Below are 144179 nucleotides of genomic sequence, written 5' to 3' on the forward strand. Positions count from 1 at the left end.
TCGCAGCCACCGATGACATCCGAGCCCTGCTCGACAACGGAGAAACAGCGGCCCTCATCCTCCTAGACCTCTCCGCGGCCTTCGACACTGTCTGCCACCGCACCCTAGTGCAGCACCTCAGCAACGTCGGAATCCAGGAGAAGGCACTGGAATGGATCATCTCGTTCCTAGCCGGAAGGACACAGAGAGTCCGCCTCCCCCCGTTCAGATCAGAAGCCACCAAAGTCATCTGCGGCGTTCCCCAAGGCTCCTCGCTCAGCCCAACCCTCTTCAACGTCTACATGAGCCCCCTTGCGGCCATCGCACGCCAACACAACCTCAACATCATCTCCTACGCCGACGATACCCAGCTGATCCTCTCCCTCACCAACGACCCCGCAACCGCCAGAGCCAACCTGCACGAAGGGATGACAGAAGTAGCCAAGTGGATGATGAACAGCCGCCTGAAACTGAACTCATACAAGACGGAAGTCCCCATCCTGGGATCCTCACCCTCCGCCTGGGACGACTCCTGGTGGCCCCCCACCCTGGGCAGCGCACCCAAACCAACAGACCACGCACGCAACTTGGGCTTCATCCTGGACTCCTCCCTCTCCATGTCCAGACAAGTCACTGCCGTCTCCTCATCGTGCTTCAACATCCTGCGCATGCTACGTAAGATCTTCCGGTGGATCCCCACCGAGACCAGGAAGACGGTCACCCAGGCCCTCGTCACCAGCTGTCTGGAGTACGGCAACTCCCTCTACACCGGATCCACCACCAAACTCCAGAAGGGACTCTAGCGGATCCAGAACGCCTCAGCACGACTCATCCTGGACATCCCCCGTCGCAGCCACATCTCCGGACACCTGAGAGATCTACACTGGCTCCCGGTCCACAAAAGAATCACCTTCCGTCTCCTCACCCACGCACACAAAGCCCTGCACAACCAAGGACCAGCATACCTCTACAGCCGCCTCAACTTCTACGCTCCCACACGCCAGCTTCGTTCATTCAGCCACGCCCTCGCCGCCGTCCCCCGGATCCGAAGAGCCACCACTGGAGGAAGGTCCTTCTCCTACCTGGCTGCCAAGACTTGGAACTCCCTCCCGACCCACCTCCGCCTGACCCAGGACCACCTCGCCTTCAGGAAACAGCTCAAGACCTGGCTGTTCGAGCAGTAGCGGACCCCCCTCCCCAGCGCCTTGAGACCCTCCGGGTGAGTAGTGCGCTATATAAATGCACTGATTGATTGATTGATTGATACCTCAGGGTTATTGTCTGTTAGTGTCAGGCAAGCATCGATGAGTGGAAATTCTTCGCTAACCATATTAAAAAGCAAATTATTGTTTTCAATACCTCGCCAAACTAATCCTAAATTATCAGTAGAGGGTGATACATTACTTACGCCGCACTCTTTAGCATAAGCAGGTTTAGGGGAAATTGTCAGTGTTAGTTTAATAGGATCATGGTCACCTTGTACAGTGGTATAACCTCAGCTTTCAACAGACAATCTTCTAAAAGAGAGGAAATGAAAACATAGTCAATGGTGGAAGCACTGCCCCTGCCTCTATATGTTGTCTCAGGATCACTGAAAGAATATCGACTACCACAATATCGAGTACCCAAAATATCGAGGTGAAAATATCTACTACAAAAATATCGAGTTTGTATGTACAAACAGGTAAGTACAAAAATATCGACTACAAAATATCGTTTACAAAAATATCGTTGTAAAAAATATCGACTTTACTAAAAACAATGTTTAATTACATTAATATAAAAAATTAATTACTAAAATATAATTAACAATACTTAAAATAACTTTTAATAATTAAATATTTAATGAAAGTAAAAAAAAATATATATTTTTAATCATATTTCTTAAAACATATATATATAGTAACAACATTTAATTAAATAATAGGCAATATTGTATATGTACCCCAAAAACCCAAAACTGACCCTGAACCCTAAAAATACCCCTTTACCCAAAAACTAAAAACTGACCCTGAACCCTAAAAATAACCCTTTACCCAAAAACTGAAAACTGACCCTGAACCCTAAAAATACCCCTTTACCCAAAAACTGAAAACTGACCCTGAACCCTAAAAATACCCCTTTACCCAAAAACTGAAAACTGACCCTGAACCCTAAAAATACCCCTTTACCCAAAAACGGAAAACTGACCCTGAACCCTAAAAATACCCCTTGACCCAAAAACTGAAAACTGACCCTGAACCCTAAAAATACCCCTTGACCCAAAAACTGAAAACTGACCCTGAACCCTAAAAATACCCCTTGACCCAAAAACTAAAAACTGACCCTGAACCCAAAAAATACCCCTTTACCCAAAAACTGAAAACTGACCCTGAACCCTAAAAATACCCCTTTACCCAAAAACTGAAAACTGACCCTGAACCCTAAAAATACCCCTTTACCCAAAAACTAAAAACTGACCCTGAACCCTAAAAATACCCCTTTACCCAAAAACTGAAAACTGACCCTGAACCCTAAAAATACCCCTTTACCCAAAAACTGAAAACTGACCCTGAACCCTAAAAATACCCCTTTACCCAAAAACTAAAAACTGACCCTGAACCCTAAAAATACCCCTTTCATTTAACATAATTAGCAATTAATCAATTAAATAAAATTAATTACCAATTACATTTTAATTAATTAACAAACATTTTTTAATTAACAATTAATTAAATATTACTACCAATTATTAAATTAACATATTTAATTAATTATAATTAAATTACTTCCCACCCTATTCCCCTATAAACCCACAACCCGCTAGAGAAAATACATTATTTTAATTGACATAATTAGCAATTAATCAATTAAATAAAATTAATTACCAATTAAATTTTAAATAATTAACATATATTATTTAATTACCAATTAATTAATTATTACTACCAATTAATAAATTTACATATTTAATTAATTATAATTAAATTACTTCCCAACCTATTCCCCTATAAACCCACAACCCGCTAGAGAAAATAAATTATTTTAATTGACATAATTAGCAATTAATCAATTAAATAAAATTAATTACCAATTAAATTTTAAATAATTAACATATATTATTTAATTACCAATTAATTAATTATTACTACCAATTAATAAATTTACATATTTAATTAATTATAATTAAATTACTTCCCACCCTATTCCCCTATAAACCCACAACCCGCTAGAGAAAATAAATTATTTTAATTGACATAATTAGCAATTAATCAATTAAATAAAATTAATTACCAATTAAATTTTAAATAATTAACATATATTATTTAATTACCAATTAATTAATTATTACTACCAATTAATAAATTTACATATTTAATTAATTATAATTAAATTACTTCCCACCCTATTCCCCTATAAACCCACAACCCGCTACAGAATTAAATTACACAATAATTAAAAAAATAATTAATTAAAAAAAATAATAAAATAAATTGACACTTTTCACACATATTATAACATAAACACACTATAAATAATTAAATATTATTTAAAAAACTATATTTTTTACTATCTAGATTATATACTTGGATATTTTCACTGTCTATATTATTTCCAGTCGATATTACTTCACTTACCTTAAAAACGATATTTTGGCTGTCGATATTCTGTCTAGTCGATATTTTCTCCAAACGATATTTAAAACTCGATATTCTGTCCAGACGATATTTTGGAGTCGATATTATGTCTGTGCACCGTTGTCTCAACATGCCTGTCCTTATAGGGTACTGCAGCAATTTCCATAGCAGTAAGTTGTGGTTACATAAGTGGTCCAATAATTCTTAGGGGCACATTGGTGAGGGAATCCATGATTAATTTATTTCCACTGGAAATCCTATCATTAAAATCACCACCCAAACAAACAGATTTATAAAATTCATATTAGGTGTAGTATAAAAATCATTATTATAAAAGTTAATTAGACAAATAGAAGCCCCCTTTGTATAAATCATAGCCTGAAACGTGTCATTTTTAGTGTCAAGAACTTTTACTCTGCCTCCTGCTGAGATATTAACCCAAATTGAGAGCCCGCCAGATGGGCAACCTGCCTTAGGAATGGGGACAACGATATTAAAACATTCAAACCCTTTCAAAAGTAAATACTGCGTAGCCCACGTTTCCTGTAACATAAGGCTATCCTGTGTTTGGACTATTTCTATCCAGTCTGGCAAGATAATTTTGTATTACAGACCGGCAATATTCAAGCTTAATATGTTTAGGTTTGTATCAATACCAGACCTATTTGGAGTGTAGTGCCCATGAGACGGATGCACATTTAATGCAGGGATAATGTCATTTGGTATCAGAGGGGGTGGCAGTCAATCCTGATTATCTAGGGCAGACAATGGTAAAAAACTAATATGCATAGTTAAGGATAGGGCATTGTTACTTTTTAGTCCCAAAGTTGGTTTATAAAAGTAACTCAAGGGCAATGACCGAATATGGGTTAAGCTAGTAGCCTTTGCTTCCTGTACCATTAATAATGATCTAACCATTGTAGGATGTTGGAAGCTAACGACTATACAGTCCCCCTCGATGTTCCTTAGAGACGGCCCTACCCAACTTACTCAGCATACCATAAGATTGTTGTTTGTGTTTGCCACCCTAAACCTTTACCTTTTGACAACCAGTCAACGCTTTTATTGCGCAGTTGGTCCTATGTCTCTACTTGATTTTTCCTGAGGGGTGGTAGCCCCGCCAGGACTAGGACAAAAGGGAATGAAGCCGGTGGTAGGCTCAGTACCTCCCAACTAGCTTGTAGAATTTCTATTCTCTCCGAGTCTGAAACTCCCGGACATGATTTACCACCCCATGGGTTTGCTCTGTCTGGGATACTCCTAGGCATGCTAGAAGAAGCTGGGGCATATATGGAGATGTAATAGGCAAGCTGCTAATAATGCCAACATTAGATAAGTGTTCTTGCACAGTAATAAGCTTGAATGAAAAACATGCCTTAACTTTATTACAAGTGCCACAGGACCCGATTGATGGAAAAGATGCTAAAGCGGGGCCTGTAGATTACAATTAAGAGTACTATTAGTCAGTAAATTAGGATACGACCCATCAGAAGTAACAGCCTTGGTAGTTTTAAGTTGTGAACTTAGTCTATTTGAAAAAGTGTGTGTCCAATCGGTCTAGTCGCTACCATAGGGCAGTAAAGTTCTCATCAACTAGGTCTTTGTTACGTCCAAAAACAGTGTCCACAATAGTGTCAATAAAGGTGTCTCCAAGGCTGCTGCAGAGGAAAGGAGGGTGTGTAGCACCAGGATGGGTACAGATGGATTGACTTGGTTCCCCATTAGAAATAGGTTCTGCAGTCGAGAAGTTCTGGGAATGTGGAGGGGCCCTTATCCATGAACTCTTGATAGTGCATGATGAACTAGCACGGGCGGTTGTTTCCTCTTTGAACAGATAGGTTTAGTCATCTTCCTTTTACTTTTAGCCCCTAAGGCCGCAGGAATTCTAGGTGGACCCACATTTATTAAGGATGCAGCGATGCTGTCACCATTAATAGTCTCAATAGAGAGGTTCTCGCTGTTGTAACTAAGTCCTGGGCGCGATGGGGTACTCGGGGCAATGGCCTGCACATTAAGAGGTGAGCAGGGGACAGCTGTATCGATAAGGGCCACCTCTGTCATATGTCCAGCCAATTTTCGCATTACAAAACCATAAAAGCAGATAACTCAATAAACAGTCAATTTAAGTTCATTAATAAAAGTGAGAAACAAAACAAAGTATTATCAATTTCATTTCTTCACATTTTCTTAGTGTAAGTCTCAATTATTAAAAACAGGTGATGCGATTAAAACAGTATTTTAAAATTTAAAGTCGTTTTCTAAACTTGATTACAGCTTTTAGAAATAGTGCAATGTTTCTTGTGTAGCATTCGTTGTCTAAGACCTGCAATGCAAGATAGGCAGGACGGCATTGCCTCAAGACGCAATTTTTTAGAATAAGTAAGATCCACCTTTTTCTTTGATCCCAATAATATTTACAAAACAAGACGACATGAATTGTCGATTGAGATGAGGATCTATCCCAGGGGCAAAGTGCTAAATTTTTTAACCAGTATTTTATGATAGGAAACAATACTAGTCGATATAAAAGATCTAATCTGAAGCATTTGAGCACAAATCTATCGTACCCAGTTATGTGATACATTGGGTATGATTGCAATGCAGTAGAGGAAAGAATCATCTGGTTTGGTTGAACTGTTGGTTTAAGAACCTCACTGGCATATCGAAGTTCTTCCAAATGTGACATGCATTGTTTTTTAAAAGCTTTCCTGGAGATAATACTCATCTGTGATGGATTGTGAAAGAATTCTGGGTGTCCTAAGTCCATCATGAAGTCTTTCACATACTTAAGCCACCTAATAGCTAGGGTTTGCTCCAGTTTAACCGCACAGTGCTTGTGTGCTCATGACGAGCTGAGCTCATCATGACCACACCCGTTTGTGTAGAACTTTTGCACAGCAGGGGAATTAGCCCAGTGTGCAAGCGTTCCAATGACACACAAGCACTGTGGCTCATGACAATCTGAGCTCGTCATGAGCGTTCAAGGGGTTAAGTTAATCTTTTAGGTCCTTTTGCTTAAAAGTCATTTTTGTAGAGGCCCAAATTTGATGCCACAATAAAACTGGCTGCACCCTTATTTTATCTGTAATATATTGCAACGCCAGCTCAGTGTGACATACATAAATTGACGTTGAACGAGGGACAGCCAGTAAATACCGGATAAAAGCATTTTCCGCTCTCTGTATTTCAGACACAGTGCAATATCCCCAGATCCCAGCCCCATATATTAGTGCGCTGACACACTTAGCTGGATAGATCCTAATAAATTCCATTGGGGCCCTTTTACCTAACTTCTGTGCAGAATTTACAAGGGCTGTTGTGGATCTCATGAATAACAATTGTTTGCCCTTATAGCCTGTTGCCAGGTACCCTTATTGTCTATGAAAGTGCCTAGGTATGGATATGTTGTAGCATTTTCGAGTTTCTTATTCTCGACAAAAATAATCCTTTGTTTTCTACTAGGCTTCCCACAATTCATTATGTTCGTTTTGCTAACATTAATCTTTAGATCAAGGCTTTCCATATGTTTACTGTATTTATTAAGGGCCCACTGTAACTCTATTGGTGTTCGGGCCATTATCACTGCATCATCTGCATAGAGTAGGCACCCACCTTAGCGTTCTTCACAGTTAGCAGATGGAAAAGGGGGGCCTAGCACGGCTTTTTTCAGCCACTGGCGGGCGAAGTCGGGCAGGCGCCTACGCGTTCAGTGCTGTGGGAGCCAGCAACGACCTTTAAGCTCCTCCTGGCACATGTGAGCACGTAGGCTTCTCCTGGCGCTTTGCACTATGGGGGCTGGAGTCGCTTGGCTGCCGGTACTGCTGGCGGTGGTGGTGGCAAGATTTGATCTGCAAGAACGGGCTCCACAATTATTCACAACGTCTGATGCCTTTTTCTTCTATGACAGCTTAAATTAAAGAAAGGGTTTAAATAAACCTTCCTTCAAATACTTTCACTTGTTTAGGTCTAACTATGAATTATAGTCAAGATAATACTTTATACCGAAAAGCTGTTTTAACTTACTGCCTTTTCTGCACTGCATGGCTACTTTTCTAAAACCCATTTTGCCTCGGGTTTCCTATTGGAAGGGCGAGATTTTGATCGATACCTTATCACTATTGATCTAAACCCCGATCTGGTCGACTGAACCTTTGTTGCCTGTCATTGAAGGAAGAAAGTGCCTCTCTTACCAAGTTAGTTCACCCAATAAAGGACTCCGCTCCAAAAGATCACAAACAACTTCTAGCTTTCAAAAGTTTATTGTAAGGTTAGGATAAGCTGCAAATACAGGCATCTCAGAATGAGATTCACGAGATACACAGGTCCAACTATATACATGTGCTCTCTGAAAGCCCTCAGACGAGCAACGGAAATTACCAGCACAAGTTCTAAGAATAATAAAGCTATCAGCATTGACGCATATTGAGATCTCTCCTTCATTTAAGTTGGAGGAAAACACACAGGTTAGGCTGTCCCTACCCTGCTCTAGATGGTATCCCTACTTAACCAAGTCTCAACCTAACAAAAGGTGTCAGCAGTGAATGACCCCCAAGGGAAGTCACTCACTCTTAGTCTCTTGGTGAAAACCTATAGTTCTCCAGTCATGACCCCTCTCTGCCTACCCATCCGCTCTCTAAAGGGTCCTCAGGCATCTGCTCTAACTCCACCCAGGGGTGCTGTCCCTAATACAAAACAGTCAACAACATTTGAGACGCCCCTCGTGAGACGCCCCTCACGTGGTGTAGCTTCTGGCTTTTTCCATGCTGCTTTGTATTGGGCCTCATACGTTGGAGTTGACCTTGCTTCTCAGACTCTTCTCCGGCCCGCTGATACCCCTTAAAACATTCCGGAACCCTCCTCCATGTCTGGGCCGTCTACTGAACAGACCTCTATTCATTTTATTAATAATCGGATCCTCCCTTTTCTCTTGCAGACAGACATCTGCAGCCAAGAACCCAACTCTCATAGACTTCCAAAAAGGTTCGCAACATTTCTCGGCCCAGACATGTACGTGTAAATCAATGTTAAAACATTTCAGGCCTACAGCATTTCTCATAATAATTATAGCATTCAACTTCTTCATTAATTAAAGCATGTTAATACTCTTATTCTATTATTCAGTAAACACATCTATAAATCATGGCTCATTAATGCAATGACCAAACATTAGTTCAATCTATGTCGTGAAAAGAAACACCTTCTAGCTCTGGCCCTGAGGCCTACCACATTCTGCGTTTAACCACATGCCATCTTACATTTTAGCAGCTACACGACATGGATTCAGGAATAATCACATCTAATAAAATCATATAGTGTCACACATTTCTGTATTAGTTCCACTTCTACTTAAATCTCTACATTAGCTATACATTCAGAATATAATTGCAGATACTACTAGCACTCATGGCATTTCTCCTCATGATTTGTGCTTACTACAGGTAAGTGTGATGCACTCATACATTTAGGTCTGTTTGCGCTCTCTCAGTTCCCCCCTTTGATGACCTCTCGGGGTCATCACTAACATTTAAACTGCAGTTATTGCTAGCATAACTTGTCTCTGCGTTTCCAGAGCCCTCAGACTCCTGTACTGATTATCTTGTATGGCAGCCAATCTCTGCAGCTGCTCTCTTTGGGCCCTTTCTGACCTTTTTGCTCTGTACCATTTGAATACCCTCACCAATCCCCACAATATAATCCCACAGATCAATATTATGATGATAGGTTTTAGTATATACCACACAAAGCTTTTGCCTAAGGTGGAGATCCACCCTCCAACTTCACTCATTCCGTGGCCCACCTTTTCCCAGACATTTTCTCTACTCAAGTCTTCGATCTCCTTGTGAATATCAGTTATGTTCCTAATAACTTTCTCAAGGGGCTTTGAATTGTCTGGAATGTAGGTACAACATTCCTGGACCTTCAAAGCCTTACAGACTCCGCCCTCTTTTGCTAGTAGGACGTCTAACGCAAGACGGTTCTGAAGAACCATAGCCCTTATCGATTGCATCTCTCCTTCTACCAGCATTAAGGACTGAGCAGTGCTGGCAGACAACCTGTCGACGACTGTTGCCAGTCGTCTAATTTTAACATCATTAAGGATTAGTCCCAAAAGAGGGAACATAGCTCCAAAGACATCTCCAACCATTTCTGCATCTCCTATATCTCTCCTTCCCCTCGATGATGTCTTGCCCTCGATGATCTCTAAGTCTTGTGCATGATATATTTTGGGGAAGACAATTGCTAGGTAACATGATCCATACCAGTTGTCAGGTAGTCTCACGTAGGCATTTCTTCCACATACAAAATACACATTTGGAATCACTTGCATTCCCTTCAGGAAATCTTTAGTATAGTACTCTATATTGAAAGCATGTTCACAGCTGACTTCTCCCACGTATACATTTTCATAATACGTTTTGGCTCGGTGAAGACATAGCTTTCCTTTCTGCGTCTTATCTAAAGCTATTGGACCACTACTACCCTTTCTCTTGTGTGCCTTCTCTTCCTCGGTCCAATCTGTTTTCCATTGTCCTGATTTTTTCAAAATCTTTTGTCTCCTGTAACGATCATCCACCTGCCCTATGAACTTCTTCTCGACTTCTGACACTTTGCATGTCAGGTTATTTCTACGGGCATGTGAAGTATCTAAGGTAATCCAAGGAATGAAGAACTTGGCCAGTCTGTCTTCACTCTTCCAGTAGTCCCATTTGTTCATCTGCTTATAATTTGGGACTTCTGGCAACACTGAATCATAGTTGGAGAAATAGTATTCAAAACTATCTCTCCCATAAAATATACTAAGCAGTAAGCTACATGTAATGCCATATGTCAGCGGGAGGTGATGATATCTAATGCCTTCATCTACAGACGCCGGCAACTGCATGCAGACGTAACAGTCCTTAACCTCCATGGCATCCACGTATTCATATAAGAGTTTAGCATAAGCATTTGACCTAAAGTCTCCTTGGGACTCATCTACGTGTAACCTGCGGGCTTCTGCAGCTAATAACGCTTTCTCTTGAGTGTTTTCCCTTTTCTCACCAGCAACAGTGGGTGTAAGCGTTTCTACAGATTTCACATCAGTTACCTTCGCCTCTTCCTCATGTCCCTTTACATAAGAAATTGTTACCACTAAAGCTATTAATATTATCACTCCTACTATTAGTGTACCTATTATACATTTAGCTCTGCGGTTCTGGGTGCCGGCTTCCATTTCGTCAGACAATATAGCTCTCTCTTATCTTGGCACAAAGTTCCTTTCTTCACGTTCCTTTACAGTCTCTTTTTACTCCTTTTGTCTTTAGAATCCACACAACTGGAAGCTGACAACCTTCTTCGCAAAAGTCCTTTAACAGTTCAATAAAGACAACCCTAGCCCTTCTCCATCAACTCAAGGGAAGTTCCCTAATATTCTCTGCTTCCTGGGCGCTAGGTAATCTTCTTTTTCTGCTCGCTTTATTTACAAAGTCCTTTAAGCATCTACTATCAAGTTTGTGCCTGCAGCTTCGATAGCAAAGTTCAGTATTTCCAAACGAAGATTGTGCTCTTCATGGGCTGTTATCGTTGTACCAAAGTCGGGGAATTGCAATTCTGAAAGAAACATGTGTTTTAACTTGCTGAGGCGGGGAGGTCTGGGGAGCATGAATGTTAGTGACCCTTCTTGTTCGACTCCGGGTACCAACAGTCGTATTTCCACGGTGAAGATGGGCTCAGAACTGGACACCACCACCGCTCGAATCCTCCCTGTCTCCTGTTTCAAAGACATTTGTCGCCAGATATGTCCACTCAGGTGTGGAGTATCTTCTGCTAGGCACACGCACTCTTCTTGACCTTCTTCGGTCCGGTGCTTCAGCGCCCTGAGCACCTTCTTCCGGGTCTGAGTCTTCTGATATCGGAGGAAGGGTTATCTCTGGAGTTGACCTCAGGCTAGAGCTCCTTCTTTGCGGCCAATTAGCTTCTCCACGTGCCCTTCTACTCCTTCTCCTTCTTGTCTGTTCTCGCTCTCTGTCAGACCTGTCAGTGTCTGACTCGTACTCCCAGCTACTTTCTCCTTCTGTAGCGTCGTCTGTTTCGCTGTTGTACTGACCGTCCTCAGCTTGGTCAGACTCGTTCCCTGCTTCCGCTGGCACCTCTACAGCTTGGCTAGCCCCCTCTATGGCTTCTCGGTCCTCTGCTGGACGTCTATCCGAGAGAGGAGCTGTTTCTTCCCGAGGTGCTGGAACCCTTCGCGTATGTGACGCGTGGATCCAATTGGGCAGGCCTCCCACCTTTACAGCCGTATTCGCGATCAGGATGATCTGGAAGGGCCCACGCCAACGAACATCCAAGCAGCTTCTTCTCACATGTTTTTTCACCAGGACCCAGTCCCCAGGGTACAGGTCATGGCACGGGCCCTGGCACGATGGAACCTCGGCAGCCTGCACCTGAAGGGACACAGAATGAATGGCGTCAGACAGCCCCTTACAATAGTCCAGGATCATATCATCTGTGATATTTAACAGTGCAGTAGTTGGGACAGATGGCAGCCTCATTGCTCTCCCCATTAACACCTCATGTGGTGACAACCCCGTTCTTCTGTCTGGGGTACTACGAAGGCTCATGAGGACCAATGGCAGGGCGTCAGGCCAACTCAGGGTCGTTGAGGAACACACTTTTGCAATTCTGGCTTTGATCGTGCCATTGATCTGCTCCACAATTCCTGAGGCTTCTGGTCGGTAACTGCAATGCAATTTCTGATCTATGTTCAGAGCCGCACAAATCATCTTCACAAGCTCGCTGTTGAAATGCGTTCCCCTATCTGATTCCAAAGAGGCCGGCACCCCGAAGCGCGGAATGAGTTCCCTAAGCAGTAACTTGGCCACTGTGAGGGTGTCGCACCTACGTGTAGGGTATGCCTCAACCCATCTGGAGAATACACAAACAACCACCAGGACATAGCGGAGGCGGTTGCACCTCGGCATTTCAATGAAATCTATCTGCATTCGATTGAATGGACCTCCAGACCTTCCTATGTGGCTTAGTGCAACTGGTGTTCTTTTCCCTACATTCAGCTGCTGACAGGTCACACAACGCTGGCACACTGCTTCTGCTGCTATTCTAAACTTAGGATTGTACCAAGTCTGTCTAAACACTCTCAGCATAGCGTCTCTCCCTAGGTGTACGGGACCATGTATGTGTCTGGCCATTGGGCTCACCATCTCATTGGGCAACACTGCTCTGCCATCTGCTGAGACCCAAAAATGGGACTCACCCACTACACATCCTGCCTTTTCCCATGTTTCTTTTTCAAAATCAGGAGCATTTTCTTGCATGTTTGCCAGTTCGTCCCAAGTATCAACAGTTTCCAATATCATGGCTAATTCAGTCCTTACATTTATTCCACCCACTTCCACCTCTGTGAAAGAGTACCCTTGTTCCGCGCAATACCGCGCGACTTCGTCGGCATATCTATTGCCTTTCGAGACGAAGTCCACATTTCTGGTATGTGCGGTGCACTTTACAACTGCGATACCTGCTGGACATTGCAACGCCTCTAACAACAGGCGCACAAACTCTCCATTGCGAATGGGAGAGCCTGAAGAGGTCATGAACCCTCTTTGAGACCATAACTGCCCGTAATCATGAACCACCCCATAACCATATTGGCTGTCGGTGTATATGGTGACTCGAATTTGATTGCTTGCCAAGCAAGCACGTGTCAAGGCAATAATCTCGGCTACCTGAGCGGAGTGTACTCCTTCCAGGCACCCAGCTTCCACAACTCCAGTGATTGTACAAACAGCGTAAGCTGCTCTCAACTGCCCAACTTCGTCTCTTACACATGAGCCATCGACAAAGAAAATTTCATCTGGGTCGGTCAGTGGCTCATCTACGATGTCGGGTCTGGGTTTGGTGCATAGTTCAGTCACATCGAGGCAGTCATGGTCTGTACATTCATCATCATCCTCGATATCATTTGGGAGTGGCATCAAGGTGGCAGGATTCAAAACAGAGCATCTCCTGAGGGTCACATTCTCTGCAGCAAGAATAACTTGCTCATAGCGCGTGAGCCTGCTGTTGGTCAGATGCTGTGTTTTGGTCCTGGTCATCAACAGTTCAACAGAATGGGGCACGCACACCTCTAACGGGTGCCCCATGACGATATTTTCACATCTCTCAATGCTGACACCCGTTGCAGCAACGGATTTGAGACATCCGGGCAACGCTGCGGCTACTGGGTCTAAAGTAGCCGAGAAATAAGCAACTGGTCTACGGGCATTCCCATGGATTTGGACTAACACAGACAACGCGCAACCTTCTCTCTCACAACAGTAAAGCAAAAATGGTTTATTGTAATCAGGCATTCCCAATGCCGGAGCACGACACAGGTCCTCTCGCAGCTGTAGGAATGCCATCAAACAGTCTTTGTCCCATGGTACCGGATCGCTCACCTCCTTATGCGTCAGTTTTTGCAAGGGCTTTGCTTTCAGTGAAAAGTTCGCGATCCACTGTCGGCAATAACCCACCATCCCTAGGAACATCCTGACCTCTCTCTGTGTCTTAGGCGCATTCATTTTCATGATCGCCTCTATCCTGTCTGGTGACACCTTTCGTTTGCCTTTCTCTATTCTGTGTCCCAAGTACTGCACTTCTGTCAGGCAGTACTGCAACTTTCCCGGGGACACCTTGTGCCCATTGGCAGCTAGGTGGTTTAACAAAGCAATGGAGTCCTCCCTGCAAGCTTCTTCTGTTTCTGACGCCACGAGGAGGTCGTCTATGTACTGGACCAGAACTGACTTCTGGGGCAGCACTAGACTTTCAAGATTTTTCTTCAAAAGCTGGTTAAAGATCGATGGGCTCTCTGTATACCCCTGAGGAATACGACACCATGTTAGGACGCGACCTTCCAGCTTAAATGCGAAAAGAAAATGGCTTTCTTCGTCCAGAGGGATCGAAAAGAAAGCCTGACAAAGATCAATCACAGTGAACCACTCAGCTTGGAATGGAATCTGAAACAGTATCACTGATGGATTCGGTACCACTGGACAACACGAAACGACTATGTTATTAATCTTTCGAAGGTCCTGTACTATCCGGAATTTCCCATTTGGTTTCTGCAGACCCATAATCGGGGAGTTGCATGGACTACCCACGATTTCTTTCAGTATTCCCTGTTTAATCATGGACTCGATCACGGGCTTTATGCCTGCAATCGTTTCTGGAGTCAATTTATATTGGGGTGTTCTTGGGAACTCAGCATGCGGTTTCACTACAATTTTCACTGGGTCCACCCCTTTGACCAATCCAATCTCTTCCCCAGTGAAGTCCCATACTTCTGGTGCCACTGTCTCTCTCAAGTCCCAGGGGAGCTCATCTACTGTCAAAGTAGGGTACAGCTCCACGCATATTCTTGAGTTTGCAACTTTGAAGTCTGCGTCATCATCATTGGTCAATACCTCCACTCCCTGAGGTGTACAGTATATTGTACAATTCAATTTACACAACAGGTCTCTGCCTAGCAGACACACAGGACTTGAATCGCAAACCACAAACTGGTGCTCATCGCTGTACTTCCCTATTTTCACCTGTACCGGTTCTGTCAATTGGCTGGTTATTCTCCTGTTTGCGACCCCCACCACTTGTATGGTCTCTCCAGACATGGGCAGGTCTGGAACTGCAGCTGATCTGATCGTGGACCTAGTGGCTCCTGTGTCCACCAGAAATGTGGTGGGGCACCCTGCTACTTCTGCTTCGACATAGGGTCCCCTCTGGTCCACCTCCAAGGCTGCCCCGAGGGTGCAGTCTTCTCTTTCCACTCTCTGTCCGGTTAATGGGTCCACATAATAGCACTCTTCTCCTTCTACAAACAGGGGCATCTGTCTATAGGTCTTACCCATATTCCCTACTCGGGGAGGTTGCGGGAACTGGGCTCGGGGAGGAGCCCCCCCCCCCTTTGAGCACCTTTCCCTGGTATGGCGTCACCCCTCTCGTAGGCGCTCTCTGGACCTCTTCCTCCTCTTCCTCTTGTTCTCCTATCTCTACATTGTAGGGACACTCGCGTTTCCAATGCCCCACCTCGTTACACTGGTGGCACCTAGTCGTTTTCTTCAAGGCAGCTATGTCCATTCTGGGTCTAAAGGTGGAACTCTCCTCATTGCCCTTGTTCTGACTGTACTGCTTCTTTCCTCCTGTACCTGTTCCTTGCTGCTGTTGCTGCTGTCCCCCCTTCCCTGCTGCCTGCATCTGTACCACCATCAATTTTTCTTTTAGTTTCTTAGCCTTGGAGTCTATCTCATCACAGCAGTACCTAGCATATCTCAGTATTTCGTCTAGGGGTCTATTTTGCCAACAAATCAAGTGTTGCTGAATCATTAAACTAATATCCGGTCTCAGTCCCAGGACGAACTTGGACACAAATTGCCCTATGTCTTTTGGATCCATTACATCCAAGCCGCTATACTGTTTAAACGCCTTCAGCAATCTCTCATAATATTCGTGGACTGTCTCTTTGGGTTCCTGTCTGGTTCGGTCTATTTTGACCCAATCTATGTCTTGCATTGGCACTTTCTCTTTCAGCCAAGTCATCACTCTCTCGAATTTTGCCATCACAATCTCGGACGGCCCATTAGTCTTAGCATCTCTCTCCGGCTCCGTTGTGGGCCACTCAGCGCTAACCTTGCATGCTGTCCACAGATCTCCTGGTACTACAATGTCAAACAGCGTGTTCAGATCTATCCATAGGACCTTTGAGATTTTTACAAATCTCTCAACTTGCTTGTACCACTCCACTGGGCTTTCCCGCAATTTGGGGAAGGAGGTGGTAAAAGCAGCTAAATCTCCCCTACTCCAAGGGACATGCACATAATTCCCATTTGCGACTTCACGCAAAGGGTATGCTTCTATTCCCTGCAGCCTTCCTGGTGTCGTACCAAGCGTGCTTCTCCTGACGGTCCCTTTCTTGGACCACCTCTCTTCCCACTTATCTAGTGCCCTCCATGTCCTTATTCCAGTGATCAGTTCCCTTATGTGCGTTTTCAGCCCGATCGTTCTCCTCTCATCTAAGTCTCGATCTGTATAATGTAGCCTGTGGTTACCCTGTAATGCTTTGGTTCTTGACAGGTCCACCATATATTTGCCTGCTAGTTCGACTAACTTCTCATGGATTGCTCTCGCTTTTCGAGTGATGTCCTTTGCCATATACAGTATTTCATCCTGCTCATACATTTCCATTCTTTCTAAAGGCAGGGTACCATCTATCATGTCATCCAGGTCTGACCTTAAGCTGGCGACATCGAGTCTCTTAGCTTTTATCTCAGCTCGCAATATGTCTTTCGAAGGGGGCTCACTGGTCTCCCTACCATCCCAACTCCGAGCTCTACGTTTGGGCTCGGAAGAGTTAATGAGTGCTCTCCCTTGCTCCCATCTCTCCAGGTCCCATGCTCGGCCATCCGATCTTGGAAGGTGATGGAACACGGGCCTGTTACCCCCACTCTCTCCTGCTTCTCTCCTTTCACCGTACGCCTCTCTGTTATTTTCCCTCTGGTCGCTACTCTCCCTTTGCCTAGTATCACTCAGTATCCGATACGATCCTTCCTGGTTCCCCATATTCCCTGGGCTGCGCTCGTTTCCGTCATCACAGGGACTATGGTGCGACCTCTCACAACTCCCATTCTGTTCTCTGGTGCCGGGCACACAGTGGGTACACTTAAAGCTGTTTCTGTACTCTTGCGTTCTCCTCTCCCCTTCACTGAGTATTGGGCGCGCCACCCCTCCACTCCCGGGGCCCCCGTTTTCCAGGTCCGTTCTATCTCCACTCCGGGCCCAATGGGTGACTCCCCTACTATCTCTCTCTCTCCAGTCCCACTCCGGGCTGCTCTCCCCAGCCCCGCAGTGAGTCCGAGCTCTGCTGTCCTGACTTTCCCTTTCAGCTTCTGCAGCTATGATGCTCTTGTGAGCCTCCACTGCCTCATCCCACTTCTTCATGTACTCATTTAGCTCTTGAAAGGATTTTCGTCCAGATCCCCTCAGATCCACTGGCCATCTAGGGCCCCCGGGATCCCCTCCTGGGTCCCCTGCTGTGTGCATCGGGGTGCTCCACTCTCTGGGTATCGGCATCTGACTTGGGGAATTGATCGTATCGTTCCTCCTTGCCGTCTCTGCTCTTTCTCTGTCCTTCCGTACCCGTTCTTCCCCTCTTGCTCTCTCTGGGTCATATATCGATACTATAGGACCTATGGTAACAGGTACCTGTAGTGCAGCTGGTAATCCGTAGGATGTGGCGCACTCCGTTTCCGGCGCTCTTTGTACCACAAACCTCCCGACTACCTGTTGCACCTGACTAGGCTGGGACAGCTCTGTCTTTGCCTCAGGATCCCACTCTGAACTGGGAAGCGGTCCATGCTCTCCTGCATTGCCCCCCTTTTCTCTTTCACTATGCTCGACCTCTCCCCCTGCTCTATTATACGGGGGTGGCCTGTCTGTCAATAATCTGTTTATCAGGCTGTCCTCTGTTTCGCTCTCATCATCTTCTTCTAGGGGGCTTTTATTTCCGGGCACCTCTAACACTGGGTACAGTTTATTTACTTCAATGTTATGCACTCTCCATCTTTTAGCATCCGCATCCCACCTGGCATCCTGCACTGCCCTTACCGATCGTTTCACCCTTTCCTGTCGTCTGTTCATATTTTTTTCATGCGCTGCCCTAATCCATGCATCAAGGGCTTCAAACTGGGTCGGTCTAGGCAAGGGTCTCATTGAGGTCATGACTGATTTTAATCGATGTAACACCTCTAATCTGAACGTCCCGTACTTCGGGAACGTCAGTTCCTCATTTCCTTCCGTAATCTTACTCCACTCTGATATCCAAAGGATCGTATGCAGCCCAACATTCACTGCCATGTAACGAGCCGGCGTACCCTCCGGCGGGGCTTCTTCCCCTTCATCCGATCCCCGCTTCTCTTTTTTAAACGCCGCTCTCAACCATTTAAAACACTTCATAATTATGCGCACAATATCCAGCCTCGCTACTCTGTTTACTTCCTGATGACAATCCACCAATCCTAACGCGGCTTTGCTAACTTGGCCTATCGCAGCGCGGTCTTTCTCCGGTCGGCCAATCCCAGCTCGACACTTTCTGACGTCTTTGCTAGCTGGCCTATCACAGCGCGGTCTTTCTCCGGTCAGCCAATCACTGCGCGACACTTCCTGACGTCACTTTTCTCCGCTTCGCAGCAGCACCCCTCCTTTCTCAACTCGTCTCCCGGTCATGCATGCGTCCCATTCATACACCGAAAAATGACTACTTCCGACCAAGCGGTCACTTCCCTCGACTGTACGTCCACAGTCTATATGTAATTGTCAACACAACTGACGAAATGTCTATCGTCTCTCTGATAGGTTGCTTACACACACAGTAACCTCCGACCAGCGTCCGTTACTCACGCACTCACTCTTACGTTCCCCCTATCTCGGTCTTTCGGGTGATCAATGGTACCTCATGACCCCCTTCACACTATTTGACAATTACTCTGGGTGTCCGATACACCCGAACCACTTAAGCTCTCCTTGAACTTAAGATTTCCACCGGTTGCGCGCGCTCACAACCTGTTCCACAGTCACTCTACAGACATTCAACTCCGCCAGACATTACAACATAGATACAATACAAAAACACCGCAATCTAACACGCATGACCCTTTATACTCACTCTCGACCGATACTGCTGCTTTTTCTGTCTCACGTCATCCGGATCTTCTTCGGCGGGCGGTTCTTCCGATCATCGATCTCTAGGGGCCTTGGGGTAAGCTAACCTGGCCTAGGTCACCGTCCTCAAGAAGGCAACCATCCTCTATAGCTACCAACTGGAAGGGCGAGATTTTGATCGATACCTTATCACTATTGATCTAAACCCCGATCTGGTCGACTGAACCTTTGTTGCCTGTCATTGAAGGAAGAAAGTGCCTCTCTTACCAAGTTAGTTCACCCAATAAAGGACTCCGCTCCAAAAGATCACAAACAACTTCTAGCTTTCAAAAGTTTATTGTAAGGTTAGGATAAGCTGCAAATACAGGCATCTCAGAATGAGATTCACGAGATACACAGGTCCAACTATATACATGTGCTCTCTGAAAGCCCTCAGACGAGCAACGGAAATTACCAGCACAAGTTCTAAGAATAATAAAGCTATCAGCATTGACGCATATTGCGATCTCTCCTTCATTTAAGTTGGAGGAAAACACACAGGTTAGGCTGTCCCTACCCTGCTCTAGATGGTATCCCTACTTAACCAAGTCTCAACCTAACAAAAGGTGTCAGCAGTGAATGACCCCCAAGGGAAGTCACTCACTCTTAGTCTCTTGGTGAAAACCTATAGTTCTCCAGTCATGACCCCTCTCTGCCTACCCATCCGCTCTCTAAAGGGTCCTCAGGCATCTGCTCTAACTCCACCCAGGGGTGCTGTCCCTAATACAAAACAGTCAACAACATTTGAGACGCCCCTCGTGAGATGCCCCTCACGTGGTGTAGCTTCTGGCTTTTTCCATGCTGCTTTGTATTGGGCCTCATACGTTGGAGTTGACCTTGCTTCTCAGACTCTTCTCCGGCCCGCTGATACCCCTTAAAACATTCCGGAACCCTCCTCCATGTCTGGGCCGTCTACTGAACAGACCTCTATTCATTTTATTAATAATCGGATCCTCCCTTTTCTCTTGCAGACAGACATCTGCAGCCAAGAACCCAACTCTCATAGACTTCCAAAAAGGTTCGCAACATTTCTCGGCCCAGACATGTACGTGTAAATCAATGTTAAAACATTTCAGGCCTACAGCATTTCTCATAATAATTATAGCATTCAACTTCTTCATTAATTAAAGCATGTTAATACTCTTATTCTATTATTCAGTAAACACATCTATAAATCATGGCTCATTAATGCAATGACCAAACATTAGTTCAATCTATGTCGTGAAAAGAAACACCTTCTAGCTCTGGCCCTGAGGCCTACCACATTCTGCGTTTAACCACATGCCATCTTACATTTTAGCAGCTACACGACATGGATTCAGGAATAATCACATCTAATAAAATCATATAGTGTCACACATTTCTGTATTAGTTCCACTTCTACTTAAATCTCTACATTAGCTATACATTCAGAATATAATTGCAGATACTACTAGCACTCATGGCATTTCTCCTCATGATTTGTGCTTACTACAGGTAAGTGTGATGCACTCATACATTTAGGTCTGTTTGCGCTCTCTCACTATCATTTTTTGTAAAAGAAGTTTATACATTGTTTTGGCAACCATTGATCCTAAGGCATTTTAGAGAACGCATGCTGCTCCTGTTGGTGAAGGATGAAAAGGTAAACTATCATCCCACACTGACCGAGACGTGCTTTGAAACACATTTGCTTTTGTGGTTTAAGGCCCTGATATACTCATGTTGAGCTATGCATAACATATTTACAGTTCACATCCCCCAATCTTGCGTTAATTCTACAATGAACATATCTAATGATGCCTCTAGTGACATCTCTCATAAGAACAACACCCTTTCACTTTAACATTCGTTTTTATAACAATTCACACGGGGAAAAATAACAACCTATTTTACCAACCTTGATTATTTATAGATGCTCTACAGCAGGCTTATCCACTAGATTTAGAGCATTAAGGGCACAATTCCAGGAAGAAGAACAACTTCAAGGAGCCCCTTTGCCTAGGATTATCTGGGATTTGAATGTTCATTTCATTCACACCTAAGGCCAAGATATTATGATGCAAACTAAATGCTTATGCTAAGAAAAATCGAGACGCCAAGAAGTATGCATTCGTTTAAAATATACTTTAGTTTGTTTATTAATCGTACTGTTAATTCATTAAGTAGTTCTTGCAAATTATTTTTTCCATTGTTTTAACCGGTATTTGTATTGATACATTTTTTTAAGTATTGCGACTGAAAGATAAAATAAATAAAGGTTGCAATATAGGATGAGCACATTGGTTCTAACAGTAATCAAGATCAGTTTTTAGAATTCGGCAGGTAAACTTAGAAATCGTTTTCCAAAACGTATGAATTAACTGTACGGATAGATGCACTGGTGTGATTGCTGAAGGAGTATTCCCCCTCATTCAGAATTGGGTGCAACATGACTAGGACAAATGCCGGATAAGCAATGACGGCTAGGGGTTAAACAATGTGGTGGGGCGCAATGGCACCAACTCATCATAAATGCGGCACTTATCCCTGACATGGCACTTCCCCGCGTCCACCACCATGAACGGAAATACTTCCTTCCTGCTCAGTGGAACATTAATCCAATTAATCCAACTAATCCTGGTGTTGCTCTCATGCTGTTTTCAGCATGAGAGAAGCTCTGGGATTGGTGGGAAAGGCTAACATAGCACTCATTTTGAGGATGGGGGCCTAGGCCAGCAGTCCCGGGCTGTTTCACAACTCGGGGATTGCTGGGTCGACAGTCTGTATGACAGGTTCGCCATAGGTAGCCAGCTGGCAAACCTGACATGCACACTGAAATGAAATTTGATTTTGGGTTAATTGTGTATAAATCCTTTCATAAGCTGCTGTTTCTACCTATTCTAAAGGGCTGTTTTACAAGCTACCCAGTTTGTCTGCGTGATAGTCTGTTTGAGGACAGATAAAGGCACAAAAAGGCTCCACCTACACCTGTAGCAGTAGAGGTGATGAGGTTTGTTAATGGAGGTAATTTGGTAGGGACTTGGAAATAAATCGAGTCCATACCCCGGCACACTATTAGGATTTGCTTGCACCAAACACTCACTGGGACTGTCTATCAAAAGTAAATGAGCTTCTGCCACCAAATACACTGATGTGCTGCAGAAGATATGTGGAAAAAAGGTCTCTTTGTCATATGTTATAAAGATATCACAAACCACCAAGGATTTCCGTGACCACATAGAGGAAAGTGACCAAGGCCAATTTCCTTTCTAAGGTCATGGAACACCAACATGCGTTGCACTATTCAGTTAACATATAGAGGATATTTTATTCCATATTATGCATGGTCACACCCTTCAAACAAACTGCTTTAATCCTTGGTGCCGTTTTCGTTCACGTGAAAGAGATATGATGCATGCGGACGTAAACAAAAACAAGTAGAATCAGTTGTGCTAACAAAACGCAGTAATCAATTTGTTGCAAAAATATATTAGATAATTTAATGTAACTCAGAATAAAAATGCTTTAGTTCAGAAGGGGTGGACGCAAATACAGATTATGGGGGTTATTCTCAAATGCTATTTACACCTGTAAATAATCTACACATGTAATTTACTCTTACACATTTGAGTAACTTCATTATTTTGGGCAATCACCTTTTACAAAGACAAGGGTACTCAAAGGTGTACACTTACATATTTTCACCAACTGAAATAGGGTAGGACCTAAATTTATGGGGGTAATTACTACATCCAAAAAGGTTCAGTAGTAGGTCCAACACTCACCATGGTCAACCTCTGCTCTGATTCTGCAACACCCTCCCATTGAAAATAATGAAGGCAGGAACTTAAAATAGAACCCCATAGGAAATATTTGTGAATTAAAATACTTTGTTTCGACTTTTTAAATTGAATGGTGAAAAATTATATTTTAAAAATAAATATTATTTAATAACACATTATTTAATATAGCTTTAATTAAAAAAAAAAAGTAACGATTTAAAAAAAAAATCAATTCAATTAATTCAATACATACATTACTATAATGGTAAAAGAGATAAAAAGTAAATGCAAACATTTTATTTTAGTTTTTGGTAAATATATATTTTCAAACTTATTTTTAAATCTAATACATTTAAATTAATTTACTATTGAATTATAAATTAAGTTAGTAGTGCTACGTAATTTTTTCAAAATGTTGTTCTACATTTGAAATAAATATATAAAATTAAGTTACAATATTATTCCAAATAAAAAAATATATTTTAAAAATATTTCAAGCAGAATGTACTCTTTAAAATATTCCCTCTTCTTTACGCAAGGGAGATCTCCAACCCAGTGGCTATTTGAATATTTCAAATTACTTTCATGTTCATTCACTCGGCAAAAAAAAGACCCTTTAGTTCTTCCACTTCCAAATGATCACAGAGCTCCTTTTTCACTTGCATTTGGCTGATTACAGGTGGCAGTACTTCAGCTCAACTGATTATTATTATTATTATTATTATTATTATTATTATTATTATTATTATTATTATTATCATCATCATCATGCAACTCTTATAGCTGTTCTATTACACTTGAGTTGTGGTGCCGCAATGCATTCTTTTAGATTCAGCCGACATTGTGAAGTACAGCTCAAGGACAGGCCACACTGGAAACTGAGGCATCATCCTGGACAACAAGTTAATCATGACATCCCAGGTCAACTCCGTGTCCTCACCTACTGCTGCTTCATCTTTTTTTATGCCTCACAAGATCTTGAAATTGTTACTCCAGAGCTCAATCTGTACAATCACCTAGGCCCTCATCGCTAGCCGACTGGACTACAGAAGCACCCTCTAAGTAGGGATTGTTGCCCTCCTCCTCCGCCACCAACAGATCATGCAGAATGCCGCAGCCAGAATCATTCTCAACCACCCAAGATGAACCTACATCACCCCCTATGTCAGGGAACTCCACTGGCTTCATGTACAGAAAGGTGGAGGTTTCGCCTTCTCGTACTTAGCAGCGAAGACATGGAGCAAACTTCCACTTCATCTCTGGACCTTTCAATCTCTTCCTGAGTTCTGAAAGTCATTAAAACCATGTTTTAAAAAGTTCTTGGCAAAACAAAAAATGATTTTTTTATTGAAACACTGATATAACTATAGCAACACAGAGGTAACCACCACTGTGCAATATATATTTATGCCACTAGGTAAACTATCAAACAAACTAACATACTCATAGGATGATGTCATCAGTGTTGTCATTTTATATGTCATCAATAATGTCATTTTAGATGTCATCAGTGATGTCAAAGAGCATGTGAAGGGTGATTTAAGGTCATAATCATTACAGGATGGGGCACAAGTTATAGTTATTTCTGCTAACTAGAACTAGATATATTCTGTGATTTCTTTTTTACAAAATGTTAATGATAATGTTATAATTTAAATATTCATCCAACTATAACTCCACTTTAGTTTTTGAGTTTTTCAGCAAATTTGTAATCCTTCTTTTTTTAAACAGATTTTTTCATTGCACACATTCTCTGAGCCAATTGTGACCCCTGAACTCCCATCATTTATAGGTGGGTACCATGATGCCAACCCAGGATTCCTACCAATCACAATGTTAGGTGCCAAGGGTGAAGCCCCAGGTCCGCCGTGGCCAAGCTGGCTCACCACATGGGGTAGGGGTCAGCATTGTCCATGCTGGAGGGAGCATACATTTATGGATCTCCCTCTTGCAGGAGCAGTATCTTGTTCTGTTTCCCTTCCCAAATCAGTGCAGACAGGGATAGAGATCACAATTCTATTGTCAGCCAGTGGGAGCATATTTCGCAACTTTTCCCCTTAAATATACCCAGCCCAGGTGAATGGGGTCCCTATGAAAGGGCTGGGGAGAGGGCTTTGCTGACCCCCTCCCGAATATATATATATATGAAAAATGGTGGCTGCTATTTTTTCCAGTAATCCTGCAGGACTCCCAAGGGATTGCAGAATTTGCAGATTTATTTTTATGTTGGCCTCGGGGGTGAACCCTCTGGGTTCTGGTCATTAGGCATAGGGGACAGGATATCTCTACCCACGTTTGTCATTTAAACAAAAAAAGACTTCAGAACGGGGAAATAATTTCCAGTAATGGCTGCCAGCAACATTGCTGCTGGCAGCCAATCAGAGTGATTGCTCCTGGGGGAATTTGGCTCCCTCAGGAGTGAGAAGAGCCAAAAGAAAAAAATCTCCCTATGCCAATCAGAACTCTTCTTTTTAAATTGACACTACCATGAGACTCTCACAAGACTCTTGCAAACCCACCAGTCCAAATATAAAAATAATGTGTCAAATACTACTGAATGGATTTACACCAAATTACATAAAGCATAATCTGAGGGCCAAGAACTAGTTCCTGCGAAATTTGGTGAAATTCCATTCAGAAGTTTTTACAGTAGTGCTTCTAAAAAAGTTCTATGTATAATGAATGGGGATTTTACATTTTGGGCCCCCCCCCCCCTTCTTGTCTACAACCCCACTTGGCGGATCACCCTGACATTTTCCACACACCAACTAGTTAAAAAAAGAGCACTTTAAAATGTTTTGTGAAGAAAGCACAAAAAACACATTTCTTATTGCAACGCTGACCTAACTAAAACTACCAAGTGACTTTTTATATGTTGACTATTTTATGGAAATTCTCAACACCTTTATTGGAGAAAAACAAGATGCAAGGTGCTTAGATACTTGAAATTTGGGTTTCAGCCTTGAGTGTTGGCACCAGGAGCTCAGAGTGTGAAACATGAAAACATGCACTCAGAGATACTCTCCTCTCAGCAATCACTCTGCCACCTGTTATTATACATCAATTTCACATTCAGTCTTAGTCACCACTTTTTGTTTCAAACTCAAAATCCTCCAGTGGTCAGAGTTAGAGATTCTTCAGAGCTCTGCGAGCGGGCGGAGTGAGCTCAACTGTAGGGATTATTTATGGTGCAACAGAAAAAGATTGAATTAGAATGAAACATATCTCACATTATACTAACCTTGCCCCAGGTCTACCAGGACTTGAGCAGCCCAAATTCCTTGATACTTTTTTGCATTTCCCTGAAGTCCAGTTGAACCTTTGGATGCAAATCATAAAACTCTGCAACAGTTGGCATGTACCTCAATAATTGAAAACAGTCCCTGTGGGTACAAAGCTTCCTCCTGAATTGAGGCCAGACTTCTACTGCCACTCTACAAACAAGCCAGGAATGCAACTAAAATCTAAACATAGCCGCCGTCATGCGCAGAACACAGAAGGGGAGCCTTCTGATCATTACATATTAATGGGGACAAAAAAATAACATACAGCAAGACAAGAAAGAAACCTAGCTAATTTTGCTCTCATGCAGGCGGGTGCCCATTACCGGGCCCTTATTTCACTTGTTTTTAGTGTTATTACTTGAGAACCTGGAGTGCTGGGGGTCAGAGGTTACTAGCACTGCATGCTCTTGGTGATGACTGCTAGGTGCATGTGAGTTTCCCTAGAAGTGCCACCCAAGCACACAACCTTTGTGGCCTGTGCAGCAGGGCATTGAGGTGAGAGGCGTAATGAAGGGGTAAAAAACAGGGGACAATCTTTAACAACGTGCGGTAGTACCTGGCACTGCTCCTGCTCCTCCAGGACAAGGTGCCCTCTTCAGGCTCCAGTGCATTCCAGGGCTCTCTTTCTGTCCCCTGTCTTCTTTACATGTTTCAGACCAGTGGCTCAGTTCAGTTGCTGCAGTGCGTCCAGGTGGGGGAGTGCACAAGTGCACAATCAAAACAACCATATTGACGTGCGCCATCGTCATCAAATGGACTTCACATGGTGAGGTGGGTTGAATATTGCCACTTTGTAATATTGTTGTGCAAAGAACAGAAATAAAAGTCTTGGATACCTTTGAACAAAATGTCCTCTTAAATATTATCAGTGATAAAAAGAATCTTAGGTAAAATGTTTTTTTCCCGATTGTTTTATAGCAGCACTTTCTTTATAAAACAGAATGACCATGATTAAAGTGGGTGTTCTCTATAGATACTATTGAACGTGGGATATAAATAAATCCCTGGTAACCAAGTAAAATTGTTTTTCAGTTACTATAAATGATAATCTCTTCAGATTTCAGACATAAACATATAGGGGAATTTCGTAGCTTCAGAAAGAGACAGGAGTTATTGAGGAGGAAGACTCTACACTATGATTATGATCTAGTGTGCACAAGGAGACACAAAGTTATGGTTATAAGCTTTTATATATTATGCAGGGATATTACCCATGTTGGTGCATTGGAAGACAGGCGTTCCAACATCTGTGAAGACTGCAGACTGATATCTAACAAAGATCCTGCATGCACTTTTGTTTCTCTTCACATTCTTTAGAGAAAGACATTCTGAGTTTGAAAGAGGGCTACAGATTCCTAGGAGTGTGATGAAGCTCTAGGCCAACCTTTACAATTCTTTAAGTCAACGGACCTTTGCTGTAACCTGAGAATGAAAGGGGTTACCGACAAATTTAAATTCCATAGACAGTGTGACCAATGTGACCACACATTAAGAGTCAGAAATTAAATAAATTAAATTAAATATGGCATTTGTTAAGCTCAAACTAATCACCCCTAAGGGTCTCAAAGCGCTGGGGGCCATCTGGAGATAAAGTGAGCTATTGCCTAGAGTCAGATGGTGCTGAGCAGAGCTGCCTCTGGTGATGGAACTATAAGCCCCATGCTCTTGCCGCTGTGCCACACATCTCCTCCTCTAGTAAAAGTCTGTATCTTGAAGTTGAAAAAATATTTATTATAAGCTTAAAGACAAAGTAATATAAGTCAAATATAAAACATACTGTAGATACACAGAATTGTTAAAAGAAGACCAAATTGATGTACAATATTGGTCCTTGGCAACAAAGAACAATATTGAGAATAAAGTGTGGATGAATGGTTGCGATCCTTCTCCCTATACATGGGAAAGAGTTTTAGAATATAGCTATCCCTTCACCAAGCTAAGAATAAAGGAACCTGACGTAATCCAAAAGCAAAGAAAGGTGACAGTTTCAGAACTTCTGTAGAAGGTATGGAAAGAAAGGATCATGTATAGCATTAAGCCACACAATCTGAAGTCAGGAGAGATCTGTACCTCTCGAAGTCAAAAGGCATCGAATCTGACTACAAAATAGGCTCACTAATAAGAAACACTTCGAAAAACACATGACCTCACATTATTCATCCTCATTATTTTCATTCTCATGAAGAGTTCTAGCGCCTGGTACAATATTTCTATCTTCCAGTCTTTGCTTCTGAAGCGTCCTTGAATTCCTCCCTTTGATAGATACTGCCAATTGGTTGCACTCCCTTGTTCTTCTCAGAACTGTAGTTGAAATGAATCAGGTCTACGTACATAAACACATAAGACAGCAGAACCTGACACATCCCTACTTAAAATTAAGGGAACAATCGAATCGAGTACCAAAAGAGACTAGCAGAAACTAGCAGGGCTATGGGTTAACATAAACAAAAGCCACTGGATTGTATTGAACAAAAACAACTTCTAATGGACGGCCATACAACATGTGGGAACACCTACAAGTCAATCATTGAAATAAGCCCTGTTGCTGGCAATGATAATTCCCATCAAGAATGACTTGATTCAACCACTCGGCAGTTAATTTGAATCCTATAAAAAAAAAACAGGAAAAAGAAAGAAAGAGGCTGTTAAGCATTCAGACTCCCCAGAACACTATATACTTCTGTCGCGGAAACAAATAAGGCCCGAGCCTCCAGCCACATTACTGCAGGATGCTAAATCTCATGAACAAATCACTGTTAGCAGCAACAACATAATCAAGAAAATCTTGCAACGTAGCCTACATATCACCCTCCTACACCAAGGCTCACATTGAATGGCTAAACTATATAACATTCCTGAAAGCTGACTCATACCCTACTGTTTCCCAAGTCAAATAACCCCCATGAAATAATAAAAACAATTGCCACAACAAAATGCCTGTTTCAATCTGCAACTAGCTATCCTCAGAACTGAGAGAGATTGAAAGAAAATAGGGCACCTGTGAAACAGTGACAGGCAGACTTAGCCACTCTCTCTAGTCACACCTCTTGCACTTTTTCCATCTCTAGTGGTCTGCTGTGAGTTCCTCCAAGATGCTCCTCTCCAGCCTATTTTCTCCCTGATTCTGAAATTGGCCTGACCCGTGACAGCACCTTCAAGGTTTATATTAGGGGGAAGAAAGAACCACACCCCAGTCCTTCTCCAGACAGACAGCAGAAAGATAGCAAACTTTATCTCCTTCCTCTTCTGGTATATTCCATGTCCAGTTTTTTTCTAAGGCACAGGCAAAGGGCAGCTTTTCTTATAGGACTTGTTAGCCACTGATTCATGATAATTCCAAAGCCAATGTCAATCAAATTCTTACATGATAGCTATGCTATGATGCAAAAAAAAGATAATAAGTATATTATGAACAGTAATTTTTGGACTTCATACAATAAATGTTGTTCATTGTTTTATGTTTTGTGTGTGAACACTGGGATTATTTTGTTCTCAACATGTATATGTATTCATGATTTTTCATATGTGATTTATGTGTTATGGGCAGCTTATTATTTAAACATACAAAAAGGGAACAGTAGGTATCATGTAGAAGAAATTGTAAATATAGAACAAAATATCTTTTATAAGAAATTGTCTTTTGGGTTGTTGTTGTAGTTTTTCATTTTTAATGTTCGTTTGGTTCATCTTTCGAAAAACTGTATACTGTATAACTGTATACCCAGGTTCTGATGGACACAAGGCAAACCCAATATAATTAATGGTCTAGCTTGTTCTGAGGCAAGAGATTCCCTGTTGTGAGAGGGGAAAGGTTAACTGAGCATAGATCACCTTCAAAGGCACTCCAATCCTGTTGCCCGTTTTACCATAGACATGCCACTCTGAAGGATTTAGGCCACTTGTTTGTAATGGCCATTTGCTATTTTATGCCCACTTGTCTTGCCTACAGTCCAAAGTAAGTATCAATGGATGGCAGCTAATTGTGCTAACAAACTCTGCCTTATGCCCATGATAATGATCCTGTGGTGGGACAGAGTGATCTTCTCCATGGCCTTCCCCTCTTTCCTTTACCTTCCTTATTTTTATAGAGCAGAGGCAGAATCAGAGCTGGGGTTTGAGTGCAGCAAAAGTTAATACTCAGTGTTATAGGAGAGTAATACTGCGGGTATGGGTGATGGTAGAGAAGCTCACCAAGATAATTTATTGGCAGGCATACTGCAACAATCTTAACTTCAGGCCCAGTCCAGCGAGCCATACCATCATTTTGCAGAGCGCCCCTGAGAGATATTTCTTTGGCTGATAGCATAGAGAAAACAATCAGATACTTAATTATCCACAAATTTAGCAGGGGTTCTATTAAACACCTTAGTCACTGTACCCACTAGTGCTGCTTTGAACCCTTACTGTCACCATCAAACACACTTTACTTCCTTTACTCACTCACCTGAGATATATCTCATTAGCAATAGTAGGATTAGATTAGTGATAGGTACACATGTTAGGGGGTAGAAATCAGGTATCCACTTTCAAGGTATACGCCTGTATCTTTGTTTATTTAACTTAATGGAAATTATTTTTAGACAATGAATGATATCCAATTCATGGAACATTGTTGTTTTTCTTGGAAGAGAGGTACCTGAACCCTAGAGAGAAACAAAGGTGCTTATTTACAAGTCCAGTGTGCCACAAGAAATTGACTTTTTTTTTACATTTAGGCAGTGCACAGTGCTGACACATATATATGAGGCCATGAAAAGTCACCTTGCATGGCTTTTCATGGCCTTGTAGATATGGTATAGGCAACACAGAGCAAGTCACTGAGTTTCCTCACACTGCCTCAGAGAGGTGTGCCATGGGCGTTGCGGTGATTGTTCCCTCTCAATGCCCATGGTTTTTGGCACATTCCCAGATTTACAACATAACATAAATCTAGGAATAGATCAAAACCTCGTGCTTTACCAAAAGTAGCGTAATGATTGTTTTTGTGAAAGAAGGTGTCTCTTCCTGCGGAAAAACAACCTGATTTCAACTCAGGCCCCCATGCTCCATGGTGCAAGAGTCCATGCATTGGTGCTAGGCAGTCATTTGTGTGCCAGTGCAGTGTAAGAAAACAGGAATGTGCTATATCTCCTAGATACGGTGCATTCCTGACCTTTTCTTTTGGCACCGAGCCGCACAGCAAAGTGACGTGCAGCGCTGCCCTACATCAAATTGTTGTAAATGAGGCCCTAAAAGTGGAACTTTGAGGAAATTTGCAATGAAAACATCATCTTCAAATTCTCGCATGTTTAAGAGGAATGAAAAGCATTACTACATTTCTCAAACTTCTAAGTGGTCTTCAATATTTACCCTTGGAAACTGGTTTGGCATATATCTCCTGCTATTTTGTGATGTGTGGGGAATCTGTGGATTTGAACAATCTACATTTGTTTTCACTGAATGGCCTTTATTGTGAAAGGAGAAAAAGGCTTTATTTGGGTTGCCCTGTTACAAATGAGGAGAATGTGTGATCTGCTGTAAGTGCATTACAGCCCATGGCATTTGTCATCAAGTGGCCTTTGATAGCCATCTCATTTAGACTGAGTATTCCGTACTTTGAACTCTAAATGCATCCATAAGTTTCCTTCTCAATATTATCAATGGTGAAAGGAAATTTGATGACATGGTTTGCTTCATAACAGCACTATCTTTGTAAAATAGAATGCATGTGATTAAGGTGGGTGCTTTCTATGGATGCAACTGATAATATGAATAAATAAATGATAACCAAGCATATCCACGGGACATTGTTGGTGCAGAGAGAGACACATGAGTAATCAAGTAAAAAGAGTCTATATTATCATAATTAACCCTGGGCGGTGAACTCCGCTCCGCTCAAAGAGTTTACGGAGTTTCCCACACTTCGCGTTATGTGGAGCTCACGGAGTTCCCAAAAACTCTGCTTCACGCAGTGGAGCGGAGTTTTTCCTCGCTAGCATTCATCAACGTCAAGTTAGCGAGTGGAAAAATCAACCTCCCAGCAAGATTTTTCCTCGTTCGAGATCGCCAACATCAAGTTGGCGAGCGCAAGATTGGAAAATAAACCTTCCGGAGAGATTGCTCAACACGTGGTTAGGTTTCTCATTGCGAATGTTCGCGTATGCTTGCAAACGCTTGCGTTGAGGAACTGTCCAGTCGCGTTGAAAAATCTGCAGCTTGAGTAAAAATCGACTCGAGCACCAGAAAAGGTAAGCTTGCGCTGTGCATGGTGCTGTTCGCAATGATTGCACAGTGCAGAGAAGCGACCGGCACGGTGCAATCACCGCAAATTACATTTTTCTACCGTGCTTTGATGCTTGCTGAGTTCCACGTAGTGCGACCGTGTTTTTTTTGCACTTCGCGAAGCTCCACATAGTGCAACTCCGCAAACTCCGCCCAGGGTTAATCATAATGATCTATTACATACACGATGACACAAAGTAGTGGATGTATGCTCTTATTGATTAGAGCAAGAATAGTACTCAGATTGGTGTAGAATGGGAAGGCAGGTGTTCCAACATCTGTGAAGAGTGCTGACTAATTGCTGGTACGAGGCTTGCACAAGTTTTCATTTCTCTTTACTTACCCCTAATCCTAGACATCTTGAGTTAGAGTCTTAGGTGGGTGAGTCAGACTACTCTTCTATTTATCTCACACCTCACACCTTGCTTCTGCTGTGTTTGTTTTTTCTTTTACATTTTTCTTTTCATGGTCATAGCCAAGATGTGACCAGTCAAATGAATTAAAACTCTTAGACCTGAACGGCCTACACTGACTGCTAGGGATAAACACAAGTACAGCCCCATTGACAAGAACAACAGGAGAGGAAGGGCTTCTTTGTAGAATAGAACCCCTTACAGAATATAAAAACTCTTCCCAAAAAGAGTTAATAGCCCCAATGGATCATGCCTATTTATGTCATCACCTATGAAAGCAGAACCTGGCAGATCCCCACTTATAATTAAAGGAGCAACAGGATCATGTGCCATAAGAGGATAGAAGAAACTGGCAGAGCTATGGGCTAAAAAAATAAAAGAGTCACAACCCCAACTTTTAGCGGGATAGACATACCACATGCCCCAATGCTGGAAAGTACAGTTACCAGCTACAAAGAATCGAGTCACTAACTCTGCAAAATGCACATTACACTAATTATAGCTCTATTCAAAAGAAACAGAATGATGAAAAATGGGTAGTTAAGCTTTCAAACTCCTCAGACACCTTTTTGGTTCCGTGCCACCTATCAAAATCTATTTAGGGATCTGAATTCCAGACTATAGCACAACCTTTCAGGCAGCTTCACCCTTTGAATAGTTCACCTCCAAAGCCCAGGGAAGAAACAAGCAATCCAGGCTCAGCAAACTCAGGACCCTCCTACAAAGATGTTACTCACATCACAGACATCAATAGGTTTAAAGTTGTATGATCTCTAGCAACAATTTGCCTAACACTTGATTGAAAGGTGTAGTCTCAGAACCAACCAAAGTCCAAACTTGCAGAATCATTCCTGGCGGTCCCTATGTTATGTTATGTTATATAGAGTTTTGTTAAGCGCTCAGCTACTCGGACCGAGTGTCCCGCTGCTATCAGACCCAGCTCAACACAACCATCATGGCAGAGGGGGATTAATTACAGAACAACCACGTCTTAAGCTCCTTCCTAAAAGACAGTAGGGTCACGCATTTTCTTAGTGCAAGTGGCAGTGCATTCCAGGCTCGGGGTGCAAGGTAACCAAAGGAGCAACTCCCGATGCAAGCACGCCTAACTGCCGGGATAGTAGTCAGTGAAAGGGACGCAGAGCGAAGCGCTCTAGACGGAACATGAAAACCCAACCGCTTCCTAAGGTATCCTGCGCCGGTGCCATGGAGTGCTTTAAAAACCATGGTCAGTGCCTTGAACTTGATACGTTTCCGTATTGGAAGCCAATGAAGGAATTTCAGCAGGACAGCCTCATGGGCCCTCCGACCAAGGCCGTAGATAGCTCGGGCGGCCGAGTTCTGCACCACCTGCAGCCGTGAAAGAAGATAATCGGGGAGGCCGAGGTAGAGCACATTGGCGTAGTCGAGCCTGGAACCTACCAAGGCTTGCACTATACTTTTCCTGTGGGCAATGGACAGGAGAGGGAGGAATTTCCTGAGCATTCTTAGTAACCTAAAGCATTGACCCACCAGACCCAAAATCTGTGGTTTAAGGGACAGGGCGGTGTCCATCTTGACTCCAAGATTCTTTGCCATCCCCGTCTCCACAGAGGGAGGGTGGATATCGGCTGGCCACCAGGACTTCCAGCATGGGTGCGGGAAACACCCGAAGAAGAGGACCTCAGATATGTCTGGGTTGCATTTCAGCTGGTTTGTATGAAACCAGCCGAACACGGCACCCAGGCAGTTCTTAATAAGCTCTCCGTCAAAATCCCTGTTCCTGCTACTGGTGAAGAGCAGCTGGGTGTCATCGGCGTACGAGACAATCTGGGCACCGCAGGCCTCGGCCAGCACCGCCAAAGGGGACATATAGATATTGAAAAGGGTGGGACTTAGAATCGACCCCTGGGGGACTCCCACCTCCAATGGCGGTACTGCGGCCGAATACGGCGGGGCCCAGACTGTCTGTTGCCGATTCGAGAGAAAGGACTCGAACCACCTAAGCAATGTTCCCCTTAGCCCAATCTCCACGAGTTTGGCCAGGAGACGGTCGTGAGGAACTGTGTCAAAGGCCGCCGTTAGATCTAATAACACCAGCAAAGCCTTTCCTCCCCTGTCCAGGACCTCCTTGATCGCTTCCGACACCTCGAGCAATGTGTCTCCGTGCTCATGTTAACCCTGAAACCGGACTGAGTAGGGTGAAGGAAGCTGTGAGATTCTACAAAATCAGCCACGACAGCCTGTACGTGCTTCTCAGTCACCTTGGTCAAGACCGGGAGCAGCGAGATGGGACGGTAGTTGGCATGGGTGCCAGGATCTAGTGCCGGCTTCTTTAGAAGGGGAAGGACCAAAGCTTCCTTCCAAACAGGGGGCACGACTCCTGTCTCAAGGGAGCAGTTTAAGATTGGATTAACCATGGGGTTAATCACGTGTGCCAGTTTGGCAAGGTATTTGGCCGGACATGGGTCCAAAGGTGACCCAGATCGCATCTTAGATAGAATCTCCAGCGATTCCTGTGGAGCAATAGGGGGGAAATTAGCAAGGAAGGGCTGCCCCAGCTCCGGTTGGGGGGAAGGCCGAGCCATGGTAGAGGTTGCTGCCCCTGCAGCAGGAGTGAAGGTTGCCTGGATACTGATGATCTTATTCGCAAAAAAGCCTGCCAATTGAGTAACCGAGGCCTTTGAGAAGGAGCATTTAGGAGTGATAGAGGCCGGAGAGGTGAATTCCTTTACAATCAGGAACATTTCTTTGCTGGAATTAGAGGCCTCCTCAATCCTCCTGGCAAAATATGATTTCTTTTCTACAAAAATTGCCTTGTGGTAAGCCTTCACGCACTGCCTGTAAGCCTCCTTAAGGGGCTCATCATAATTTGAGCGCCAGGCTCGTTCAGCCTTCTTACAGAGCCTACGGCTGGCGTTTAGCATGGGCGTGAACCAAGGCGCAGAGGCACGCTGAGAATTACTAACCTTCTGCTGAGGGGGGGGCCAGCTCCTTGAGGCAGTGAGCTAACCATATTTGAAAGAGGTCCAAGTCCTGTTCCAGATGGCCTATTGGCTGGCATGAATGGGACAGTAAATACTGCATGACCATGTCGGGGGAAATATTATGAAAGGCATACGAAGGCGAGGGGATAGGACAGGTCCCTCTGGACGAGAAGCTTTTTGTAAGGAATATCAAAATTGACCAAAAAATGGTCAGACCAGAGCACAGGTTGAGGGGAAGCAACTGTGATGGGAGTTGTAGAAAAGATCTGGTCGAGGATGTGCCCCTTGTTATGGGTGGGGGAAGCCAAACATGGTAGCAGGCCAAACGGCTTGGTTGAGTCTAGCAGCTTGATGGTGTCAGCTGCATCTGGTCTATCCATATGGATGTTGCAATCACCTAGAAGTATGCAGAGCTTAAACTGCACACTTAAGGCTGAAATCACAGAATATAGCCCCTCGTGAAAGGTCCCGATAGGTCCAGGTGGCCTGTACACTAACAAGCCCGCGCAGGATTGAGCTGGTGAAAAGGTCAGGCAGAAACCCAGAGCTTCGGCCCCGGGGATGTCATCCGTAGGGACAATAGAGCACTCAAAGCGATGGTCGATCACCAAGGCCACACCCCCACCTTTGCCAGTGCCCCAGTCCTTCCGCAGCATAAGGTAATCAGGGGGCAGAGCGTTAGCGATATCCGGACCGGAAGTCTCGCCCAGCCATGTTTCAGTTAAGAAAAGACACACCGGCTTAGAGGCAGAAAGAAGGTCAAAGAGGTCCTGCGCGTGTTTGCTTACGGACCTAGTATTCAGGAGAGCACAGAAATATTGCGCACCGGCGGTCCCTGACCCGGCATAGGAACGCTCGAGTGTCCTAACTTAGCCGGGGCTCGCCTGCCCCATACCTCAAGCATAGACTAACCGCACCCCTTGCAGAGAAAGTTCCCTCTAAAACCCCGGCCTTGCACTGAACAGGCGCAGTTTCTACTGCCTCTTAAACTCAACAACTGCATAGCAGAATACCTGAATGTCAGTGACTGAGGGTCGCCCCCACATCCGCCCCCGTCTGCCTCCGGGACGCTGACGGGTGCAGACGGGCTCTCCTTAGGCGCTCCTTTGGCCCGGGACAGGCGCACCCGCTGCACGTGTCTGCTGCGCGGAGCAATCCCAGTCTGATTTTATAGCTCCCGCCCGTGAGTCATCAAGGCTAGTCCGTCGACTAGCGAGCTTGCCTCACCTAGAATGGCCGCCGAACTACCGCACAGCCTTCAGATCCCACAATGCCCCTCAGCTCCTCAATCGGCTGAGAGGGGGGCAGACAGATGGGCTCTGCACAGAAGGATCAGCGCGGCAGTCAGAGGAAAACGGGTAAGCACCCCGCCGCCCCGTAGAGGTGAAAGGCAGGCTCCCTCCAAGAAGAGCACAGAACAGAAGGAGATCTCCCGGCTTCCGCCTCAGGAGAGAGATGAGGAGAAGTAGCGGGTAGTCCCCAGTACCATAAGCACACAAAAACAAAGTAAAATATATCAGCGGCTAAAATCAGATGCAATTTTAAAACTTGGTATCATGCGACTAGCTCCGCCAGGCATCCGCCACGGGAGTCGCGCTATGAAAGGTCTAACCCGGCCTCAATAAGGAAACTGGTTTGATAGCTCCCGCCCGTGAGTCATCAAGGCTAGTCCGTCGACTAGCGAGCTTGCCTCACCTAGAATGGCCGCCGAACTACCGCACAGCCTTCAGATCCCACAATGCCCCTCAGCTCCTCAATCGGCTGAGAGGGGGGCAGACAGATGGGCTCTGCACAGAAGGATCAGCGCGGCAGTCAGAGGAAAACGGGTAAGCACCCCGCCGCCCCGTAGAGGTGAAAGGCAGGCTCCCTCCAAGAAGAGTACAGAACAGAAGGAGATCTCCCGGATTCCGCCTCAGGAGAGAGATAAGGAGAAGTAGCGGATAGTCCCCAGTACCATAAGCACACAACAACACAGTAAAATATATCAGCGGTTAAAATCAGATGCAATTTTAAAACTTGGTATCATGCGACTAGCTCCGCCAGGCGTCCGCCACGGGAGTCGCGCTATGAAAGGCCTATGTCGCCTAAATACCTCCATCGCTGGCAACAACAGGAGAATCAACTTATAATGCAAACACAGCTTTCATATCACCTCCTAGATCATCAAGGCTCACACTGAATGCCACATACTCTAAGGTCTCTCAATTCATAGAATACTACCACAAAGTAATGATGTTTGTAGTCTAAACAACTATATTCATAACTGAGATGAACTTTGAAAAAAAGGGTATGTTGTGAATTTAACCACAGCCCCACATGCGAGTCTGATGAAAAAGGGGGACTGCACAAGAGGATAGAAAAAGTGATAGCAGGTATTAAGTCTAAACAGACGAAAAGGCAACTCTAGCCAGGCAAAAGCCAATGGTCTAAGAATCTGCTACGTGAGTCAAGATACTATGCTCAAGGAAAGTAAGCAAAGCAGATATTATCAAAATATACTAACTCTAGCAAACATCAATAAGGGTAGGCCTGGGCGGAGTTCGTGGAGTAAGTATTACATGGAGTTCCACATGCGGCAGGAGGTGGCATTTGCAGAGTGGTAGAGAAAGGGACATGGCCTCCAAGTCCTCCCAGCAATCCCACTGTACGGGACTTATTGGAGAAAACAGGAGGGCTTTTTGGTCCCCAAAGACCCTCAGCATTCAAGGGGACTTCATTCCCTAACCACCACTGCACCAGGAGGCGTGTTTGCAAAGTGGTAGTGAAGGAGGAGTTGCCTCCGGTGACCTGCCAGATGTTTTTTGATTTTCTTATCCATTCTCTTTTGGGAAAGGGGCCTTCCTAGCCCCCTTCCCTAAGCCAATTTCGGCCCCAGAGTCCCCATCGCCTGGAGCCTGGCTTTTCCTTAAGCAATTTTGGCCCCGCCCCCCCCCCCCCGGACCTTTTTTTTGCCTATTTTTTAAAACTTTGGAGGGGAGGACTCGAACCCTCCCTCCAAGGCCAATTTTAGCTCTGGGAACCCCATCCCAAAGGGCCTGGCCAGTAGAGTGAGTGCCCTGTCCTACCCAAGGCACCCACATTTTTAACATATGGGACCACGGGAGAAGCCTGAAGGACCCCACGGTCCCTGACAACTTCCTACGTCCTGTGGGAGCAGGCATTGCTTTACACATAGGGAGCTGCTTACATGCAGCTCCCTATGTGTAAAAGCAAAGTGTGCTCCACTTTGAGCAAGCAAGAGCAAAATTACTCTCACTTGTTCCTGCTAAGCCATAAATAGCAAACAGCAATGTCCTGGGGGTGAACACCCAGAGACTTTGCTGGAGTAGACCCTGGGGGTGGCGGTCCAAGGGTCATCTGGAGCTCTGGGAGGGGGCTGCATGACTCCCATCCTTCCTCCAATTTGCCCCATGGAGGTGGTAGTAACCAGGTCTACGGGGGCAGGCAGCCCCCCTGCATTCAATTTAAATATATGCCCCAGGGGTGGTCCCCTGCATTTTTTAAAATTAAGCCTTTGGGAGGTGGTGGCCCCCGGGTCTGCGGGGGTTCATGCAGCATGCACTTCACATTATAATAAAGCCCCAGGGAGGTGGCAGTGCCCGGGGCGGGGGGTGGGTCAGAGAGGCCCCTCACTTTAAAATATATTAAGCCTCAGGAATCTGGCAGTCCCTGAGGACAGCTGGGAGGTCTCATTAATATTTGAAGAAGGCCTGGGGGTGGTGGTGGTCCAATGGGCATTAGTAAGACCCAGGAAGGCCCACCCTTCTCTATTATGCAATGCCCCTGGGACCTGGCCCTCCTGGGGGCTGATAATGAACAAACTGCGGAAGTCTGTGCTTTGTTTTATTTTACATTTTCTGCCGGATTCGGAGATCCCACCGAAAATTATAAAAAAAGTGTTTTTTGTGGCGGAGGGGATCACAGATTCTCTACCCTTTTCTTTAAAAAATTTTTTTATGGGTCTTGGTTCAACCAAGTCCCAAGATGGCTTCCAACACTTCCTGTTAGAAGTGTTGACAGCCAATCAAATTTCAGTAGTGTTTCAGTGGGCTGTTGGGCTCCCAGATATTTTTTTTTTACTTAAATATCTCTGAATCTACTGAACAAATTTACATCACATCAGGAAAAAAGTACGCTTTTTGTTCCAACAACTAGATTTCTACCAAATTTGGTGTCTTTCCGTTCTGTGGTTTGGGCTGTAGCTGTGTTTAAAAAATGTAAAATCCCCATCGACATAACATGGGGAAAATGCCTTTTGAAGCCCCCCTTTTTTCTTGGCCCATGATTGACGGATCACCTCGAAACTTCCAACTCAGGAGCTGAACCAAAAAGGAGACGTTTTTTGAAACTTTTGTGAATATTCGTCAAGCTGTGCCAAAGTCAATGGCAAAACAATAAACATTTTTCCTATCTCAAATGACATCACTGATGACATCATCCAGTGAATGTGTGTTTTTCTGAAAATTAAATATGTTTTCTATATGTATATCTCAAGGTCGATGGAAGAATAAATGGGTGTATAAGTGTCTAAATGGTTATTTTTTAGTAACATTGATTGTATAGCTGACTGATTAAGTATATCTTAGTGAATACATGGGTTAGTGAAGAATGTTTAAATATGTAAATATCTGTATCAGTCTATCACTTTCTGTATAAGTGACTCAGCAGATTTGATTGCATATGAGTCAGTCCTATTCAATTTGTACACCCATTTCAAGCCATTATTCATATGGAATCTAAAACAGGTAAGCTGTCACCAACAGATTTACTAAGAGGTCCGAAAGGAAGAGTTGTGTACTCACCTTTAGATTAAAAAAATTAATTGAAACTGTTGGTGGAGACAGATATAAAAATGAGCCAGTAGGTATTCTCGTAAATGGTGTCCCAACGAAGAGTCAAAAACCATGGCAAGAGTTTGTGCATGTTAATAAAATCCAAAAGGCTACATTGTATCATGTAGAGAACAATATGTATTATAAAATTGTAAATGATGATGAACAGGTATATGTTTAGAAGATGAATCAGAAATTTCAAGTTGCCAAATAGAAAAAGTGGGCAAGTCCAGGAGTGAAGAGATATATGAACATTACACAATACATCATCTACATTCAAAAGAAGTGATAGGAAATAACATTGAATGATTTCAAATGAAAAAAGCTAAGGGAACTCCAATGAGTGTATGGGAAATAAGTCATTGTTTTCCACAGCTATTTTCCACTTGAGAAGGTGGACTATTTGATGAGTAACCTGTACTGATTCCAGCTTCAGAATACCGCGCAACAAGATCGTAATCTGAAGTTCCTATATTTCGACAGTGCATTCCATATATATTTCATCTTCTGTTTGAAAGTGATTTGCTTCTCTTTCATATGCAGTGAACCACATATTAAAAACAAGAGTTCATCGATCACATGTTTCTACAAAAGAATTCATGGACAAAGTTCAACAAAGAGACGAAAAGTTTGAATCAGAGTTAATGAATTTGAAGGCATGCCAACGTGGTACCACTGAATATTGGTTTCATCGTCATGGTGAACTTAAATGTATTTTAAGAAACTTAGGTAAACCAACATGGTTTACCTAAGCTGGGAACATTTACTTGAATTTCTACAAGAAGCAAATTCAAATATAAAACAAATTGAAATGAAGACACCTGGAGAAATCTGTTCTTTGGATCCTGTAAATGTGTGCAGGTATTTTAACGACAGGTCTCAAACTATGATGTTATGTTATGTTATGTTATCTATTCTTCTATAGCGCACAGCTGCCCCAGCAAAGGGGCGTCCCGGCGCTTTGACTGGCAGAAGGAATACACATACAGAGCAGAAGAAAAACCAGAGAGAAGTAGTAGTGGGGTGGTATATTAGGGTCCAGAGGGGAAAAGATGGGTTTTAATAGCCCTCCTGAACGGAAGCAAATCATCTAGGGCGCGAATGTGAGCTGGTAATGAGTTCCAAAGCCTAGCCGCTAGATAGCGGAAGGAACGGCCTCCCGCCCTGCAGCGTTTGAACCGTGGAACTGTAGCCAGACTTTGACCCAATGACCTCAAAGAACGAGAGGGGACATAGGGGGTGAGAAGATGCTCTAGGATCTGGGGAGAGGACAGTTTAAGAATCTTGAGGGAAAGACATAGAGTCTTAAACTCAATCCTTTGAGCCATGGGCAGCCAGTGGAGTTTCCGGATGGTTTCCTTTGCAGAACAGAACCTAGGTAGGCCCACCAGGGCTCTGGCCGCAGCATTCTGTACGCGCTGCATCCGGATAACTTCTGCCTGATTGGCCCCAAACAGGAGCGAACTCGCGTAATCAAGCCGCGAGAGTATGGTGGCCTGGATTATTAACTGTCTAGTGGGGGCGTCAAAGAATTTCAGGATTGGCCTGAGCCCACGCAAAATACCAAAGCATGTAGCAGCCACTCTTTTTGTGTGTCCGCAGAAACTGAGGGCGGGGTCTAACCAGACACCCAAGTTTTTAACCTCGGGTACCAGGATGGGAGCTGGACCCAGCTCTGGAGGCCACCACTGAACGCCCCAGAGGTTGCTATGCTTACCAACAATAAGGACCTCCGTTTTCTTGGCATTGAGCTGTAAACAGTTAGCGGTCATCCAGCCAGCCACTGCTGTCAAACCCTCCCTGAACCTAGGGGCCTCAGAGTCGGAGTCCCCATTGAGTGCAACCACCAGCTGCGTATCGTCAGCATACAAAACCATAGTCAGGCCCCACTGCTTGGCGACCGCAGCCAGCGGCTGCACATACAGATTGAACAACGTGGGGCTAAGTGCTGACCCCTGAGGCACTCCCTGCTCGATGGAATAGGGTTTAGACTCAAATGGAGGTGTAGCGACCCGAAATGAGCGACCTGCTAGAAATGACCAAAACCATTCAAGTGCTAAATCAGAGACACCTGCTTCTCCCAGACGCTGCAGCAATATCGCGTGTGAGACCGTGTCAAACGCAGCACTGAGGTCCAGTAACACCAGCACCGCAGTTTGACCAGAATCGAGCACGGAGCGTAGATGTTCCGTCATAGCAAGGAGAGCAGTCTCTGTGCTATGACCTGCCCGAAATCCATTCTGGGAGGAGTCCAGGATATTGGCAGTCTGAAGGTGTTTAGTCAGGATTCCATTGGCATGAGCCTCCGCAACCTTCGCGGCCCATGGGATAAGAGAAATCGGACGATAATTCTCCAGTTTGAGAGGGTCCAGCGCGGGTTTCTTCAAAATAGGATTGACATAGGCTTGTTTCCACTTAGTTGGTTCTGTCCCTGAAGAAAACGAAGGATTGATGAGTTGGCGCACGGGGGGAAGACAAAGTGCAGCCGACTCTCTGAACTGCACAGGTCTAAGCGGGTCGGCAGGAGACCCGGATTTTACTTTGGCCACCAGCCTATCAAACTCTACCTCTGAAATTCCTGGAAATGTGGATAAAACCACATTAGTAGTAGAATTAGGCATCTGGTCCTCACTCTGAGGGATGGTACTAGGCCTCTGGTCCTCACTCTGAGGGATGGTACTAGGGAAGGAGCGATAGATAGTATGCACCTTTTCCAAAAAAAAGGTAGCGAGCTCTTCACAGTGGGACACTGAGCATATCTCAGCTGCTGGGGCTCTTTTAGCAGTCAGGTCTTTGAGAACTTTAAAGATCAGCTTTGTGGGATTAGGACTGCGTTTAAACTTTTGGGAGTAGTAGGCCGCACAAGCCCTACATATGGCTCTATGGTAAATTTTGGTTTTAGCTAGGTACTGCGTTTTTTTCTCGGCATCATAGGTTTTACGCCAGTCTCTTTCCACTTGTTTGCATGAATATTTCAGGAGCAATAAGGCACTGTTATGTTATGTTATGTTATTATATTTTATTGAGCGCGAACAGCTGCCCCAGCAACGAGGCGTCCCGGCGCTGAACCATAACAGTAACCTGAGGGGAGGGGGAGGAAGAGGAAGGACTAGTGAAGATTATGATGGGGAGAATAGAAGAGTTTTAATCGCTTTGCGAAAGGCCAGCAGGTTGGTCATGGAGCGAATGTGGGGAGGCAAGGAATTCCAGAGCTTTGCCCCCAAAACTCTGAAAGAACGGCCACCTATTCTGCTTAGTGTTATGCGGGGGGTTACAACCAAATGTTGACCCGAGGAGCGTAGGGCACGCTGGGGGATGTAAGGCTCTATGAGTGGACGTAAAAGTCCGGGACAGTCAGTTTTAAGAATTTTAAAAACAGTAGTGAGAGCCTTAAATTGAACTCGGGCTTCCATACGCAGCCAGTGTAGTTTCTGGATAGTATTTCTTGCCAAGCATCTGCGGGGGAGGCCTACAACGGCCCTGGCAGCAGAGTTTTGAATCCGTTGTAGTCGCGCCATCTCAGTTTTGTTAATGCCTAAGAATAGGACATTGGCGTAGTCCAGTCGAGCCAAAATGGTAGACTGGACTATCAGTTGGCTCGTGCAGTGGTCAAAAAAGCCAAGAATCGGATGAAGGCTCCTCAACAGGCCAACACAGGTAGCAGCCAGTTTCTTAGTGTGGGTCTGGAAGTTAAGAGAGGCGTCCACCCAGACACCTAGGTTTTTCACCACGTTTTTGGGGGGGGGGGGGGATGGGGCCCAATACGGACGGCCACCAGTGCTCAGTCCAATAGTCGGGATTTTTGCCTAGGAGCAACACCTCTGTTTTACCAGCGTTCAGCTGGAGGCAGTTGTGTGACATCCAGCGTGCGACTGCCTCTAATCCGTTCTTGAATTTCGCAGCTGAGATCGAGGGGCCTTCAGTCAGGGAGATAACCAGCTGGGTGTCGTCAGCGTACGACACCAGTGTAAGGTCCCAATCTTTTGCTATTTCAGCGAGAGGCTGGACATAAAGATTAAATAGGGACGGGCTGAGCGCCGATCCCTGCGGTACCCCTTGCTCTATGGGGTGAGGCTGGGAGATAAATGGGGGAGCTGAGACCCGGAAGGATCTATCCGTCAGAAAAGACCGGAACCACTCAAGGGCAAGGTCTCTGATACCTATGGCTTCGAGGCGTTTTAGCAGCAGAGAGTGAGAGACCGTATCAAAGGCTGCGCTGAGGTCGAGTAAAATCAGCGCAGCACTTTGACCGGCGTCCAGGAGGTTCCGTAGGTGTTCAATAGTGGTCAGCAGGGCGGATTCGGTACTGAATCCTGGCCGGAAGCCATTCTGTGAGGGGTCTAGGATTTGATTTTGCGTCATGTGGTTGGCTAAAACCTTGTTCACATGGGCTTCTGCCAATTTTGAAGCCCATGGAAGCAACGAAATTGGTCTGAAATTTTCAGGTTTTGATGGGTCTAGAGTGGGTTTTTTAATGATTGGAGAGACCCAAGCCTGCTTCCAACATGTGGGAACCACAGCCGAGGAAAATGATAGGTTGAGTAGGGTGGTCAGAGGTAGGAGGAAGAACTCAAGGGATTCTAGGAATTTGGCAGGTCTCATGGCGTCTGTAGGAGAACCAGATTTAACTTTAGTGCATAATTTAGCAAGCTCATCATCATACCATGGACTGGGTTCTAAAGAGCGACATTTACTCCACGTAGCAGGGATCAGGGAATCAAGTGCCCGAGAGGCCCATTCACAAAAGAGATCATAGCCAGACTCAACGTCGTTAAAAGGGCCAGGCGGGTGTTCACTGAGCACCCGATGAAAATCCTCAAGCTTTAGTTTCTTCCATGGGCGTTTAAGAACGACTCTGTCTATGGTTTTAAAAGGAGGGTCTTTAATCGCGCGGTGTAATTCCACTAAAAAATTATCTGACCAAGCTACTGGAATCGGCGGTAAGGTATTTGCCACTGTCAAATTAGTAAATATGGGGTCCAGGATGTGTCCACCCACATGCGTGGGGTGGGTAACCACCTGACTTAACTGCAGCGCCTCTAAATCTGCAAGTGTACTACCAATAGCTGGGGTATGACAGAGGTCAAAACGGAGGTTGAGATCACCAAGGACACTAAAGTTAGCCGATCCTATCGCAAGAGAGCTCACGGTTTCTGGAAGAGCCTTTCTAAAAGCGGTGCCATTACCAGGGGGTCTATAAATCAGAAGCCCAGAAAAGGTAAAATGGTGATTAACCGTAATACAGAAATTCGCACTCTCGCATCCATCCATAGCTAGTTTCTTCCAAATACAAGGGTAGCATGATTTATCTACCACTGCAATACCCCCACCCCTGGAGTTACGATTATGAGTACAAATGGAGTATTCTGGAGGGAGTGCTAAGTTCAGTTCGGCCACGGCCTGATCATGAAGCCAGGTTTCGGTCATGAAGAAAATATCAGGGTCCTCCTCCAAGATAAGTTCGTAGATAGCGGAATGGTGTTTAACCAGTGACCTAACATTAAGATTCCAAATTTTAAGATCCCGAGGAGCTGAAGGCTCGGTGGGCAGGGAAACAGTGGGAGGGGCGGAATAAATGCTCTAATAGGGGTTGGGGGATTAAGTAAAAAACTGCCACATGGACACTGAAAAGGGCCACACAACGGATCAAGAGAGGAATGTTCACAATGTAGGGACAGTTGCCGGATTCTAAGTAGCTCCTCCCTCATGTACAAACCTCCTTCTGGTTTGTAGGGCACAGTATCCCTGGTGCAAGGTACCTCCTTAGCGCTGACGGGCGCAGACGGGCAGGACTCTGGCACGACTCCGGCACAGATCCGGCGCGCCCGCTGCGCTGAGACATAACCGTCCCCTTTTATGCGCAGCTAGAGCGCGACCCAGCAATAGCCCACACCCAATATGGCCGCCGTCTATCACTCGCCTACCCGGGACCGGACTCTCAGCGTCGGTACTCGGCTGAGAGTGGTCAGGCAGCGAGGGGGGGGAAAGGTCTCTGCGAGGTCTCAGCAGATGTCACCAGTTAAAAAGCTTATTAAATCAAGCAATAGTCAAAATAACACCAACATTTTAAAATACGAGAACAAGTGAAAGAGAGACCTCCCGGCATCCGCCTCAGGAGGGTGAAAAGATCGTACTGCCTAGTCAAGCGCAGGGCATGTCATGTATATGCAATAAAAATATTTGTCCTCTTGGAGAGGTTACTGATTTTTTTGAGTGAAAGGAGTACCAAGCCAGATGTGCTCCTCATATACACATGCTATTATAGATAAAGAATGCTCCAAAATTTGAAACTGATACTGATTAATGTGAATTCTCTTTCATCGAACAGTATGATACCTGTGACATTCCAAGAGAGGGAGGAAAAAAGAGCTTGAGACAACACGTTTTACATTTTCAAAGTCACCGTTGTGGAAAATACTGTCGATGAAAATACAAGTCTAGGGAAATTTTATACAAAGTGTCATTTTGGATTTCCACATCAAATAATTTCTAAAGGAAGAGTAAATTATTTTCTGACAGCAGTAAGGCATTCAATAACTCAGAAATCTCGCAAGAATAGATACAACTTAAAAAGAACAGAACAGTCAAAGTATATTATTGACTACAATCCAGTTATTTTGAAAATGTGGAATGCCAATATGGATCTTCAGTGTGTTGCAGATAATTAAATTGCCATTGCACATTATGTTACATCATATATAACGAAATCAGAAACACAGAGATGAAAGAAATATGGGAAGAAATTTCACAAGAGAAGAGTCTTACAAAAATTGTACAGCTTTAGCTTGAAAATGCTTTCCTATCGAGAGATTAGATCCTATGAATGTTCGGATCACTTGTGCTCTTCTAGTTTATATTCAAAGACAAGAAGAATAATTTGGGTACATTTAGGTCTTACATGCGCATGAAATAAAGTATTGAAAACATTAGAAGACATTTAATACTTAGCACTGAATGAACCAGAAAGTACAGAAATTCTTAAAACTAATATGTTGGATACATACTATCCCAAAATGAGTCTACATCTGGAAAATATATGTCTATATGAAATACTTCAACATTACAGCTTTAAAAGGAATGTTACAGAAAATATAGAAGAAGGAAAATATGCAGTGAATGTGACGTAGTAAAACATGCCAAAGGATAACAGATTAACCACAGAAAACTCAGTTTTGAAACTCCAGATAAGGGAGAATGTTTCTATTTAGCACTTCTGCAACTGTTGGCTTAATGGAACTAAATTACTTAGAGATTTTGACTGCTACAAAGATTATTTTAATATACGTAAAGATAACATTCACTGAACAATTTTCAATACATATCTACAAAGTTTAAAGGATGAGATTGAACAAGAAAACACTATTGGTTCTGGTCCACTGAGTCAAGATCCACTGAGACAACCAATAATCAAAAATGAAGCAGCAATAGCCATGCATGAGGTAGAAACTGCAATGTAACAAGTTCAACAGGATATTATTCCATTGGAAAAGTTAGAAGAACAATTAAATATTGAACAGAAATAAATATATGTACATGTGACACAACAGATACAACATGGTTTGTTGCATGAAAAAAATAATGTCAATGTTCATTATTTAAACCTATTCTTATGTACATCAGAGGTCAAGCTGGGAACAGGTAAATGTTTTTTAATTAAAGTTTTGACCCGTTATCTACAGAACACTACAGATTCACATTTATCTTGTGTTGTAACAGCTCTACCTAGATTAGCAGCACACAATATTGAAGGGATTACTTTATATAGATTACTTAGGCTACCAGTTGAACATTGTAATAAATTGGAATATCAAAAGCTGTCTGGAGAAGCTTGTAATGAAGTGTCAAGAGTACCGAAGAAAATGTAACGCTTAGTCATTGATGAGGTGAGCAAGGTCTCAAACTTAATTCTTGCCTTTGTACACTTGAGAATGCAACATATTTGAAAAACAGAATACAAAGTGCTGTTTGGAGGAAAAGATTTAATTTTATTTGGAGAGCTACTACAACTAACTCCTGTAAAAGGACAACCAGCTTTTAAAACACATGCACATGACGATATTAGACAAACTTTGGAAAGTCTTTGAAATCTAAACATTTGGTTACATTTTTAATATAAAGAACTAATAAGGAATATGCGACAAGTAAGTGATGTAGATTATGGAAATATTCTTAAAGATATAAAAATTGGTGTTTTGACGAAACATGGTAAACAAACTTCAGAAAGTCGGCGACTAAGGAACTTGTTTGCAACTGAAAACACAGGGACTGAAGTAATGTACCAGAAGATTGGAGAAGAGAATGCTATAGTTTGCCTAATGCCTACACTGCAAGAGTGTTCTACATTCAATAAAGAGCTTTTGAAACTGGAAATCCAAGAAATTGTTGAAATTGAAGCTATTGATTAATTTGAAGATCATGAAGTGACTATTTTTCTTACAGAGAAACTACAGACTAAATTGCACTCTTTCGAAAAGTCTGTTTTTTAAACTGCAGGCTTAGAAAAAACTTTACATGTATGTATAAACTGTTGGGTAATTTTATGGTGTAATTTGAATGTAGAAGAAGGTTTAGTAATGGAGTAATGGGAAAAGTTGTTGATTTTGTAAAACTTCATAACAGGGATGGAAAAGAATTTTTGAAAATAAAATTTGATCAGATTAAAGAGGTAACACAGATTGGGTGTTGTGCTGTACGTTTTTTGCTTGTAAAAACGTGTATGTTTGCAGAAAACAGTTTCTCTGTCTTTGGCAAATGCAGAAACTGTTATAACAAAACGGTGGAGGAAAGGTCAAAGGGGTGGTTAAAGACCATGCCTAGGTTGTACCCCCCATCAACAATATTAACAACAAAGAAACCTAGAGGTCTAGCGAAAAGGAATACAAGGAAACCTCTATCCGTCATTAACAGAATATAGATTTGTGTAGCAATGATTGAAGTGGGATAAACAGTTTATAAACAGAAGATATGTTAGTGGTTGTGAATAGAACCCGCTCAGTGTTCATAGGATACCCATCAAACTATTGCATGATCAATTTTATCATCTGGTCATCCCACAGAGGTAATGAGTCTCTAGATCTTTGAGACCAAAGTCTTACCCTGTACGAGAGCGGGGTCACTGCCCACAAGCACTTTATGACCAAGTGAGTATGAGCTAATGGGTAAAACTGCAGTGCAAAAATCAAAAAAGTGGTGGATTAAGATAGGATAGAGGACCAAAAAGAAGGCCAATTTTATTGAGAATATGACCTCTTCCTAATTGAAAACAAACAGAACAGTGCAAGAATGCAGTGTGAATCAAATAACTGCATGTGGGCCAACATGTTTCAGCCTAAGTGGGGAAGACCCAAGGCTTTCTTCAGGGCCTCTGTTCATAATGTTGCTACTGCAGAGTGATAGATCAAATTTACAGTAAATGAAATATATAATAAGTGAAAAGATCCAAAAGGATACATTAGATTAGTTACTGGTCCTCCGTATAAGTGGTTCCTTATTTAGATCTATACCAACACAAACAGAAACATAAAATTACTGTTTAAGGAAAAAATATATATGCCACTCCGTGCTTAAAGACCATAATGAAAATCACACTCACCCAGCATTACCGGGGAATAAACCTCACCTCGTCTGGACTCAGACTCAGGGTTAGATGAGGCCGCGCTCTAGGAAAGAATAAGGGAACACTTGCTTGAATGCAAGCGGGTGAATAAACCCTTTTCCACTCCTTCCAGCATTCTATAAACTAGCATTTCCGTTGTCCTTACTCCTACTCTCTTTACTGTTCATGCATCCTCGAATCTCAGAAGGCTCAACCTTACAGGACATTCTCAGCTCATATACTCGTATAACAGTTTCAAAGACATGCAAAAAGTATATCCTCTCACCAAAGTCCCCAATGTGGGAGCCTTGGTGTTTCATTCATCACATCAGACAGGTTCTTAACAAAAACGGGCATAGTAGGCATCTGTGTAGCAACTGAACCTCACCTCTCCGTCGTTGCCTCGAGCAGATCCCGAGTCAGGGGGAGGCAACGCACGGAAAGGCTGGGGTATATTTATATGTCCCAATCGTGACCACGCCTTGAAGCAGTCATCACCTATAGGGAGGCCAACGTGTTCGATTAAGTTAAACCTCATGTATTTGTTGTAAAATTATACAAATCATGCTCTATATATATCGGCGTCTTACCCTGTCCACCATTGTTGTTTCTCCATGAGTGCATACAGGCGGAGTTAGGGCAGGCGCGTCCTTTCGCGGTAGCCGAGAACTACCAAATGACGTCAGGCTAGTACAATGAGTAGTTCTAAACGGGACGAAGACGTCCGTTCAGCGGATATGTTTTACAAGCCGCTCTGTGCAAACATGGGAGTTTTAACTATGGATTACTTGACAGGTACTCCTCTAATATAAAATTAGCACGCAAAACTACAGTAGATATATAGGAATAGAAAGTAACTCGAACTATAGAATACCCATGGTTTATAAAAAATGAATAGCAAACTTCAGGTTAGGGTTACTCAACCCACACAGTGTAGTTTTATGACAAAAGAAAGGCCATAATGGTGCAAAATTAATATGTCCACCATGTCGATAGTAATGAATAAAATTCGGCATGAACCTGACAACAATTGAAACAGATTTTAATCTTCATGTTAACTCATCATTAAGCCCTTGACTATCCAAGCGTAGTCTATATATCCATTTCTGTTCCTTTAATAAAAGGAATTTGGACACATCACCAATGTGAGATGGAATGTGTGGCTTTTCCAGGACTGCACATCTAAACTCAGTTTCCTTATGATTTTGTTCTAGGAAATGTTTAGTTAATTTAGACACGCTCTTTTTGCACCTGAAAGAGCTCTTATGCTCTAGCATGGGTGTACGAACCTTGCGGGTTGTCATCCCGATGTATCTCTCATTACACGGGCAGGTCAGTAGATAGATGACATTAGAGCTGTTGCAGTTCGAGAAGTGTTTTAGCAACCATGGGCGATCTGTCCCTATATCAATCTGAGTTGTTCTGCACGTTTGAGCGCACATGGAACAGCCGCCACAAGGGTGGTGTCCCTGTATTGTTGGTGAATCCGATAGCGTATCGCTTGTGTCTTTTGATTTCTCTTTCGGGCGGGTATGTACTAAGCAGTCACGCAGATTCCTAGAACGCTTAAAAGCGAACAGAGGTTGCTCTATTTTCTCATTGGTACAATTGAGAATGCGCCAATGGCATCTCACAATCTTTTGAATTAGGTTTGATTTAGTACTAAAGTACTGACAAAAGTCAGCCGAGACAGAGGTGGCTTCTCAATAGAAGGCTCCAAAAGGGCCTCGCGGTTGTTGTTGCTGGCTCGTTTGAGGGAGCGTTTGATCAGTGGTTTAGGATAGTGTCTGGCTTGCAGTTGGCTGGTAAGATTAGCCGCGTGTCTCGAGAATGTCTCAGTGTTTGAGCAGTTCCTACGGACACGAAGGCAGATTGTCGCGGAGCGACTTAGGATTTGACTCTCGTACAACAGGAGTGAATTCCTAGCCATAGGCTTACGGAATAATTCAGTTTGCAGTCCTCCAGAAGTGACATATATGGAGAGGTCCAGAAAGGCTATTCTCTCCTTATTCATTTCAATGATAAAACGTAGAAACCTATTACGGTTATTGAGCCATTCATGGAAGAGTGTTAACGAATCCTCTTCACCACGCCATACCATTACAATGTCGTCAATATAGCGTTTCCGACATATTATTGACGACAAAAATGGGTTGCTGTCTGTTAGTATTTGTTCCTGTTCAAAAGAATGAACGTACAGATTCGCCAAGCTTGGTGCAAAAATACTGCCCATACTCGTACCCGAGATTTGTAGGTACAGCTTGTCCTCATACCTGAAAAAGTTCTCCTTCATAGCAATTTTGGCTAACGCCATTATGAAGGGAACAGGAGTGATGGTATCCAGATCAGTACCCCCCAGGATGGAACAAAAGGTGTCTAAAGTCTCATCCTGGGGGATAGAGGTATATAGAGATTCGACATCCAGAGAGACAAGATAATCTGTCTCTTGGTTGTATTCAATCTCTGGGATAAGTCGTAAGACATCCTTTGTGTCCTTAAGGTAGGTGGGCATAGTCTGCACTCTCGGTCTCAGTAAGTGATCGACAAACTCAGATAGTGGCTCCAAGACAGATCCCTGCCCTGAGATGATAGGCCTGCCAAGAGGAGGTCGCTGGACTTTATGTACCTTTGGTAAGGTGTAAAAGTAAGGTACTACTGGGTACTTGGCCTGTAAAAATTGTGATTCTGAGGGAGTAATCCAATCTTCCATTAAGGCTTCTTCTGTTAGCGATTGAATCTCACTCATCAGACTTTTGGTAGGATCTGTTAACAGGGGTTGGTAAGCTGTCCTATTACTTAACTGGCGTAGGCATTCAGTTCTGTAAATATCTACATCCTGTATCACAATAGAACCCCCCTTGTCAGCAGATTTAATCACTATGGAGGGGTCCTGCGATAACCTTTGTAATGCCTGATTTTCTTGTCTCGATAGGTTACAGAAATCATTCTTTTTAAAATCCCAAATATTCTCAATTTCGTCCTTAACTGCCCTCTCAAAAGTAGCTAACTGTGTAGGCACAGTATGGATAGGAGGTGTAAAGGTAGATTTGGGTCTAAGGCCTGTGTTTCTGTCTAGTTGATCACCGTCTACAGGTTCTTTATCCTTAAAAAAGTAGTGTAATCGTAACTTGCGAAAGAACTGCGCAAGTTCGATTTGCATCTTAAATAGACGGTGATCAACTAGACAGAAACAGGACTATTTTGACCTATTCAGTTTGTGGCTTATACAAAGCTAGAGTGCTTCACCATATGTGGGACACTCACAGTGTTTCCGTTTTTAATCCAGCAGCAGGCGAGGGGATGTACAGGCACAGTTATCAGGGCAGCCAATTAACTTTTTTTGCAATGGGAGTGCCACAGATATTGCATTAGGCAATAAATACTGAAAACAGTGATGCCCCATTGCTGGCCCTTCATTGACCAAGGATCTTCCAATCATATGGCAGAACAGTTTTAAATGACTATGCCGTTTTATTGATGGCTTTTCCGCACTGATGACGGCAAGAGCCAGAAATGCATCTGCATAGGTTTAATAGCCGACTCACCCCTGTGAGTGCACGGGACCTTAGGAGTAACATGAACTCCTTGTTTTTATATACCTATGGCGGTCGCCTATAGGTAGTTATAGTTAGGACCTATTATCCATAGGAAATCCGCAACATTGTATTGGGAAAAAGTTTTGCGCTGGTTGACGAATCATTGTGCAATTTTCAAAACTGGTGGGGCGCTCCGGTCCACTCCTATCCTGAAAGTCTTGGGGTGATTCTTCAAGTGGGCCAGAGAAAAAAGGGGGGCTCAAAACATATTTTCCCCATGCAATTTCCCATAGGAACATTTAATTGCAGCTACAGCCCGAACCGCTGAACGGAAATACACCAAATTTGGCAAAGAGGTAGCCCTTGGCTCAGAGTCATGCCTTATGTTAAATGGTGTAAATCCATTTAGTAGTTCCTGAGAAAATCAAAAGTAAAATCATAGTGATATCTATGGCCCCGCAGGATCCGCACACCCTTCCGATCATGTGCTGCATGCTAATTGGCTGTTAACTGGATGTTAACACTCCAAACCAGGAAGTGTTGGCAGCCATTTGTGCCTCGGTAGAAGTGAACGCAAAAATAACAGTTGATGGACAGAATACAGAAAAATGTCATAGATTCACCCCAGTACAGCAATCTGGGCCTAAATCATTGTTGTTTTGCTCACCATGTCACTCCAGTTTGAACCCAGCCGTATGCAAATCAGTCTTGACCCTGTGCCCCATGGGAACAGTCCAGCCCAAACTGCCAAGCCAGGTCCTCCCTGGACTAGAAACAAGCATCCTTCGACCGGTTTCGAGGTTTCAGCCCTCATCAGCCAGGATAGCTTTATTACAGTGGCATGGAGAGTACGGGACTCACGTCTGAGCATACGCGTCCCACTCGGGGTGACACATGCAAATACAACAGTTGATGGGCAGAATGCAGAACAATGTCATACATTCACCCAAGTACAGAGATCTGGGCCTAAATCCATTGTTTTTTGCTCACCATGCCATTCCACTTTGAACCCAGCCATATGCAAATCAGTCTTGACCCTGTGCCCCTTGGGAACAGTCCAGAACGTACTGCCAAGCCAGGTCCTCCCTGGACTGGAAACAAGAATCCTAGGACCAATTTCGGGCTTTCAGCCCTCATCAGCCAGGATAGCTTGATTCCAGTGGCATGGAGGGCATGGGACTCACGTCTGAGCATACCCGTGGAGAACTGGGCCTTATGGGCCTAGCAGCGCAGGGCACGCCTGAAATCTCCGGGTTCACCTGCCTTATCAGACAGAGACACAAGACACTCTGTATGGCATAGAAAATCAGGTTTATTAGCTGCAGCTAAGCACAGTGGTCCTAGAAGTACACCAATGGTTAGTTCTCAGGAGACTGCCACTTCATTCCGTGGCGCACAGACTTTTATACCATACGCATTTACAATACCCACTCCCAAAACATACAAGACTGACAAATAGGAATAGTTCGAAAACAAGTTATCGAATGTCAAAACACACCCTCCTTTCAGACCCCGTGTGCACTCCTCCCTCAAGTTAATCAACACTGTCCGTAATTCAATTTGCAGGTGGTAGAACATGTTTGAATGCTTCAAAGGTTAGTTTATGTAACAAGAGAATACACGGAGAGAATAGCGAAGGTCAGTCAAATAGAATAAAGTCAAGAAGAATGGTGGGACCCTAACAGTGGAGTTAGACAAGGATTAATCAGTCTAGACGTGGATTTAACTAACTCGGCCAGACCCTCACATCGGTTTCTTAGACAAGGACAAAAAGGTTATTCTTTAACATGAGAGGCAAGCAGCTGGAAAAAGGCAAAAACACTATGTTCACAGTGTCGCCTGAGTGAGGGCAATACAAAATGGCGGCTGTCACAAAATGGCGGCTGACTACGAAGCGGAGTCGAAAATCACGGAACATCACCCGTCCCACTCATGGTGACAAATTCAAAAACAACAGTTGATGGACAGAATGCAGAACAATGTCATACATTCACCCCAGTACACAGATCTGGGCCTAAATCAATCATTTTTTTTGCTCACCATGCCATTCCAGTTTGAACCCAGCCATATGCAAATCAGTCTTGACCCTGTGCTCAATTGGAACAGTCCAGCCCGAACTGCCAAGCCAGGTCCTCCCTGGACTGGAAACAAGCATCCTAGGACCGGTTATTGGCTTTCAGCCCTCATCAGCTAGGATAGCTTGATTCCGGTTGCATGGAGCGCACGGGACTCAGGTCTGAGCATTCCCGTCCCACTCGGAGTGACAAATGCAAAAACAACAGATGATGGACAGAAAGCAGAACAATGTCATACATTCACCCAAGTACAGAGATCTGGGCCTAAATCCATATTTTTTTGCTCACCATGCCACTCTAGTTTGAACCCAGCCATATACAAATCAGTCTTGACCCTGTGCCCCATGGGAACAGTCCAGCCCGAACTGCAGAGCCAGGTCCTCCCTGGACTGGAAATAAGCAACCTAGGACCGGTTTCGGGCTTTCAGCCCTCAATAGCCAGGATAGCTTGATTCCAGTGGCATGGAGAGCACGGTACTCACGTCTGAGCATACCCGTCCCACTTGGGGTGACAAATGCAAAAGCAACAGTTGATGGACAGAATGCAGAACAATGTCATACATTCACCCCAGTACAGAGATCAGGGCCTATATCCATCGTTTGTTTGCTCACCATGCCATTCAAATTTGAACCCAGCCACATGCAAATCAGTCTTGACCCTGTGCCCCATTGGAACAGTCCAACCCGAACTGCCAAGCCAGGTCCTTCCTGGACTGGAAACAAGCATCCTAGGACCGGTTTCGGGCTTTCAGCCCTCATCAGCCAGGTTAGCTTGATTCCGGTGGCATGGAGAGCACAGGACTCATGTCTGAGCATTCCCGTCACACTCGGGGTGACAAATGCAAAAACAACGGTCGATGGACAGAAAGCAGAACAATGTCATACATTCACCCAAGTACAGAGATCAGGGCCTCAATCCATTGTTTGTTTGCTCACAATGCCATTCCAGTTTAAACCCAGCCATATGCAAGTCAGTCTTGACCCTGTGCCCCATGGGAACAGTCCAGCCCAAACTGCCAAGCCAGGTCATCCCTGGACTGGAAACAAGCATCCTAAGACTGGTTTCAGGCTTTCAGCCCTCATCAGCCATGATAGCTTGATTCCAGTGGCATGGAGAGCACGGGACTCACGTCTGAGCATACCCGTCCCACTCGTGGTGACAAATGCAAAAACAACAGTTGATGGACAGAATGCAGAACAATGTCGTACATTCACCCCAGTACAGAGATCAGGGCCTAAATCCATCGTTTTTTGCTCACCATGCCATTCCACTTTGAACCCAGCCATATGCAAATCAGTCTTGACCCTGTGCCCCATTGGAACAGTCCAGCCCGAACTGGACTGGAAACAAGCATCCTAGGACCGGTTTCGGCTTTCAGCCCTCATCAGACAGGATAGCTTGATTCCAGTGACATGGAGAGCACGGGCCTCACGTCTGAGCATTCCCGCCTCACTCAGGGTGACAAATGCAAAAACAACAGTTGATGGACAGAAAGCAGAACAATGTCATACATACACCCAAGTACAGAGATATGGGCCTAAATCATTTTTTTTGCTCACCATGCCATTCCAATTTGAACCCAGCCATATGCAAATCAGTCTTGACCCTGTGCCCCAGGGGAACAGTCCAGCCCGAACTGCCAAGCCAGGTCCTCCCTGGACTGGAAACAAGCATCCTAGGACCGGTTTCGGGCTTTCAGCCCTCATCAGCCAGGATAGCTTGATTCCAGTGGCATGGAGAGCATGGGACTCACGTCTGAGCATACCCATCCCACTCATGGTGACAAATGCAAAAACAACAGTTGATGGACATAATGCAGAACAATGTCATACATTCATCCCAGTACAGAGATCAGGGCCTAAATCCATCGTTTTTGCTCACCATGCCATTCCAGTTTGAACCCAGCCACATGCAAATCAGTCTTGACCCTGTGCCCCATTGGAACAGTCCAGCCTGAACTGCTAGCCAGGTCCTTCCTGGACTGGAAACAAGCATCCTAGGACCGGTTTCTGGCTTTCAGCCCACATCAGCCAGGATAGCTTGATTCCGGGGGCATGGAAAGCACAGGACTCACGTCTGAGCATTCCCGTCACCCTCGGGGTGACAAATGCAAAAGCAACAGATGATGGACAGAAAGCTGAACAATGTCATACATTCACCCAAGTACAGGGATCAGAGCCTAAATCCATTGTTTGTTTGCTCGCCATGCCACTCCAGTTTGAACCCAGCCATATGCAGATCAGTCTTGACCCTGTGACCACTGGGAACAGTCCAGCCTGAAATGCAAAGCCAGGTCCTCCTTGGACTGGAAATAAGCAACCTAGGACCGGTTTCGGGCTTTCGGCACTCATTAGCCAGGATAGCTTGATTCCAGTGGCATGGAGAGCACGGGATTCACGTCTGAGCATACCTGTCCCACTCGTGGTGACAAATGCAAAAACAACAGTTGATGGACAGAATGTAGAACAATGTCATACATTCAGCCCAGTACAGAGATCTGGGCCTAAATCCATTGTTTTTTTGCTCACCATGCCATTCCAGTTTGAACCCAGCCATATGCAAATCAGTCTTGACCCTGTGCCCCATGGGAACAGTCCAGCCCGAACTGCCAAGCCAGGTCCTCCCTGGACTTGAAACAAGCATCCTAAGACCAGGTTCGGGATTTCAGCCCTCATCAGCCAGGATAGCTTGATTCCAGTGGCATGGAGAGCATGGGACTCACGTCTGAGCATACCCATCCCACTCATGGTGACAAATGCAAAAACAACAGTTGATGGACATAATGCAGAACAATGTCATACATTCATCCCAGTACAGAGATCAGGGCCTAAATCCATCGTTTTTGCTCACCATGCCATTCCAGTTTGAACCCAGCCACATGCAAATCAGTCTTGACCCTGTGCCCCATTGGAACAGTCCAGCCTGAACTGCTAGCCAGGTCCTTCCTGGACTGGAAACAAGCATCCTAGGACCGGTTTCTGGCTTTCAGCCCACATCAGCCAGGATAGCTTGATTCCGGGGGCATGGAAAGCACAGGACTCACGTCTGAGCATTCCCGTCACCCTCGGGGTGACAAATGCAAAAGCAACAGATGATGGACAGAAAGCTGAACAATGTCATACATTCACCCAAGTACAGGGATCAGAGCCTAAATCCATTGTTTGTTTGCTCGCCATGCCACTCCAGTTTGAACCCAGCCATATGCAGATCAGTCTTGACCCTGTGACCACTGGGAACAGTCCAGCCTGAAATGCAAAGCCAGGTCCTCCTTGGACTGGAAATAAGCAACCTAGGACCGGTTTCGGGCTTTCGGCACTCATTAGCCAGGATAGCTTGATTCCAGTGGCATGGAGAGCACGGGATTCACGTCTGAGCATACCTGTCCCACTCGTGGTGACAAATGCAAAAACAACAGTTGATGGACAGAATGTAGAACAATGTCATACATTCAGCCCAGTACAGAGATCTGGGCCTAAATCCATTGTTTTTTTGCTCACCATGCCATTCCAGTTTGAACCCAGCCATATGCAAATCAGTCTTGACCCTGTGCCCCATGGGAACAGTCCAGCCCGAACTGCCAAGCCAGGTCCTCCCTGGACTTGAAACAAGCATCCTAAGACCAGGTTCGGGATTTCAGCCCTCATCAGCCAGGATAGCTTGATTCCAGTGGCATGGAGAGCATGGGACTCACGTCTGAGCATACCCATCCCACTCATGGTGACAAATGCAAAAACAACAGTTGATGGACATAATGCAGAACAATGTCATACATTCATCCCAGTACAGAGATCAGGGCCTAAATCCATCGTTTTTGCTCACCATGCCATTCCAGTTTGAACCCAGCCACATGCAAATCAGTCTTGACCCTGTGCCCCATGGGAACAGTCCAGCCCGAACTGCCAAGCCAGGTCCTCCCTGGACTTGAAACATGCATCCTAAGACCAGGTTCGGGATTTCAGCCCTCATCAGCCAGGATAGCTTGATTCCAGTGGCATGGAGAGCACCGGACTCACGTCTGAGCATACCCATCCCACTCGGTGTGACAAATGCAAAAACAACAGTTGATGGACAGAATGCAGAACAATGTCATACATTAACCCCAATACAGAGATCTGGGCCTAAATCCATTATTTTTACATTTGTAACCATGTCACGTCTGAGCATTCCCGTCCCACTCGGAGTGACAAATGCAAAAACAACAGTTGATGGACAGAATGCAGAACAATGTCATACATTCTCCCCAGTACAGAGATATGGGATTAAATCCATCGCTGTTTTGCTCACCATGTCACTCCAGTTTGAACCCAGTCATATGCAAATCAGTCTTGACCCTGTGCCCCATGGGAACAGTCCAGCCCAAACTGCCAAGCCAGTTCCTCCCTTGACTGGAAACAAGCATCCTAGGACTGGTATTGCGTTTTCAGCCATCGTCAGCCAGTATAGCTTGATTCCAGTGGCCTGGAGAGCAGGGGACTAACGTCTGAGCATTCCTGTCCCACTCGAGGTGACAAATGCAAAAACAACAGTTGATGGACAGAATGCAGAACAATGTCATACATTCACCCCAGTACAGAGATCTGGGCCTAAATCAATCGTTTTTTTGCTCGCCATACTATTCCAGTTTGAACAGAGCCATATGAAAATCAGTCTTGACCCTGTGCCCCATGTGAACATTTCAGCCTGAACTGCCAAGCCAGGTCCTCCCTGGACTGGAAACAAGCATCCTCGGACCGGTTTCGGGCTTTCAGCCCTCTTCAGTCAGGATAGCTTGATTCCAGTGGCATGAAGAGCACAGGACTCACGTCTGAGCATACCTGTCCCACTCGGGGTGACAAATGCAAAAACAACAGTTGATGGACAGAATGCAGAACATTGTCATACATTCACCCCAATACAGAGATCTTGGCCTAAATCAATCGTTGTTTTGCTCACCATGCCATTCCAGTTTGAACCCAGCCATATACAAAACAGTGCGGGCTCCCCTCCTTCTTTAATATTTAGCCCCCGGGGGGCCAAATCCCTGGGACAAAAATATTAAATTTGAGTGGGGGCCCAGAGGGGTCCCCCAGCCCTAGGTACCGCCATCCCCGAGGCTACAAAATAAATGGGGGGGTTCAAAGGCCATCCCCCCAGCAAAATACATGGGTGGGGAGCTCCAAGGCTCCCCCTGAAGGATGCAGGGAGCTGTCTGGGACTGTGGGTTCATTGGGGCTCCCCCCACATTCCCCAACTTTGTATATAGGTCCTGGGGGATGGGGTCCCCGGGGAGATTAGAAATTAGTGATAGGTGGTAATTTTTTTTTACGGTCAAAATCGTAGTTGCGCACCCAGCGAGGCACTCAGCGCAGCCCCCTGGTGTGCACACACTGGGTGCGCGACTCCTACGTGACGGGTGCACGACTGCTATCGCGTTGGGTGCGAGACTCCAAGCAAAAAAATAGTAATATTTTTCAGATATACATCAAGCTCATCTGTTTAGATCTTGGGTGGCTCTAAAAAGAGCTGTAGTGTTTATTGGGAGATTTTGGTACCTACAAGTAAGTACTGATGCATGTTTATTGGGAGATTTCGGTACCTACAAGTAAGTACTGATGCAGATTCTAAAGTTATTGAGGAAGATTTGGTTACCCTCATCTGTAAAATGTACACCATGACTCCTATAAATGGCGTCCATATTGAAACTCAGATTGTTGTTGTAAATGGACCCCATGCTATAATCTCTGAGATAAGCAGAAACAGCTTTATTCACATGTTTCCTAGCTTTCTCTATCTGTGGACAAAATTGATTGGACCATTTCCATTTCTCCATTTCTGCCTTTGGCATATGTTAGAATAGACAAAGGCAGTTTGGGGGAAAAGTGACATCAATTCTCCAAAGGTGTCCTTCATATGCATTTCCAGACCTACCCCAGTCAAAGTGCCTAGGTCATTGCCACCACAGTGCACAATTTCGAGGTCGGGGTGTTGGAGATGCAAAAAGGATTTAACCAATGGCCTTAATTGGTGCCACTTTAATCCTCTCTGTCCAACCATTTAATGTCTACATTTGGCAAATCTAGGTCTTTGTCAATGCATCTGTTTTCTGCATACCTTTGGCTCCAGAAAATATAGCTGTGACCCACAATCCATACTCTAAGCATCTTGAAAGGAGGTCTGGGTGCACTCAGAAAGTGTCTGTATATGAAATGGCAGTTTGAAAACTAAGATTTTTCTAAAATGGTGGATAAGATGCAATTTTGAAAAACAAAAAGAAATGATTGACTGTTTGAGAACATTCTAGATGAAAAGTAGGGTGCATGTTTCTGTTTTTTAAGAGCATGTTTCTTATTGGTTAACAAAAACTGTTTGAAAGGAACACTACATAGGATTAGGTGATATTTTGAAATGTCAAGCACACTTGCTGTTTGGATTAGCAACATTGTGTGCTGAACTTGTGACCTGTGTGCTTAGTTGAGTGTTCCATGAACTGTTACTATGGTAACAGGCAGTAAGTAGATTGGGGGTAGGGTTCAAACTTATGCCAATTGGAAAGGGTTGAAATGTGTAACCAATAGAAATGTGTTAGCTTTTGAATTAATGTGGGAAGCAATGTGATTTGATATTTATATGTATATATGTGCAAAATGAGAGGAAACGTTTGCCATTTTTTGGTTTTGCTAAGAGCAGTGCAGTACAGGGATTCTGAAGAAGAATATCTGGTGTGTGACTGACATACTTCTTAATCTACAAATCAATTTGAAAGGTGAGTTATTAATTTGGGAGGGATTGTATGTAGTGCCATTGTTTTTAATAAGATTAATGTGTTTCTCCTGCTAAAGTGCAGGGAGTAGTCTTGCTTGTCTAGAATCACATTGTGAGTCTGTCTCCATTTGGGCAATGATTATCAGAGAAGCAATTGGGTACTTCATGTCTTTGCAGACACATAACGGCTTAAAAACCTATCCTGTTCTCAAGTTTTGGTAGAATTAGAATGCAGTCATGGCTTATGTATTTGCAAAATGAGTCAGGCTTCCAAAATAAAGTGCAGTACTAAAATAGGTGGAATGTGTGCAGTCATCCTACCTCTTCCAGAGTAGCAAATGTGTTTTTGGTAAAGTCTAAAGGGATAGTGTTACTTGTCTAGAATCCCACTGTGAGTCTGTGTGCATTTGGGAACCATTGTAACAGAAGCATTTGGGTACTTCATGTCTTTGCAGACACATAACTGCTTAAATACCTATCCTGTTCTCAAGTTTTGGTAGAATTAGAAACCATTCATTGCTTATGCACTTGCAATATGAGTCAGGCTTCTACACTAAAGTGAATTACTAAAATATGTGGAATGTGTGCAGTCACCTTACCTCTTCCAGAGTAGTAAATGTGTTTTGGTAAAGTCCAAGGGATAGTGTTGCTTATCTAGAATCACACGGTGAGTCTGTGTGCATTTGGGCAACCATTGTGAGAGAAGCATTTGGTAACTTCACCCAGTGTCTCTCCTTGTACTACTGTAATCATTCAGTCAGTATTCAAGTACTCATGCAGAGATTCAGGGCATTAGCACATTGACTGCCACAAACTCTTATGCAATTCCCCAGTCATTATCCATACACCCTGTTACTCCCCTTGCGTTCCTCTAGTGACCCTTTCAACACCATGTACTAATCCATTCACTGAAGTAAAACTCAAACAGTTATAAATTCACCCAGTGTCTCTCATTGTACTACTCTAATCATTCAGTCAGTATCCATGTACTTGTGCAGCAAACCAGGCCTTAGGACGGGGACTGCTTCAAACTCCTATGCACTATGCATGTAGTGCTCTACCCACCTACATACTTGTGTTTCAGGCCCACAATTCCCCAGTCAGTATCCATACACTCCTGCAAACACTCTGTTACTCATCTTGCACTCTTTTAGTGACCCTTCCAGCACCATGTACTAATCCATTCACTGCAGTAAAATACAACCAATTATAAATTCGCCCAGTGTCTCTCCTTGTAGTACTGTAATCTTTCAATCAGTACGTAAGTATTCATGCAGTGATCCAGGGCCTTAGCACTAAGACTGGTACAAGCTCCTATGCACTATGCATGTAGTCCTTTAACCACCTACATACTTGTGTTTCAGGCCTACAATTCCCCAGTCAGTATACATACACTGCTGCAAACACCCTGTTACTCCCCTTGCACTCCTTTAGTGACACTTTCAGCACCATGTACTAATCTATTCTCTGCAGTAAAATACAACCAATTATAATGTCTTCCAGTGTCTCTCCTTGTAGTACTCTAATCATTCAGTCAGTATCCATGTTTTAATGCAGCGAGCCAGGCTTTAGGACATAGACTGCTTCAAACGCCTATGCCCTATGCATGAAGTCCTCTAACGACCTACACACTTGTGTTTCAGACCTACAATGCCCCAGTCAGTATCCATACACTCCAGCAAACACCCTGTCACTGCTCTTGCAATACAAGTGTTGGATGACCAACATCATGTGGGTAAAAAGAAAAAATCTTGCGGCAAGGCAACAAAGGAATTCTTTTAAAACGTTCAAAGCTAAGAAACAGTGTGCAGAATGTGCAAACTACTGAGAATGGTTTAACCAGAAAAAAAAATATGAATAATATGAAAGGAAAAAACAGAAAATGTACGTTCTAAAGATTCGATGTATGGTAAAAGAAGGCAAAATCAGTATAAGATAATCTGTAAAAAAACTTAGAATAGAGTGGTTCTTAATTAGCTCAAAGATGTGAAAAAATATAGAAAAAGAGCACTATTTTATAAAAAGAAGCATATTGAATGCATTGTTCAAAAGGCTTTTGAAGTAAAAAGGAAACTATTCATTTTAGTTTTAAACAGAATTTGATCACTAGATAAACCAATCCATTTAATGAAGTCCAAAAGTAAGAGGAAAAGAACTAATTTTTGTTATTTTTTTGGGGGTGGATGGAAACACAGTTCAAGTTCCGAGCCTTTCTTTAAGGAAGAGAGTTATTTTCAGACCAATGATTTTTTGCATGCAGTTGATACCAGCTTATGAGGTAAGAAATGGTTGTCCAATTGAGAAAGAGAAAATGGTTCCCAGAAATGCAGAAGAAGTGTTAGCTGATGAAGTTCCAGGCAGACGTCCTAAAGCCCCAGTGTACACGTGGGATTGCAGTAGTATTTGTAGTGTACGACAAGATCCAATTGATATTTTACGTAATTTCTGACAAGAATACAGTAAAAAAAGTATTAAACAAAAGATTAAGATATTGCAAGTACTAGATCCTTGCAGAGTAAGAAAAAATACTGGTTTGCAAGGTCATTCTCTGGATTGTCTTTCTAGAAAAGTATGTAAAAGTGTTTTTCATCATTTCAGGATGTTAGCAGTACATCATTCTCAAATGTGGAAATTAGTCAGAAGATTGTATTATGCAAAAAGTCCAGCATTAATGTTAAATGAGTTGAACAGGGAGTGCTCTTTTACATGGCTCAGTCTCAGATGTGAAGAAGGTTTGTGATGAAATTGAGTTTTGTTTTTTTGGTCCTGAACAAGAGAGTGCAGAAACTGACACATTATTAGAAGAAAATGTTGAAGAGAATGTGCAACATAGTAGTACAACAAATTTTGAAGAACAAATTACAAAGTTTAAGGTGATTTCAGGTGAAAGGCCAAATTATTCTTGTATTTGTTGTCGGTCAACTCACTATAAAAATCAAACTTAGGGCTAGATGTAGGTAAGTAATATTTACCGACTCTTAAATACCGAATTTTACCGATTCGGTATTTAAGAGTCGGTAAATATGAAGGGGGAACATGTAGGGAAATCCAGATGTTTTGTTACCGAATCGGTAAAAATCGGTATTTACCGATTCGGTAAATACCGACCGGTAATGCCCATTCATTCCTATGGGCTTTGAAGCCCATAGGATAGATTGGGCATTACCGATTCGGTATTTACCCAATCGGTTAATACCGAATTTCACAAGGGTGCAGGGGGTGTCACTTTGACACCCTCTAGCACCCCCAAAACAGGTTTGGGTGCCATGTGGCAGGCATACCTGCTCTAAGGGCAGGTCTGCCTGTCATATGGCACAGGTGTGCATGCACACATGTGCATGCACACCGAAATCGGTATTTTACCATCAAATAGAATTTGATGGTAAAATACCGATTCGGTAAGGCTTGTGGGACTCAGAAGAGTCCCACCTACATCTCAAAATTACCGAATCGGTAAAAATACCGATTCGGTAATTTACAGAATCGGTAAATTTACCGATCGGTAAATTTACCGATTCTGCCCCCTACATCTCAAATTCCATTTACCGGTCGGTAACGGCCGAATTTGGCCGTTACCGACCGGTAAATGCCTACCTACATCTGGCCCTAGGACTGTTGATCTGTATTTAAAAAGTGAAAGAGAGAATAGGAATTTGCAACTTATTTGTTGGTAGAGAATTGTTTTGATTCGGGTTCTGATCAGCATATTTGTAAATAGTGTTATAATAAATTAGATGAGAATAAAATGCCCGCTAGAGATGTCCATAATAATCTAGAGTTGGTAACTATTCCTCCAGAACAGATAGATTTAAATACCTATGAGTCTATTCTCATTCAATGTGTGCACGCATTTCAAGCTATTGTTCGTCTGGAGCCTAAAACAGGTAAATTGCCTCCTTCAGATTTACAGAGAGGATTAAAAGGAAGAGTTGTATATTTACCTCTAGATTTAAATAAAAATATTGAAACTATTGGTGTAGAGAGTGTAGAAAATGAACCACTAGTTATTCTAGTTAATGGCATTCCTACTAAGAGTAAGAACATCTGCAAGAATTAGTGGATGTTAGGAAAGTGCAAAAGGCAACATTGTATCTGATAAAAACAATGAGTACTATAAAAATGTGTATCTGGGAGAAGAAAAAATACTTTTAGCAGAAGATACTGAAACGTCAAGTGGACAAATTGAAAAAGTAGACATGTCCAGAAGTGAAGAAATCTATGAACATTACAGTGTACATCCACTTCATTTAAAAGAAATGATGGGGAATACTATTGAGTTATTCCAAATGAATAAAGCAAAGGGAAGTCCCATGAGTGTATGGGAAAAAAGCTTGGAAGCTCATTGTTTTCCGCAGTTGTTCCCACAGGAAAAGGATGACGATATGATGAATGGCCTGTGCAGATTCCTGCATCTGAATATCCGACAACAAGTTTGTATGCGGAAGATTCACAATTTTGACAATGTATCCCATATATATTTAATCTTTTGTTTGAGAGTGACTTGTCTGGACTTTTATCTGCAAAATGTTTCTGCAAAGGAATTTATGGATAAAGTACACCAGCGAGATGATCATTTAGAATCTCAGTTGATTAATCTGATGGCATCTCAGCGTGGCTCTAATGAGTATTGGTACCGTCGTCATGCAGAACCTAAATGTATGCTAAGGAACTTAGGAACTCCTACATGGTTCCTTACCCTAAGCTGTTTTGAATACGCTTTGGATGATTTACTTGAAGTTCTTCGAGAGGCAAATTCGAATATAAAAAATATTGAATACAAGACACCTGTGGAATTGTGCTCTTTGTATCTGTATGCAGGTATTTCAATCATAGATTTGAAGCTATGATGTCTTTTATCTGTGTTGTGGACTTCTTTTGGAGAAAGGAGTATCAAGCAAGAGGTGCTCCTCATATACATATACTGATATGAACCATGGATGCCCCCAAATGCGAAACAAAGTCAGATGATACTGTTTTGTCTTTTATTGAAGAATATGCCACATGTGCTATACCCAAAAACACAGAAGAAAACAACTTAAGACAACAAGTCTTACGATTCCAAAGCCATCGATGTGGAAAATACTGGCAACGACAGTACAAGTCTAAGGAAAAGTTTTATACGAAATGTTGTTTTGGATTTCCACGTCCTGTAATATCCAAAAGAAGAGTAAACAGTTTTATGTCAGCTATGCGACATACCACCACAAGAAAGTCTGTAAAAAATATCTACAATTTGAGAAGAAGCTAAGAATCAAAATGCAAAAATGATTATATTCCAGTTAGTCTGTCAATATGGAATGCTAACAAGGATATTCAGTATGTTGCGGACAATTCCATTGCTGTTGCTGGATATGAAACGTCCTACATTACAAAATCAGAAAAGACAGAATTGAAAGAAATGTGGGAAGAGATTTCCCGTGAGAAGAGTCTAAGTAAGAAATTATACATTTTCAGTTTGAAGATGTTATCCCATTGAGAAATCAGAGCGTATGAATGCTCAGATCGGTTATCATCTGCAAGTTTATACTCCAAATCCAGAAGAATCATTTGGGTGAGTCTAGGTCTTGCTGCAAAGCAAAATCAATAGATACTTAAATCTGTACAAGAAATCAAATATTTAGCTGAAAAAGATCTGGAAATTACAGATATTGTGAAAACACATATGTTGGATACATATTATCCAAATAGAAGTCATCATCTTGAGAACATATGTCTCTATGAAATGCTGCAAAGCTACACTTTTAAACGGAATACTACAGAAAACATCAATGATTGAAAGTTTGCAGTGATAGGTTCCGAAGGATGTTTGGTGAAACAAAGAAAAAGACATTTTATTAATCACAGGAAACTGAGTTGCGACAAAAGGGAATTTTACTATTTAGCTCTTTTACAACTGTTCAAACCTTGGCGTTCAGAATTAGAGCTATGAAGATTCCTTCAATGCTTGTAAAGACACCATAGAATGTACTGTTTTGACAAATTATGTGAAAATGTTGAACAATGAAATTGATCAAGAAGCTACTATTGCAGCTGAGATTGCTAGAGACAGTTCTCAAGACAGTCAAAGTTCGGCTCCACTGAGTCAAGATCCACTAGGACAACCAATTGTTGAAAATGAAGCAGCAATCGCCATGAATGAGGTGGAAACAGCAATGCATCAAACTCAAGAAGATATTATGAACTTAGCAAACTTCGAAGAACAACTAAATGTGGAACAGAAAGAAGTGTATCAGCAACTGAGACAACAGATTGACCATAGATTCCTTCATGAAAAGAAAGAATGCACATGCACATCATTTCAACCTATCCGAATGTATGTGAGTGGACAAGCTGGAACATGAACAAGTTTCTTAATTAAAGTAATCACCAGTTAACTACAGAAAACAACTGACTCACATTTGTCTTGTGTTGTAAGTGCTCAAACTGATTTGGCAGCACACAACATTAAAGGAATTATATTGCATCATTTACTTATGTTACCTGTGGAGCATGAAAAAAAGCTTGTCATGAAGTTTCAAGAGTGCTAAAGAAAATGAAACTTCTGATTATTGATGAGGTAACACACACAAGATGACGGACAGAATGATGCACAATGGCAAAACATTCACCCCCAGTCACAGATCTGGGTTTAATCCATCGTTATTTTGCTCACCAAGCCACCCCAGTTCAGACATGGCCATATGCAAATCAGTCTTGACCCTGCGCCTCATGGGAACAGTCCAACAAGTATAATTATATAACAGGGGTCATGCTCAGCTAACCCTCATCTACTAGAGCAATAAACATCAACGATGTGGAATCAAAAGCAAGCGATATTAAGGGATTAATCAAAACACATTTATTTTCAGCCAGAGTACAATTAGTTACCCTGCTTCACCCAATTCTTATTTATAACATATTCATTTTTAACCTTTTAACTTGTGTACGTTTCAAGTGACGGGAAAAAAACAATAAAGTCACAACAAACTACAACATATAAAGTTATACAATGTACCCGTCTTTACACAAACATTTAAATGATACTCATATATATGATACATGACATATCTACAATTAAGCATGGGTGGATTTAGCGAATCTGGCGTACGCGAACTTGCGTATTTACGGATTCGCAATCCGCAAAATCCGCGAACTCTCGCGAATTTGCGGATTTTTGTGTTTTTTTGTGTTCGCAAGGGTTTCTGCCAGTTCGCGAGGTTTGTTTACCAGTTCGCTATTGCGAACTTACTTTTCGGCTCGCAACAGCCGCGACTATGTTGTTTCTACGTCTGGTTCATCATCACAGGTTCACAGCACCCTCTGTTTCACCACTGCCACCCTCTGGTACACCCATGCCACCCTCTGGTACATCCTCACTGCCACCCTCTGGTTGGTTTATCACTGTAGATTATGGGGGTGAAAAAAAGCAAGCACACCTGCCCTGCTTCAACTGCCATGAATTAATTTGGGGTTGATTAATGTGTCACTGATTTTTAAACTTCCAGTCTGGCTGGCACCTGCTTCCTTCCTTATCTGTAATTTGCTTTCTGTTGCAGTGCATTTTTTTTTCACAGGACCTTTATGGCCTACTTGTAGCTATTCTATGAGCCTGCTGTGAGGGTCACAGCAGGGGCATAGAATAGTTGCAAATAGGCAACTGAACTCTGGAGGGCCCCTCAGGAATTTATTTATTTATTTATTTAGCGATTTATAAAGCGCCTGGTGACCCGGAGGCATCCCCGCGGTAATGATACAAGTGAAGACCAGAGGGGGAAGGGGAGCTTATTTGGGGAAAAGCAGAGTTTTCAGTTTTTTACGGAAGAGGAGGTGGCAGGGTTCCAGTCGCAGGAAGCGGGGGAGTGAGTTCCATCCTGCAGACGCTTTTACTGCGAACCGTCTACCGCCAGTGCGTGCCTTCCTGAATCACGGGACGGTGGCCAGGCGTTCGTTGTCAGAGCGTAGGAGTCTAGGAAGCACTAGAGTGAATGGTTACTAATGTTAAGATTGAACTTTTGCACCTGCTGATTGCTTTCAGTTTTGCAAAAATCTTTTTTCTGCAATTTCGCGCAATTTGCGGGGCGCGAATCCGTGCGAGATCGTTTTCGGAAGCCGCTAATTCGTGCGAATACACGATTTGTGTTTTGCTGCATGTTTGTTCGCGTGATTTTTTGCATGTTCGCAAGCCGCTTGTAGCGCAACGTTTGCGAAGTTACCCTAGCGGTCGTACATGGGCGCGCCCATCTTGTTTGCGTGACGTAATTCCGTTTCCGGGCGCTATGTGTAATCTCGCAAAGTGTGCGGCTCGCTCGTACATGTTCGCGTGTGATCGCGAGGAAAATCTCGTGCGAACTTACCCACGCGGTCGTGAACGGGCGCGGCCATCTTGTTTCTCATTCATTGCTATGGTTCTGGGCATGCTCTCTGTATCCTTTCTTAATCTCTGCCATCCTTTGCTTGTTTGAAGTTTATTTTGATCTATTTTACTCATTATCTATCCCTCTATTTTTCTAGCTCTATATTTTTGTGTTTTCTGCTACTTTTTGTTCATTTTAAACTACTTTTTTAAACGCTTTTCTTTTCTTCTTCCCTGTTCTATTTCTTATTTCTTATTTTGCTTCCTTTCTGCCCAGACCATGGCAAAGGGAGCCGGGCTGAAGCCCGCAAAGGGGAAGGGTCCCGCACCCCGTGCCCGGCTCCCGTGCGGGCGTTTGAGGGGGGAGACAGTTGTAGCTCGGGAGATTTTTAGTGCGGAGGAGGTGGCCGCACTAGTCTTTCACGTCCAGCGCCGCCTCCCCAAGACCATCATGGGAGGCGGCAGGATCGCTACCGGCTACGGGATCCGGGAGCGCCGGAAGCGGTGGGAGAAGGTGTGCCGGGCCATGTTTGAACACTCTGGGGTCCGGCGCACCTATAACCAGGCCACCCACCGCTGGACGGATCTCATGGACCGGGAACGCGACTTGCTGGACGTGCTCGGCGTAGAGATCCCCGGGCTTGGTGAGTAGTAGTAGCTATTACTATCTATTTCATCACTACTCTGTTTTATCCCGCTCGGTGTGTTATTATATTGCAAATTTTTGTTTTTTACCAAGAGCAATAATGCTGCCGATTACATTGTAGGTAAATTATATTTCAAAATCTTCTATGCATTTCAGGTGCACTGCTCTCCTTCTCAGTAGCCTTGCTACTATGCTTATTTGTTTTCTATTTTGTGTTCATTTCATTGGCCTGAGAAATTATGTATGAGTGTAGTGTAAAGAACTGCGTAATGCTAGACACTAAGGGTCAGATTTTCAATTACCGGCGCATCCCTGCAAAATAGCAGGGATGTGCCAGTAATTGTGCGCCATGCCACCACCACCCATGGTGCGCCGTATTTACAATGTGGCGCACCATGGGCCCAAAACGTCACAGAAGCCTTACGCATCTGTGCCGTAAAGGCGGCGCATTGCTGGAGTTGCGTGCCAACGATGGCGCAGCTCCAGCAATGCTCTGGGGTGCCCTATCTCCCCAATGCTGCATCAAGCCGTACGTCGGCTTCAAGCAGGCGCAGGGTTTGACTCACGCATCATTGTCCTAAAAGTGACTGATTGACATCTTGTATATTTCCCTCAGCCACTTTTAGGATTCGTTCCTGCGCAGGAACGCCCTCCCTTGCGCCGGATTGCCCCCTGATGGCGCAGGGCTTTACAACGTGATGCATCTCCCATATGCGTCACTTTGTTAATATACGCCGCACCATGGCGCCTCTTTTGTTCTGCCGCTGCGTCACAAAAGTCACGCAACAATGGAGCAAAAGAGCCGCAAGGGGCTTCAAAATCAGCCCCTACAGTCCAGTCCTTCCTTTAGACATATGGCTATAAGAAGAAATAGTGGTGGTGGTCGGTGTATTGATAGTTTGAGTATTCACTGATCTGCAAGCACGATGGACTTTGTCTGTCACTTCGCGTGCTGCGGACTGCTGCCTGCCAGGCCTAGGCAAACCTTTTAGTAGTTTGTTTAGTGAGTTACATAGGAACTTTCCAAGTCAACGGTCCGCAAATCAATAAAGTAGTAGACCACATGAGATCGGTCAATATATCCTGTGGAATAGTTGTCTATTTGCTATTTCGCCAAAATATTTTGTTATTGTTCTTTTGAAATGTTTGATTTGGTTGACAAATATCATCCATGTTTTCTGGTCTTTCTTTCTTTCATGTTGTACATCAGCTCCCCCCAGGGGCAAGAGGACACAGGAGGAGGAGGAGGGTGCTGTTCAGGATGCAGGCCAGGAGCGATCAGGCGAGGGCTCCTTTGCTGGCCCCAGTAAGTTTTAATTTTAATATAAAGTACCTATTTTTTCCTAGCGTTCCTCATTCGATTTTTTCTAAATCGTCTTTGATCTTCTTGTAGACTTTTGGTTTGGCTAGTAGGACAATCCATTCTACTACTGTTGCAGGGACAAATCTGCACAAAGAGAACTATGGACACTAAATAATGCATTGCTTAGCTTATCAATTATAATAGGTGCTGTTAGACTTTCCACATACCTCAGTGATAACAGACTTTGTAGTTGAACCCCCAATCTCCTTACTGACTAGATAGTGTGGCAGAGTCTTTTAGCTCCCAAAGTCACCGATGATTGATCCCCAATGATGCTTAGATTATCCAACGCAGGACAAGAGTACGGAGTCAGAGTCAAGAAGTGTCAGAGGCACGGACTCATGCTTGCAAAAATTCCACAACCTTTAGCTCATCCACTCTAGTCTGGAGGACCAAAAACCACAGAGTCTATTTAAGTTTAAAAGCTTTATTAAAACTAAACACATTTCTAAAAATCAACTTTGTCATAAAACTAAACGTTTAACTGAAAATGGAAAAGTGCTTAGTGCTGACGATTAATTGGACACATTTCTTGTGGTCGAGCCGAGCTCTCACCTGGTTTGAACTTGATCCTGCTCGTGTTCTTAGAAGTCAAGCTTCAGTCTGTTAGGAGAAAAAGTGGTGCGTGTTAAAAATAAAAAGCAAGCATTCATCAGTTGTGCCAAAAAGTGCAGCAAGACAACAGCCTTCCCTGGAAAAAGGGACATTTTTACTTTAGAGTAGACAGACACAAATTATTACATTGTATTCTGTTTTTTTTTCACATTTCTTTATTCCTCCTAGACCAAATATTATATAGTAGTGAGTGGTGTATTCTAACATTCTTAAATGTACTTTGTAGGTGGAACATCTGGAGGCGGGGCCAGCGCGGAGGTGGTGGTATTGGACGAGGGGGACAGCTCTGGGGAGGAGGCGGTGCAAGTGCCGGACGTGCCTGTGAGGGTTCACACGGTGGTGGCGGACAGAGGTAAGCTATATATTCCTTACTTATTGAGATTGAAGACTGCATAGTGTGCTTTCTGCATGGGTGTATTATAAATCAACCAGGTAGTAGCCTCCTCTAAATGTACTTCGACTTAGCTGTGAAGTTTTTGGCGAGAAGAATCCCAATAAGATCTGAGATGAACTTGATGGATGGGATGAACGAAAAGCGAAAGAAGGGTGTAAGTAAGTGTGGAAGGACGAGAAATTTAATGATGACTGGCAAAGGAGAATGATATGTGTTTGCTTGGTCCCCGAGGTGGCTGGGAAGGAAAGAATATGGTATGGTGCATGGCTGGGTGAATGATGAAGCAAGGATGGGTGGAAGGAGAACAGCCTGGGTGGGTGAAACAGAAACTGTATGTGTGCATATACTTTGAATGGATGGATGCCTGGATCATGGTATTATCGGACTCTTAGATAGCATATGTGTATCTAGAGAGAGTAGACGGTCACTGGATGAACTAAGTGTTACTTTGAAGAGCATGTAACACCGCACCCGCACGTCCGTTCCAGTGTAGGAAAGGCAAGGAAAAGAAGTTGTAATTTTCTCCAAATACTACCATGAATAGTAGCAGTAGTTTGTATTGCAACTGCAAGCACAGCATATATCCGGTTATTACGGTGGACACTCCCTACCTCTCTTAATAACTTTAGTTTAGTAGTAGTACGTCATTCATGTGTGGGCACACTGTTCACTCAATAATAAGCAAAGCACCTAAAGTCATCCCATATGTCATCAAATACATCCCATGTGAAGTGATAGATAATCAGATTATTTAGCTTCTTCATTTTCCTTTTCTAGTACTCATTTGCACTGTAGGGTGAAAGCTAAATTAATTAAGCAGTAGCCCTTTTACCAGAGTATTCTCAGTGCCACCTGTAATAGAAAAGTAAGAGCTTCACCACCTGCATGTACTGGACCGGTACAGTAACGCAAGTCTGTCTCACTCATCATGTTGTGCGTCTGTTTTTCTCGGGTGCAAGTTCACTGCGCTGGCATTATGCCGGCTTGCATAAGATAACGTACCAATTTTCCTAAACAAGAGAGAAGAAGAAGAATAACTGGTGTACTGTCATAGTCGACTGTAATGGAAGTCCATAGTGCTCGTAGAATTTGTTCCTTAAACTCCCACTAATGTTAGAGCAAGGATGAAGAAGTGGGAGGTTAGATAGATACTGTCCTCAATAGTTATGTACTGTGCTTTCAATTTGCTACTTGTACTGTGACACAACTTTCTGCTCAATCCTTTTGTGTTAATCTTAAGGAGCATTGGTTACAGAGTGATTATGTCTTTCTTTCTTCATATAGTTGCTCCTTCCAAATCAACCAGAAGACCATCAAGGAGGGAGCTGGCTCAAATGGCCCGGCAACGGAGGCTGGATGCCACTGTCACCGAATATCGGCGGCTGGTGGCCCTGGAGGAGGAGGAGACGCAGTCTTCCGGTACAACATCCACTGGTACAGCTGCATCCTCCTCCGTGCACCCACGGGCTGCCAGCCAGCGCAGTGCTCCAGTGGTACGGAGCCGGGCTACCAAAGCCAACCGCCACCGCCGAGCAGCAAAGACATCAGCGGCCCCCCACAGGAGTTGCAAGGCACGCCAGCGCGCTAATCCCTAAGAGTGTCCTACCTGGAGCAGGAGGTCCATACCTACAAGAACTTGGTGGAGGGCCTCCGCTACGACCATGCCACCCTCCGCAAGGAGTATGATGCCCTGGCCGCTAAAGTCAACAGCACCCTCCCATAGTGTAGTGTCCCTTGCCCCTTTTTTAGAGACTTTTGGGGGGTGGGAATTGGGAGATGGGTTGTGGGACTTTTGAAGGACAATCGTTGGGGTTAGGGAGGGTCTTGCGGGAGATTATTTTGTTAGGGCTACAAAAATATACTTTTTGAAACTTTATCCGACCATACCTGTTTTTTACTGCTTTTGAGTCTGGTGGGTGGAGGTTTAACAGTAAGTTTGTTTTCCTGAAGAGTCCTAGGACTTTAGTAGTACTACCGTCAATCTCTCGTCTATTCCTAATACTCCATTATACTACCTCCCACCAAACGCTTATCTTACCTGTAATTTGTGTTTGAAAGTAGGGCTAGGCCCAGGGCTGGCTCCACAGGAAATGGCGATTAAGGTTGGCAATCCTGGGCGGATGAAATGTCCTCATTGCGGTGGTACTAGTGGTGTGACACAGTGGCAGTTGCATGCCTATGGAAAAAAAGAAAATGAAACCTGGTTTATCCTTACTGTAGCATTACAACGGTACGATAGAGAATATAGCAGGTGACAGTGCACTAGAACAGTGCCACACAGAGCCTAACAAATGGTAAAGTATTGGAAGTATAACTAGTACTTGCGTTGAATTTCTTTGACATTGGCTACTACTACAAGAAATAGTACTGAAGCTGAGTAAGTCTAGAATATATCCTCGGATTCCTTCACCAGCCTGTTGCTATGACCTTATCCTCCCCCAGCAAGTGTGTGGAATTATTGATGTCATTTAGTCACACATCAAGCAAAACCACACAGCCCGGGGGAAGAGGGTTAGGGTTTGGAAAATGGATGGGAATGGGGGTTTCTTTTTGGGTAGGTTTTGTTGAGAGAAAAGAAAAAAGCACAGCATGGACAAACAATAATTCAAGATAAAGAAATCTTTGGGTACAAAGCTAATCATACATCTTTTTAAGTGACATAAAGGAAGTGCATGCCCTACTGCATGCATTGTTACTGAAAAGTAAGTAGTACTAGAATGCGTCAGTACAGGGCTGCAGCGTTTTCACTTGCCTATCTCTGCACTCAGAGAAACACTTCTTATTCTTACATTAAATTAGGTTTTAAAAAGTAGCCAAAGTAAAACCTATAGAATGGCTGTAGGGATCAATTTAGAAGCAGAGAGAGATACAAGAAATGGAGTCACACTCATAAAAGAAAACAATGGATACTGTATCTGTATGTTGTTGTAGTTGTCCTGTTGAATTTGGTAAGTAAGTTGCATGCAGCAAACAATTCCTCTTATTAGCGGCACTCCTCCATTCCAGCTGACGCTTCGTCCATCAATGTTGGTGACCAGAAGACACCCTGTCCACTGCTTGCCTGGCGGATGCTGAATTGCGGCTCGCTAATGTGAAGCCTGACTCACTCCATCCTTTTTTCCCCATTGCACAGACTGAAACCCGGTCTGTATTTATTGAACGAAAAATAGGAAGTGCTATTACAACACCACTGATAAATAAATACAAGGTGTGTACGCTGTGTAGTGCAAAAAGTCACACTTTGATTTTCCAAATAGACAGTACAATATTTTTGAAAGTGCGTACTCTGTCTGAGTCACCTTTTGAAGGATAAATAAGTATGGGCAAATTAATTTAGCGGATCTTTCCCCTCAAGCTAGGTGTACTGTAAACTGTGTTTTAGAACAAAATTAGACCTTCCCAGCAGTGCTCCCGCCTCCCACCCAGACCCTTACTAAAGCCAGTCGCAAAAATGTAGAAGACCCCCAATCAGATCTCAAAAAAAGAGGCCTAGCAGAAAACTGGTGACAAAACGTACTTTGAAAGTAAAAGTAGGCTCAAATACCCCCTTACCCACCGTGGATTGTATTTCCAAACCACTTGCAAGCAAGCAAAAGTATCCATAGCCAGCATCGCTCCAAGACTCGAAGGCCCCTCCACCCAAACACATGCAATAGAAATACTGCTAACCTTAACGAGCCCTAAGTTAAGAATAGTGGCAAACTGGTAAAGGCTTTCTTTAACTATGCCAAATCCCCCCTTTCCCACCATACTACTGGTTTAGAGTCTGGTGGGTGGTAGTTTAACAGTAAGTTAGTTTTCCTGAAACTTAAGTCTGTGTCATTTTCTTCCTTTAAGTGTAAATGGCTAATTGTTTTCAACAGTAAGTGCCTCTCACCGAGTAAGTGATCCCCCCTTTCCCACCATGGATTTTCTTCAAATCGCTTGCAACAAAAATTACACATTCCCACGAGTGCTCTAAAACCCCAGAACTCAGTTGCAAAAATCAAGAACACCCAAACACAGGCAATCCTGCTGCTAGGGCTAACCCTAACGAACCCTAAGTTACAAAAAGTGCCAAAACCTTTTTCCTCATGGATGTTGTTTAAACCAGTTTTATCCGGTATTAGACCTTCCCAGCAATGGCCCCAGAGCCGTCAACCCAGGCGAAAACAAGTAGAAGACCCCCAAACAGCCAAAAAGCAAAAGTACAGGTGATTAAAGTTTTAATTATATTGACTTGTACAAAACAAAGAAAGACAGAAACACAGGAATAAAAGTCAATAAGTACGAAAAAGTAAATGTCTGAATTCATTGGCTCATTTTCAGGCCTCGGTGTCAGGGAAGAAGAGTTCATCCTCATACTCTGCGAAATCATCAGGCAGGAGTAGGTCAGTGTCACCTAACACAGAAGAAATTCCCTCATCTAAGTTGCTGTCCTCCTCGTCTTCTTCCAACGTGCGATCTGGTACTTTGAAATCTGGTGGTATGAGGTGCTCATTCATCTTGATCATTGTCAATATCTCCACATTTTTGGGCGAGAGGCGGGTCCATTTGCAAGTTACAATGCCACCAGCAGCACTGAAAACACGTTCAGAAGACACGCTTGCGAGTGGGCAAGACAAGTAATGTATAGCCAGGCGGGAGATCTCTGGCCACAATTCTATTTTCCCATGCCAATACGCCAATGGGTCAGCATTAACATAGACCTCTGTTGAGTCATTCAGATAGTCCTGCACCATCGACTCAAAGTTCTCCACGTTTCCTCCACTTTGCTGAATTTTCGCTCTGACCTTTTCAGAACCATAACCAATCTCAGCTAGCCAATCCTCTTCATCACCCGATATTTCTGTTGTGTCTGGTGCAGATGATGCGGTTGCCAGTGTCTTTAACGGCTGAGAGGTCACTTCTGCCACAGCCACAGGTGCAGAAGTGGAGTCTTCTGACTGGGGATGGCCTGCAGATGCTGATGTACTGCCTTTTCCTTCAATTTGCTTCCGTTCTCTTTCAAACCTGATGGCTGACCAGGCTACCCAACGTTTGTACTTTGTAGCATCTTCATCACTAAAAGGAAATAATGCAGAGCCTGCCAGCGCCTTTTTGTAGCGTGGATGCAGAATAGTAGCACAAATGTAATGCTGTTCTGAGTGGATCTTTTGAAGACGTTCATCGCCACGTAGACACTCTAATAATTTCTCCGCCAAAAGAAAAGCTTGTTGCTTTTCTTCATCGTTTTGAAACTTTGAAGACACCGCCTTCAGTTTGTGCTCCAGCATGCGCAACAATGGGATAGCTTTTCCCAAATTACAGTCCTCCCTGCTGACTGCACGCGTGAAGAACTCAAAAGGACGAAGCATGTCTGTCAGGCTTTTAACTAGCTCCCATTGCGCCGCATTTAACCTCAGGTCCTCCTTCACAGCTGTACCCATTGTTAAGAAATACTGATCGAGTACCGTAAACTGCTCATACAGACGCTCAAGCATGTAGAACGTTGAGTTCCAATGTGTTGGCACCTCCTGGATGAGTGCTTTCACTGGCATTCGACGTTCATGTAGCAGGCTCCTCAGATGCTTCCGGGCCTTAAATGAATGGCTGAAATGGTTGCACATTTTTTGGCAGGTGACCACTAACTGGCATGCTGGACTTTCTTTCTCCAAGAATTTTTTAACAACCAGGTTTATACAGTGCGCCAAACACGGCACTCTGAAATAGTCACCCAGTTCCATGGCCTTAACTACATTGGCGCCATTATCCGTGGAAACATAACCAATGCCGCATTTTTTGGGAGACAGCCAGTGAAAGACCTTTGTGTTGAACTCATTCAAAATGTTTTCTGCTGTATGACGTTTCTCCAAGCCAAACATGGCTAGTGTTGCATGTTTCCGAGCAGCTTTAAAAACTTGGTCCAGGTCAGCACCTGCGTTTAGCTTTGCTTTAACCCCTGAAAAAGAGACCCAGTGTGCAGTGATGCACATGTAATCAGTGCCTGCGCCACTGGTCCACATGTCTGTTGTGAGATGTATAGTGTGAACAGCACTCTTCTGCAAAGCTGCCCCAATCACCTCCAGCACATCTTCATGTAGTGCTGGAACCGCAACTTGGGCAAAATAGTACCGGCTAGGAACCTTCCATTTAGGGCAGAGCGCTGCCACTAATTCGAGAAAACCAACCCCTTCTACAAAAGAAAAAGGTAGAAGATCCAGCGCTAGCATTTTAGCCAGCTTAGTGTTATACAGACGCACCATTGGGTGGTTGCGGTCATATGGCGCGTCTGAAAACAACATTGTTTTAATGTTGCCCTGGACCATTTTACGGGATGATGATAATGACTTCTTCGACCCAGTTACGCTCGCTGATGAACTTTTTCGCATTGGTGTCTCACTCTGTCCCACACTCTTAGTGTGGCTCCCAGGGGTACTGGGTGTAAGTGAAGTGTGTGACACTTCTTCCTCCTCGTCATCATCAGATGGAACATCAACGTTTTCTCGACTTGCAATTCGGGCTTCCTTGATCTGCTTTAGGTGCTCCAACCATTGGACAGTGTGCTGTCTCTTAAGATGACCTCTCTGGCCTCCAGTCCCATAGTTGGTACCAAGCTTACCAAGACTAACTGCAAGCTTACAAATGCTACAAATGGCTATGTTTTCCCTTTTTGTGGAAACACTAAAGAAGTCCCAAACTGCGGACTTGAAATGTCTGTGGGGGCCGGAGGAGGCGATACTGGTGGTGGCCATGCTGCTAATGCCAGATGAAGTGGAGGATGTGTATTGCTGAACTTTACTATGTTGTGCACTTCCACCACCACTAATTGAGGTCGAGGTGGATGGAGGTCCCTTCTGGCGAGTAAGAAATATGGAAGCGGCACGTTGTGGTGTACTAGTTAACATCAATGATACTGGCGTTCCCATTGCCTCCTCGTCGACTTCATCATCACGCTCAGCAGCTTGTCGGGCTAGGGTCAAAATGTCTGTTTGCTGCATGCCCGCTGGGGCTTCAGTGACGTTAGTGATGATGACTGCGTCGTCGTCGTGAGAGTCTTCAGCAGCAGGAGTATACGCCACTTCTTGTTGAGCGTCATCACACTCCATAACTTTGAGAGTTTCGACGACCTTCCTTTTACGCTTTGCTACCTTTGTCAGATCATGGTGTGCCCCTCAACCTCTCTCTCAGACGGCAGTAGTGCTGGTTCCCAAGTAAGATCCATATCATCAGAAGGAGGTGGGCTTGAAGAAGATGTAGACACCAACACCCTTGATCTTTTCCTTGCTCGGGATGTGGACGGCAATGAATGATCATCAGGAGGAGTGGCTTCCTCGAATGATACCTCGGCTTGATTGTCGATTTCCAGATGTGCCCCTACTTCTGGAGGAACAACTATTGTGGCCACTTGTTGTGCCCCTCCATGCACCTCTGCTTGCTTCTCTCCTTGTGCCGCCTCCTCTCCTTCCCCTTCCACATGTACTTGGGCTTGTACTACTTGCACATGTGATTGTTGTTGCGGCTGTGGTTGTTCAACACACGTCAGATGAGTTACAACAACCTGTGTTGATTCTTGAGGGACATTGCTGCTACTTTCTTGTGATGAGCCAACATCACTGGTCGATGGTGATTGAACAACTATACTGGCTGCCTCTGCAGCACTCAAGGGCTTGGACCTAAGTTGGCCTGGTGGTGGTGGCACTGAGCCCAATGGAGCGGAGGTGCTGCTCCCAGCTTGGTCCCCAGCAGACCCCGCTGCTGCAGCAGGCGTACTTTTTTTTTCCCCAAAAAATGTGGCGGTCGTCATCACACCAGTCTCCTTGGCAAGTGGCGCCACTTGCTTCTTCTGCTCCTTACTGGCAACTTTCTTGCTAGAGGAGCTACGGGCAACTTTTTTTGGGGCCATCTTCTTCAGATGTCACTCTGAACAGCAGGCCGCAGTTGCACAAGTTGCAGAGTTGTCTGTGGCCACACGTGACGTTGTGCTGCACACACCGCAGCAGGACTTCTTCCTGGCACTGGTGGTTCTCTCGTGCACCTACAAGCAATGGAAGACAGAGGAACATCAGTTATACACCCCAAAAAGTTGAAAAAACACACAAAAATCAGCACAATCCCAGCCCATCCATGGCCTCAATGGTGTTTAAATTCAAGAAGACAACCCACAGAAAGACTAGGCCCATGCACCACTCACTACCCCTGGCCAAAAGGCCCCACCAGCAGCCCCAAAAAAATGACAAAAAACACAAAATTCAGCACAATCCCAGCCCATCCATGGCCTCAATGGTGTTTAAATCCAAGAAGACACCCCACAGAAAGACTAGGCCCATGCACCACTCACTACCCCTGGGCATAATGGATGAAAGCTAGGCAAAATAAGTGCAGGCCTCAGACACTGCCTCAATTCAAAATGGCCCCTTGCACCCCAAGCACATGTTGCCTGTACCAGCACTCAAGATGGCCACCACCACCACCCACATGGCCAGTCCAAATCAACAGTAGCACCCCAAAAAAACGAAAAACACACACAAATCACCACAATCCAATGCCATCCAGGATGTTTACATTAAAGAGAGTGAGACCACCACACAGGCAGACTCAGTCCATGCACCACCCACTACCCCTGGGCAAAAGGCCCCACCAGCAGCCCCAAAAAAACGACAAAAAACACAAAATTCAGCACAATCCCAGCCCATCCATGGCCTCAATGGTGTTTAAATCCAAGAAGACACCCCACAGAAAGACTAGGCCCATGCACCACTCACTACCCCTGGGCATAATGGATGAAAGCTAGGCAAAATAAGTGCAGGCCTCAGACACTGCCTCTCTTCAAAATGGCCCCTTGCACCCCAAGCACATGTTGCCTGTACCAGCACTCAAGATGGCCACCACCACCACCCACATGGCCAGTCCAAATCAACAGTAGCACCCCAAAAAAACCGAAAACCACACAAAAATCACCAAAATCCAATGCCATCCAGGATGTTCACATTAAAGAGAGTGAGACCACCACACAGGCAGACTCAGTCCATGCACCACCCACTACCCCTGGGCAGAAGGCCCCACAAGCAGCCCCAAAAAAATGACAAAAACACAAAATTCAGCACAATCCCAGCCCATCCATGGCCTCAATGGTGTTTAAATCCAAGAAGACACCCCACAGAAAGACTAGGCCCATGCACCACTCACTACCCCTGGGCATAATGGATGAAAGCTAGGCAAAATAAGTGCAGGCCTCAGACACTGCCTCTCTTCAAAATGGCCCCTTGCACCCCAAGCACATGTTGCCTGTACCAGCACTCAAGATGGCCACCACCACCACCCACATGGCCAGTCCAAATCAACAGTAGCACCCCCAAAAAACAAAAAACACACAAAAATCACCACAATCCAATGCCATCCAGGATGTTTACATTAAAGAGAGTGAGACCCCGCAATCAGACTCAGTCCATGCACCACTCACTACCCCTGGGCAAAAAGCCCCAACAGCAGCCCCAAAAAATCGACAAAAAACACAAAATTAAGCACAATCCCAGCCCATCCATGGCCTCAATGATGTTTAAATTCAACAAAACAGTTGTATAATGCATGCACCCATAACCAACCCTGGTCCTACTGGATACTGTGGCTACCCACAATATATTTTATTTAATGTTCTGAAAAAGTTCCAAAATTGTAGTTGCAGCAACTGTAATGCCCCAACAAACTTACTTGTGAAAGTTGATTTCTAATCCAAAAGTGATCCAAAGAAAGTCAAAAAGGCCTCAAATCCAAATATCCAGCAGCACCCACAAAAAGTAATCCTTCCAGGTCAAGGTCCAAATGAAAGTGACCAGCACATGAAGAAAGCACGGGGAGAAGCCTGCTGGACAGGAACAGGAAGTTGGAGACTGTGGGGCACTTCCTTCCTCTCCTCCCCACCCCCCCAAAAAATGGACTCCTTACAACAAAAAAGTGCAGGCAAATGTCAACCTGAGGAGTGATTCTGATAAAAAACATCATTTTCTGAAGGTTTATGCTGTTTGCTGGTGGATTTCTTGTGCAGAATTGCAAAATCTCTATTTCGAGAGTGCGAGATTGTTCCTGCCCGCCGCACCTACGTGTTCGCAATTGCGAACTCTCGCGATGCGTGCTGTGCAAGGTAAGGTGGCAAGCCGCGATGACGTATTCGCGGGCGCCAACTCCCGCGGGATCCCGCAGCAAGATCCAATATGGCGCAGCACTCGCAAAATATCGAGAAAAACAACTCAGCAAACGCTGAATGACGGAAAGTGAACGCCGTGTGCCACGCCGCGCGCCGCAATATTGTATCCCCAAGCAAAAAAATCCACCGCGTGCGAATCGACGGATTTTCGGCAAATTCGCTAGAGTTCGCGGATTGCGAATTTACCGAAAATCCGCAAATTCCACGAGCGGAACGGACAACATATACAACATAAAACATATACAAATATCAAGAAATAAATGATCAGCAATTAGTTCCCCTACTGCGAACAAAACTAACAGAGTGTACACTCTTGATTCAGAGTAATACACTTAAAGGTAGTCCCTATAGCGCTTGAGGGATGACACCTCAACAATTACTAGAGTGGCGCTTTATTTCTTTCTCGCAACTCTAAATAGTGGGACTCCTTTATAAATGTCGACGCTGGCACGGTCGCGATTCAGCCAGAGATTCCTTTAGGCTTCATCAGGACAGGGGATTCGGTATTTCTACAATAACAAAAATAAATATATACTGTATCTCATCACACTCGACCAATAACCTAAACTCAACTCACCCTTCAGGGACCGTGCAGTGCCAGGAAGGATAACACACAGTGCTCAGGATGCACTAGCAAGCAACACACAAAAGTGGCCCCAAGAGAACACAAAGAAAGACAAACAGAAATAAGAAAGGAGCAGCAACCAGCATGTCACCTAATCAATTACATGCTCCGACTATCAGTAAAAAATAGGGGACAAAACCATCGGCAAACACAGAGGAAAAAAACTAACAAAAAAGCAGCAAGGCAATAACACACAAATCAAGGAGGTCAAAAAATACTAATACCTGAGCGAAGTATGGGCTCTCTTGAGACAAACGCACAAGGCTAGCAGGAACCTATCCCACTGTCACCTGGCCAACGCTGGCCAGTGGGCCCTAATACATAAAAGAAACAACGATATACACTATTCTATAATGTGTGGTGGCTGCACTGGAGTGCTAGAAGTATCTCAACAGAAGGAGGCGGCAGGCAGACAAAACTAACTCTTACCTTGCCACGTTGTATTCCACTTATAGACTATGAAATCAAGTGAACTCCGACTTACCAAGCAATCCGCAATTACTCATCAGGCAGCCAGTAGACAGTGTGTCTGGTCACCAATATTGATCGACGGAGCGTAAGATGGAATGGAGGAGTATATCGCGAATAGGAGGAATGGCTGGATGCATGCAACTTCACCAATTTAACAGGACAACTACAACATAAAGTTACAGTATTCTCTCTTAACTTCTCCTTATCTTTTAAATGTTATTGTTGTAAACTTGAACTTCTACGAATGTGACTAGGTGCGTTTCTTTGTTCTTTGCTTCAAAGTCGGATGTACGTTGTTACAACGCATGCTTTTAGCACACATGCTGTAACAACGCGGTTTTTATAACGCATTCTTTTACAACGCATAACAGAAAGGGGTGTTGGATAGTGAATATTTTAATTTACTATTCCAACACCAGTCCCCGTTGACACTAGGGAAGGTGTTGGATAGTAAATTAAAAGTATTCCCTATCCTTGAGCGCCCCCCAGAGTCATGCGTTGTAATAGAATACGATTTAAAAACCGCGTTGTAATAGCACTGCGTGCTAAAAGTTGCGTCGTAAACGACGTTCCCCTTCAAAGTCATCTCTCCAGCTATTGCATACGTTTCTTTGCTATTTTTATAACTAACTTAGTGTACTAATAATAAGTGTTTATTCTCTATGAGGGCCAAAAGGAAAGTGAAATTGCATAATTAATGCAGCACTGTACTAATGTCAATGTCAAATTGTTTCCTCATACGTACTAATAAGATGTAGCAGGTACAACTTTTCTGTAACCTAACCATCCGTTTAGCAAACAACTTCATGCATGCAGTAGTGCACTACCTTTATGTCCCTTAAAAGATTTATGGATATCCTTGAATCCAAACATTTGTTTCTCTTCATTTGTTATTTGTCCATGCAGTGTTTTTTTTTCTTCTCTCCACAAAACTTTTCCCAAAAAACCCCATTCCCATCCAATCTTCAAAAACCCTAACCCTCTTCCCCCGGGCTGTGTGGTTTTCCATTGAGGTATGACTAAATGACAACAAGAAATTCCACACACTTTCAGGGGAGGATAAGGTCTAAGCAACAGAAAAATATTGGAAAATGGAATTTCATGTGCGACATCGTGGATTGAGCATCAAACATCATGCTCGTACACATGACGAATCAAATGGTTAATTATTATGTTTAAGTATCCTTTGCCTTCATAATATTTCTTATAGTAGCCATAGTCCACGAAACTAATACTTATATTTAGAATACTTTAGCACTGCTTAGGTTACGATTTATGGCACTGTTTTTAGCGTACTATCTATCGTACTGTTTCTAATGCTACGCTCAGGCCACTCAATGTTTCATTTCCTTTTTTGTCATATGCTGCTACTGCCAGTGTGTACCACTACTACTACCAGCACAACAATGATATTTCATCCGTCGAGGATTCAAGTCAACAACCAACCTTAATCACCATTTGCCATGCAGGCAGCCCTGTGGCTACCCCTATTCTCAAAAACGAATCACAGGTAAGATCAGCATTTTGGAGAGGTAGAATAATGGGCTAGGACTGGGAGGAGAGCAGAGACTGCAGTACTACTAGTAAAGTACTAGTAGGGCTACTGAATTTCACCAACTCGGTTACTGGCACTTTGGTACATTTCAGGACTAGATTTTTCATTCATGCTGGTAAGTTGGAAGAAACCAAACGACCAGTAACCACCGCCCACCCCCACACAAAATAATATGAACGCGTATACTATGTTTTGGTATGAAAAGTAATTATTAAGAAATATATTGATGTAGTCAAAAAATTAAATAAATTAACCCAACTCACTCCCCTGCCTAACCCCAACCAATGTCCAAAAGTCCAAAAGTCCCCTTTCCCAAACCCCCAATTCCCACCCCCCAACAGTCTTTAAAAAAGGGGCAAGGGACAGTCACTTCCTCCGGTGGCGTCATGTGGACAGCTGTTGCTGCACGTCCCGCAGCTATTTGCGGAGGTCCCGGAGCTGGCGCTGATGTTTTTCGACCAACCGCTCCAGGTAGTCCACTCTTTTTATGGAGGCGGCGCTGATGTACCATCCAGGCTCTGGTGGGGGGCAGCTGATTGTGTTGCTGCTGTGCGGCCGTGGCGGGAGGCTGTCGGGCCACGGCTCAGTTTGGCTGGAGGCTTCTGGCTGGTGGACACTGGAGGAGGATGCACTGGTTGCTGTATCCTGCTCCTGCTCCCGAGCCCACAGCCACCGATACTCGGCACAAAAAGCCTCCAGCTTACGGGCCCTGGCCCGGACAGCCATCTCCTTTCTGGTGAGCTTTTTCGGAGTAGCATCTATATGAAGAAAGAAAGAAAAATACTGTAGCCAATAGTTTTTAACATAAAGTCAAAATATTTCAACAGAAAGTTGACTCTCAGTAACACCAGCAAGTAGCAAACACAGTATAACATTTTGGCATGTATCTTTCCGCCGTCTTTGTAGGCCTGTGACATTACTGGGAGTTTCAGGAATTCCACTAGCAGGACTATGGATGGACTCACGACTACATACATAGTCAGAGAGTACTAAACAAGTCTTCTGCTTTTTTCTCTTGTTTTGCAAAAGAAATTTTTGGTACGTGAACTTGTGGTAGCCGGCATGGCAGCTCACTCAGCTTGCACCCAAGAAAAACAGACACAAGCCATGATGACGCAGACTCGCAGTACTTTAAGCAGTACATGCAGGTGGGGATAGAAAGCTCTTACTTTTCTATAGGGGTGGCACTGGCACTGGCCATACTCGGTTACATCAAGGGCTCTGGTGGGGGGCAGCTGATTGTGTTGCTGCTGTGCGGCGGCGGCGGGAGGCTGTCAGGCCACGGCTCAGTTTGGCTGGAGGCTTCTGGCTGGTGGACACTGGAGGAGGATGCACTGGTTGCTGTATCCTCCTCCTGCTCCCGAGCCCACAGCCACCGATACTCGGCACAAATAGCCTCCAGCTTACGGGCCCTGGCCCGGACAGCCATCTCCTTTCTGGTGAGCTTTTTTCGGAGTAGCATCTATATGAAGAAAGAAAGAAAAATACTGTAGCCAATAGTCTTTAACATAAAGTCAAAATATTTCAACAGAAAGTTGACTCTCAGTAACACCAGCAAGTAGCAAACACAGTATAACATTTTGGCATGTATCGTTCCGCCGTCTTTGTAGGCCTGTGACATTACTGGGAGTTTCAGGAATTCCACTAGCAGGACTATGGATGGACTCACGACTACATACATAGTCAGAGAGTACTAAACAAGTCTTCTGCTTTTTTCTCTTGTTTTGCAAAAGAAATTTTTGGTACGTGAACTTGTGGTAGCCGGCAGGGCAGCTCACTCAGCTTGCACCCAAGAAAAACAGACACAAGCCATGATGACGCAGACTCGCAGTACTTTAAGCAGTACATGCAGGTGGGGATAGAAAGCTCTTACTTTTCTATAGGGGTGGCACTGGCACTGGCCATACTCGGTTACATCAAGGGCTCTGGTGGGGGGCAGCTGATTGTGTTGCTGCTGTGCGGCGGCGGCGGCGGCGGGAGGCTGTCAGGCCACGGCTCAGTTTGGCTGGAGGCTTCTGGCTGGTGGACACTGGAGGAGGATGCACTGGTTGCTGTATCCTCCTCCTGCTCCCGAGCCCACAGCCACCGATACTCGGCACAAATAGCCTCCAGCTTACGGGCCCTGGCCCGGACAGCCATCTCCTTTCTGGTGAGCTTTTTTCGGAGTAGCATCTATATGATGAAAGAAAGAAAAATACTGTAGCCAATAGTCTTTAACATAAAGTCAAAATATTTCAACAGAAAGTTGACTCTCAGTAACACCAGCAAGTAGCAAACACAGTATAACATTTTGGCATGTATCTTTCCGACGTCTTTGTAGGCCTGTGACATTACTGGGAGTTTCAGGAATTCCACTAGCAGGACTATGGATGGACTCACGACTACATACATAGTCAGAGAGTACTAAAAAAGTCTTCTGCTTTTTTCTCTTGTTTTGCAAAAGAAATTTTTGGTACGTGAACTTGTGGTAGCCGGCATGGCAGCTCACTCAGCTTGCACCCAAGAAAAACAGACACAAGCCATGATGACGCAGACTCGCAGTACTTTAAGCAGTACATGCAGGTGGGGATAGACAGCTCTTACTTTTCTATAGGGGTGGCACTGGCACGGGCCATACTCGGTTACATCAAGGGCTACTGCTCAATGTAATGGTATCTTTCGCACTGCCCCCCCCCCGGGCCTTGACTACTACAAAAGAAGAATGAAGATTATTCAATTCTGATCATATATCATTATCCTTCCGATCACATGATCTTTGGTTATATGATGGATGACTTTAGGTGCTTTGTTTTGATAGATTGAGTGAACTACAGCGATAGTCCACCCATGACACAGCTGAAATAAAATTATTAACATAGGGAGTGAGTGTGGTACCCATAATTGCCGGAGGAAGGGACTTGACTTGATATAATGTTGTCAAATATACAATACATACACAATAGATGCTGTGCTTGCAAAGTAAAGTACTGTACTGTTAGTCAAGGCAGGGAGTATTTGTGAACAATCACAAATTCTAGTATTTGAATTTCCTCAGCTTTGCTACTCTGGCACGGGCATGCTGTTCAAAGTAACAATCTTCATCCACTCAGCGTCTGCTCTACTACATCATACACCTCTGCTATCGATGAGGAAAAAGAAGATAACATCCAGGCTTCCAAAGTAAGTCTATCAGTATTCTTAATATCTCAAATGTACCAAGTTTTCTTTTTCTCAACAACCAACTAACACCCTTTTCATTATATTTTGGAATCCACCGACTTCTTCTCTTGACTTGCATTCAAAAACACAATTCTTTACAGTCATAAATGTTAAGACTCGCTCTTCCTTCGTTTCACCCATCTTTCACTTTTCGTTTTTCACATCCCTAAAGTACATCTGATATGACTTGACTTCACGATAGCTGAGTTGAAGTCAAATAGAGGGGACCATTGCTTACCCGAGAAGTATCGCCGCTAATGCTATTACAAGTCAAGGTTGACTGTCTTCTCCGTGATAGCCAAAAAGTAGTTCTAAATTAGTAACTGTTCTTACCAGACCATCCCTTAGGACATGGCGTCGTGGCGAGAGGATTTATAGACTTGAAGTAGTCATATGCCAGGAAAATTCCGCTCGGCAGGCCATAGCTCCTTAAAAATATGTGTCCTGACGCCACCTCCTGTGCATAACCGCATTGTGACAGGTTTATATCGGATGAACAACTGATGAATGCTTGCTTAACGTGCACCATTTTTCTAATTACAGAAAGAAGATAACATTGCCCTTCTGCCAACAGGACGATTCACCAACTACTAGTAAGTCATCACCAGCAGTACTTTAAGTACTTTAAAAAAGGTGGGGGCTCCCGCACAGTTATTCTAATAATTTCATGTGTCTGTTAACTATTACGTTAAAGTAATTTGATTCATGGGAATGTTGTTTAAACTTTAATGTCATCTATCAGCAATGCTCGTTCCGAATACTACACTATTAAAAATAAAGAAATCATTTTTTCATTTCTTAATTGAAAATAAAACTTGAAAACTAACAAACACTGTGTGGTTTTTGTTCACGAGTGAACGAGTGGAAGGGTTTGAACTACTGCACTTGGCAGTCATGTTTCAGTGACTCAGATAGGCCGGGACTTGGCGGTAGTCTTCTTCTGTTCTTCTGGGTCGTAAAATCATTGGTCAGACACACTAGATAGTCGGTCAGGGGATTGGGGGATCAACTTCTGTTCGGCTAAGGTATGTGGAAAGTCGAACTGCAGCTATCATCAATAATGTCCTATTTCTCTTATCCATACTTCTTTATGTGCAGAATAGTCCCTGAAACACTAGCGGTATGGTATGTGCTTCTAGCAAATCAAAAAGGCAACTGCTACCTTTTTCTTGGTGTAAACATTTACATTTTGTTGTTGTAAATTGTCAAAGCACTTACATTAAGAAGACTGGAATAGACAGCAAGGGCAACCCAGATGACTGCACTCAGTGCCTAGAGCTATTGCTGGATCAGAGTTTTGTTTAACACCATTTGCAAACTGGGCAAGCTTAGCTACCTACACAGACCGACTCATAATCGTAAATAGTAGTAGCACAGAGAGTGATGGTAGAGGCAGGATAAGAATGTAGAAAGTAGTCTAGATTAGAAGAAGATCAAAGACTATTTTGTAAAAAATAGAATTAGGAAACAGTTTGTAATGAATAGGAGCTGTAAAAGTTAGGGAAGTATAAGTATTAATATAACAATAGAACAACTTACTGGGGGCAGCAGAAGAGCCTGCAAGGGACCGATCCGGTGACTGTCCACCATCTTCCACCGGAGTCTCAATGGTGCTAGTCGCCTTGCCCCTGGGAGGTGCTGATGATCATGAAATAAAGAAACACAACCTGGATGATTGTTTTTTTGAAATATTTGATTTCTTTGACCACATTCTAAAATTATCTCGGGGAAACAAATTAGCAACAATTGCACTACATGTATTGACCTATCTGATCTGGTCAACTAGGAGGATACTACTAGTACAGTATTGCTGGATTCGCAGACCGCCTACTTGGAAAGTTATGTAAATCACTAACTAAACCAACAACAAAAAGGTTCTACTACGACTGCCAGCACTCAGCAGCACGCAACGTGACAGACACAGTCCGTCATCATGATTGCAGACCACTAAAAAATTTCCTACTACTAATAACAAGTCATAATATACTCAGCCTATCAATCCATCACTATCTCTTCTTCTTAGTGGCAGCAGGAGTACAAAGGAAGGACTAGACTTGAGTCTCTAGTCTCTCTAGCATTACGCAGTTCTGTAAAGTACTACACTCATACATATTCTCAGGCCAAATGAGCACAAAGTTGCAAACAAGTAAGCATAGTAGCAACGCCACTGAGGAGGCGAGCACCTGCAATCACAGAAGCTATTTAAACACTATTTTACCTGCAATGTAATCGAATAGGCAGCATTCTTGCTCTTCGGTAAAAACATATATTAGCAATATAACACAGAGCAGAAGAATACAAAGTAGGTATTAAATAACTACTCACCAAGGCCAGGGATCTCCACACCTAGCAGGTGGAGCGGGTCCTGCTCCCGGTCGAGGAGGTTGGCCCACCGGTGCGTCGCTTGGTTGTAGGTGCACCGGACCCCCGACTCTCTCTGCATGGCCCGGCACACCTTATCCCACTGGTGCTGATGCTTCCGGAGGACATACCCTTGACCGGGCCTGCCCCCTGCTGCCACGGTCTTAGGGAGGTGGCGCTGATCAAAAATTATCATGGTGGCTACCTCCACCATGGTAAAAACCTCCCTGGCCACTACATCCACTCCCCTCAATCTCCCGCAAGGGAGCCGGCTACGGGGTGCGGGACCCTTCCCCTTTGACTTGCCAGCTCCCTTTGCCATGGTCTTGGCCGAAAGAAGAAAAGAATGAGGGGAAAAATAAATAAAAAATAAAAGAGAGCGCTAAACAAAAAAAGTAGTTATTAAAGTAACAAAAATATAGATCTAGACAAATAGAGAGATAGATAATGAGCAAAAAAGAGCAAAAAAAAGTTCAAAGAAACAAAGGATTGCAAAGATTAAAAGAGGATAGAAAAGCCAGGCCCAGAACCATAGCAATGGATGAAAAACAAGATGGCCGCGCCCATTGAAGACCGCGTGGGTAAGTTTGCGCGATATGTCCCCGCGAGCACGCAAAAAAACACGCAAACTCGTAATAGCGTGCTGCACACAATGCGAGATTGCCAATAGCTCCTGGGAACGGAAATACGCAACGCACAAAAGATGGCCGCGCCCATGTACGACCGCATGGGCAACTTCGCGGTCGTTGCGCTGCAAGCGGTCCAGAAATACTTAAAAAATCCGCGAACACGCAAAAAAAAATCCACAAATTCGTATGAATTTGCAGATCATGAATTCGCTTTCCACAAATTTGCGTACCGCGAAATCGCGCATTTCGCCCATACTTAATTAAAAGTCAGGACACATGTCATTTGCACATTATCCTTTTTTACCTTAGGTGTCAACAAGGTTTCGCGCGGAGTGTACCACGCCCTTTTTAGTGCAGCCCTTACCAATTTTTAAGGTAACCGCTCATGCACAATTTATTAAGCAGGATTTCCGCATTATCAAAATAATCACATTTATTTGAACAATTGCGACGAATACGTAAAAATTGCCCCTAGGGCAAATTTTCTTTAAGGGTCTTGGGGTGTCCACTTGAGAACTCCAGGAGCGTATTCCTGTCTGTAGGCTTGGTGTAGAGGCTTACCTCCAAATGTCCATCATTATTAAAGATCCACAGATCCAGAAAATGAATCCTGGTATTACTGAAGGTCTTAGTAAATCTCAAGTCCGGTGTGCAAGCATTCAGCCATAAGTAGAATTGCTCTAGCTCAATTTCATTAACATTCCATATTAGAAATATGTCGTCGATGAAGCGCAGCCACCTCGACACCTGGTGCCGAAATGGGGTCGCCTCATCGAAGGCATATCTCTTCTCAAACTGATTCATAACCAGGTTGCAGATTTCGGGGGCAAAACAACACACCATCGCCACCCCTTTTAATTGCAGGAACAGCTCACCCTTGAATGTAAAAAAACTGTTCTTCCAACATATTCTTGCGAGGTCCAAAAGTAACCTATTGGGAACCTAATGAGGTCTTGCCCTTTGTTCAAGGACCATTTCCATCACAATTAAAGCCTCATCTTGAGGAATATTTGTATATAGACTCTCGATGTTGAAGGAGACCAACAACTGGTGGTCTCCCTCGAACATCGCGTGTTCAATCTTATGGATGAAATCCATACTATCTCTCACGTACGCTTGTGTGGCACTCACAAAGGGTTTTAAAAACGCGTCGATGTATTTGGCCAAAGGTTCAAGTAAAGAACCACATGCAGCTATAATAGGGCGCCCCGGTGGTTTCTCGGTGTCCTTATGCACTTTAGGCAGGACATATAAGGAGGGTACCTTTTGCATAGTAAAATTAAGGTAATCATATTCCTTTTTGCTGAGATATCCACATATTTGCTGAGGTATTGAGGTATTGATAAAAAGGTTGATAGGGTTGGAAATAGGCTGCTGCTCCTTGATCAGAATTCGAAGAGGACTCAGAGAAAGTAAAAAATCTTGTCCTGGATCTCACCTTATATTGTGAGTTTAATGCCCCTGGAATCGTATTTTTAAAGAAATCCTCGTTCAGGTATGGGTATACTAACTCTTGATTAAAGTTCTTAATATCTCTACTCAATTTAGATGTTTTTAAGTTAACCGTATGAGTTTTGAAGTCTGTCAAGGTTTTATTAATACTCTCTAGTAGGGCTTTAACATCTACGATTGTGGAGTCCCCTTCTATCTCTTGTTCAAGTCTTTTAATCTCCTTGAGTTCCTCTTCGCTAATATGCAAAGCAGTATTTATTGATAATACAATACAATCACGAGAGCACTTAGTCCCTACTCCACTGAAATCATTTAAGTAGGGTTTATCATAAAGGAAGATAACCGGGATCATTTTACCTGGAGTCCCACCGGTATGGTATTAGTTTTCAAATACCCCAATAACACCTCAGCATGCAACTGAGTTCGTGTATTTTTCTTTCTTAATTGTATCAGTCTCTCTCCTTTATCTGAGCTGAGTGGCCTGTCTCCTATAATGTCAGCCACCAATAGTGAGGGTATCTGTTTTAGCCTGTTGATCTCTTCTTCAGTATAGCTAACCATGTGAGGTTCTGACATAGTAATATCACATAAGTATATACCCCACTGGCAGCTAAACAAAGGGGAAAAATGTGGGGAAAAAATGTAATAACCTGCGGGTGAAGTTGAGTCAAGGTGACTAACTGAAATATTTTTCTCTCAAATGGTCAAGATACCGGATAACAAAATACTAATATCTCAAAATCCACAAACAAATGAAAAGTACACAAAGAGTTACCTAATTACACTTTTAACACATAAACCTATATTAGCTCAATTATTTAATGAGAATAACCCTCACACTTCACAAAGTGTACAGAAAACAAGTATAATTATATAACAGGGGTCATGCCCAGCTAACCCTCATCTACCTGAGCAATAAACATCAACGATGTGGATCCAAAAGCAAGCGGTATTAAGGGATTAATCAAAACACATTTATTTTCAGCCAGAGTACAATTAGTTACCCTGCTTCTCCCAATTCTTATTTATAACATATTCATTTTTACTCTTTTAACTTGTGTACTTGCTCACCAAGCCACCCCAGTTCAGATATGGCCATATGCAAATCAGTTTTGACCCTGTGCCTCATGGGAACAGTCCAGCCCGACCTGCCAAAGCCATGTCTTTCCTGGACCGGAATCAAGCATCCTGGGCCCAGTTTCTGGCTATCAGCCGTCTTCAGCCACGATAGCTTGACTCCAATGGCTTAGTGAACACGGCACCCATGTCTGGGCATACCCTTCCCACATAGGCTGAACAGCAAAACACATAAGATGATGGACCGAATGTTGAACAATGGCAAAACATTCACCCCCAGTCACAGATCTGGATTTAATCCATCGTTATTTTGCTCACCAAGCCACCCCAGTTCAGATATGGCCATATGCAAACCAGTCTTGACCCTGTGCCTCATGGGAACAGTCCAGCCCGAACTGCCAAGCCATGTCTTTCCTGGACTGCAATCAAGCATCCTAGGAGCAAGTAATCTGCTTAAAGTAGAACTATTCATTGAGAACAAGAATTCTTTGAGCACTTCCAGAGACTATATTTGACCTTGTTCATAAACAAATGATTATGTAATCTGACATGAAATGGTTTTGGCACCTTTTCTTCTGTATTTATGAGCCATTTGATTTATGTATATTTTCATTATTCATTCAATTGGCATTGAAATGTGAATATATGCTTTGAATGAAACATTGCTTTAATGTGTACCGCACCAATGCATATTTGTGCATACAACCAGTTCTAATACATTTTTTTAATGTATTTTGGACATGTTATTAGCACTTCATGTATAGATATATTTTAGATATGTTATCATGTTTAGAATTTAGTAACGTTGAACATAAGAAAGTGGAGTGAGTGTTGTTTATCGATTTAGATTCCGTATGAATTTCCCAATTCTTGCCCTTATATAGGCATAGAAATCCAGTCCTTATTTAGGCATAGTCCATGCTATCCAAATACAGGCATGGCTACTTCCATCCGATCATCTACGTCACAACAAGTTCTTGGAAAACCAGACTCTTAAGCGTTAGGGACTTCCCCTTGCCTGGATATTGATTTCTCCAAGAACTCATTTATTATGCATGAACATCTATTCTTTAGGGGTACATTCATGATGTTCATATGCCTGACTTTTACGTCAATACTGGCATTCCTATACGCCTTCAAGGTATAAATATAGCTTCACTTGCTATGGCAAAGCATGTGTGGTTCAGTGCAGTTCAACTACCTACTTGCATGAGGCAGCTCGCCACAGCAAGTACGAAAGGAAGCCAACTCCCCAGCTGACGCACTGACTAGACGCTGTCATCCTCCTACCGAGAATCCAGCTCCAGTGTTTCTGACTCCCCTTGCGGGGTGTTGGGAAATCGAGCCCGGGAAGGAGATACCAACCTCTCTCATTCTAAGGTATGGAGCTGATTAGAACCTAGAGAAATCTTTGACAATTTTTGGCGAAACTAATTTAAACTATGCTTATGCTAAAACAGCACCTACTTCTTCCCGCATACTAGACTTAGGTTAGATACACTGGGGTAGGATTATTTAGAAGCACCAGTTGAGTATTTTAGCCTGTTTTATTTATGTATGTATTTTTATATATGTCATAGCAACTGACCATGCTATCCCAGTAATATTTTATATTACTGTTTACGCTGTACGCATTACACTTCGCATTCTGGTTTACTATTGTAGCAGTTCATATCTCTAGCATGAGCATATCTCTGTGCAACTCTGTAGAAACGAAGCAAGCACGATTGACTGAGGGAAATAGTTATCCATTGTTTCCATGACTCTGAAGATATTGCTCCGACTCTAAGGGAAACAAAGTTGTCATGTTTATGCGGTTGTCAGAGACTAATCCCTTCTTGTTTATTCGAAAAGTTTCTAGTGACCTCTGGCCCACACACACAATTAAGTTTAAATATACTCGATAGAGACAAACTGACCTCAGTCATATGTCAAAACTATGGTGTATATTAGTCCAATGCGCAGAGCCTATCAGGTATATAGGAACTACACTACACCTCTGTCCTTCTCCCACCTCACACTTCTTCACAGTATTCCCTCCCTCCAATCTCATGGTCTCAGTTTCCAGGTCCTCGAATTGTAGTCCTACCGCCCCTACATAGCTGCCACCCCGTGCCTTCAACCATTTGTATGACTCGGGCATACACTCCCGCTCTTCCTGTTTAGTTTTGGACAGCCCTCCACCCAACACTTTCAAACAGGCCCTCCACTCAACAACCCATTCCTGATACCCTTCTCTCCGCATATCCTGCATGGGTGAATTTATAGCCCAAGTCTGAGGAATTCCCTAACTTTCCCAGGTAAGAGGCCCGATAGGCATCCATACTGTTGCCCGGCAATATTCTGGGATGGCATAAAAGCAGAGGAATGGAGCAACAGCCCATGACTCTTGTGCTGTGGAGGCCGTGTGCAGAGAAGAAGGTATTTAGGGAGAGGTTTGAGGAGACTTGAAATTTCTACACCCGGATCTAACTCCCCACAGGTTTGCAGAGTACGGTTAGTTATGTGGCGCTCTTCATATCCTGGATAGTCAGAGTCAGTTACCACCAGTGCCAGTCAGCAAAAAGTTGTGGGCACAGGATGACTTTGCAACAAGACCTCTTTCTGTACCTCTGTTGGTTCTTTCTGCATATCTTTTGCTTCTTTCTGCACCTTTCTTCATCTTTCTGGACTTCTGTTGCCTCTTTCTGCATTTCTTTTTCTTCTTTCTACACTTTTTGCATCTTTCTGCAAATAGTTAGAAATTAGCATTTAAAAAACCTTAGAAATTCACTGAAAAAGCATAGGCTCAAGGACCTTATAGTTAGTTTGGCATTTCACTTGTACTAAACCAGAGAAATTCAACCGTTAAAGTTAGTTGAGCTAAGTATAACTTGCGCCCCCTCAATGCACTGCTGATGATGTTACATATTACATCACTCATGACATGATCAGTGACATCACTGGTGATATCTCAAATGACATCACTGATGACATCATAGACCAAATCCTTTGATGCACCTCCTCAAAGCCTAATATAACCTTTGATACACCCACTCTAAAATACAAAGTGCCATTCTCAAAACCATAGACACACCAATACCAGTTACTACACACCCACTCAATGATTCCTAGGTCTACACACACATCCACTCACTCACCCATACAATCACTCATATATAAAGTCACTCATCAATATAGCCACTATTATAAGTACTCCAACACCCATACAGATGCTCACACACCGTCACACACCCATAGAGTTAGCCACACAGATAGTTAGTCATGCAAACAATCAATCATACTCCTAGTACTCACCTATACAGTTATACACACACCACCTCACTTATTCACACAGATACTAACCCGAACTTACTCTCTTATACAATCACTGACATAAGCACGCACTCATCCACACAGACACTCTCACGATTTCTAAGTATAGGTGAATTTTGCGAATTTCGCTGTACGCGAATTTTGCGGTACGCGAATTCGCGCAAAAGCGTACTCGCAATTCGTGAAATACGCGAACTTTCGCAAGATTGCAGATTTTTTTATTTTTGCGAGTTCGCAAGATTTTTTTCATCGCGGCGATCGCGAAGTTACCCATGCGGTGGCATATGGGCACGTCCTTCTTGTTTTTCACTGTTCGCGTTGCGTATTTCCGTTTCCAGTCGCGACTTGAATGCTCGAGTTGCGCATTTCCTGTTCTGGGTCACATGTTAGATGTTACTACGTGTTTGCATCAGTTTTTGCGTGCTCGCGAGAAAAATATCGCGCAAACTTACCCACGAGGTTGCAATGGGCGCGGCCATCTTGTTTTTCATTCATTGCTATGGTTCTGGGCATGCCTTTTCTATCCTGCTTGAATCTCTGTAATCCTTTGTTTGTTTCAACTTTTTTCAAATCTTTTTTACTCATTAGATATCTCTCTATTTTTGTACATCTATATTTTGTGTTTTTTTCTACTCTTTGTTGCTTTAATAACTACTTTTTTGTAACTCTCTCTCTCTCTCTTTTCTTATATTTACTTTTTCCCTATTCTTTCCGAACTCCAAGGGGAAGAGTCCCGCACCTCACAGCCGGCTCCCTTGCGGGCGTTTAAGGGGGGGGTCTGTAAGTCCCAGGGAGATCTTCAGCGAGGTGGAGGTGGCCGCACTTGTCTTCTTTGTGCAGCGCCTCCTCCCCAAGACCATCGCAGCAGGCGGCAGGCCTGGTAACGGGTACGGCCTCCGGGAGCGTTGCCAACTATGGAGTAAGGTGTGCCAGGCCATGTATCGGGAGTCAGGGGTCCGGTGCACCTACAACCAAGTGACACACCGGTGGTCGGACATACTGGACCGGGAACAAGACTTGCTCGACCTGCTTGGCGTTGAGATCCCTGGGCTTGGTGAGTACTAGTAGCTATTTAATAACTATTTTGTTTCCTTCTGCTCTGTGTTATATTGCAAATATATGTTTTTCCAAAGAGCAAGAATGCTGCCGATTACATTGCAGGTAAATTATGTTTCAAAAGCTTCTGTGATTGCAGGTGCTCGCCTGCTCAGTGGCGGTCCTACTATGCTTACTTGTTTTCAATTTTGTGCTCATTTGGCCTGAGTGATTATGTATGAGTGTAATTTACAGAACTGCGTAATGATATAGACTAGAGACTCAAGTCCAGTCCTTCCTTTGTACTCCTGCCACTAAGAAGAGATAGTGGTGGTGGATTGATAGGTTAAGTATATAATGACTTGTTATTTAGTAGGACGTTTTTTAGTGGTCTGCAATCATGACGGACTGTGTCTGTCACTTCGCGTGCTACTGAGTGCTGCCAGTCCTAGTAGAACCTATTTGTAGTTGGTTGAGTGGGTTACATAACTTTTCAATTAGACGGTCCGCGAATCCAGCAATACTAATATCCTAGTAGACCACATCAGAAAGGTCAATACATTTAGTGCAATTATTTATTTCCCCGAAATAATTGTTATTGATTTTTTTTAATGTTTGATTTTGTTGACAACAATCATCCATGTTTGTGTCTTTCTTTCATGTACATCAGCACCTCCCAGGGGCAAGAGGACAGAGGTAGCAGCGCCGGTAGAGCAGGAAGGCCAGGATTTGTCCACCAAGGGCTCTTCTGCTTGCCCCAGTAAGTTTTCCTGTTAATATTAATAATTATACTTCCCTAACTTTTACAGCACCTATTTTATTACAAACGTTCATCATAATTCTATTGTTTCCGAAATCGTCTTTGATCTTCTTGTAGACTGTTTCTAAATTCTTATCCTGCCTCTACTATGATTCTCTGTGCTAGTTCTATTTATTATTATTAGTCTGTCTGTGTAGCTAGCTAAGCTTGCACAGTTGCCAAAAGGTGTTAAACAAAACTCTTATTCAGCAATAGCTCTAGGCACTGAGTGCAGTCCTCTGGGTTGTCCATAATGTCTATTGAAGTTTTCTTAATGTTTATGCTTTGACAATTCCCAACAATAAAATGTCAATGGCCACCAAGAATAAAATACTAGTTTACTTTTTGATTAGATAGGAGGACATACTACTACTGCTGTAGGGACTATTCTGCACATACACAACTATGGACAAGAAATAGGGCATTGGTGATAATAGGCGCAGTTACACTTTCCACATACCTCAGCCATAACAGAAGTTGAACCCCCAATCGCCTTACTGACTAGCTAGTGTATTTAGCTCCCAAATGCAGCAATGATCCCCAATGATTATACAACCCAGAACATAAGACTACGGAGTCAGTGTCCCGACCTCCCAGTGTCACAAACTCATGCTTGCAAATTGCAAACCCTTTCGCTTACTCACTCATGACCAAAAACCACGGAGTCTATGTAAGTTTTAAACCTTTATTAAAAGTAAAAACAACTAGCTCTGTGTGTACTCTGTATATTAATTTTTAATTGTGCATTATATAAAAACATTTATAAAAATCAACTTCAAGAGAAATGGTGAACTCATGAAAACTGAACAGTGGCTGATTTACACATTAATGTGGGAGACCCCTCACCTTGTTAGAACTTAAAGTACTGGGGGTGATGATGATGAGTAACATATTGCTCTTGTTTGTAGAAGGGATTCTTCTGTCCGTTATGAGAAAAATGGTGTGCATTAAAAAGCAAGAATTCCTCAGTTGTGCCAAAAAGTGTAGCATGTTATGGCTAAGCATAAATAAAAACACCCTCCCCTTCTGAAAGGGGAATTTTTAGTTTAGACTAGAGAGTCACAAATTATTAAATTTGTTTATGTAGCAACATTTTTTTTTATTCCTAGACAAAATAGGAAGTGGTGTATATGGCATCTAAAAATATGAAATGTTTTTTCTAGGCGGAACACCATCGGCACAGACAACCACCAGTGCCGGGGCCAGCGTGGAGGTGGTCACTCCAGGGGCGGATGCAATGCCACCAGTGCCAGCAAGAAGTGCTGTGGGGGATGCCTCGGTAGTTGAGGGCAGTGGTAACCTAATATATTCCTTACTTCTTGAGATTGCAGAGTAGGCTTGCTGCAGGGGTGTATGTTGTACAGTACAAATACACAGAATGATACGTGTTTTTGAATGCAGGCAGAAGTGGCTGGTAGGAATCTGATGCATGGCCGGTTGAAGCAAGGATGGGTGAAAGGAGAAAGAAAAGAGGACTGCCTGGGTGGGTGAAACAGAAACTGTATGTGTGCGCAATATATCCTTTGGGTCAAATTCAAATGCAAGACAAGCACTGATGCATGGGTGGCGGTTTACAAAATAAAATAAAAAGGGTGTTTGTCGGTGAGAAAAAGTAAGGTTTGTCCAGTTGAGACATTAAGAAGAATGATTGACATTTACTTTGAATTGATGGATGCCTGGATGGTATCTTCCTCATAGATAGCATAGCTGTATGTAGAGTAGACAGATTAGACTGTCATTGGATGAAGAGTGTTAGTTTGAAGAGCAGGTAACACCGCACGTCCGTGCCAAAGTAGCAAAGCCGAGGAAAGTTGAAGTTGTAATTTTTCAGTATACTCCCTTGACTAACAGTAGTTTGCAAGCACAGCATATATTGTGTATCTATATTGTATAGTTCACATTATCAAGTCAAGTCACAAGTGCCTTCCTCCGGTGATTACGGGGACCACTCACTACCTATGTTAATAATTTATTTTCAACTCTGTCATTCATGTGTGGCCGATAGGTGTTCACTCAATCAGTAAAAACAAAGCACCTAAAGTCATCCCTTATATAAGCAAATATCATGTGAAGGGATATATGATCATATTATCATCTTCATTTTCCTTTTGTAGTAGTCAGGGGCAGGGCAGGGTGAAAGTTAAATTAATTGAGCAGTAGCCCTTGTTGTAACAGAGTAGGGCCAGTGCCACCCGTAATAGAAAAAAAGAGCGTCCCCACCTGCATGTACTGGTAACAGTAACGCGAGTCTGCGTCATCATGGCTTGTGTCTGTTTTTCTTGGGTGCAAGCTGACTGCACTGGCATTAAGCCGGCTTCCACATGTTTACGTACTAATTTCGCTAAACAAGAGAGAAGAAGAAGACTGGTGTACTGTCCGAGTCTAATGTAGTGAGTCCATAGTGCTAGTAGAATTCCTGAAACTCCCACTAATGTTAGAGCAGAGGCTGACAAAGTAGGAGGTTAGATAGATACATGCCACAAATGTTATGTACTGTGCTTGCAAGTTGCTAGTGCTACTGTGACACAACTTTCTGTTGAATTATTTTGTGTTAATCTTAAAGAGTATTGGTTACAGTATTTTTTTCTTTCTTCATATAGATACTCCTTCTAAACCATCGAGGAAGGATTTGGCTATCAGGGCCAGGCGCCGGAAGTTGGAGGCAATTGTCGCCGAATATCAGCGGCTGGTGGCTCAGGAGAAGGAGTCAACAACAACAGCTGCATCCTCCTCCACTACCCCTGGGTCATCCAGCCAGCGCAATCCTCTAGCGGTACGGCGCCATGGTCCGGCAGCCACCCGCTGCCGCTGAGCAGCGCAACCAACAGCTGCCCCCCACAGTACCTGCAAGGCGTGTGTGCACCGCCTAACGCTGCGAGTGGCCTACCTTGAGCAGGAGGTGGAGAGGCAGAAAGTCCTGCTCAAGGCCCTCCAGAAAGAGCTGGGGGACAACCTGGCCACAGGACACCGCCGGCCAAAGTAGAGACTGTTCCTTGCCCCTTTTTCAAAGACTTTTGGGGGGGGGGAATTGGGCGTTGGGGTTTTTGAACTTTTGGGCCATTTATTTCATGGACATTGGTTGGGTTTAGGGAGGGGGGTGGGTCGGGTCTTGTGGGATAATTTATTTTTGTTAGGGTCTAAATAATTATTTATTTTCCACTTAAACATAGCATACGCGTTTTTACTGTTTTGTGGGGGAGGCAGGGGGGTAACTGTACGTTTGTTTTCCTGAAACTTAACTGGCTGGTTGATTCAAATTGTCTAAGTCATCGCCCAAATTTGTACAAAAGTGCCACTGACAGAGTTAGTAAATTCAATTGTCCTACTACTTTACTAGTACTACCCTCAGTCTCTCCTCTCCTCCTACTCCATTATTCTTCCTACCCCAAAATGCTTATCTTACCTGTGATTCGTGTTAGAATAGGGCTAGGCACATGGCTGGCTGCATGGCAAATGGTGATTGAGGCTGGCTATGGAATCCTGGACAGATGAAATCGCATCGTTGTGGTGGTAGTAGTAGTGGTACACACTGGCAGTAGCAACATTCGAAAAAAAAAGGAAATGAGACATTGAGTGGCCTGAGAGGAGCATTAGAACAGTATGATAGTACAGTACACATGAACAGTGTCATAAATTGTAGCCTAAGCAATGCTAACGTACTCAATCACAAGTTAACTATTAGTTGCGTGGATTATGGCTACTACAAGAACTAGTACTGAAGGACAGAGCAGCGTAAGCTTTAGTCACGTGTAGGAGGATGTTGTTGATGATGAATCCACTCGATGGTGGACATAAAATTCTGAATTGATTTGCAAATACACATGGGTGTGTGTCAAGCAGAATAAGAATATATCCTCGGATTCCTTGACCTGCCTTGAAATTGTTTTTCTGTTGCTTTTGACCTTATCATCCCCAGCAAGCGTGTGGAATTATTGGTGTCATTTAGTCACACCTCAATAAAAACCACACAGCCAGGGGGAAGAGGGTTAGGGTTTGAAAAATGGATGGGAATGGGGTTTTTGGGACAGTTTTTGGGAGAGGAAAAAAACACGGTACGCATGTACAAACAACAAATGAAGAAATACAAATCTTTGGATACGAAGATATCCATAAATCTTTTAAGGGACATAAAGGAAGTGCATGCATGAAGTTGTTTGCTAAATGAATGGTTAGGTTACTGAAAAGTAGTACTTACTACAACTTACTAACTAGTACTAAACAATTAGACAGTACAGAGTTGCAGTAATTACACAATTTCACTTGCCTATCTGCCCTTAGAGAGAACAAACACATAGTAGTACATTACATTAGTTTTAAAAATAGCAAGAAACTTATCAAATAGCTGTAGGGATGAATTTGATGCAGAGAGCAAACGCACAGAGTCACACTCATAGAAGTTCACAACAATAACAGTATTTAAAAGATATGGACAAGTGAAGTGGATACTGTAACTGTATGTTGTAGTTGTCCTGGTCAAATTGGGAAGTTGCATGCATCCAGCCATTCCTCTTATTCGCGGTACTCCTCCATTTCATCGGGCGCTCCGTCGATCAATCTTGGTGACCACTAAGCATGGGCGTAAAATCCGCTCCGCTCGCGGATTTTTCGGATTTTCGGCAAATCCGCAATCCGCGAACGCTCGCGAATTTGTCGAAAATCCGTGAATCCGCTCGCGGCGGATTTTTTGCTTGGTTGCGGCGCGCGGCGTGGTGCACGGCGTTCACTTTCCGTCATTTTAGCGTTTGCCGAGTTGTTTTTCTTTGCGAGTGACGCGCCATTTTAGATCTTGCTGCGTGTTCCCGCGGGAGTTTGTCGCCCGCGAATACGTACTCGCGGCTTGCCACCTTGCACAGCACACCTCGCGAGAGTTCGCAATTGCGAACATGTAGTTGCGGCGGAAAGGAACAATCTCGCACTTGCGAAATAGAGATTTTGCAATTTCGCACAAGAAAATCACCAGCAAACAGGATAAACCTTCAGAAAATTATGATTTTTATCAGAATCACTCCTCAGGTTGACATTTGCATGGCCTTTTTTTTTGCAAGGAGTCCATTTTGGGGGGGGGGGGGAGGAAGGAAGTGCCCCACAGTCTCCAACTTCCTGTTCCTGTCCAGCAGGCTCCTCCCAGTGCTTTGTCCATCTCCTGGTCACTTTCATTTGGATCTGGAGCTGGAAGGATTACTTTTTGTGGGTGCTGCTGGATATTTGGATTTGAGGCCTTTTTGACTGTCTTTGGATCACTTTTGGATTAGAAATCAACTTTCACAAGTAAGTTTGTTTGGGGCATTACAGTTGCTGCAAGTACAATTTTGGAACTTTTTCAGAAAATTAAATAAATTATATTGTGGGTAGCCACAGTATCCAGTAGGACCAGGGTTGGTTATGGGTGCATGATACAACTGTTTTGTTGAATTTAAACACCATTGAGGCCATGGATGGGCTGGGATTGTGCAGATTTTATTGTTTTTTGTCGTTTTTTTGGGCCTGCTGGTGTGGCCCTTTGCCCAGGGGTGGTGAGTGTTGCATGGGCCTAGTCTTTCTGTGGGGTGTCTTCTTGAATTTAAACATAATTGAGGCCATGGATGGGCTGGGATTGTGCTTATTTTATTGTTTTTTGTCGTTTTTGGGGGGCTGCTGGTGTGGCCTTTTGCTTGCCCAGGGGTGGTGGTGGTGCATGGACTGAGTGTGCCTGTGGTGTTGTCTCACTCTCTTTGATGTAAACATCATGGATGGCATTGGATTGTGGTGATTTCTGGCTGTTTTTCTGTTTTTTGGGGGTGTACTGTTGATGTGGTCTGGCCATGTGGGTGGTGGTGGTGGCCATCTTGAGTGCTGGCTGGTACAGGCAACATGTGCTTGGGGTGTAAGGGGGCCATTTTGAGGAGAGGCAGTGTCTGAGGCCTGCACTTATTTTGCCTACTTTTCATCCCTTATGCCCAGGGGTAGTGAGTGTTGCATGGGCCTAGTGTTTCTGTGGGGTGTCTTCTTGAATTTAAACATAATTGAGGCCATGGATGGGCTGGGATTGTGCTTATTTTATTGTTTTTTGTCGTTTTTGGGGGGCTGCTGGTGTGGCCTTTTGCTTGCCCAGGGGTGGTGGTGGTGCATGGACTGAGTGTGCCTGTGGTGTTGTCTCACTCTCTTTGATGTAAACATCATGGATGGCATTGGATTGTGGTGATTTCTGGCTGTTTTTCTGTTTTTTGGGGGTGTACTGTTGATGTGGACTGGCCATGTGGGTGGTGGTGGTGGCCATCTTGAGTGCTGGCTGGTACAGGCAACATGTGCTTGGGGTGTAAGGGGGCCATTTTGAGGAGAGGCAGTGTCTGAGGCCTGCACTTATTTTGCCTACTTTTCATCCCTTATGCCCAGGGGTAGTGAGTGTTGCATGGGCCTAGTGTTTCTGAGGGGTGTCTTCTTGAATTTAAACACCATTGAGGCCATGGATGGGCTGGGATTGTGCAGATTTTATTGTTTTTTGTCGTTTTTTTGGGCCTGCTGGTGTGGCCCTTTGCCCAGGGGTGGTGAGTGTTGCATGGGCCTAGTCTTTCTGTGGGGTGTCTTCTTGAATTTAAACATAATTGAGGCCATGGATGGGCTGGGATTGTGCTTATTTTATTGTTTTTTGTCGTTTTTGGGGGGCTGCTGGTGTGGCCTTTTGCTTGCCCAGGGGTGGTGGTGGTGCATGGACTGAGTGTGCCTGTGGTGTTGTCTCACTCTTTTTGATGTAAACATCATGGATGGCATTGGATTGTGGTGATTTCTGGCTGTTTTTCTGTTTTTTGGGGGTGTACTGTTGATGTGGACTGGCCATGTGGGTGGTGGTGGTGGCCATCTTGAGTGCTGGCTGGTACAGGCAACATGTGCTTGGGGTGTAAGGGGGCCATTTTGAGGAGAGGCAGTGTCTGAGGCCTGCACTTATTTTGCCTACTTTTCATCCCTTATGCCCAGGGGTAGTGAGTGTTGCATGGGCCTAGTGTTTCTGAGGGGTGTCTTCTTGAATTTAAACACCATTGAGGTCATGGATGGACTGGGAATGTGCAGATTTTATTGGTTTTTGTCGTTTTTTTGGGCCTGCTGGTGTGGCCCTTTGCCCAGGGGTGGTGAGTGTTGCATGGGCCTAGTCTTTCTGTGGGGTGTCTTCTTGAATTTAAACACCATTGAGGCCATGGATGGGCTGGGATTGTGCAGATTTTATTGTTTTTTGTCGTTTTTTTGGGCCTGCTGGTGTGGCCCTTTGCCCAGGGGTGGTGAGTGTTGCATGGGCCTAGTCTTTCTGTGGGGTGTCTTCTTGAATTTAAACATAATTGAGGCCATGGATGGGCTGGGATTGTGCTTATTTTATTGTTTTTTGTCGTTTTTGGGGACTTCCATTACAGTCGACTATGACAGTACACCAGTCTTATTCTTCTTCTTCTCTCTTGTTTAGGGAAATGGGTACGTTATCTTATGCAAGCCGGCAGAATGACATGGACACAGCACAGTGAAGTTGCACCCGAGAAAAAAAGTTGCACACCATGATGATGGAGACAGACTTGCGTTACTGTACCGGTCCAGTACATGCAGGTGGTGAAGCTATTACTTTTCTATTACGGGTGGCACTGAGAATACTCTGTTACAAGGGCTACTGCTTAATTAATTTACCTTTCACCCTACAGTGCAAATGAGTACTAGAAAAGGAAACTGAAGAAGCTAACTAATTTGATTATCTATCACTTCACATGGGACGTATTTAATGACAGATGAGATGACTTTAGGTGCTTTGCTTAATATTGAGTGAACACAGTGATACACCCACACATGAATGACGTACTACAAGTAAACTAAAGTTATTAAGAGAGGTACGGAGTGTCCACCGTAATAACCAGATATATGCTGTGAATGCAAACGCAATACAAAGTACTGCTACTATTCATGGAAGTATTGGACACATTTACAATTTCTTTTCCTTGCCTTCCCTGCACTGGGACGGACGTGCGGGTGCGGTGGTACATGCTCTTCAAGGTAACACTTACTTCACCTGGCGACCATCTACTCTCTCTAGATACACATTTGCTATGTAAGAGTCAGAGAATACCATGCTCCAGGCATCCATTCATTCAAAGTATACGCACACATACAGTTTCTGTTTCACCCACCCAGGCTGCTGTCCTTCCACCCATCCTTGCTTCATCATTGACCCAGCCATGCACCATACCATATTCTTTCCTTCCCAGCCACCTCTGGGTCCAAGCAAACACATATCGTTCTTCTTTGCCAGCCATCATACAAGTTCGCGTCCCACTTACTTACACCCTTCTTTCGCTTTTCGTTCATCCCATCCATCACGTTCGTCTAAGAACTTATTGGGATTCTTCTCACCAAAAACTTCACAGCTAAGTCGAAGTACATTTCGAGGAGGCTACTACCTGGTTGATTTGTAATTGTAATACACCCGTGCAGAAAGCACACTATGCAGTCTTCAATCTCAATAAGTAAGGAATATATAGCTTACCTGTTTCCGCCACCACCGTTTGATCCCCCACAGGAACGGCCACCAGCTCTTCTACCGCCGCATCCTCCCCAGAGGCCTCCGAGTCCAAGTCCAACACATCAGCCACCTCCGCGCTGGCCCCGTCACCAGATGTTACACCTACAAAGTACATTTAAGAAAGTTAGAATACACCACTCACTACTATATAATATTTGGTCTAGGAGAAATGTTAAAAAAACAGAATACAATGTAATAATTTGTGACTGTCTACTCCATAGTAAAAATGTCCCATTTTCCAGGGAAGGCTGTTGTCTTGCTGCACTTTTATGCACAACTGATGAATGCTTGCTTTTGATTTTTAACACGCACCACTTTTTCTCCTAACAGACAGAAGCTTGACTCCTGAGTCCTAAGAACACGACCAGGATCAAGTTCAAAGTAGGTGAGAGTTCGGCTCGACCACAAGAAATGTGTCCAATTAATCGTCAGCACTAACCACTTTTCCGTTTACAGTTAAATAGTTTTATGACAAAGTAGATTTCAATAAATGTGTTTACTTTTAATAAAGCTTTTACACTTAAATAGACTCTGTGGTTTTTGTTCCTCTAGACTAGAGTGGATGAGCTAAAGGTTTTGGAATTTTTGCAAGCATGAGTGCCTCTGACACTTCTTGACTGTGCTGTGACTCCGTACTACTCTCTTGTCCTGCGTACGATAATCTAGAGATCATTGGGGATCTATAATCGGTGACTTCGGGAGCTGAATGACTCTGCCACACTATCTAGTCAGTAAGGAGACAGTGCATAGAGGTATTGCTGAATATAATGGGAGTCCAATGGAATTGCCAAATGTCCAATCTTAGTTAGCTACACAGACAGACTAATAAAAATAGTCTAGTAATACCACAGGGAGTCATCATATTCGAGGCAGGATAAGAATTTATATTCAGTCTACAAGAAGATCAAAGACGATTTAGAAAAAATCGAATGAGGAACGCTAGGAAAAAATAGGTACTGTTTAGTAAAATGTAAACTTACTGGGGCCAGCAAAGGAGCCCTCGCCTGCCCGATCCTGGCCTGCATCCTCAGCACCCTCCTCCTGTGTCCTCTTGCCCTTGGGGGGAGCTGATGTACAACATGAAAGAAAGAAAAACCATAAAACATGGATGAGATTTTTCAACCAAATCAAACATTTCAAAAGAACAATAACAACATATTTTGGAAAAATAGCAAATAGATAGACAACTATTCCACGGGATCTATCTCATGTGGTATACTACGTTATTCGTATTGCCTGATTTGCGGAACGTTGACTTAGAAAGTTCCTATGTAACTCAATAAACAGACTACTAAAGAGGTTTGCCTAGGCCTGGCACTGCAGGCAGTAGTGCACAACACGTGACAGACAAAGTCCATCCTGCTTGCAGATCAGTGAATACTCAAACTATCAATCCACCCGCCACCACCGCCACTATTTCTTCTGATAGCCATGTGACTGTCTAAAGGAAGGACACTGGACTTCAGTCTGTTGGGGCTGATTTATAAGTCCCTTGCGGAAGTTGCGGCTGATTTTCCTCCATTGTTGCGTGCCTTTTCTGACGCAGCGGCAGAACAAAAGACTCGCCATGGTGTTGGTGCGGCGTATATATTAAAAAAAAAACACATATGGGCATATGGGCGATGCATCACGTTGTAAAGCCCTGCGCCATCAGGGGGCGTTCCGGCGCAAGGGAGGGCGTACCTGCGCAGGAACGAATCCTAAAAGTGGCTGAGGGAAATCTACAAGATGTCAATCAGTCATTTTTATGACAATGATGCATGACTCAAACCCTGCGCGCTTGAAGCCGACGTACGGCTTGATGCAGCATTGGGGAGATAGGGTACCCCAGAGCATTGCTGGAGCTGCGCCATCGTTGGCACGCAACTCCAGCAATGCGCTGCCTTTACGGCACAGATGCGTAAGGCTTCTGTGACGTTTTGGGCCAATGGGTGGTGGTGGCATGGCACACAATTACTGCCGCATCCCTGCTACTTTGCAGGGATGCGCCGGTAATTGAAAATATGACCCTTACTGTCTAGCATTACGCAGTTCTTTTCTTTACAGTACACTGATACATAATTTCTCAGGCCAATGAAATGCTTCTGAACACAACATACAAAACAAAGAAGCATAGTAGCAAGCAAGGCTACTGAGAAGGAGAGCAGTGCACCTGAAAATGAAATGCATAGAAGATTTTGAAATATAATTTACCTCAATGTAATCGGCAGCATTATTGCTCTTGGTAAAGAACAAAGATTTGCAAATAACAGAGCAGGATAAAACAGAGTAGTAAATGTACTACTACTACTACTCACCAAGCCCGGGGACCTCTACGCCGAGCGCGTCCAGCAAGTCCCGCTCCCGGTCCATGACATCGGTCCAGCGGTGGGTGGCCTGGTTATATGTGCGCCGGACCCCAGAGATCTTGTACATGGCCCGGCACACCTTCTCCCACCGCTGGCGGCGCTCCCGGATGCCATAGCCGGTCGCGATCTTGCCGCCTCCCAGGATCGTCTTGGGGAGGCGGCGCTGGACATGGAAGATCAGTGCCGCCACTTCCTCCGCGCTAAAGATCTCCCTCGGGACCACTTGCTCCCCCCTTAAACGCCCGCACGGGAGCCGGGCACGGGGTGCGGGACCCTTCCCCTTCTCAGGGTGCTTCCCGGCTCCCTTTACCATGGTCTGGGCAGAAATAAACTTAAATGATAAAGAAGAAATAGAATAGTGAAGAAGAAAATAAAAGAGTTTAAAAAAGTAGTTTAAAAGTAACTAAAAGCTGCAGAAAACACAAAAATATAGAGCTAGAAAAATAGAGGGTTAGATAATAAGTAAAATTAGATCAAAAAAACTTCAAACAAGCAAAGGATGGCAGAGATTGAGAGAGGATAGAGAAAGCATGCCCAGAACCATAGCAATGAATGAGAAACAAGATGGCCGCGCCCGTTCACGACCGCGTGGGTAAGTTCGCGCGAGATTTTCCTTGCGAGTACGCGCGAACTTGTACTCGCGAGCAGCACACTTTGCGAGATTACACATAGCGGGCGGAAACGGAATTACGTCACGCCAACAAGATGGCCGCGCCCGTGTACGACCGATAGGGTAACTTGGCAAACGAATAGCTAGAAGCGCCTCGCGAACACGCGCAAGATCACGCGAAAATACACGTCGCAACAAAAACAATTTTGTATTCGCACGTATTCGCGGCTTCCGAAATCGATCTCGCACGGATTCGCGCCCCAAATAACGCGCGAAATTGCAAAAAAAACGATTTTAGCTAAAATGAAAGCAATGAGCAGGTGCAAAAGTTCAAACTTAACATTAGTAACATTCAAGGTAGTGCTTCCTGATGGGCCCCTCCAGAGTTTGCAACAATTCTATGACCCTGCTATGACCCAAACAGCAGGCTCATAGAATAGCACCATAAAGGTCCTGTAAAAAAAAAAATTCACTGCAACAAAAAGCAAATTACAGATAAGGAAGGAAGCAGGTGCCAGCCAGACTGGAACTTTCAAAATTACTGACACATTAATGAAACACAAATTAATTGATGGCAGTTGAAGAAGGGCAGGTGTGCTAGCTTTTTTCAACCACCATAATCTACAGTAATAAATAAACCTAATAGGTGCCTGTGAGGATGTACTAGAGGGTGGCATGGGTGTCCCAGAGGGTGGCAGTGGTGAAACAGAGGGTGCTGTGAACCTGTGATGATAAACCAGACGTAGAAACAACATAGTCGCGGCCGTTGCAAGCCGAAAAGTAAGTTCGCAATTGCGAACTTGTCCCAAAATCGGCGCGAACACGCGCCAACACAAAAAACGGAAAAATCCGCAAGTCCGCTAGAGTTCGCGGATCTTCGCGGATTGCGAATCCGTAAATACGCAAGTTCGCGGATTGCCAATCCGCAAAATCCGCCCATGCTTAGTGACCACGCTGTCCACTGCCTGCCTGGCGGATGCGGAATTGCGGGTTGCTATGGTAAGCCTGAGTTCATGTTTTTCCCATCGCACAGGGTAAGTGGCTGCCTGTAATTGTCGATGGAAAAATAGAAAGGGATATTAAAACACCCCCGAGGAAAAATATAAGGTACGGTGTGTAGTGCAAAAATAACACTTTCACTTTCAGAGGCGACAGTATTACATACATGCACCATTTCTAAAATGCCTACTCTGAGTCTCTGTTTCCAGGATTATAATTAGCACACAGCAGGCCAGGACCATGCAGATGGTCGAGGCAGGCACCACTGAGTGAACCAACCTCCATGTAGCATATATCTTTGACACAGACAGACAAAGCAGATCTAATTTTATACAGCAAGCCACATAGCTGCAATTTTACATGAACCGCTGTCTGGACTCTGGCATAACACTACACTGGCTTGACCACTCCATACCACGACTAGACAGACATGTATTTCTGCTGTGGTTGTTGTTGACTTGTTTACCTGTTTGCCACTCACAAAATGGCCATAGTTCTTCCGTAAATCAACGATGATGATCCATCCATCCCAGTGAGTGACTGTGAAGATATTATGTAACGTTGGTCATCATGACTCCTCATCATCATGGTGTTGGCAAACTCAATGTTGTTCATGCAGTCACAGTCTACACACAGTGAGTACAAGGACATTTTCCATATTAAAAAATGCAAAGTAGTGGCACCTGCAGTAGTACAATTTGTATTAATCAAGGTAAACAGAGTAGACTTAGTTACATTTAGTGTGTAAAAGATTAATTAATAACAGAACACATAGGATTCATTTTATGCACAACAAACAGCAATTGCTTTCATCAGAGCCAGACAGCCAGTGTTGTCCACTGCATGCCATCTCATCATTCATTACCTGTTCCACTTTTTGTCAGCATCTTATTCTTAAGTGAAGGGCCACAGGGCAGCCTCTCGTGTCAATTTCAGAAGTAACAATCAGCATAGTCAGTCATTCCAGTCCCACTTCTTTTGAGGGGACTCGTCTAGGAAGCGACAGTTTCTTGATTCTGCGCAATTCGGCCATCTGCCTTGATGGAAATGGATAGGGGGAGTCTGGAGGAGGAGGATAGAGGAGCGTGACTTCTTTGTGAACTTGTGAACTTCAGGAATGCAGACAGCGGCACCTTCAATATGGAAATAAGACAAAGACAGTGCTGCTGATGGATTTGTTGTGATTAAAGTTTGGTTGTGCTAAAAGTTGCAAAACAAAGAAAGACACACAGAAATAAAAGTGAATAAGGACAGGGAAAAAAAGTAAGTATTTCAAGCCTAGGTGTCAGGGAAGTAGAGCTCATCCTCAAACTCTTTGAATTGAACCGGGAGTAGTTCAGCTAACAGAGAAGAACTTCCGTCACCAAAGTCGGTGTCCTCTTCTTCCTGCAAGGATTCACGTATTTTGCAATCTGGTGGTATGAAGTGCTGATTCATCTTGATCATTGTTAACCTCTCAACATTTTTGGCCGAGAGGCGGGTCCTTTTTGAAGTTACAATGGCACCAGCACCACTGAAAACACGTTCAGAATACACTCTTGTGAGTGGGCAAGCCAAATAATTTATAGCCAGCTTGGTGATCAGTGGCCATTGAGGCCTTTTTCCCATACCAATACACCAATAGATTCTGATCAAAGAAGACCTCTGTTGGGTCATCCAGATAGGCCTGCACCATCCACTCAAGGTCCTCCAAGGGTGCTCACTTTGCGTACCATTGGTTGCCTTTGCATCAACACTGGAACAAGCAAACCCTTGATGAGTTATCCAATCCGCTTCCTACAATATTATGGCTGGGCCTGGTGCAGGTGATGATACGGTTGCTGGTGTCGGTTACGGCTCTGAGGGAAAGTGACTGCCTTCGGCCACAGAAGTGGAACTTGACACCGGATGGCCTGCTGCTTCAGTAGTACTTGTGGTGGTTCCTTCAATTTCCTGCCGCTCTTTTTCGAACCAAGTGGCTGACAGAGCTAGCCAATGTTTGTACTAGGAAACATCTGCTTCAGAAAAAGGAATGAATGTATTGCTGGCCAGTGCCTTTTTGTACCGTGGATCCAGAATAGTGGCACACATGTAATGTTGTTCTGAATTTATTGCTTTAAGCCTTGCATTGTCAACTAGGCGACTTAATCAACTCTCCGCCAACTGATATGCGTCTTGTTTTTCAGCACCGACTCGAAACGTTGAAGACACCGCCTTCAGTTGGTGCTCTACCATGCGCAACAATGGGATAGCTTTGCCCAAAGTTCAGTCCTCCCTGCTGACTTCACGCATGAAGACCTCAAAAGGATGAAGTATGTCAGTCAGGCTTTTAACTAGGTCCCATTCCTCCACCTCTAGCCTCATGTCTTTCATAGAAGCACCCCGTGCATGAAAGACATACTCATTGATTACCAAGTACTGCTCAAACAGACGCTTAAGCTTGTAGAAGGTTGAGTTCCAACGTGTTGCCATCTCCTGGATGAGTCCTCTGACTGGCACTCTACGGTCACGTTGAATGATCCTCAGCTGCTTTCGGGCCTTAAAAGAATGACTGAAATGTGGGCAGATTCTTCGGCAGGTGGTCAGTAACTTGCTGACTGTGTTTTCTTTTTTCAAGAAATCTTGAACAATAATGTTAATGCTGTGCAACAAACACGGCACTCTGAAATAGCCACGATCAGCCATGGCTTTAACTATATTACTGCCATTATCCGTGGAAACATAACCAATCATGCGCTTTCTTGGATGCAGTCATTCAAAGACCTTACTGTTAAATTCCTCCGAAATGTTTACTGCAGTATGAGATTTCTCCATGGCAAACATAGCTACTGTTGCATGCTTCCTTGTAGCTTGAAAAATGGTGACTCTGTCAACACTTGCAGCAATCTTCTCTCTAACCCCCACAAAAGAGACCCAGTGTGCAGTGATGCACATGTAATCAATGGCTTGGCAACTGGTCCACATGTCTGTTGTCAGGTGGATAGTGTGAACAGCACTCTTCTGCAAAGCTGCCCCAATCACGTCCAGCACATCTTGATGTAGTGCTGGAACTGCAACTCTAGCAAAATAGGACCGGCTAGGAACCTTCCATTTAGGGCAGACTGTTGCCACAAATTCTAGAAAACCCACCCCTTGCACGAAAAAAAGGCAAAGGTCCAGTGCTAACATTTTAGCCAGCTTTGCATTATACAGACGTGCCGTTGGGTGGTTACGTTCCAATGGCGCCTCCGACCAAAACATGCTTTTAATTGTGGTCTGGACTGTCATATAGCTACTGTTTATCTTTATAATGTGTTAAGTTAGCATAGGCATATTAAATGTTTAAACGCCATTTTTCCTTTTTGCTGCTTCTGCACACGACACTTAATTGTTGATTTAGCTTTCAACCTAGTAGCCCGTTGTGGTTTACATGAGAATAATATGTTATTGCTCTGCTATCAGCTTTGCTTAATAAACTATGTCTGTACAGAGAGTGCTGAAGCTTCAGGAATAACACGATACAGAATTGTTATGAGGTCTGATCTCCGCACCTTTATAGACATAACATAAGTGCAGCTTCTGCCAACTTTAGGCTTTGGGCGGGTTTTATATTGCTTTGCTTAGAACACAGATACACACTTGATGCTGTTCGCATGCAGAGAGAGAGCTGGTGTATGCTGATGTGATCTCTTCATTCTAGGATCCTAAGGTATGGGCCCACCCTGTTAAAACCCAAAGAGACCTTCTTAGCTATTAATATAATATGTGAGTTAGGGAGGGTGAGAAATAAGTGTTGTTAACTCTTATTCATTACAGCATGTTAACATGCTGTCACTGTTTGCTTTCTATGGACTAGTAACTATGCTGATAACTTTGCTTCTGATAATATGTTTCCTTGTATTATCTAAGATACTGCGTTTGAGAAAACGGCATTAGTAAATAAATATTTCAAATGTGCACGTGTCCTCATTTACTCCAAGTTCTGGTTTGAACTGATTGTATAACAAAAGAGTGCTCATGTGTTCCAAGTAACCTGAGGGATTGTAAGTTCATGTTCTGGTTTGTCTAAACATTGGAAGTTTTGTTATGACCAATGAGACACTGTAGCTAGCTCGGTAAGGGGTTTGTTGGGTACTGAGGTGAGTTTTGGGTCACCCTAATTCGCCGAGGTTCCAATCCTCTGTGCACAGTTCTGTGGGAGAACAGAAACCCTGCTACATGGCGCCCATACGTTGGTGGTCTTATATCATGACACTCGAGTAGTATATCGTTCAAATCTTAACCCCTTCACTGTCGTTTCCGAAAAATGGTGGTGTCGGAAAAACCTACCTATTTTTGAAATAGGTCCTTTCAAGCTTGAATCTATCTAAAACGGTTTCTTTGAATTACTACCCAGTTGTGCTACAAAGTTTCCTTTGTTTTTCAGTAGTTCCGGTGTAATCATGGCGCAGGCTGTGAACATCCCGCAGCATAGTCGCATTGCGGTGCGCAACCATTTACAGACTTTCCAGGTCCCTGTGGATGGCTTAGCTGTGATTTTAGTGGTGTGTGCAGCTCCGGCGTACCCTTTCGAACTGTTTTATTCGTGGGTAACGTTTCCGGCAATAGACGCAAATTCTGGTGTGTTCCACACCTACACGCCCTCACCTGTACCGGCTGAATATACACCGTACAGGGCACTGGAAATACCTATTGATCATTGGCAGCATCGCGTTTGGTTTGATGGCGCCCTACCCCACTCTTTGTCCGCTGCGAGGTTGGGTCCTTTGTCCATTCCAGGCACAAATTGGCCTGCATTGGGTGGATTCACCCCACACCCGAATCACGACGCTTGCCCCCTAGCGGATATTCGCAGACTACATGTTGTTTCGATTGCCGTGATTCGTGCATTAGTGCAATACATAGGTCGACATCTCCCGGGGGGTCCGGCTGTTCAGACGGAACATGGTGGTTTAAAGCTCAATCCGGTTATGGTCAATTCGGTTTTTGGTAAGCGTCCCGATGATAAGGATGAATTCACTTTCTGGCTTGCCGAGAAGTTTGACCAGCTGGAGGCTGTGTTTCCGAATTCTACTCCTGCTGATAAACATAGAATGTTGATGATTACTTTGCCTAAGGATTTAACTCCTGAACTCGTTGACTGTGAAAGTTGGGGGAAAACGTTTGCGGCTGTTTATGCGAGGTGTTTCGGCACCTGTGTGGTTCTTTTGAGATTGTTAGCGATCTCATACTCTCCAATATAAAGGGAGATGCGGTGAACTTTCAGGTGTTGAATGCTTTGGCTGCTCTACCCGATGCCGAAAAACCCTGACAGTTGGCGAAAATAGTTGTGGCCGCATATAAAACTATAGGTCGCACAAGTAAAGGTCTGAAGTATTTTCTATCAAGGAGAAAAAACAACCACAAGGGCAGTCTGCTGAGGCAGATGTCTAGCCCAAGTCCAAAAAACAAAATTGGCCTAAGAAACAGAAACAGGGGAAGCAACAACAGCAGACTCAGGATTCGTATCCTGCGCCACAAGTTTCTGCCCCGACAGAGAGAGTTTATGACTTGCGCGATCGCGCGATGATTAAATCACCTGATCGATTTCAGGTTTCTGATCAGCGCTCTCCTCGTTCCTTTCAGGACTCATCGGCCCCGAAGACCGGTGGAGGAGGAGGCGGAAGAAGACGTGGGGGCCAACAAGGACGTGGCCAGCCCCGCCAGGCATAAGGCGCAGGGAAGCAGGAGGATTCTATGCCGAAAAGACCGCAGTTTGCGAAAAAGAAAGTCGCAGACTTAACAGCACATCGATATGCCACAGATAGTGAGAACGCGGCTTCGAAATCTGACGTGGGCTCTGACCTTGCTGGACAGCGCGGAGGAGATTACCATAGTGAGAGAGGCGCTGCGTCCACTACTGAGGGTGACAGCGACTGATGTCTACGTTGTAATAGAAACAGCCGATACAAGACTTGCTCCCCCTGAAAGACTTTATGAAATTGTCCTGTTAATTGAAGGTGACATACAACGTACCATCAAAGGGGTATTTTTGGGAAAATCTTTCTTCTACGTATGATATTTTGCTTTCGGAGGCTGACTGGCTCCCACCTTTTGTGCTCGCCGCTCCGCGAGGGGAGGAGGTAATCCTCCCCAGTTTCGCGAACACTGTCTAGAAAGAGCATGCGCAGCATTTTGCAGAAGAGAGGGCTCGGGCTCTCGCACCGGCTCTGTACCGTAACCAATGTGGTTGGGATAAATTGTCCCCATGCCACGAGATTCCTTTGCGGTCTCAGCCGTAGCCTCAACCTCAATATCCCATTCGGCGTGAATCCAAGGCTTCCGACGCGGAAATCCTTGAACAATTGGAATATCAGGGAGTTATTGAAACGTGTGTGTCACCGATGAATAATCCTCTTTTTACTGTGACCAAGCCTGACGAATCGTATCGTTTGGTATTGGATTACCGGCATTTGAACTCGCATTGCCGTAACTGTGCAGTACAGAATACTCACGGCTCTGCCCTGGTGGATAGTCTAGTGCGTAAGCGTTTTAAAACAACGCTTGACATATCCAACGGTTTTAATGCCCACAGATTGGATAGCTTTAGCTCCCAATGGACCAGTTTTACGTGCGCTGGGGTCCAAAAACAATTCCGGCGTCTCCCTATGGGCTATAAGAATAGTCCTGGTATATTTACCGCACGCATAGTCTCTCTTTTGGAGAGGATCGACCCAGATGCTTGTTCGTATGTGGATGACATATATCTCACAGACGACGAAATTTGGGAGCATCTGTGTCGTGTAAATTTGATTATTTGTAACTTTGCAGACATGGGTTACAAGTTTAACTTTGCAAAATCGCACATTGCTGAGTACACAGTGTTATTCCTGGGCTATGAGCTCAACAATGAAGGTAGAGGTTTGGCTCCTCACTTCTTGGAGAAATGCGCACAATTGCGCGCTCCTACAACACTGAAAAAATTACAGTCTTTACTGGGCTTTTTAAATTTCGGGAGGACATACATTCCGGAATATGCCCAGCGTATCAAGCCTTTGTATGCTTTGATACAACCAACTTTTTCAAAATCATGCTGACTGCCTGAGCACTCAGCCGTCTTGCAAGCCTTGCAGACTGATCTGCTCGCTTCTAAATTCTTACTACTGTGTCCAGTCTTACAATGAAAACGTGTTCTTTTGGATTCAGAATGATTTTCGTGATTCCAAGGGTAGCACAATAAAACACAAGATGATCTGGGTTCGAGTGGGGGAGCTTAAGGCTACGTTGTCGCTCGTTTTTGTAATTCATACTCTCGGCCATCAGCGTGTTGGAGTCCACGCTGTCGGTAACTCGCTTGCTGATGAAGCAGCGAAATCAGTGGTGTCTACATACTTAGTTGCGGCAGTTACTCGGTCCAAAAGTAAGATTGATAGTGACATCTTGGCGGCTGTTGCTGCCACTGAGAAGGGAGGTAAACATCCTACGGGGTTCCCTTTGAAGTACACATACCACTTAAGTCCCGAAAAGGTTACTTTTGTGAAAATTCCTGACGTTGGAGATCGTTTGATTCCCAACTCGGATCGCAGGGCTGACTTGATTACAGCGGCGCATGAAGGTGTGGCGTCTGTGCATGCGGGCGTCTCGGCCACTGTATCTCAATTACAACAGCGTTTCTGGTGGCGGGGTCTGTACAAACAGACGCGTGATTATGTCCTTCTATGTGACATTTGCCAGCAGATTAAACCTTCGACTGCTGCGTGTCCACCACAGACACAGTTGTACATTTCTAATAAACCACTAGATTGTGTTTATTTAGATCACTGCGGTCCTTTTTCCTCTGATACTGCGTATAAGTACATCTTAGTAGCAGTTGATTCATGCACACACTTTGTGTGGGTATGGCCCCATCGCAGCGCTGATTCACGGACTGTCATTAGAGATTTGTGTGTCTTTGTAGGGATTTTTGCCTGAGGCACCTTCCATTCGGATCAGGGTCCGGCTTTCGCCTCTAAGGCGTATAAGGATGCCATGACTTCGATGGGGGTCCAAGTCAAGTTTTCGTCTCCCTACAGACCTGAGGGTAATAGTGTAGTGGAGCGATTGAACCGTGATTTAAAGCAAACTTTGACAGCTCGAGTTATAGGCACTGGCAGAAACTGGCTTGCCCACCTCTATGGCGGGCAGCGTGCTCTTAATAATCTCCCTAGAAGGTCTCTGGGTGGGCGGACCCCATACGAAATGCTCTTTGGCTTCAAGATGTACTTCCCTGACCTTGACGGTCTAGACTGCGTGGCTAGCGCCACAACCTTTGACGTAGATGAACATTGCAATGTTTTACAGGATCTACAAAAGACCAGAGACAGTCTTGCAAAGGAACATTTGCCCTCCACATCGGATGTTGCGTTGCAGATCCCGGTAGTCGGCTGGCTACCCCAAGTTGGAGAACTGGTTCGGGAAAAGATCGATAACAAGAAAGAATTTGGTCCTTCCTATCGAGCTCCGGTTCCAGTGCTTGGTGTGAAGGGCACAAGAACAGTCATTTTACCACCACTTCCTGGTCGCAAGGAAAACAGGTTTATCTCAATTGACAATGTCAAGATACACAGAGTGGCCGATTCTTCTTAGCATGACACTGGCGGTTTCCTGTCCTTCCATTGTGAGAAATTCAGTTGTGGCCACTGCTTCTAATCCTGAAACTGAAGTGGCCATCGAATTACCTGCACTTTCCAGTCCTTTATTAAGTACTTTGCCCGGTACAAACCATGATGAAATAGACTATACTTACCACACTGACATGTCCATGCCTGACCTGCAAGCACGTTTGGCCACAGAATCCAGATTTTCATTTGACACTGTTTCCAATGCCTCGAAAAGACCCTCACGTTTTGCAGTTTATGCCAGCTTATTTAAAAAACATTTTTTGATTTCCCCTTGGACATATATTTGGCTGGTGCTTTTTTCAATTTACCTTTTTATGTCAATTGGGTTTGTGTTTTATTTTTTTTGAATTATGAATGGACACTATGTCGAAGAAAGAACATGCATTCGACATCTCAATGGAACTTTGGCTCCACTTTCCTCATCACATTCTGCACACAGACTGAAAAGAGACTTGACTTTTGTTAACATCACTGCTTGGCCTGTCCTTGATGGGATAGTGTGGGATGCCGTTAGATTTCAAATTCATGGCCCTACTGAGGTTGTTAATGTCCCGAATGTGCTTATAGTTAATATGGGGGATGTAGTGAAACAAAACATTCGCTCTGATGATTGGGATGTTCAGGCCGTAGAGTCTTTGTTTTCTGATTTGAAATACTATGCTGCCTTTGATGCTGAGGATTTATACTTAGAATCTGCTAATTATGGTGATTTGTTTTGCTTTCAACATTTTGGCAATCACTTCTTACACAAAACGACTTCCAGAAGGAATACTGTAAATTATACACAATGGGAGCATTGCCCAGCTCCTAAACAAGGCAGTTCAAGTACTTTTTTGAAAAAGTACACTTATTTTACTGACTTCAATCAGTCTAATCCCGAGTCCTTTTATTTCAAAATGACACAGAAGCCTATGTCTAAGGTTAGACTTACCGATACCAAATTATTGTACTCGAAGTCCTTTCTTGATCAGCTGGCTGTTGGCGGCTATGAATTATGGAAGGAAACTATTGACTTGAAATCTGTTTGGGGTTCTAAAAGCTGGCAGGTACAAGGCACTGAGGCTTTGCACCGTGCTTGTCTCATCCCGAATCAAATGTTGTTTTTGAATTCTTCTATTTCACAGACGACATGCTTTGGATTGGCTACTTCTAAAAAATTTAATTCTCCAACCATCCCTGAGTTAGAAGAATATTCTGGCTGGAGTAATTATACTCAGTCTTTGATTAGGGACTTACAGACCCTATTGCTGGAATCATCGTTTAATATATCCAGTATGGATCCAAAAGGTTGGCTGATGTGGCACAGAAGTGCTGATTCATGCCAGCACCGTTTTCTGGGTTTATCTGATGGCTTTACACAGGTCAGACCTGATCCACGTTTTGAAACTGAACATTCTGTCACTACTTACTCTGTGGGCAAATTATGTCAAAGTTGGCTGAAACATTCTAAATTGTCTGCAGTTAAATTACATCTTGCAAAGTTAAATGATGATGTAGATTTGAATGATTTCATCAAAGGCCCGGCTAGTGGTAGATCAAAAAGATGGATATATGCTGTTTACAATGACATCTGGAAGACATCACAGATTGAGGCAGCGACACCCCTTAGAGCTATAGATCAAGCCAATCTAGATAAAGTGCTTGCTGTGGTAGATAATAGTATTAACATGCTTTCTTCCCGCATTTACACTTTAGATAATATTGTGTCTTCTGTAGTGGATATTGTACATGATGAAGTGTCTGTGTTGTACCATGGTCAGAATCAATTACGTTCTATCATGCAATTTGCATGGACCCTTCAAACACTTAAATCTGGCAAGGTGCCATGGACCTACATGAATGTTTCTTCTCTCTTTGCCCCCTTTAATTTGACTGACAAGCAGCGCTTGCTTTCTATGCGAGATGCTTCATTTTCTATGTTACATATTGAGAGATTGGAGTCCTTGCCTTTTTCTGTGGCAGAGGCCAACGCTGCAACGTGGCTTATCCACGGTTTGATAACATTACCTTTTGCTTTATATAAATTTACAAATTGTATGAGATATGTTGCCATAGGTCGCTATGAGCCCTTAGGTAGTGCTTTTCTACATGAAGTCTGGTCCCTTCCTTTCACTTATCGATGTTTGAAAGACGGACGGGAGGTTTATCTGAATGGGGAGGAGTGTACAGAAACACCAGACCACTCGCTAATGTGTAGGCATATACAATTGCACGGTTCTTGTAACCAAGACCGGCCAAACTTAGCCTGTGTTTTAAAGGGGACTCCAGTTCCTGCAATCACCCCGACTTTTACCTTGCGGGGAAACAGAAGTTATTTACTTTTAAATAATGAAGATTGTTGCGGGTTAATTAGAGGTGTTGCTTATGTAGTAACCGTAACTGAGCATGTAGTTTGCTGCAGAAATGTTCTGTACCCACCCACACATGAAAATAGGGATGTTTCCATCCGGCCACGCATCCCAACCTTGACAGCAGAGTTCAACGGCATGAGCAGAATAAGGGCTCTATTGTCCCAGAAAGAAGTGGCCTTGAGTTCGGCTAGGGAGACTTTCGTTCTTCACATAGCTAATACACTGACTGAGGTTCAGGCCCTTTTAAATACTGATTTACCGTTGCATTTCAGCGAGATGGTACATTCTATCTTTAACGCGTCCTCCACAACTGGGCTGGCGCATTTTTTAAAAACTGTTAGCAGTGGTCTTGTAACTTCATTTGAAAAAATCTTTGGAGTCATCCCTGCTTTCTTCCATTCCATTTTTTCGAGTTTGTTTGGTGGATTCCCGGTTTTACTTGCACTAGCGGCAGCCGTTCTAGTGGTTGTTTGCTTTCTTAAATATGGATGCCCCACATGTGGAAGGAGCCGCCCAGCCCCTCCTAGCGCTGTTTCGCAACCGGATGCTTGAATATTATGGCACGCTGCCGCTTGCGATTTTAAGCACGGCATATGGATTATCGTTTTGATGTTCCTACTTCACCTGTACCCAGCCTGTGTTTCATTGCCTAAGCTGTGATTTTGACTGGGCCATTGATTTGTGTCTCTGCGGACCGGTTTCTCCTGAAGTCGACTTTAATCAGCTGATGAGTCCCATCGTTACTCACGAGTTGGTTTGTACTGGCGACAGGATTATGGCCTTAGCAGCGATGCATGGACTAATGGGTCCTTGGAACATTCTTAAAGCAGCGCAAGATTTCTTGGCACTGAGCTTTCTTGAAAACCCACCGAGTTGTCCTCTGATGGTAATATAGGCTTCGGTACTGGGAGAACACTTTTGTTCTTTTCCTCTTTTGAATTGGATGGCTGAACTGTTTTCGGATGAAGACGGAGATTTCCTGTTGGAGGCTGTTGCTGCATATTTTGCATATTCGGTCTTGCCTTGATGACCCTTATTGGTTTATGATGATGCCCAAAATTTTTTGCATTTTTTCACCTCCCAGTCCTAGTGACTTGAGTGCTGTTGAATTCTGAAATTGAAGTTTTTTGAATTTTGATTTGGTTCATGTAGTTTTTTATAATTATAAAGTTGTGCATAGTTCTTGAACTCTGCTCTCATGAAGTTGCCCTTATCTTATCTTATCCGTGCTCGGATCATGGGGGGTGTCATATAGCTACTGTTTATCTTTGCACGAAAAAAAGGCAAAGGTCCAGTGCTAACATTTTAGCCAGCTTTGCATTATACAGACGTGCCGTTGGGTGGTTACGTTCCAATGGCGCCTCCGACCAAAACATGCTTTTAATTGTGGTCTGGACTGTCATATAGCTACTGTTTATCTTTATAATGTGTTAAGTTAGCATAGGCATATTAAATGTTTAAACGCCATTTTTCCTTTTTGCTGCTTCTGCACACGACACTTAATTGTTGATTTAGCTTTCAACCTAGTAGCCCATTGTGGTTTACATGAGAATAATATGTTATTGCTCTGCTATCAGCTTTGCTTAATAAACTATGTCTGTACAGAGAGTGCTGAAGCTTCAGGAATAACACGATACAGAATTGTTATGAGGTCTGATCTCCGCACCTTTATAGACATAACATAAGTGCAGCTTCTGCCAACTTTAGGCTTTAGGCGGGTTTTATATTGCTTTGCTTAGAACACAGATACACACTTGATGCTGCTCGCATGCAGAGAGAGAGCTGGTGTATGCTGATGTGATCTCTTCATTCTAGGATCCTAAGGTATGGGCCCACCCTGTTAAAACCCAAAGAGACCTTCTTAGCTATTAATATAATATGTGAGTTAGGGAGGGTGAGAAATAAGTGTTGTTAACTCTTATTCATTACAGCATGTTAACATGCTGTCACCGTTTGCTTTCTATGGACTAGTAACTATGCTGATAACTTTGCTTCTGATAATATGTTTCCTTGTATTATCTAAGATACTGCGTTTGAGAAAACGGCATTAGTAAATAAATATTTCAAATGTGCACGTGTCCTCATTTACTCCAAGTTCTGGTTTGAAATGATTGTATAACAAAAGAGTGCTCATGTGTTCCACGTAACCTGAGGTATTGTAAGTTCATGTTCTGGTTTGTCTGAACATTGGAAGTTTTGTTATTACCACTGAGACACTGTAGCTAGCTCGGTAAGGGGTTTGTTGGGTACTGAGGTGAGTTTTGGGTCACCCTAATTCGCCGAGGTTCCAATCCTCTGTGCACAGTTCTGTGGGAGAACAGAAACTCTGCTACAGGACCATTTTCATATCTGATGATGATCCAGTCTTCTTCAACCCAGTTAGGCTCATTGATGTACTTTTTCGCATTGGTGTCTCTACTACACTCTTACTGAGCCACCTAGATGTTGCTGGGGTAGAGGGTGTGGGCGCTACCACTGCAATGCTGCTGCCAGGGCTACTGTGTGTACCAGAAAAAATGTCTCTCGCTTCTTCACCTCCCCCCTGAACGATCAGCTCCTCGTTATCAGATGCAATATCAATGGCTACATTTGGATTTGTACTTTTGGCTTTTCGGATGTTACTTGCTGTGATGTTTTTGGAGATGACCTCTCTGGCCTCCTGTACCATAGTTGGTATCAAGCTTACCCCGACTAACTACTTGTTTACATATCAAACAAATAACTTGGTTTTCCGTCTTTTTGCTAATACTAAAGAAGTTCCAAAGTGGGGAGTTGAGATTTCTAGTGGTGGAGGAGGTGTCACATTCAATGCCGGATGAAGTGGAGGATGGGCGTGGCGGAATTTGACTCTGTTGTGCACTTACAGCACCACTACTTGAGGTAATGGCGGTCGAGCTGGATGGAGGTCCCTGCCGGCCCTTCTGCAGAGGAAATATGGAAGCTGTAGATCGTGTTGGTGTAGTAGTTATCTGTGTTGGTGGTGGTACCAGTGCCACGCCGCCCACATCCCGCACAGCATTTCGGGATAGGGTAAAAATGTCTGTCTGCTGAATGCCCGCTGGGGCTGGAGTGACGACTGTGATGACTGGCTCGTAAACGTCAGACTCTTCATCAGCAGCAGAAAACACCACTTCTACTTCTTCTTCTTCATCATCACCCATAACTGAAAGCCTTGCGGGAAACTTCCTTTTCCCTAGCTTTGTCGGCTCATGGCGTGCCTCCCTCTCAGACTGAATTGGTGGGTGCCAATCAAGATCTAGATCATCAGAAGGAAGGGAGCTTAAAGAAGAAGTTGTACTAGCCCTCCTTTTCCTTGCTGCATGAATCTTGATTCCCTGATGTGCCGCTACTTCTGGAGGAACAAGTATTGTGGGCAGTTGTGGCTCTCCTTGCGCGTCTCCTTGCGCCTCTCCTTGGGCCTCTCCTTGCGCCTCTCCTTGCGCCTCTCCTTGTTACACCTTTGGTTGTCATTACGGCTGTGGTTGAACACTCTTCAGATGAGTTACACCCTGCGTTAATTGGATGCTACTTTGCGATGAGTCAACGCCAACATCACTGGTCGATGGTGAAAGAGCAATTAAAGTGGCTGCCTCTGTGGCATTCATGGGCTTGGGTCTAACTTGGCGTGGTGACATTGAGACCAATGAAGCGGAGGTGCTGCTCCCAGCTTGGTCCCCGGCGGACACCGCTGCTGCAGGTTTTTTTTTTTACCAGTCTCCTTGGTAAGTGGCACCACTTGCTTCTTCTGCTCCTTCTTACTGGCAGTGGCGCTGGCAACTTTCTTGGTAGAGGAGCTATGGCTACCTTTCTTTGGGCCCATCTTCTTCAGATGACAGAACAGCAGGACGCAGCTGCACGAGTTGCAGAGTTGTCTGTGGCCACACGTGACGTTGTGCACACACCGCAGCAGGACTTCTTCCTGACACTACAACAAGTGATGATGATGAGGATGATTCCTGGTTCTCAGTCTTTGTGCACCTAAAAGCAAAGAAGTCAGAGGAACATCAGTTAAATAAATGTTGCATATGTCGTGCTTCAATTAATACGATTGCAACTAGGCATTTATTATTATTAACACAACACTCCCAAAAACGGAAAGACCCAAAATAAAAATTGCAATTCTAATCAAAAATGGATGTTTACATTAATAGCAGAGATAATTGTTTCATGCACCCATTCATAACCCTAGGCCTACTGGCCCGCAAGCTTGCCGGCCTATGGCAAAAACTGCCTGGTCTCAATATGCCCCCCTCCATACTCATGCCTAGGCCAACAACAACTACAGAAGGCTAGGCCAAAAGGAACACCAAAAAATCGAAATACACACAAAAATCACCTCAATCAGATGCCATCCATGCCCTAAATGATGTTTCTTTAAATTCAAGAGACCCCACAGAAAGACTTGGTCCATGCACCTCTGAGTACTCCTGGGCATAATGGATGAAAGCAAGGCCCACTGGGTGCAGGCCTATGGCACAAAGCACACTGCCTGGCTTCAAAATGGCCCCTGGACCCCCCACCCACATGGCCAGTCCCTGGACCAGGCCTCAAAATGGCCCCCACCCACATGGCCAGGCCCTGGACCAGGCCCCAACAACACCCAAAAAAATCAAAATACACACAAAATCACCCCAATCCAATGCCATCCATGCCCTAAATGATGTTTAAATTCAAGAGACCACACAGAAATACTTTGTCCATGCACCACTGAGCACCCCTGGGCATAATGGATGAAAGCAAGGCAGACTGGGGGCAGGCCTATGGCACAAAGCACACTGCCTGGCTTCAAAATGTCCCCTAGACCCCTACCCACATGGCCAGGCCCTGGACGAGGCCTCAAAATGGCCCCCACCCACATGGCCAGGCCCTGGACCAGTCCTCAAAATGGCCCCCACCCACATGGAAAGGCCCTGGACCAGGCCCCAACAACACCCAAAAAATTAAAAAATACACACAAAAATCACCTCAATCCAATGCCATCAATGTCCTAAATGGTGTTTCTTTAAGTTCAAGAGACCCCACAGAAAGACTTGGTCCATGCAACACTGAGTACCCCTGGGCATAATGGAGGAAAGCAAGGCAGACTGGGTGCAGGCCTATGGCACAAAGCACATAGCCTGGCTTCAAAATGGCCCCTAGACCCCCACCCACAATGGCCAGGCACTGGACCAGGCCTCAAAATTGCCCCCACCCACATGTCCAGGCCCTGGACCAGGCCTCAAAATGGCCCCCACCCACATGGCCAGGCCCTGGACCAGGCCTCAACAACACCCAAAAAATCAAAATACACACAAAAATCACCTCAATCCAATGCCATCCATGCCCTAAATGATGTTTCTTTAAATTCAAGAGACCCCACAGAAAGACTTGGTCCATGCACCACTGAATACCCCTGGGCTTAATGGATGAAAGCAAGGCAGACAGGTTGCAGGCATATGGCACAAAGCACATTGCCTGGCTTCAAAATGGCCCCTAGACCCCCACCACCATGGCCAGACCCTGGACCAGGCCTCAAAATGGCCCCACCCACATGGCCAGGCCCTGGACCACGCCCCAACAACACCCCAAAAAATCGAAATACACAGAAAAATCACCTCAATCGAATGCCATCCATGCCCTAAATGATGTTTATGTTTACATCCAAGAGACCCCACAGAAAGACTTGGTCCATGCACCACTGACTACCCCTGGGCCTACTGGCTAGTGTGGCTTTAATACGAACCCCAAAATTTAAAAAAACTTCCACATATAACAGTGACCTATTCAATTCCATGCTATCCATGCCGTAAATGATATTTAAGTTCAACAAAACTCACAGAAACAGTTGTATCATGCACCCATGACTAACCCTGGGCTTAGTGGATACTGTGGCTACCCACTGTTAGACCTGTCAGCACTTTGGGTGGTCCCTTCTAATTTTTTTTTCCCTTTCTTTTTTTTTGCCTCTAATTTTTGTGTCCACTGTGATTTTTGGGTGTTGACCTTAGGTCTCTGGGCGCCTTATTATTAGTAATTAGTACTAAGGCGCAGATGCTCTTCTAAAATGGAGGTAGGAGTAATAGAACAGCTAAAAGATGGTGGCCACCAACTGTCTAATTTTTACCTCAGGGCTTGGTGCCATAGGATAACATAGGGGTTCCGGAACCTTCTGGACCTCTCTGGACGCTCTGGGCACAGGCTATAAAAGGTGGAAAGTTGGGCGGCCATTTTGGAGACAGAGGTGATCTTGTGAGGAGTAGGGTCAGTCAGGAGTTAAGGCTTCTGGGAGGAGAGGTTGGCGCACTTGGGAGGGAAAATTGACTGTCTTCGGGCCTGCTTCCCTTTTCTGCTGACGGCCCCCCCCCTGTCTGATGACCTAGCCCTGTCTTAATCTGTGACCCTGTCGCAATTTACTTTTGTGGTACTTCTTTTCTAAATATAACCCTGGTTCAGCCTGGGTGGCGGAAAACCATTGAGCCAGGAGGTAGAGGGTGAGAAAGGTTACCGTCTGAAACCCTGAGAAATCGGAAGGAACTGTCTCTTGGCCATTTCCCGAAGCCTACTAGTGAATAGGTGTTATTGGAGGTTCAGGAAAAACGGACCCTAAGCAACGTAGAACCATCCACGCTTGTCTACACTCACCGCTCATTATTTGAAGTCGGCTGAGGAAGCGGGCAGACTGGGCTTCCTGGCACTCCTGGGTGACTGGTGTCGGTGTGAGGCTGGAGAGCGTCTTCTGCGTTAGTTGCTAGGAAGCGGAGGCCCTGCAAAGCTCCGCCCGTTGAGTCAAGAGGAGGCGAGGCGCCGGAAGGTGAGGGGCAGGTCGAGAGGAGGCCGGGCTGAAATGGAGCTCTTCCCCGAGAGGAGGCAGAAAAGTGAGAGAGACGTGGAAAAAGGGGGGGGGAAAGGCAAGAATCAATTCCCCCACTCGCTGACCGGACTTTGGTGAGAGTTCCACTGTCGGAGTCCTATAGTCAGCAGGGAATCCCCATCGGGGTTCTTAATGGAGGATGGTAACCCACAAATATACTATCTATCCACAGCCATCCTGAGAAAGGTTACAAACAAGGGATAGATGAGGAGCGATACTTAATCAATCTTGACTAGGGGCATGGTCGTTACAGCAACGCTGGATATTGAACTTTGATGGTCTAAAGTGAGAGTGTACACATTCAATGTAAAGTCTATTTATTCCAAAGTATTACACTGTCTTTCTGAGGTACTTGTAGAATGTATCCAATGGTTGTAAGAATTAATGTCACAACATAATTTTGACCTTCTAGGCAAGGTACTATTGGACTCAATTTCCAAGTACAAATATTACAGAGCTACCTCTGGAACCTGTATCCCATTTGTAATTCCAATGTGTCCTTTATGGTAATGTAAATCTTATTGCACGTGTTGACATACAAACAGAGTCACATTTTGATTGTCACAGAAGGCAAGGTATGCACTTACAGAAAAAGGATGACCTTCTTGCAAAGTAACTCTTATTCCTATTAGCACAAGGTTATTAGAAATAAGTAAGGTCTGCTAATTTAACTGAATTCAGTGTTATAATTCATGTAATTACAAAAGTATGCCAAATATTAATGATGGTACCTAAAATGCAGATGTAACAGATTGTGAGGTTACTGAAAAACTAACTGAAAGAAAAGATAAAGCTTTTCAACTTTTCAAAAAAAAAAGAAGGTGTGGTGTCATTTTTGGAAGTGGGGATATGCTGAGTTACTGAATTGAGTGTGACTCAAGCACAACACAGATGTCTTGGAGTTAAGCCTTTCTCCTCTGTGCCAAGCTACCCTAGGTGGACCGGAGACCCCGGGTCCAACATATTGGTGCTCAGTGGTGGGATTAGGGCTTGTGCTTGCATCCACTTAACAGTGGCTCAGTGTGCACCACGTACCCTACACCTGGAGTTTCCTCCTAGTAATCTCCATCGTTGGACGTTTTTGTTTTTTCCAAATTCCTTTCTGGTTGTGGGTTGAAGTAGCCCTTATTTGACACCTTTTTCTTGAGAACTTCAAATTAACTGTCTGAGGCCCCGCCTGGTAAAATGGAGTTTGAGTTGGCTGAGTTAGAGACTTACACAGCGGCCCAACTTAGGGAATTTTGCCAGGAGAAAGGGGTGTTCTTCAAGCGTGGGGTGAAGAAAGTGGAACTTCAAACCAGCTTGAGAGCATGGGTGGCTGCTCACCCAGATGGGAAAAGGAGGAGGAAGAGGGGGATTGTGACACCGTCATTGGAGTAGACATGCTGTACCAAACCGAAGGGGGGAATCTATTAACAGGTCCTAGGTCACTTTCAAGGGCGGGCAGTAGTGTATCTGAAAGGAGCCTGACTGCAGAAGAGTTAGCTGACAGGAGGGAGGAAAGACAATTAAAATGGGAGTTAGCTAGCTTGGAAAAGGAAAGGGAGGAGACGAGGCTCGCTCATGAGCTTATCTTAAAGGAGTTAGACCTCAAAGCCCTACAGGTAGGGACCTCCAGTAATCCTATTGGTGGCAGCGTATCTAAGGAGGTTACCAGGGAACCCAGACCCTACTTGCCCAAGGATGTAGTCGCCAGTTTTAGTGTGGGAGACGGCATTGCCAAATGGTTGGCTGCCTGTGAGGTCTCATTAAGAGCCCATGGGATTTCAGAGAGTCATTGGGGGGGGTGGCCTGTACAAGTATATGCCTCCAGTGGGGAGGGATGCTCTCTTAGCTCTGGAGCCGGAGGAACAGACCAATTACCCCACCATGAAGGTTGCTTTTATTAGAAAGTTTGGGCTGACCCCTGAAAAATACAGGCAGACATTTCGAAACAGCCACAAACTAGCTGCACAAAACTGGGTAGATTTTTCTAGACTACGCTAAGAAGGCCCTAGAGGGTTGGGTGCAAGGCAGTGAGGTAACTGACTACGAGGGGTTGTATGATTTGTTCTTAAAAGAGCACATCCTCGAGAAATGTTTTCCAGAGCTGCGTCAACACCTGGTGGACAGCAAGCTGACTAATCCTAGGAAGCTTGCAGAGGAGGCGGACATCTGGGCTAGTTCCCGGGTGTCCTCAAAGGGGACTGGAGGGGATTTCCAAAGGACTGGTCAGGGCGCTCCCCAGAAGAAAGAGGGAGGAGACAAAAAGAAGGAGTTCTCAAAAGGCCCACAAAACAGTCTCCAAGGAAGGGGATCAGGTTTCACGCCTAAGGTTAATCTACAAAACCACCCCTATCTGACCATAGTCAGCAGCCAAGGGTTGTCCGCTGCTATGAATGTGGTGGGGTTGGGCACTATAAAGGGGATGTCAAGTTCCCAAAGAGACCACCCCCTCCCACTGGAGGAAAACCCCCCGGAGTGGCTAGTGTAGTGCTCGGGGAGGAATTGCCCTTAGATAAGGGAGGTGAGTGAGCGGGAATAACCTTAGTGTCCCTGAGAGACAGAGAGATGGTTCCTAAGTTCCAGGTGCCCCCGAATACCACCAAGTATGGGCAGTGGGTCACCATCAACGGCCAGAGAGGGGAGGCTCTGAGGGACACAGGTGCCAGCATGACCATGGTGAGGAAACAGCTGGTGTCCCCAGAGCAGGTGAATTCTAACGTACTCAACCCAGCTGTGATGGCTGATGGCATAATAGGTCACTATCCCGTGGCCGAAGTTCCCTTTGAGTGGGGAGGGGTCGCGGGCATTCTTCGAGTTGCAGTGAGCCCTGCCGTGCCAGTCGATTGTCTGTTGGGGAATGACCTGGAGCACAATGCTTGGAGGGAGGTGGAATTCCGGACTCATTCACAGATGCTGGGTACACCTGATTGGACCTGTGCAAGCACACGGTCCGCGACTGCCCGGAGGTGGAGTGTGCAAGGGGTGGAGCCTGGAACAAAGGCACAGCCAGCTGCCAAAAAGGGGAAGATCCGGGGACAGGAAACTCCTGCCTCGGCATCCACACCCCGTGAGATGGAAGGGACACCTGAGGTGGTGGTTCCGGAGTCCAGGGAGGGGGATGTTGTCTCCCTGGAGGACTTACCTATCCCTGCCGAGTGGCATGTGGAGGGAGGACCTACCAGGGAAGAGTTTTGTCAGGGGCAGAAGGAGTGCCCTACCCTTGAGGGTCTGAGGCGACAGGCCGAAGCCCAGGCAGCAGGTAATATTGCAGGGAACTTCCACATTTGCTGGGAGGATGGACTTCTCTACAGTGAACCCAAGGCTCCGGTGCACGGTTCGTCACGGGCCTTGGTAGTTCCCCAATGTTACCGAGCCTTTCTCTTGGAGTTGGCTCATGAGATTCCCTTGGCAGGACACCTGGGTCAGGACAAGACCTTTGCCCGGCTTGTCCCCCATTTCTATTGGCCTCAGATGAGGGTGGCGTCCGACACCTTCTGTAGGACGTGTGTGTTTTGTCAAGTCAGTGGGAAAACAGGGGTTAAGCTGAAGGCTCCCCTGGAACCACTACCTGTCATTAGCACCCTCTTTGAAAGGGTGGGCATCGACATTGTTGGGCCATTGGATCCCCCTACTTCAGCCGGTCACAGGTTTATCCTGGTTCTGGTGGATTATGCCACCCGGTACCCCAAGGCAATCCCTTTGAGGACCGTTACTGCACCTGCGGTGGCACGGGCCCTGATGGGGATTTTTACCCGAGTGGGTTTCCCCAAGGAAGTTGTGTCTGACAGGGGGGCCAACTTCATGTCAGCATGCATGCGGGCTATGTGGAGTTACTTACAGGTTCTCCACCCCTTACCACCCCCAGACCAATGGTCTGGTGGAAAGGTTTAATAAAACCCTGAAGGGTATGATTAGGAGTCTGCCTGAGAGCCTGCGAAGGAAATGGGACATCCTCCTACCCTACAGGGAGGTGCCACAGAAAGGAGTGGGCTTCAGCCCCTTTGAACTTCTGTATGGGCACCCTGTCAGAGGATCTCTCAGCCTGGTGAAGGATGCATGGGAAAAGACTCCCAAGAGACTTCCCCGGGATGTGGTGAGCTATATGCTGGCTTTTCGTAGCCAAATGGCTAAGTTGTGGAAGCAAGCTTCTGACAACCTCGAAGCCAGCCAAGCAGTCATGAAAGAGTGGTATGACCACAATGCTCACCCGGTGGAGTTGGAGCCTGGTCAGAAAATGTGGGTCATGGAGCCTGAAGAGCTTAGTGCCCTCCAGGATCGCTTGGCAGGCCCCTTCGAGGTGATTGAAAAGAAGGGCAAGGTCACTTACTTAGTGGATCTTAAGACCCCCAGGCAGCCCCATCGGGTGCTCCATGTCAACCGCCTCAAGCCCCACCATCAGAGGCCTGAAGTCATCTTGATGATGGTGACTGATGGAGCCGAGGAAGAGGAAAGTGAGCCTCTCCCTGAACTCTTTGCGTCCCAAGAAAAGGATGGGTTGGTGGAAGGGGTGATCCTCTCACCATCCCTGAATCCCAAACAGCGGAGGGACTGCCGTCAAGTCCTGGAGCAGTATTCTTTGCAGTTCTCTCTTTTCCCGGGAAGGACCCACCTGTGTACACATGATGTGGACACAGGGGACAGCCCACCTGTGAAGTCCAAGTCCTACCGACTGTCAGATAAGGTGAAGCCCAGCATCCACAGTGAAGTCACTAAGATGCTGGAGCTGGGAGTAATTGAACCTTCAAGCAGCCCCTGGTCCAGTCCGGTGGTTCTGGTACTAAAAGCTGCCCCACTGGGCACCACCCCAGAACTCAGGTTCTGTGTGGATTACAGGGGACTGAACTCTGTAACGAAGACTGATGCTCATCCTATCCCGAGGGCGGATGAGCTCATTGACCGGCTGTGAGCTGCCCAATACCTAAGTACCTCTGACCTCACCTCTGGGTACTGGCAGATCTCCCTTACAGATGGGGCAAAGGAAAGGTCAGCCTTCTCCACTCCTGAGGGCCACTACCAGTTCTGTGTGATGCCCTTTGGGCTCAAGAACGCCCCTGCCACTTTTCAGCGGCTGGTGAACCAGGTCCTCTTCGGTATGGAGGCCTTCTCTGCTGCCTATCTTGATGACATCGCTGTCTTCAGCAGCAGCTGGGAGGACCATTTGTGTCACCTTCAGGCCGTTCTCCAAGCGCTGAAGCAGGCTGGCTTGACGATCAAGGCCAGCAAATGCCAGATTGGGCAGGGGTCGGTAGTGTACCTAGGTCACTTGGTGGGCCGGGGAAAGGTGCAGCCCCTTCAGGCTAAGATTGAGACTATCATGGCATGGGAACCCCCCAAGACTCAAATAGAGGTCCTAGCTTTTCTGGGCCTCACCGGTTACTAACGTCGCTTTGTCAAGGGATATGGCACCATTGTAGCCCCCTTGACTGAGCTCATATCCAAGAAACATCCTCGACGGGTAATCTGGACTGAGGCGTGTCAATGAGCTGTTGACACCCTAAAACAAGCTATGTGTGCGGCTCCCGTCCTTAGGGCCCCTGACTTCTCCAAGGAGTTTATCGTCCAAACGGATGCATCGGAGCATGGCATTGGGGCAGTGTTGTCGCAACTCAATGATGAGGGTCTGGACCAACCTGTAGTTTTCCTTTCTAGAGACTACTCCCCCGGGAACAGAGATGGAGTGCGATTGAGCCGGAAGCTTTTGCGGTGGTATGGGCCCTGAAGAAGTTGCTACCATACTTGTTTGGCTCGCACTTCCTTGTTTAGGCTGACTACCGACCCCTCCATTGGCTGATGCAAATGAGGGGCGAGAATCCCAAGCTGCTAAGGTGGTCCATCTCCCTACAGGGAATGGACTTCAGAGTGGAACATTAACCTGGAGTGGACCACGCCAATGCAGACTGTCTCTCGAGGGACTTCCGCCATAGTGATGAGAACTCCCAAGGGATTGGGTAGCTCTCCCCACTTTTAGCTGGGGGGGACGCGTGTTGGACCTGTCAGCCCTTTGGGTGGTCCCTCCTCATTTTTTTTCCCTTTCTTTTTTTTGCCTCTAATTTTTGTGTCCACTGTGATTTTTGGGTGTTGACCTTAGGTCTCTGGGCGCCTTATTATTACTAATTAGTAATAAGGCGCAGATGCTCTTCTAAAATGGAGGTAGGAGTAATAGAACAGCTTCAAGATGGTGGCCACCAACTGTCTAATTTTTACCTCAGGGCTTGGTGCCATAGCATAACATAAGGGGTTCCAGAACCTTCTGGACCTCTCTAGACGCTCTGGGCACAGGCTATAAAAGGTGGAATGTTGGGCGGCCATTTTGGAGAGAGAGGTGATCTTGTGAGGAGTAGGGTCAATCAGGAGTTAAGGCTTCTGGGAGGAGAGGTTGGCGCACTGGGGAGGGAAAATTGACTGTCTGCGGGCCTGCTTTCCTTCTCTGCTGACGCCCCCCCTGTCTGATGACCTAGCCCTGTCATAATCTGTTACCCTGTCACAATTTACTTTTGTGGTACCCCCCTCTTTTCTAAAAATAACCCTGGTTCAGCCTGGGTGGCGGAAAACCATTGAGCCAGGAGTTAGAGGGTGAGAAAGGTTACCGTCTGAAACCCTGAGAAATTGGAAGGAACTGTCTCTTGGCCATTCCCCGAAGCCTACTAGTGAATAGGTGTAATTGGAGGTTCAGGAAAAACGGACCCTAAGCAACGTAGCACCATGCACGCTTGTCTGCACTCACCGCTCATTATTTGAAGTCAGCTGAGGAAGCGGGCAGTCTGGGCTTCCTGGCGCTCCTGGGTGACCGGCGTCGCTGTGAGGCAGGAGAGCGTCTTCTGCATTGGTTGCTAGGAAGCGGAGGCCCTGCAAAGCTCCGCCTGTCGAGTCAAGAGTAGGCAAGGCACCGGAAGGTGAGGGGGTGGGTCGAGAGGAGGCCGGGCTGAAACGGAGCTCTTCCCCGAGAGGAGGCAGAAGAGTGAGAGAGACGTGGAAAAAGGGGGGGGAGGCAAGAATCAGTTCCCCCACTCGCAGACAGGACTTTGGTGAGAGTTCCACCGTCGGAGTCCTACAGTCAGCGGGGAAGCCCCGTCGAGTGCTCTTCACCTCCCGGATTCCTGACAAGCTCGTCATCACAAAGTAAGCCGGGAATTCTGTCCTGGAGGGAGGGAAAAGACTTGGCACTCCTAAAATCCCTGCGGGTTTGTAACTGTGGTCGGGCTGCTGGGCCTAGGAGACTTGCGACTGAGAGCCCTGACTGTAAAATCCAAACAATGCTCAGTGTATGCCGGGGTTCTTAATGGAGGATGGTAACCCACGAATATACTATCTATCCACAGCCATCCTGAGAAAGGTTACAAACCAGGGATAGATTAGGAGCGATACTTAATCAATCTTGACTAAGGGCATGGTCGTTACAGTAACGCTGGAAATTGAACTTTGACGGTCTAAAGTGAGAGTGTACACATTCAAAGTCTATTTATTCCAAAGTATTACCCTGTCTTTCTGAGGTACTTGTAGAATGTATCCAATGGTTGTAAGAATTAATGTCACAACTTAATTTTGACCTTCTAGGCAAGCTACTATTGGACTCAATTTCCAAGTACACATATTACAGAGCTACCTCTGGAACCTGTATCCCATTTGTAATTCCAATGTGTCCTTTATGGTAATGTAAATCTTATTGCACGCGTTGACATGCAAACAGAGTCACATTTTGATTGTCACAGAAGGGAAGGTATGCACTTACAGAAAAAGGATGACCTTCTTGCAAAGTAACTCTTATTCCTATTAGCACTAGGTTATTAGAAATAAATTTTTTTTTTTTTTTATTTCAAAAAACTTGTATTGATTCATGAAGCATGGTACATCAATGCAAGAAAATCAGATAATGACATTGAACATTAGAAACCAAAGTTGACGCATCTTCCCATGCTGTGCAGTACCAGTCATTTATCTAATACTGAAGAGATAACCAACATTTACCCTATCCCCTCCCTCCCCCCTCTACACAACGCAGAATTATAATGTAAGAAGCAAATGCCCAGAGTAGTCCGGTAGCAGTCCATGTGCATTGCAAATTCACATCTGTTGAAATAAGAGTGTCCTCCATCTCCTGTAATCAGTCGTCTCAGATGCTAATGAGGAGATATGATATTCAAGCAGTGACCCCAATATATAAACCCCAACTGGCCCCATTCCTATAGGCAGACAGAGCAAGCAGCAGTTACAGGTATAGCACAAGAGGCAGGTGAGCAGAAGTGGAGTGTATGCGGATGAAGATTCACTCGGATGGTGCAGTGGACGGTGTTGTAATGGGTAAAGCCTCCCAAGCCTGAGCCTCCTCCTCTTCTGCTCTCAACTTGAGGAGGTATGCCGTGAGTGGTGCCCATATGTCTTTTGGCTGTGAGGTGGGGGGCAGGAGCTCTGCATAGTTGTGCAATCTCTCTTGCCATGTGGACAGAGAATGAATCCAACATTTGAACTTGGGGGCTAGGCCTCTGCCCCAACGGCACGCTATTAAGCACTTAGCAAGCAACAGGCCGAGGGCTAGAAATGTTTTGTGTATAGTGGCTACAGATTGCGTCAGCCCCAACAGTGCCTGGAGTGGGCATGGGGAGAGTGCTACACCGAGCATGTTTGTAAGTCCCGCAAAGACTTGATCCCAGTACCTAGCAATCTGGGGGCAATACCATGCTAAATGTATAAAATCAGCACCAGCCGCGCCACATCAAAGACAGCAATCAGTGTCTCGTAAATGAAATTTGTGCAGGTTGGCAGGTGTATAGTAGAGCCTGTGAAGGAATTTGTAATGAAGTAGCCGTAGTCTATTGGTGCCTGTAATCGCCTGTATTTGGGTGCAGCTGGCTTCCCACTGTTCGTCCGTGAGAGGTGAGTCCAGGTCCTGTCCCATTCCAATCTAGCTCTAACAGGGGCAACGCCGGGCGCGTTATGTGCATGTTTGTAAAGCATGGATACAACGCGCTGTGGAGCGTCAGGTTGTACTAGAGCGTGAAGTGGGGCAAGTGTATCAGGTTCTGTGGGAAAGGAGGGGGTTATGGCCCGGACATTTTGCCGTAGTCTGGTAAATAGGAAAGTATGCATAACAGAAGGAGGCACATCCCCAAAAAAACTGTTCCGCTGTGCGGAAAGTGCCCTGTATATACAGGTCTCCCCAGCAGCATATTTTCAATTTACGGAACATTGCGTGGCATATTGCTTCGCAGGTGACTTGTAGTCTCAGGTCATTAAGCAAGGGAAGGTTGGGCGAGTAAGCAAATGGATTATCAAGAGCATGTACAAGACGGTTCCAGGCCTGCACAGTGCAGTCTACAGTGGAGGGGTCATGACTTCTCTGACTGACGTGGGTATGGATATAGCCGGTGGCGGGCAATGGTGCCCATGTAGCCCTCCTCTACGGCCAAGTGAGCCATATATGGTGGAGGGTGATACCAGTAGACTTCGAAGTGAGCTTGCGCGCAATCGTAATATCGCTCGAAGTTGGGTACTTCAAAGCCTCCTAGGTGAAAGGGGAGCATAAGAGTGTCGAGGCTGAGTCGCGCCTGTTTCCCTCCCCAGATACGACGCGTAATCTGGGACTTGAGGGTGCGGGAAAAAAGTGCCTGTGTTGTACGGGATATTTACAAATAGGTATAATAGTTCGGGTAGTATGTTCATTTTAATTAGCACAATGCGACCCGCCATGGATAGGGGAAGATGCAGCCATTTTGTGATCTTGTCCAGTGTAGTGCCATAAGTCGCACGCATCATTGCTTCCTTGTCCCTGGGTATATGGATACCTAGATATTTCAGATCTTCCCGCTCCCACACCAACAGGTAGTCAAGCTGAAACGATTGCATGCTGTCTGTGAGCGGTAAGATTGCAGATTTGGCCAAATTAATCTGGATTCCAGCAATCCCTCTAAATTTCGTAATTTCACGGAGTATTGGTTAGAGATTCTCGCAGGGATTCTCAATGTACAGCGTGATGTCGTCAGCGTAGAGCGACACTAGAAGAGGTCGGGAGCTATAAATGAGGGAGCGGTGGTTGTGCTTTTGTCCGAGCATTGCTGCCAGAGCCTCAATTGCTATGGCAAATAGGATGGGGGATAGCGGGCAGCCTTGAAGGGTCCCCCTTTGGACAAGAAACGGAGTGGATCTGGACCCATTGAGGAGTACAGTTGCTGTGGGCTGATAATATAATAATTTCACCCAGTCCAGGAAGCTGAACGGTAGACCCATATATTGTAACGTGCCTAGCAAGTAATCCCATTCTAAGGAATCAAATGCCTTAGTGGCATCAAGGATGACCTCCACGGCGTCACATTTGGGGTTGAGATCCTGGAGCACAGCGTGAAGTGTGCGAAGATTGTGAGAGGTAGCCCGATTGGGCACAAACCCAGCTTGGTCCGGAAGAACCAAACGTTCCATGAGGAGATTAAGTCTCGTGGCTAATACCTTGGCTAGTATTTTGGTGTTGTTGTTTATGAGGGAGAGTGGTCGATAAGAGTCACAATGTAAGGGGGACTTACCAGGTTTAAGTAGAGAAGTAATAAGCGCCTCCCGCATGGTGCGGGGCAGGCTTCCCTCCTCTAGGGCGGCATAGTACATCTGTTTCAGGATGGGGGCCAATATGGGGGCAAAGAGTTTATAAAAATCAATGGGAAGGCCATCTGAGACCGGGGCTTTGCCAGAACGCATACTCATAATGGCGTCAGTTATCTCATCAAGTTCCAGTGCAGCATGTAGAATCTTCTGCTGCCCCTCCCCCAGCCACGCCAGCACAACATCATCAAAATACGCGGAGAGGTCAATGGGCTCTCTTCTGTGTGAGGAGTACAGTGCCTGATAGTGGTCTTGGAAAGTGCGGATGATATCAGGGAGGTTCCTATGTATGTCATCACTCTCATCATGTATTTCTGTAACGTAGGTCATGAATCTGGGGGGCTTGACAGCATTCGCTAGAGCTTTCCCGGGTCTGTCCCCTTCTCCATATATACGAGCCATATGTGGGCGCCCCAAGAACTTTCCCTCCTTATCAGCCAATCGCGTGTATTCATAGAAGAGTGTCAGGGTCAGCAGGGTTGCGAGCGTTGGACCTCTCCAGCTCCTTGAGCTCAGTCTCTAATTTATGCAGTTCAGTGTGCAGAGATTTTAGGACTCCGCCCCCTTTCGCGATGCACCATCCCCTGACGGTAACCTTGAAGGCTTCCCAGACAGTGGTCACACTGTCGACAGAAGAGATGTTACGCTTGAAGAAATCGCGAATATCTTGTTCGAGTTCGGCCTTGAAGGCCGCGTCTCGAAGGTGAGCAGGATTGAGCCGCCAGGACAGGTAGGAGAGACGTTCAGGGGTATCTGTAACTCTACAAGGATCGGAAAGTGGTCTGAAAAGGTGCGAGCAAGATGGACCGCACGGGTCAGCCAGGGAGCTAGACTGGCAGAAACAAACACATAGTCAAGTCGTGCCCAAGTAGAGTGTAGGGAAGAGTAGTGTGTGTCTTCTTGTGCCGTAGGGTGAAGATGTCGCCACGTATCTATGAGATTGTTATCTGCTACGACATCGCAGAGCGCGGGCTGCATGCCAGTGTAGTGTGAAGGAAGCGGACGTGAGCGGTCAACAGAAGGCTGCAAAGCCGTGTTGAAATCCCCACCTAGAATAACGTGCGTGAAGCCCAGTGTGTGTATCCTGCTCCATAATGCTAGCAGGGTGGAAGATTGATCTACATTAGGGCCATATAGGTTAGCTAACAGGACATCGTGCGAGTATAGGCGTCCCCACGCGAGACAGAACCTACCTTCGCTGTCAGCGTTGCACCCTGTAGGTATAAAGGCCACTCCCTTTTTAATCAGAATCGTGACCCCTCTAGCATAATTAGAATAATGTGAAAAGGTGCGACTGGAGGCCCACCTAGTTGCGAAGGCAGGGGCTTGGCCGGGGGCAAGGTGTGTTTCCTGTAGAAGGGCCACATTTATTCCCTGTCTCTCTAGGTATCCCAATATCTGTCTGCGCTTTCTAGGGTCATTCAGGCCTCTTATATTCCAGGATACTAATCTAATAATCTGTGTCTGTTCAGTGCGGGTCATAGTAACCAGGAAAAGGGTATATCATGAATCAGCAATGAAGTCAGGGGTAAAGTGTAAATTAGGAGAACATCCTTGACATGGCCAACACAAAGCATGTCCGTGGCAAAGTGTAGAGTAGGTGAGCATTTGTGAAATGAGCGCCACACAGCATGTGCAATGAATAGAACAATGATACTTCGGACTGAATATAACAATTCCTCCACCCTCCCCCCGCTCCCACACTGGCCACCCCAACTCGCCAGGAATGAATTATCCCCCCCCTTAAACAAGCCGCGGAGTCGTTGCTCCCAGCAGAAACAATCCCAAAATTTAACAGTCATCAGTTCGCAGTGGGGAATGCCCTCTGATGGGGGCCGCTAGGGGCTCCCGCCCATTATACTCCATCACCATATTTCACCCATCTACTACCGCCTGGGTCACAGGGGTCGAAACGACGGGGTGCAGAGGAGCAGCCAGGAAACACAAAGTGTACTTAAGTCTATAGGATCATAATACATCACCAGTCAGACGGCCTTCATCATGTCACCCGGATGAGGATCACCAACACTGGGTCGGTCTTGCGCTGAGGTAGCGTCTCAGGAAGGTTCTGACATAAGTGATTGAGAGCGGGAACGGCATCTGGCAGCCGCCTCATGCGAGGCCGGTCTCCCGTCATGTTTCAAATACTCCTCGGCCTGGTGGGGCGTCTGGAAGACGTGTTGGCTGCCTCGATGGTGGATCCGTAGTCTCGCAGCGTAGAGCATCGCGTATTGGATACTGCGGGATTGGAGATGTTTCTTCACCGCAAGGAACTTACGCCGAGCTTCCTGCACAGCCTGTGTGAAGTCCGGGTAAAAGGATAATGTGGTGTTCTCGAAACGAACTTCTCCCTTCTCTCTCGCCAGGCGCAACAGGGTATCCCGGTCATGGTAGTTAAGAAACTTCATGATGATTGGACGTGGTGTCGCTCCAGGAGGAGGTTTGGGCACCAGTGAGCGGTGTGCTAGTTCAATAACCAATTGTGCAGAGAAAGACTCTTGCCCAAAGAGATCACACAGCAAGCGTTCCAAGT

Source organism: Lissotriton helveticus, chromosome 6 (assembly GCF_964261635.1).
Source record: "Lissotriton helveticus chromosome 6, aLisHel1.1, whole genome shotgun sequence".
Taxonomy (NCBI): Eukaryota; Metazoa; Chordata; class Amphibia; order Caudata; family Salamandridae; genus Lissotriton; species Lissotriton helveticus.